This window comes from Procambarus clarkii, chromosome 86 (genome assembly GCF_040958095.1).
Source record: "Procambarus clarkii isolate CNS0578487 chromosome 86, FALCON_Pclarkii_2.0, whole genome shotgun sequence".
NCBI classification, from domain to species: domain Eukaryota; kingdom Metazoa; phylum Arthropoda; class Malacostraca; order Decapoda; family Cambaridae; genus Procambarus; species Procambarus clarkii.
Window position 1 is genome coordinate 5254764 of NC_091235.1, and position 144179 is coordinate 5398942.

A 144179-nucleotide genomic window follows, 5' to 3' on the forward strand; every position below is an offset into this window, starting at 1 on the left:
CCAAACATAATCTAACCTAACATAACCCAGCCTAACCTAACCTAAACAAGCCTAACCTAACCTAAACAAGCCTAACCTAATCTAACCAAACCTTAATCTAATCTAACCAAACATAACCTAACCAAGCCTAGCCTAACATAACTTAACCTAATCACACCTAATCTAACCTAACCAAATATAGTGAAATTAAAGCTAACCTATTTACACCTAATCAAACCTAACCTAATCACACCTAATTAAACCTAAGATAACCTAACCTAATTACACCTAATTAAACCTAACATAACCTAACCTAATCACACCTAACATAGCCAAACTAACCAAACCTGACCTTACCTGTCCAGTTAATGGAATGTATTTTGAGCCCTATTGAAGTCAGATGCATGTTGCATGTAAGGTGTGCTGAGAGTGACTGATCCGGGACAGCCCGAGAATCTGTTGATCCTAAGTGTTGAGGGAGTGAACATTTTTTGTGTAGATTCATTGAAGGATTTTGTATATTAGTCTCTTAAATTGTATTCTTATCGTCTGATATTTCATGTTATATTATTATTATGACTTTCTCTTAGGTAATGAATTGACAATAAATGTGTGTAAACTAACCCAACTGTAAATATGCAAAACAGACATTTATGAATAAAAATATGAATGACTGATAGCTTTATAACAGGAGTTGTATATAGGCCAGGAACTGTGAGAAAATGGAAAGAAGGCATATCTGAGCAGAAATAAATATTACGTTGGTGTAATAGTGTTTAATGTTATTTGACTTGAATTTCAATAAAATGAACTAGGCTAAGAAAGCAGGAATTACTATAGCAAATTAATTTTTTCAATTGTTTGATGGCAGCTTTCTTAAATAATACCTTATGAAGGGAAGGGAAGGGAATTATCAAGGGAAAGCGCCAAGCCATTGGACTATATAGCACTGGGAAGGGGTCAGGATAAGGATTTGGGATGGGACGGGGAGAAAGGAATGGTGCCCAACCACTTGGATAGTCGGGGATTGAACGCAGACCTGCATGAAGCGAGACCGTCGCTCTACCATCCAACCCAAGTGGTTGAACCTTATGAAGCCAATATGGAAAACAAGTGTATAAGACTTTGTGATGGTACACAGTGTTACGGAGTTCAGCTTGTATTCCACTATTCCCGAATATAAGAGTCATATTTCACTATCTGTACATATGCAGAAAAAGTTTTAGTTGATTTTATAACACTTTAGAGGCAGCAAGAAGCTGTGTAGAAGCAATTTCGATTTTAAGTTTATTTGGGTTGAGGCTAGGGGACGACTCCATCATCAATATGGAGGTGTAGCACGCGAGAGCGGAGAACTTTCCCGCTCGAGGCGAACCCGAAACGCCCTGCCCGAAACGCTGCGCGTGCTAGTGGCTTTACAAGACTGTAATTACCATATTTGTATCCTCACATTCCTTATGTACATTCTTGTATATGCATAAATAAAATAAATAATAAACCCCCAGTGCATGCTGGGTACAGCGTCGGGTGTCGCGTGATTGGTCGGCGACGGAGGCTTGGCCAGTTTGACCAATGGCGTCGCACCCCGGGAATGACGTAGCTCCATCGCAGGGCGCCTGACAATGTAAAATCTGAATCACTCGCTACCAAGGGTCCTGCTGAAAAGAGGTACGCTCAGACGTTTATCCGTTCTGGAGAGGTATTGACCTCCAGAGAGTGTAAATTCTATCAGCTGCTGTGCACTAACGAAGAGGGAGCCCTGTTGACTTCCGAGGGAGTACGAGGTAGAGCTGGATGATGTGGTGATGGCACCTAAGGCTCGGTGACCACAGCAATCCTGGGTAACTTCGAGAGGCGGCGCTGGGGGGTTGTGGTTCAACCCGCGGGCCGGACCCCATGGTGAAGCTGTGGAGAATATTTGGTAGCAATCCTGATCCGGTGCAGTTCAACAACCTCTTCTACGGGAGAAGAATTCGCACGACGAAGCTACGTGTGAGGCGGTGGACCAGTACAGGAAGGGGTATTAGTATTAGTCTATTATTAGGCCTGGCGACATCAGTTTCAACCTAACATCTACTGAGGAGCACTTGGTGGAGTTAACGGCACTCGAAGACTAATAGCAACGGACGGCGCCAAGTGATGAGTCAGTCACCTGCAAGAGGACGTCTTACCGTCGTGGATCGGTGAAGATCTACGCTGCACGCCTACGGTCTACTAGCTCTACTACTACGGTCTATAAGATAGTTAAATTGCCCTCCCACTTTCCCCCTTGAGTTAAGAAAGGTGTTATATACAAAAGTGATAATCGTAAATTACGTGAGGACATAAAGCAATATATTAATTATTTTGGTGTCAATGATTGTTTCATATATTGATTAAGCGGTGATTCAAAGGCTACATATAGTAGAGAGGCGTTATAATATATATTTATATTCACATGATGATTTATATTCACATGATGATATAAGTTTTGGTTAAGAGATAGCCTTATACACAGAAATCACAGTAGCGTGATGCATCAAATGAACAAATCCACAAAGGCCGTGACGAGGGTTCAAACCTACGTCCGAGAGGATCCCAGACGCGCCTTAATCGACTGAGCTACGACATGGTATAAGAAGTGCAACCGGGAAATCAACTTGACCTACCACGGATCCTGCAGTCTCTCCGAGACTTTACTCTCCGAGACGTGTCATTAAGCAAGCGCATTGTTAAAATATTAATATTGTTAATAAAATATGTCTTTACTCGGGAAGATTACATGAGAAGTTTGACAGATAAAGGTGAGTGTTTACAGTATAAAAATGAGATGATATCCAGTTGTCACCTGAACTGTTAAACTCTGTAAAGTTAGGTGAAGTTCTCTTGGGTTCAGCAAGGTTAGGCGAGGTTCTGTTGCGTTCTGTGAGGTTAGGTGATATTCTGTTGGGTTCAGCAAGGTTAAGTGAGGTTCTGTTGGATTCAGTAAGGTTAGGTCAGGTTCAGTACTGTTAGGTTGGGTTGGGTTAGTCTAGGGAACGCTAGGCTACAAAAGGTTGTATACCTTCAGAGACATCTGGTGAGTGTTTTGAGAACAACGTCGAACTCTTAGATTCTGTATATATATTGAGCAACAATACACTTATTGTTGCAACAACATCATGTTGAGCAATAACATCATGTTGAGCAACAACATGTTGAGCAACAACATCATGTTGAGCAACAACATGTTGAGCAACAACATCATGTTGAGCAACAACATCATGTTGGGCAACAACATCATGTTGGGCAACAACATCATGTTGGGCAACAACATCATGTTGAGCAACAACATCATGTTGGGCAACAACATCATGTTGGGCAACAACATCATGTTGGGCAACAACATCATGTTGGGCAACAACATCATGTTGAGCAACAACATCATGTTGGGCAACAACATCATGTTGGGCAACAACATCATGTTGGGCAACAACATCATGTTGGGCAACAACATCATGTTGGGCAACAACATCATGTTGGGCAACAACATCATGTTGGGCAACAACATCATGTTGGGCAACAACATCATGTTGGGCAACAACATCATGTTGGGCAACAACATCATGTTGGGCAACAACATCATGTTGGGCAACAACATCATGTTGGGCAACAACATCATGTTGGGCAACAACATCATGTTGGGCAACAACATCATGTTGGGCAACAACATCATGTTGGGCAACAACATCATGTTGAGCAACAACATCATGTTGAGCAACAACATCATGTTGGGCAACAACATCATGTTGGGCAACAACATCATGTTGGGCAACAACATCATGTTGAGCAACAACATCATGTTGAGCAACAACATCATGTTGGGCAACAACATCATGTTGAGCAACAACATCATGTTGGGCAACAACATCATGTTGGGCAACAACATCATGTTGGGCAACAACATCATGTTGGGCAACAACATCATGTTGAGCAACAACATCATGTTGAGCAACAACATCATGTTGGGCAACAACATCATGTTGGGCAACAACATCATGTTGGGCAACAACATCATGTTGGGCAACAACATCATGTTGGGCAACAACATCATGTTGGGCAACAACATCATGTTGGGCAACAACATCATGTTGGGCAACAACATCATGTTGGGCAACAACATCATGTTGGGCAACAACATCATGTTGGGCAACAACATCATGTTGGGCAACAACATCATGTTGGGCAACAACATCATGTTGGGCAACAACATCATGTTGGGCAACAACATCATGTTGGGCAACAACATCATGTTGAGCAACAACATCATGTTGAGCAACAACATCATGTTGGGCAACAACATCATGTTGGGCAACAACATCATGTTGGGCAACAACATCATGTTGGGCAACAACATCATGTTGGGCAACAACATCATGTTGGGCAACAACATCATGTTGGGCAACAACATCATGTTAAGCAACAACAGCTGATGGGATCTCCAGAAAAGATCAGTATTTCACAACCTATTGAAATCTCTCTATTTAAAGGATAGTTGAAATCTTTCTCTCTTTGGTTGTTGTCCCGTCTGACAGTGTGTCTGTCTGTCTGTCTGTCTGTCTGTCTGTCTGTCTGTCTGTCTGTCTGTCTGTCTGTCTGTCTGTCTGTCTGTCTGTCTGTCTGTCACCCTCGACAAGAGTGTGTTAGTATATAATGGTTTGTCTGTTTACCCCTGAGGATATGTATTTGAAAAGCTTAAATATTTTATCTGAGGAAAAATACCTGCTCATCCTCTCCCTTCTTCTGTTTCTACCTCTCCTCGTCCTCCTCCTTCTCCTTCTCCTCCTCCTCCTCCTCCTCAGGTTCAAGTATGTTTATTGAGACAAGAAAGAAATACATCTCAAAGGGATAGAGTAGCTTAGGCTATTTCTACCCCCCTCCTCCTCCTCCTCCATCCTAGTGAACACGAAACGTGTTCTCTAGGGCGGGGTGTAGAGCCCGGGAAGCCTGGCCGGGGCACTTCAAATTCGGGGACCACAGGGACGTTAGAAAGAACTTTTCCAGTGTCAGAGTAGTTAACAGGTGGAATGCATTAGGCAGTGATGTGGTGGAGGCTGATTCCATACACAGTTTCAAATGTAGATATGATAGAGCCCAGTAGGCTCAGGAACCTGTACATCAGTTGATTGACAGTTGAGAGGCAGGACCAAAGAGCCAGAGCTCAACCCCCGCAAGCACAACTAGGTGAGTACTTATTCAGACTTAGAGTCGCCGCATAAGAGATGAGAACAACACGGCTGACTGCCCCCTACACAATTTCACAACATATAATTTGGGGAAACACAGAATACATCGCTTGATAATTAAACTCACCAAGGTCTTTGGTGAGGAGGAGGGGGGGGGGGGCTGACGGTCAAGCCCTACCCCATTCCCCCTGGCTGGGGCCAGATTCACGAAGCAGTTACGCAAGTACTTACGAACGTGTACATCTTTCCTTAATCTTTGACGGCTTTGGTTACATTTATTAAACAGTTTACAAGGATGAAAACTTCCCAATCAACTGTTGTTATTGTTATAAGCAGCCTCCTGGTGCTTCGGAGCTCATTAACTGTTTAATAATTGTAAACAAAGCCGTCAAAGATTGAGAAAAGATGTACAGGTTCGTAAGTGCTTGCGTAACTGCTTCGTGAATCTGGCCCCAGGCATGTATAGACTCTGGTCTGCTACTACTGGACCCTCTCTGGTGTAGCGAGGCGCCTCTCTATCTCAATGATTGATTGATTGATTGATGAAGATTAAGCCACCCAAAAGGTGGCACGGGCATGAATAGCCCGTAAGTGGTGGCCCTTTTGAGTTATTACCAGTATCAATAGATGATACTGGAGATGTGTGGAGGTGCGGCTGCACCCTGCGTGACGGGAGATACCCTCCCGTGGGAAGGGGTATCTCAATGTATAAAGGCTCGAATAAATAAGGGGGAACCAGGAGCTAAGCCCCACCTACTAAGAAATAGCCTCTGGCTATCTTCCTACCACACCTAGACAGCGGCTTGTTTGCGGAAAAAAACAGGCAACCGCCTGCAATTATCCGCTTAGCAGGCGGCAGGGTCACATGACCTGACCTGACCCCAGCTCAACCTGTGAACCTTAACACACTCAAGATGCGACTTTTGAGATAGTAAGTACTGACAACCTGGCGCCACCGAAATCCTGTGTGAGGTGACTACGTGTTTCAGTAAAATATTAAATACAACCATTGATGGCGTCACAGGGCGTAAGGGTGTCACAGGGCGTAAGGGTGTCACAGGGCGTAAGGGTGTCACAGGGTGTAAGGGTGTCACAGGGCGTAAGGGTGTCACAGGGCGTAAGGGTGTCACAGGGCGTAAGGGTGTCACAGGGCGTAAGGGTGTCACAGGGCGTAAGGGTGTCACAGGGCGTAAGGGTGTCACAGGGCGTAAGGGTATCACAGGGCGTAAGGGTGTCTCAGGGCGTAAGGGTGTCACAGGGCGTAAGGGTGTCTCAGGGCGTAAGGGTGTCACAGGGCGTAAGGGTGTCACAGGGCGTAAGGGTGTCTCAGGGCGTAAGGGTGTCACAGGGCATAAGGGTGTGAACGGCATTAGGCCAGAGTGTGGTCGGGTTGACTGTAAAACCCTGGGTGGGCTCCGGCTTTGTGGCTTCCAGAACCTCCCAGTGAATTCAGTAGAGTTCCAGGATGGTCGCCTTTTGTATCATCATGGCAGAGTCGGTTAATGCAGGTTTATGCCTTAGGATGAGTATGGGGTGCACAATAAACTACCGCTCACAACACAAGTATGGGGTGCACAATAAACTACCACTCACAGGACAAGTATAGGGTGCACAATAAACTACCACTCACAGCACAAGTATGGGGTGCACAATAAACTACCACTCACAGCACAAGTATGGGGTGCACAATAAACTACCACTCACAGCACAAATATGGGGTGCACAATAAACTACCACTCCCAGCACAAGTATGGGGTGCACAATAAACTACCACTCACAGCACAAGTATGGGGTGCACAATAAACTACCACTCACAGCACAAGTATGGGGTGCACAATAAACTACCACTCCCAGCACAAGTATGGGGTGCACAATAAACTACCACTCCCAGCACAAGTATGGGGTGCACAATAAACTACCACTCCCAGCACAAGTATGGGGTGCACAATAAACTACCACTCACAGGATGAGTATGGGGTGCACAATAAACTACCACTCACAGGATGAGTATAAGTATAGCCGTAGGATGGAGACCAAAGTTTCCAGACAGCTGGGAGAGACCTAAGAAAGGAACACCTACATATACAAACAAGTTTACAACAATTGTTTTGCTTGCTCCTGAGAGAGCAAGCAAAACAATTGTTGTAAACAACAATTTGCTTGTTCCCGGAGGTCAACACACTGAAGTATCCCGCGTGGCTGGACCCGGAATGTCTTCTGCCTTCAGAAAAAGGTGTAGCGCCGTTGAAGAGGAATGTGGTTTGTGGTGAACCACAGGTGATAATCAAGGTAGTGGTCCGCATGCAGTTCCCCAGACCGGGAAATGTGCCTTTGATCTCCACTGGCGCTGTGACGAAGAGGAGGAGGAAGAATACGGATAGATAGAAAACATGAAATTAGTGGATGGAAGGAGGAGTAGGGGAGAAGTTAGAGAGGACACAGGAAGGAGGGAAGAAGAGAGAAGGAGGGAGGAAGAGAGAAAGAGAGAGGAAGAGAGTAGGATGGAGGAAGAGAGGAGGAAAGAAGGTGTAAATGTTAAATTGAGAAAGAATTAGGAATGAAATAAAATGATAAGTAAAAGAGAAAGAGAAGAGGGTAGAGCTGCCACCATCCATTTAAAATATAATTTTTCATTAGACGAGAAATGGAACTCTTCTCTTAACCCACAATTACCACATTGATGATAACTTCCAATAACATTCAAACATTAATAGAAAATAATACTTCAAAGTTCTTAGGATATTATTCACATACATTTAAAACTTCGAAATTGACATTTATTTTCCCACTATCATTTCGAATACAACTTTACATGTTAATTTAACATTGATTCCATTCTACAGAGGAGTAGTTACTGACACAGACGTCGGGAGCCCATAAGATAGTGTCTTACCTGGTGCCTCAGCTCACACTGTCTTGCCTGGTGCCTCAGCTCACACTGTCTTGTCTGGAGCCTCAGCTCACACTGTCTTGTCTGGTGCCTCAGCTCACACTGCCTTGTCTGGAGCCTCAGCTCACACTGTCTTGCCTGGTGCCTCAGCTCACACTGTCTTGTCTGGAGCCTCAGCTCACACTGTCTTGTCTGGTGCCTCAGCTCACACTGTCTTGTCTGGTGCCTCAGCTCACACTGTCTTGTCTGGAGCCTCAGCTCACACTGTCTTGTCTGGAGCCTCAGCTCACACTGTCTTGTCTGGTGCCTCAGCTCACACTGTCTTGTCTGGTGCCTCAGCTCACACTGTCTTGTCTGGTGCCTCAGCTCACACTGTCTTGTCTGGAGCCTCAGCTCACACTGTCTTGTCTGGAGCCTCAGCTCACACTGTCTTGTCTGGAGCCTCAGCTCACACTGTCTTGTCTGGAGCCTCAGCTCACACTGTCTTGTCTGGAGCCTCAGCTCACACTGTCTTGTCTGGAGCCTCAGCTCACACTGTCTTGTCTGGTGCCTCAGCTCACACTGTCTTGTCTGGTGCCTCAGCTCACACTGTCTTGTCTGGAGCCTCAGCTCATACTGTCTTGTCTGGTGCCTCAGCTCACACTGTCTTGTCTGGTGCCTCAGCTCACACTGTCTTGTCTGGTGCCTCAGCTCACACTGTCTTGTCTGGAGCCTCAGCTCATACTGTCTTGTCTGGTGCCTCAGCTCATACTGTATTGTCTGGTGCCTCAGCTCATACTGTCTTGTCTGGTGCCTCAGCTCACATTGTCTTGCCTGGTGCCTCAGCTCACACTGTCTTGTCTGGTGCCTCAGCTCATACTGTCTTGTCTGGTGCCTCAGCTCACTGTGTCCTTGTTCCATTTCTCTGACCTCTTGCTAAGATTGTTTTATGAAGATTAAGCCACCCAAGAGGTGGCACGGGCATGAATAGCCCATAACAGAGAACTCGTTGTTGTTGTTTAAGATTCAGCTACTGGGAACTAAAAGTTCCAAGTAGCACGGGCTATGGTGAGCCCGTAGTGGACTTACCTGGCACAGGAGTGGGGCAAGTAGCAAGGGCTATGGTGAACCCGTAGTGGACTTACCTGGCACAGGAGCGGGGCAAGTAGCAAGGGCTATGGTGAGCCCATAGTGGACTTACCTGGCGCAGGAGCGGGGCAAGTAGCAAGGGCTATGGTGAGCCCATAGTGGACTTGCCTGGCACAGGAGCGGTGCGAGAAATCGACTTGTTCCCGTATTTTATTTCCCGTGTAACCCTCCTGTTACCGTTGGATTATCAGTGGAAGCTGGTATCTTCTGAGGAAGGGATCAACTCGCCAACCTTTAATAACTGTCTAAGGTTGGGATTATGTAGTTTTACCTCACCTCCCTGGGACAGCTTCGTGGATTTAATTCAAATTTTTATTCAGGTACAAGTACATACATTGATGAAGAGTTACAAACATAATGTTGGATTTATAGATAGAGCTACTACATACAATACCTAAAGCCACTAATACGCATAGCGTTTCGGTCAAACGCTAAGCTCCCTACAAGTCACCACTCAGGGCACCTTCACAACTGTTACAGCGCTACTGTGGCAGGAACTGCTACTGTGACTTGCCACAGTGCAGAGAGAAGATTCCAGCGTGGGAAACGATCGTTCAAGCTTACTATAGAGTGAGAGGAGTTAACAATTTGGGCTTCTCTCTATGCGTAACGAAGCCACGTCTACTATATTCTAAACAGCAGGATGAAGCTGACATGAGAGGGACCACAGGGACTGGAAAGCAAAAAAAAAAAAAAAAAAACGAAATTGGGCGGTGATATCCATTGTCAAAGCCTGTGAAGACGTACTTGGAAACACCTAGCTGGGAACACCTCGCTAACAACACATATTGGGGCGCCGGTGGCTGTGTGGACAGCACACTGGAGACGTAATCCTGTGGCCCGGGTTCGATTCCCGGCGGCGGCGAGAAACATCATGGGGGCAGAGTTTCTGTCACCCTGAGGCCCCTGTTACCTAGCAGTAAATAGGTATTTGGGAGTTAGACAGCTGTTACGGAGCTGCTTCCCTGTGTGTGTGTGTATGGAAAAAAAAGTTAGTAGTTAGTTACAGTTGATTGACAGTTGAGAGGCGGACAGAAAGAGCAGAGCTCAACCCCCGCAAGAACAAATAGGTGAATACTTAGCTGGAAACACTTAGCTGGGAACACGTAGTTGGGAAGACTTAGCTGAGAACACTTGGCTGGGAACACCTAGCTGGGAAGACGTAGGTGGGAAGTGGGGGCCCATAACATACTCTTATGGGGCCTAAATCCACTTACAGGATTAATTCATTTTTATGTGGTGAACAAAAAAGCCTTTAATCAATGAACTGAATAAAAACTGATGAATATGTCTAAATGTTACAGCTTTCATCAAGCGAGTATTTACAAGCTTTTTTTCTGAAAATATAATTATTTAAAAATATAAATACGTATACGAAGCATAATATGGTATAGACTAAACAGTTATTGGCAGGTTTTCTTTTGACTAGACGCAGTGTTTGTAAACATTCCAGCAGCAGCTGTGGTTGTGGGAGGGCCTGGGAGGGTGGGTCGACTCTTCTTTCTTGATTAGTAAGTTTCTTCTCCATAATTTGACTTACCGTTTATTTATAAATCTTTTTTAATCAGACGCAAATCAAATGTTTTATTTATTACTGATGTTTAAGTGTAACATAAACTTGTTACAGTAACAACGTACATTGATCAGTGAGCCTATAGTAAGCTCCAGAATTCAGTGTTCACTGACAAGTGTTTTAGACATGCACAGAATTAGTCCAAGGCCAATTTTAACTGTCACTGGAACGTTTGCGTAAGTTGTTCAATCATGTGTCTAAAACAGCAAAGTGGTTGTGCAGTTGGTTGTACAACCGAAATATCCATGGTTTGAGTTCTTTGACTGAACAGAGATGGTTGGGCTCATTTCCGTTCACCTGATACCTGTGTTCACGTAATAAATGCTGAGAAGAAAGGAAATCTGCCCAATCATCTCTGTACAGTTATAAAAATCAAACCCTGGATATTTCGGTTGTGAACCAACTGCACAACCATGTTGCTGTTTTACGGGGGTAAGGAATAATGCCCAACCACTTGGGCTGGATGGTAGAGTGACGGTCTCACTTCATGCAGGTCGGCGTTCAATCCCCGTCCGTCCAAGTGGTTGAGCACCATTCCTTTCCCTCCGTCCCATCCCAAATCCTTATCCTGATCCTTTCTCAGTGCTATATAGTTAATGATTTGGTGCTTTCTCCTGATAGTTCTCTTTAGGAATTAGGCAATTGTTGAGGGTTGCATTCTGGGGAAAGTCACTAGTTGGCCTAGGCCTGGGGTGACTTCGATGAGTCTAACGTTCTTGTTACCAACAGTGGGGAAATGAAGAAACCATATACTGTACAGTATATATATTAAACATCATTGGGCACTGGACGCAATTCTCGTCCACTCCACTTGCAATAGTTTTACACTTGGACTTGGCTCCATGTATGCCTGCCCTTTATTTCCTTTGAAAAAACCATGCCAGAATCCAATTTCTTTCAACACCATGGGTTTCTTGATTAACTTTTCATTAGGCACAGTATTAAAGTATTTTTGAAGTCAAGGTATGGAATGTTGCAAACTCCTCAATTGAGTGCTTCAGATATGCTGGAAAAGAATGAGGGTAAAGTTGTTGAACATGAATGTCTTTTAGTAAAGTCATGCTGTCATTCCTTAAGTAATCTGTTTCTGAAGATGTGAATGGGAAACCAAGCTAATTGGCTGATAGTTGCCCATTCCTAAAAATTGTCACTATAGTTCCAACCCTCTATTATTCTGTTATGCAAGGCATTGGTTTGCAAAGATAAACCTTGCATTCTTTTAGGATGCTGGTAAATACTGTACTTTGATTGGTCTTAAACTTGTTGAGCTTTAAAATTTTCTATATATACTTAATAATTTTGACCCAAGTAACTTCTAATCTAGTTAACTTATTTTTTTCATCTTCTATATAAATTTAGTCACCTGCAGGTAAATCATAAAATTCCTGTCTTGTAAACGCTGAAGTAATGAACTTAAAAGGCTACCTATTTCTGTCATCATCAGTTACTTAGCCAGTTTTCTTCCCTTACATCTCTGTTTAATATACAAGTACTGTATCATTAGGGTCCTGTTGGTATAGTCAGGGTTCATTCTTGACTCGGAATTGAGAATTCTTGGTTCGAATCTCTGCTGGAACAGAAATGGTTGGATGCATTTCCTATCACCTATGCTCTGTTCACCTAGCAGTATGTATGTGCCCAGGAGTTAGTTTGTTGTGGGGATGCATCGTGGGGAGGGTCAGTAATTCGACCCTGGGGGGGAACTCAATATAAGCTTTACTGTATACATAAACTGACTGCCTGTCACCTGACACAATGAATAATTTTTTTAATTATTTTTAAAGAATCCTTTGGAATTTGAATTTGCCTTCCCTGGTATCCACAATTCTTAATTTTTAGCAGGAGCACATCTTGTACATAAGCCTACAATATTGAATTATCAGTGATTATTTCATTGGCTGTTTATGTTTTGGGCATGTTAAGGTAGGGCCAGGAGTGAAATGCACGTCTCGTCCACATGGCATTTATTTACCAAAAACAATGAAGTCACACCGGGTATTGCATACATGACTTGCTATTTACAATACAGTATTTATAAAGCAAAAGAGCATCTGTTTATAACATTATGCACCTAACCTAAGTAGTATTTAATCCTACAAAATACTCTAATCCTAACGCTACTGGTACCTAGTATGTAAATCCAGTTTTATAAAGTGTGATATATTTCAGAGTGGTGAAGGATGGGTGTTGACTGGGAGTACCTCCGTAGGGTTACTGGGGATTCGGAGGACATGGGTGAAGCTGAATTGGAGAAGCTGTATCAGGTTTGTGGATAAACATGATTTACATGTACTGTATTTGCATGTGGCTTGTTTGTTTATGTAACATTATACATTACTATGTTTATGTAATGTATAGTGTTTATGTAACACTATACATTATAAGGACTATGCATTTATGCCAGGATTTGAAATTTCAAGTTATAAATCCAATATATAATAGACTGTCGAACTTTTGGTGCAGTAAAAGGATTTTTGTGTCTAAGTAGTTCTGAAGTTACTCTAGCATGGTCCCCCACAGTGCAGTTCAATTTTACATCACTTGTCATGCAACTTGTCACATATGAGTCAGTCTGCTATTAGCTCCAATGCTACAACATTTAGTATCTTACTTTTTCCTGCTGGGGCTTGTATGTGTTTAATGGTACCCAGATGTCCCAATATGACACTATCATTAGGGGTTTACAATGTAAGAGCTGCCAGAATGAGGATTATCAAAGACTTCTAGTCTTGTGTGGTAAATTGTCCCACACAGCATTGCAAGCTGTGGTAGATGAGGGCATACACATACTTGTAGTCCACTGGCATATCGGCACAATTACATCAGCCAGAAGTCTGAGTTCTTCTAACCATGCCCCCCCTGGATGGGTCAAGCTGAACCAGCTTCAACCAAAATGCTTGGTAAAGTGGTTAGACTAGCCCACCACCTCGCACCACAACCAGGAAGTGGCTATAGACGTTAGGACCAAAGGAACCAGGATTCATTTTCGAAATGTGGTCCTGGCCTTAAAGTATTAATGGTGGCAAGTCCCCACCTATTCTATGAAGGATGCAGATGGCATTGGAAATATAGATGGAAATGAATTATACACAACAGGAGTGAATCCATTGCAGGCACAGAATTCAGAACCATATCTACGTTGGTGCCAAAGAGGTATTAGGCATGATTAGGACAAATGAGTAAAAAATGTCCCAACCTGTAAAAAATGGAGAGACCCCCAAGACTTGCAGATGCACTAAACAAAAAATCCAATGCCCTTCCTCGGCAACAACTGAAAGTAAATATTCCGTTCTCCCCACCACATGCATGCACACAAAGTACATTTGTTACAACAGGCTTTCCTGTGTAAGAATTCGACCCCGGTACTTGGGGCATAACTGAGACTTTCAGGACCATGGAGAGAGGGAACCTGCTGCATGGGTGACAGCTTCTTCCCCCTATCAACCTACCCTAGCTTTGCGCCCTGGAGAGGCCACTCCAGACCAACAACCAGAGCACAACTCCACAATCTCCTGAAACTGATGGATGCCTACTACTACTAAATTGTTATGATAGAACCACAGAGATCTTACAGAAAAGTCTCTAAAATGGTTGATATACTGTATTCTAAAAAAATTATGTTTCCCGCTCTGATCTTCTTGCACTACTATTTTCTAATCTATCCCTATTTAACATATGGTATGTGCACATGGGGGTTCAACCACTGCAAACTACCTCTAACCCATCAACACCCAGGCAAAAATATGCTATCAGAACCATAACAAAAACTGTCTTCAGACAACATAAAGCCCCTCTGTTTAAATCTCTAAACATACTGAATATTTAAGTCAAGACCGGAGGGGAAGGGGGCAATGAGACCCTGACTCACCCAAGGTGAAAACCATCCCAAGCAGGAAGGACCTCTAAGGAAGCAAAATTCCCAAAACAACATAGAAGAGAACTGTCAGTGCAGGGGGCAGCACTAGAGAGCATGCAGGGAAGAGAACCCTGAGCACATGAAGCTCTAGGCACTCTTAAAAGGCCAGACCATGCTTCACCTACAGTGTACAAACCCAAGTCACACAGGACAAAATCCAAAGAAGCACTAAGCTGAAGAGCACCAGTACCAGCCACAGCTTTCAAATGATCTAGGACCCTCTACTGTAGACAAGTTGCACACTGCATCAGAAGAAGAACTGTACTGTAGCCAGTGGACATCGTGAACTCAATCCCTCCCCCTTTTCCCTCTCTAAATAATTGGTAGGGATGGGGTGAACGAAAGCATGCTTGTTTTGAGAGATTTTCCATTATTTGTTTTCATTGTTGGGCAAGTTCATTTGGCGGGCTGTGCGGCTTTAGTCTCCTATTCAACCCAGCAGCAGTTTGTATTGGTTTACTGACTCTGGATGCCTTTCCCAGTGAGAAGGCAGAATCTTACCTGCTTCTTGTGGTTCTGTGACAAGGTCAGGTTCTGGTGCTGGTCCCAGGTAGGCTGAACTGAACTCCATGGCTGATGCTATCTAGTACTTTATGAGCTTGCTGATCTGAACTACAGTATATGGGAAGGATCCCCCCTGCTGGATAAGCCAGACATGTGGATAAGCAGAATTCTTACCAGGGAGGTGTAAAAGTGAACATACTACTACAGTATTTGCAATTTTTTGTACCACAACCAACATAATTTGAATTTTCACAAGCAGTATAATTAAAAAATATACCAGTACAGTACTGTAATTTAAAATAGAAACTTCAGCTTGCCTTGTTGTAGTTTGTCTTCTTGATTGATACTACATACAGGACTGTACAGAGCTTCAAATCGACAATTCTTGAAAATTTACATGACCTAACTTAACACTAAAATTACTGCCAGACTGTACTGGCATCGGGCATCAGACAGGCATCAGGCTGAGGACAGTACAGCTTGGCAAGGTCAGTTTTGACTGCCAGCTGCTGAAGCATCACTGGTTGAAGGCTCTTGGCTTTCTGACAAGGCTTCATTGGTTGAAGGGCCTTGGCTTGCTGTTTTTTGCCAAATAAGAATCAACTTTAGCTTACCTCCTGTGTTCATTGGCCCTTCTTATGATAAGCTATTTGGTTTACTGCAAGTACTGATACATGTTTCCAACTTCTGGATTAGCACAGTTGGACAAAAAAATAATTAATATGTCAACAGAAGACATGAGTAAACTGTATTGGGTTGTCTGTAATATTAGCACAACCTTCTTCCTCCTAATACCACCAGGATCATTGCTGCTACTACCAGACATTAGTCTTGGCAAAAAATTATCAGAGTTACTATGCAAACAAGCAAGTTATTAAAGAAAATGTTTCGGATATTTCCAGATATGGATATAATTGCTCTATGAATGTAAATAAAGAAAACAAGTGATAAAACAATCGGTGAAACATCCAAGGATAAAACGGGAAGAATAAGCAAAGTTGATCACCGGGTGTTGACAAGTGCCAGATGCAGCTTTGCAGAATGTCTGCCCAGTGAAACTATAAATATTTATTTTGTGTTTTTTTCTTACATTTTTCATACATATTAATAATTCTATAATGAATAATTTATTTATTTATTTTTTGGGCTTGGCAGATATAATTATTTCTTCAGAACTGCTGTTCTAGGGTTAAAAGAGGTTGTTGCCCAGAAAATTGCCTTGGGAATTACTTGTGCCCAATTTCTGGAGGCTTATGTTTGTGAAAAGTTGGCAGTTTATCTTAAATAATGAACAGATGGATTTTCATAAAGAACTAGAAAAATCAATGAGCTATTTAAATAAACATTTTCTGTAATACAGTATTGCAGCTCTTAATTTCTGTGTCTTGGCACTACAGTATACTGTATATAATCCAATATACAGTACTTTATTTTATTTCATAGGTTAATGCTCTATTGTAAGGCTGATAAAATAATGATGATGATAATAATGATGGTGACTGAAAGACCCAATTTGTTTAAGTGTATTAAAAACCAAATTTTCAGATGTAACCTACGTCCTTTCTCAAGATACTGTATACAGTATTCTGAAAAAGATCCTGGGGGCTTGCGTTTATAAATCTGGCAGAGTGACTCACTTGACGTCAACCATTAGATGTCGTTGTGATTATGATGCCAAAGGATGTCGTAGTTTCAGAAGAATGCTCAATTATTCTGACTTCTATGAACTGTGGGCAGGGTTCTATGGAATTGGCATCCCTAATTTGAAAATCACAAGGTTGTCTGTGCTTATATGACTTGATGAAATTACTGTACAGTGGAACTTCGAGTGATGAGCGGCTCTAGTTATGAACATTTCAAGTAACGAGCAAGCCACTCGCAGAAAATATGTCTCGATTGACGAGCTTTCCTTCGATTAACGAGCGTTCCCGCTGGTTCTTGGACACCAATGATGACAGTTTTGTTGTTATTTCACAAGACGAGTTTTCCACATGACGAACTCGGTGCCGGAACGGATTAAACTCGTTAATCGAGGCACCACTGTAGTTAGTTTTCCTTCCTTATGAATAATCTTATGGTTAATTGGATCTACTTTACTAAATGATTTATTGCCCTTTACAGTCTCTATAGACTATAACTACTCCTTCCATTAGATGTTTCTTTGATATTTGAGCAAATGTATAATTTAACTACAGTATTATTAAACTCCATCCTATGATTAAAATCCAAACATTTAAGTTTTTCATTCACCTTCATTTAAGCACTATGGCATTGTAGTAAATTTCTCAATAATAAAAATTTATTTAACAAATATACATTGGAATATTACACAGGGGTTTAATGATTGTTAGAATATGTTCATTTAATAAGGCCACTAATAAGCAAACCGTTTTGGGCATAATTTAAAATAATACTGTGCAATGAAGCTGTTTTAAAGGTTTGATGAGGTAGACAATACTAACCAAGAGGTAAGTTAACATGTATTTAGAATTTAGCAAAAAATTTAGCAAATGATATACAGTACATCTTTTAAGAAGTACATAACATAAAGAATTTGAATATATGGACACGTCTTAAGGGGCAATACTTAAATAATGTATGTTAACATTGAAGGATTGTTGAAAATTATGATGATAATTGCACAATTGTTTATTTTTATATTATTTGAGGCTTGGTCCGGTAAATATATTCATGTTAATTCTTAGCAGTCAGGTATCCAATATTCATAAGGATTTACAAGAATTCTTTTGATTTTGTGCAGACTCTCGTGGGGATTACAAAGCTGGAAGATCAAGATAGGACTGTTAAAAAGTTGGAAATGCTGTTTACTCACACCCAGGCAGTGATGATGGCTAAATATTCACAGGTAAAATTTATACTTATCTCTTATTTTGTTTAATTTGACTAGATGTAGCAGGTGTACACTTTATGACTTTCGACAAAGATTATGAAATTATTATTATAACCTTGTTTTTCAATTTCATGAGGTGAAGGTAGTGAGGTGAGTAGTTGTAAACATATTTCTGGAGAAGATGGGAAAACTATTTTAGAAATAGAGGGTTAAAGATATTGAAAATACTGAATGTGAAACCCATTTTTTCACAACAACAGTATGCTTTCCACTCTTGAAGTAATAAGACACTTTAAGGTGTCTGAATCATAAAGCTCCTACTAAGGATAAGCACTCAATGGTTAAAAACACTGTTTGTGAAAGTGCAAGTGGTGAGGGAGTTAAGTGCTCCACTTAAGCCCTATTCCAGGTTCCCAAGACCTGCCATATGGTTGTGTGGTGGTGTTGGAAGCCGATTGACTAGAACTGAGGGTGGAGATGCTGCCTGACGGTAGGCTATCTTTCCCCTTACCCCCCCCCCAAATGAGTCTGGGACTTGGGGCAAAAGGGCTCTTGCTAGTTCTAAAATAATTTGATTATTTACATAGTTGGGGAGTTCTTTTGGCAGGTTTCTAGGCTTTTGTGTGTATTGAAGCCAGCGGTGGTATGTTTTCACTCGCAGACTTTCTGGTTCCCTTTCCTGATGAGGGCATGAAAATACATATCACAGCCCCTGCGCCTTTATGAAGAGGGGTAGATTTTCGCACTGTTTGCCGGTAAGCCTATAGAACTCCGATGAGACCTAGTAGATAGTAGTATCAGTACAGTATATAGTAGCTTCGGTGAGCCTCCAGGGCTCATCCAGAAGTTAGCATTTCATTACATTCAGTGCTGGTTTTCTACTGGATGTTGCAACTATGTGTCATGGAAGGGTAGTTCTGCTTGTGATATTCACAGGCCCTTTTGCAGTTTGCCCTTTTGACACTGCCATAGGAGTTCATCTAGCTCACTTTGCTCACTCCTGGTCCCACAATTCATGGGAGTTTTCGGTCATTTTGTATGACCAGTAGTGGAGTTGGTCGGTCCCTTCCTCCTGCTTGGGCTGAGAGCTTCTGGGTCAGGTATCCTCCCATTGTGGGTGTCCTGGTTGTTTCTGGTCCCGAAGAGGAACTCTATTGACCTATGGTCAATAGAGTTCAATAGGAGCCGGTCGGCCGAGCGGACAGCACGCTGGACTTGTGATCCTGTGGTCCCGGGTTCAATCTCGGGCGCCGGCAAGAAACAATGGGCAGAGTTTCTTTCACCCTATGCCCCTGTTACCTAGCAGTAAAATAGGTACCTGGGTGTTAGTTGTCACGGGCTGCTTCCTGGGGGTGGAGGCCTGGTCAAGGACCGGGCCGCGGGGACACTAAAGCCCCGAAATCATCTCAAGATAACCTCATCTCAAAATGGTACGTCATCGATCTTTTGGGTTTGAACACCTCCATTCAATGTCCAACCTTGGCTCAACCTGGTTCCAGTTGGTCATGTGTTGCCTCAGGCCACTTCTCCCGGCTTGGATTCTCTTCTTCGTTCTAGTAAACCCAGCTTTGTATGTAATGAAAAGACTTTCTGGATGAGCTCGAATGGGTCCCCGACTCCCTCCCAACCAGGTTAGTCCTGGTTGGTAGTCCATTATTGAGCTGTTCATCAATTCCAGAACTGGCAAAGAAGATGGCTGCATGTGGAAGCTGGGCCGCCTGGTAGTGGCATTTGGTACTATGAGTTTCGTGCTAATTTTGAATGTTTCTCTTGTTCATTTATAGAGTTGTTTGATGTTTTCAAGGATTTGATCTTTGTTAACTCTCTAGTTGTTTGTAAAGCTTTACTGACTTTGTGGATGCTTTACCATTTTGGTGGTGAATTATCACTTGCTCTCTGTGCCACTGTTAAGGGAGCCAGGTCTTGGCTCTGGTTCACTTTAGGCCAGAGACAACACCCATGTCTGATGTGACCTATTTGCATGGAACAATCTCGGCAAGATAGCTCCAGGGAGCCACTGGGACTCCTCCAGATACCCAGCCTTTCATTACATTTAGTGCTGGGTATTAGTGTATTTATATATAGCATTAGATACAATATCTAAAAAGTGCTGTAGTTAGGATGAGTGGAAGAACGAGAAGATGGAGGACAGACATGGTGAATAAGTGGATGAGAAACTGGATACTGTGAAGAGTGCATGAGAAGTGGCATAGAATAAGACTAGGGGGGAATAAATTTAATTTAAGAGTGACTGTTTGGCAGTTTTTAAATGATGGCTCGCATGAAGCATTTTATACTTAATTATATGAAACACAGGTACTTCTGTGGATGTTTTGCTGAAGTGTGACTTTGCTACCTTTATATTGTGCCTGGAGTATGTCGAGTGGAAGGAAAGGCTAATGAATGATCTTTAATATTTGAATATCTTTGTTTATTTCCATTAGTGAGTCTACCCCTTAAAACAAGGTCAAGAGGTTGTGATGATGGTACACAAAACTGTTAAGGTGATTGCTTAAATGCAAAAAATTCGTCCATTTAGGTTGAAGTGATGGAGGAAGAGCTTCGCCATCTTGCAGAGTCGGTTGGGCGGGGAGATGCCAAACGTGAGAAGGAGCTCCAGAGAGAGATTCTACGTTTACGATCCATTGTTGAAAATGGAAAGGCCACAACCAGTGATGAAGATGTTGCATATGTGAGTAGATAATTAGGTATTCTCAGTTGATACCTAATAATTTAGTTGTTTTTATGCCTATTGCTTTTCTTGAGTTTTCCCAGTAAATATACTGAGAATGCATCATTGTGTTTATTTAAAGACTTCTCAAGTAATTAAACAAAGTTTAAAATACTTAAGGATGAAATTTATCAAAGGAACAGTCTCCACCAGAAGCAGAGATCAGGTGAGACAAACAACTACCTCACCAGAAAAAGCTTCCAGAAAGTCGGCTCAGTTTTACAGACAACTTAAGGGTTCACAGAAAATGAAGCCTTGAAAAACTGCCAAACAGCTAAATACAAACAAGTCACATGGAATAAGGGATTCATTCAGATGAGCTTGAAATTTGTTACAGTAGTACCAGTTGCCACCAACAGGTGGCCTGACCCCGACTCTCGGCTGGCTTCCTAAGTCAGTTGGTTCTGTTCCTGACATTGGTGTCCCCACACCAACTTTTAGTGCTTCTGGTCATGCCAGCTCATGGGCGAGCCTCGATGCTTCAAACCAAGTGCTGGCCTTCTTTGGACTTCTTGTCCTGTGGGAGCCATTTGCTTTGTTCTATTTTAGTGTAGCTTCATGTGCATATTTTGATTCCAGCTTGTTTTGAGCTGCATGCACTCAAGGTTTTCTTCCATATGTGCTCACTATCACTGCCCTTGCACAGAGTTGCCTTCCCTTGTGTGTTCGGGGTTCGTCTCTCTTTGACTAGTCTGTTGAGGTGTGGCCCCTTGCCTTGGGCTGTTCAAGGATATTATGAACTCTTTGTCCCCTGGTTAGGGGACATTCTTTGGTTGTGTTGGGTTCATGCACTTGTTTACAGGGCATGCTGCATGTGTCTCCCAGAGTCAGATGCTAAGGTTATGGTTGGTGTTTGTTCATTTGGCAAGGGGTCCCAGTGCCTAGGGTATCCACTTGCTTTTCCTTCGGGTCCTAGGAATCCCCCTCTGGTCTTTTGTGGTCCTTTTGAAGAGCCCCCGGACTACTCCGATCTTGCATTTTGTGAATTTAAGGGGGGGTGTTTATTGTCTTTGCTACCTGATGATGATCATTCTTTCTGCCCCTGCCATGCTGTCTCTTGGGTCGGTGATGTTTGTGACCCTGTATCCTGTGAGGCATATTCTCACTTGGTCTCTACCTTGATGAATTCTGCCTCCCAGTTGGAGGCTTTCCAGGCAGCTACTGCTTTACAGGCTAAGTTTGCCCGTGTGAAGCATTTGCTGCATATTGATTGGCTGGAATCCCTGGAGCTGGGCCCTGTGATGATTAGGGACCTGTACCTGGAGTTAGTTTTGGTGATATACACCTAGACTTGGTCCCATTCATGTCTGAATTTCAATTCGCGAGCGCTTTGTCATAGGTTCGTATCCTGGCCGGGGAGGATTTACTGGGCACAAATCCTTAACTGTAGCCTCTGTTTAACTCAACAGTAAAATGTGTACTTGGTTGTAAAAACGATTCTTCGCGGCGGGGATCGTATTCCAGGGACCTGCCCGAAATGCTACGCGTACTAGTGGCTGTACAAGAATGTAACAACTCTTGTATATATCTCAAAAAAAAAAAAAAAAAAAAAAAAAAAAAAAAAGGTTGTGATCTGAGTAACATGTATAGTATTTGTAATCATTATGTCCCTAATCAGGGACATATAATGTAAAAATAAGATCTAAGGTGTTTTCCTTCCTATTAGTTGCTGCTGCCTCCGCCTCTGCTGCCACCATCACCGCTGATGCCGCAACAACCAGCAGCAGTTGATCTCATCCCTTTGGTGGGTGTTCTCGGTGTTCCCAGTCTTAAAGCGAGACTCGACAGAACTATGGTACATCCTCAGTCTTTTGGGTCGGAACTTTTTCTTCCCCTCCCCAACGTTCCTCATGACCACTTTGCCCCCAAGGTTTGCCTGATATTGCAGGTAGGGGCTTGGATTGCATCCCCTGAACATCAAGGACGAGTATTGGCATGTCCCTATTCACCCAGGTGTCGGCAACTGGTTACGCCTCGTTATGGAAAATCTTTCTTACTTCTTCAGGGTTCTTCCCTTCAGCTTGAATCTTGTTCCTCACATGTTTATCAGGCTAGCACAAGTTATTGTGGCTTGGCTGCATTTGTTAGGCCAATACACAATCCCCTATCTCGATGATTGGTTGGTGTGGAGCCCTCAGTCAGTCAACATATCAGTTGGTCAGGGATCTTGTTCTCTCCCAGCTCACCAGATTTGACTTCCTTGTAAACTGGCAGAAGTCCCAGTTGTCATTGTCCCAAGTTTGGACTTGGCTGGGTCTCATTTGGCATGCTCGGTGTCTCTTTTTCCTGCCTCCGGCAGTTTCGCTCCTCCTCCAGCTTCATCATCATTTGTTATTGGAGGAGCCCCGGGCATCTCGCCGATTAGTAAAAGGGGTTGTACAGGAGCCTGAACTTTATCCGTTTTGTCTTCCCTATGTGCAGGGTTTGGTTCTGGGCATTGTTCTGGTTTCTATGGTTCTGCCCTTTCTGCTGCTCCCAGGACTGGTAGATTTTTTAGTAGGCCATTTTTCGCAACTTCCTTCAGTACAATACACTTAGGAGCTACAACAGTTGCTGAATTCTTTCCTTTCTGCTCTCCTCTTTCTGGAAGATGTGGATTGGGTGTTGCTATCTGTAAGTAATACTTTCCACCCACTTTACAGTGTGTCGGTTGAATCTCTCTGTGCATGTATTGCATCAGGATTGTGGCAAAACTAAAACGTCTTCTGGACGAGGTAGTAGGCATCCTTCAGTCTCGGGAGACTATGGAGTTGCGCCCTAGTTGTCAATCCTGGTGCAGCGTCTGGTGTGACTGATGAGGCCAATCCGAGAGTGGCAGTCCATCCCACACCGAGCACAAACGAAGTCCGATTCTGGTCTGTCTTCCTGGTTACCGGCTTTCCTTCTCTGTCTCTTTGCCTCCGATTCCTTGGCAAGTGACTCCTCGAACTTGGAGAGACCTCGTTGAACAGACTGCCTCCAGGCTGAACGGTCTGCAGCCAGTGTCTCCCATATAGCAAGATCGACGTCCATGGCTTTCAGGTCCCTTTTGCATACGTCTTTGTACCGTAGCTGGGGCTTGCCTACTGGACGCTTTCCCTGCCTCAGCTCTCCATACAGGAGATCCTTGGGGATCCTGCCGTCGCCCATTCGCACAACGTGCCCGAGCCAGCGCATTCGTCTCTGTTTCAGCATTGTGTACATGCTGGTGATTCTTGCTCTCCCCAAGACGTTGTTGTTTGTCACCTTGTCCTGCCAGGTGATGTCCAAGATGTGTCTAAGGCAGCGCATGTGGTAGGCATTCAGCCGTCTTTCCTGACGGGCGCGGAGTGTCCAAGACTCGCTGCCATAAAGGAGAGTGCTCAGGACACAGGATCTGTAAACCTGAATCTTAGTATACTCAGTCAGCCTATTGTTGGCCCACACTCTCTTTGTCAGTTTGGACATGGTAGTAGATGCCTTACCGATGCGTTTGTTTAGCTCCGTATCAAGAGAGAGGGAGTCAGAGATTGTGGAGCCCAGGTACACGAAGTCGTGAACAACTTCCAGTTTGGAATCAGAGATGCCGATGTCAGGTGGGGAGTCCACTCCTTGTCCCATGACTTGTGTTTTCTTCAGACTGATGGTGAGTCCGAAAGCCTGAGAGGCCTCGCTGAAGCGGGTTATGAGCCGTTGGAGGTCTTCAGCTGAGTGGGCAGTGACTGCTGCGTCGTCGGCAAAGAGGAAGTCGCGCAGACACCTCAGCCGAACCTTTGTCTTGGCTCTCAGCCTGGCGAGGTTAAAGAGCTTCCCATCCGACCTGGTCCGGAGGTAAATGCCTTCCGTGACAGATCCGAAGGCGTGCCGCAGCATAACTGCGAAGAAAATCCCGAATAGGGTTGGAGCCAGTACGCAGCCCTGCTTTACTCCACTTCGGATGTCAAAGGCGCCTGATGTTAGGCCATCAAAGACCACGGTGCCCCTCATGTTCTCATGGAAAGATCTGATGATGCTGAGGAGCCTGGGTGGGCATCCGATCTTGGGGAGGATCTTGAACAGGCCATCCCTGCTGACGAGGTCGAAGGCCTTCGTCAGGTCTATGAAGGCTACAAAGAGTGGCTGCTTCTGTTCCCTGCATTTCTCCTGCAGTTGTCTGAGGGAAAAGACCATGTCGATGGTGGACCTGCCAGCTCTGAATCCACATTGTGATTCTGGATAAACTCTCTCTGCAAGTACTTGGAGCCTCTTCAATGCGACTCGAGCAAACAGCTTTCCGACAATACTGAGGAGGGAGATTCCACGGTAGTTGTTGCAGTCGCCCCTGTCACCTTTATTCTTATACAGTGTGACGATGTTGGCATCCCTCATGTCCTGTGGCACCTCTCCTTCTTCCCAGCAGAGGCAGAGAATTTCGTGCAGCTCCATGAGCAGGCTACCTCTGCAGCACTTCAAGGTCTCAGCAGGAATGCCATCTTTGCCAGGAGCTTTACCAGAAGCAAGGGAGTCTAGGGCATCGCTGAGTTCTTCCAGGGTCGGTTCACTGTCGAGCTCCATTAACACAGGCAGACACTCAATGGCGCTCAGGGCATCTTCGGTGACCACATTGTCCCTGGCATATAGCTCAGAGTAGTGCTCGACCCAGCGCTTCAGCTGCAGTGTCTGGTCCTGAATCACCTCGCCAGTGGCAGATTTCAGAGGAGCGGTCTTCCTCTGGATTGGGCCAAGGGCCTGCTTGATGCCGTCATACATTCCCCTTACATTGCCTGTATCCGCTGCAGTCTGTATCTGGGAGCAGAGCTGGAGCCAATAGTTGTTGGCACATCGCCTGGCGCTCTGCTGCACTTTGCAGCGGACGGCCCGAAGGATCTGTAAGTTGCGCCGACTTGGGCAGGCTATGTAGGCTGCCAAGGCGTTTCTCTTCTCTTCGATTACAGGTGTCATCTCTTCCGAGTGAGCCTCGAACCAGTCTGCCGACCTGCTGGTCTTCTTGCCAAAGGTGGAAATGGCAGCGTTGAACACAGCGTCTCTGAAGTGCTCCCATCTTTTACAGGTAGTGACCCCAGCTGGGCCAGGAAGAGCTTCCTCGAGCACGTGTGCAAAATCTTCCACCTTGTCCTGGTTGCGGGTCTTGGTGGTGTCGATGCGAGGTCTGCCCGCCTTTTTCGAGTGATGAATCTTCTTTGGTTGCATCTTGACCCTGCTACATACCAGGGAGTGGTCGGTGTCACAGACAGCACTCTGGTAGCTACGCGTAATCTTGACGCTGGGTAGACTTGCACGCCTGGTAAGAATCAGGTCAAGCTGGTGCCAGTGCTTGGATCTGGGGTGTCTCCAAGATACTCGGTGTTGAGGCTTTGTGCCGAAGAACGTGTTGGTGACACAAAGACCATGAAGGCAGCAGAGTTCTAGCAGACGTTGCCCGTTCTCATTCATCCTTCCTATGCCGAATTGACCCAGGCAAGTGGGCCAAATGTTGTGCTCGGCACCCACTCTGGCGTTGAAGTCGCCGAGGATGAACAGTGGCTCCTTTACAGGGATTCTCGCTATGACTCTGTTGAGGTCATCGTAGAATTTTTCCTTTGCCTCTGCTGGAGAAGTCAGGGTTGGTGCATATGCACTAATTACATTGACTGGTCCTGTTTGGGAGTACAGTTGCAGAGACAGAATTCGTTCGGTTTCCCCCATCGGTGGCATAATGTGTCCCAACAGTGCATTCCTGACGGCAAATCCCACACCATGTTCTCTGGTCTCATCTGGAGGTTTTCCTTGCCAGAAGAAAGAGAAGGTCCTCTCTCTCACAGATCCTGATCCTGGGAGCCTGGTCTCTTGGAGAGCAACAATATCCATCTGCAGCTTGCTCAGCTCCCTATCGATGAGTGCTGTTTTTCGGGCGTCATTGATTTCTTGCAGGTCGTCAGAGAAACCTGGTGTCAGTGTCCTGACGTTCCATGTGCCCAGCTTTAGGGCAGTTGATATTTTCTTCTTTGGTTTGGTATTGCTTGGTGCAAAGTTGTCGGGCCGCTTGTCAGTTTTCACCCTAAACCCCACGCACCCAGTGAGGTTAACGGACCGTGGCGAGGCAACACCTTATTGGCTGGGGTTTGCCCAGCTTGAGGCGGGCGGTAGCTGCCCAGTGGGGCGCGATGACCCCTCCCACCGTCGGAAGCAACCCCTGGCGTCACACTCTTCGCCAATCGAGCAGAAGACTTAAAACCGGTAGACTGTCGCTTCCCGTGTTGGTTCGACGCTGTGAGGCGAAGCTGGAGTGTCCTCTCCAGGGCGCAAAGCCTGGGTAGGTAGATATGGAGGAGAAGCTGTTACCCATGCAGCAGGTCCCCCCTCTCCACGTTGCTGAAATTATCCAATAGAGAGGCAAATGCCAATACGCATGGTTCCAGCAACGTCGCAGGAGCTGCCAGAACGAGGTCGACGTCAACAACGAACTGCCTTAGGGGCTCCAACTCCGGATTTTTCCTCGAGGTTGACTCCTGAAGCCTTCCCAAAAACAAGGGTATGGCCGCAAGGCAGCGGAGGTTTAAAATCAGGGTTTTCCTTCCCCTAGATGGGCTGCCTTCCCAGGCTATCGAGTCCCATCTACCCGGAGCAGCTGGTTTTAAGGCGCCAGAGGCACGCCCTCGCCCCTTCTCCTGTCGGTAAAAGCAGTTCCGCCGGACTTAGACTAAGCCACCCGTGCAGGCCAGGAGTTGGACTTGGTTGTCAGAGGCTATTTGAGACACATGCCGTATAGGAGCATTTTATAGGTCATGGGAGCTCGTCCCCCATTACCACCCCCTGGCTATGACAACCCCTTGGAACTATGTCAACCCCTTGACAACCCCTTGGACGAGGTAGTAGTGCTGGTTTATCATGTGCCTGTGTGGGTTGTTGATGTTGGGATTATATTTTTTGGCAGCCCTATGGCAGCCCTTGGTGAATCTCAGCAATGGTGTGGTGGACAGCTCAGGTTGAGGATACCTCATTCTTTTAAATAATACCAGTGGCTCTATCTTGGGCTTGGTCACCTGTTCCTCCTCAGATGTCCTTGCACTCTGCCCAGCTATTTACTGCACCATTCTGCAATTACATAGGTGAAATGTTGGCCAGGGAATTCAATGCAGAGACCTGTTCTCTCTGGGTCTTCTCTGTTTTTCTCAGTGGAGAAAGGCTCTCCTATACTCCTTTTAATACTCAACATTTTGTGAGTTATTTTTTTCAGCCTTTGCTTGGTTCATAAGGTTGTACTGTATTGAGCTGCTCTTGGTTTATTTTCCTGGATCTTCAGGATGGCTATTAAGAGCTGGGATAAAATAATTTGTAAAAATACTGGACGTGTCTCCATAGGGCTAGAGTCAATTGGAACCTGATGGATATTTGCCATCTTAAAAGTCCGGTGTGTTAGCCTGGAGGAGCTACTGAGGGGCTGCTCAGAAAGGGGAATTTTGTTTAACTCTTAACCACTGTGCTGCTCGCCTTCCAAATACAGCACCCCCACCCCCTGTGCGCAGGAAATAAATTATCGGGAAAACATTCTTTTTGTTTATGAAAATGTTAAATACCCTTTCCTGATCACAGATGTGTAAAAAAAAAATCGAAATTGTAATTACTTGGCCGCAATGGGGTCCGGAAAATGTGTGATATCACAATTTGGTGGTCGCCCGTGACGTAGACTCCTGAAGCCAGCCGCCTGCCAGCTTCAACATGCACCAGTTGCCACAAATATTTTTGTTCATTTTTTGCGTACATTTCCAAATACATTTTTTTTTCTTGCCAATCCTAGGTATAATGAACACGTACACAATATTATGGCAGTTGAACATCTGAACTGTCCCAAGACACTGTGTTATGTCTCTCAAATGTATCCACATATATTGCTCATATATCCAATGTTTCATGTTCATTTATGTATGTTTACTACATATTTACATACTATACACTATTACACACTGTATACATTCACCACCAACACACTCAGAACTCCATGAGTGTGAGCTGCCACACCCAGCCAGCTCTCCCTCACTCCTCCATCACTTATCTTACTCCTTACACCTTATTTGCCAACTTTGCTCCTCCCACCATACTGTTATTGTTTTTATTACACTATTTACACACGTTATGTATATGTATCTGCATGTTTTATTCACCATAACTATACAACTAAGCTGGTATTGTGACCAAACAGCATAGTGGCCACCATAAACTGCATGAGAAATCACACAGCAACTCGCTGACGATGCTATGAGTACGACGCCGCCTCCTCACCAAATGGCTCCTCCCAATATACTCCTGTTGCTGTTATTACACTATATACACACACATTGTATATACCCATGTACATATGTGTTCACCATAGCGAACCACTAAGCTAGTATGGTGAGCAAAGCAAGAGTGGCTGCCACACAGTGACGCTATCTGGATTCCTTCCCTCACCAAACTTCCTCCTCTCACAATACAACGCTAATTATCACCACAATCCTGCTATTTTCACAATCCTGGTCACTAAATCATAAATGAATAATTGACCACAAGTTTATCTTGTAGAGTAACACATGAAGTCGTTTGAAGATTCCTAGATGGACAAAATAATGCTGTGGTGCTGTGACTAGCGCTGTGAACATTGTGAACAGCATTGATTCACTGATATTTGAACATTGTACAAGGTTATTATCACACTTGGGCTCTTCTGTGATACTATCATGGCTAAATAATACCAGTTATATATATATTTTGACATTAGGCAATGCTGTGGTCATAAGCTGAACAGCAGTGCTGTGAGCTCATGCTGCATGCGCCAACCTTGGTTGCTCACTCGGTACTGAGGCTCTCACACCCAGGAATGTTGCACATGATTTTTTTTTTAAATGGCATTTGTTTACAAGAGCCCTGAGGAAGCTGATGTGAACCCTATGTAGCCACGGGAGTTTTGATTCATACACTAAAAATATAAGATCCCGGAGGCGCGTTGCACACCCCCTGTCGAGCGCCTGCAGGTGCGTTGCGCAGTTCAGTGGTTAAGATATATTTTTAATACATATTTTCTTTTGGTAGAATGAAATGAGGCAAGATCTTTATTTCATAAGAACATTGAATGCTGCAAGCACATTTTGAATTTTGTAACATTAAGGAAGAGATATATATATAATGAGCAGCTGTCTTGGATAAATGCACTGTTAATCCTTTTCTCAACCATCGGGATTCTTCTCAGAATGTTCTGTAATATGTTTATTGTTTGTGATGTATGTTTGTGATGTGTGTGTATATATGTATGAGCACGTTGTACTGAATGGGGTGAGGATAGCTTGAGCTACCTCGTCCATTTATGTGTATTTTACCTCAATAAACTTATTTCAATTTCATCAGGATTGGTCAAGTGGATGGCGTCTGAAAAAAAAAGAAATGGAGGAAGAGCTTCATCAGAAAAGTTGGGAGATACTACACTTCATGGATAATTTGCAAGTGTGTAACATTTTATATTTTCAGATATACAGTACTGTATAATGTATTTTATTGTGACGAGTCTCAATGTATTCTTCTGCAATATGTTTATTTGAAGGGACTTAGTGAATTTACTCATGTCTTTTCATGTATTTTTCATAGCACAGTAATCCACTGAATACTATATTACAGAAAATTGTTAACTATGTAAAAGTTTTAACAGACTTTATAATATATTTATAATTGGATGTTGAAATTAATGCTTTATCTATGTATGACAGATTGTATTCAGTTCTTATAGCTAAAGCATAATGTTTCACATAATTTTTCATCTAGTGAAAATAGTGCTGTATTCTCTCCTTATAAAGGGGTGGGGATGATTGGGCTGATCTGTCTTCCCGAGATACTCTCCACAAATGGTAAAAATAGTCACCAATATTTGGCTTATGCATGTCCTAACCTTGGAAAACAATGGTAATGGCTGTGAGATATGTGAGAGGAATAAATGGAAAAAAGCAGAATGGAAGTTGGGGAAAGTTTTTAAGAAAAGTATGTTTTACTGTGTACAGTACTGTACTTGGTTTAAGTGAGACAAAGATTATAGGTAAAGTTTATAAGAGCACCAGTGAATTCAGAATGCTGCAATGAATGACTTCTCATGGCTGACAAGTCTACTTAGTTTTTATATAGAGCCACAGAGATAATGCAGGAAAGAGGTGGTTGGGTTGATTGTGTCTATCTGAACCTAAAAAAGGCTTTTGATGGAGTTCCACACAAGAGGCTGTTCTGGAAACTGGAACATGCTAGAGGAGAGTGACAGAGAGACTTCTGACATCGATGAAAAATTTTCTAACTGACACAGATGAGGGTGGTAATCATAGACAATGTATCTGACTGGAGAAGTGTTATTAGCGGAGTACCACAGGGTTCAGTTCTTGCACCAGTAATGTTCATTGTCTACATAAATGATCTACCAGAAGGAATATATAATTATATGAACATGTTTGCGGATGATGCTCAGTATCTTCCCCAGTATCTACTGGGGAAGATAGGAGATGCATACGATTGTAATGCCCTTCTAAATAATCTACATAAAACAAGTGCTTGGAGCATCAAGTGGCAAATGGAATTCAATGTGAATAAATGCCAAGCTTTGGATTGTGGTATCGGAGAAAAAAGACCACACACAACTTACAAATTATGTAGAAATGAATTAAAGAACTCTTAATATAGAAGGAGCTCTAGGGGTGGTTTTGAATACTAAGCTGTCGCCAGAGGAATATATAAAGAACATTGTAAGAAGAGCATATGCGTCGCTTTCCAACTTCAGACTTGCTTTTAACCGTATGGATGATGAAATACTAAAGAAACTGTTCATGACTTTTATGAGGCTAAAATTGGAATATGCAGCAGTTGTATGGTGCCCAAATCTCAAGAAGCACATCAAGAAACTGGAAAAGGTGCAAAAGCATGCTATCAAATGGCTTCGAGAACTGAAAAACAAGAGTTACAAGGAGAGAGACTAGAGGCGTTAAACATGCCAAAACTAGAAGAAAGATGAAATAAGAGGCGATATGATCACCACTTACAAAATACTAATGAGAATCGACCAAATTGACAAAGAGGTATTCCTGAAACCAGCAACTTCACGAACAAGTGGACACAAAATTCAAGCCAAGAAAACAAAGGTGCTGAAAAACATGAAAAAGTTTTCTGTTGCGAACAAAGTGGTAGACGGTTGGAACAAGCTAAGTGAGAACGTAGAGGCCAAAACCGTCAGTAGTTTCAAAGCGCTATACGACAAAGCGTACTGGAAAGACTGGGACACCACGAGCCTAGGTCTCATCCTGTAAGTACACTTAGGTAATTACACCATGACTAAAGTCTGGTGCCACACCAGGAGTTTATGGCAGAGCCATCTTGATTGACAAGAATCTTAGATACTAGCAAAATACCAGACAATAACTCGCCAGGTAAGGCCCCAGTTATTTTGGTACGGAAAAAACAAAAACTTTAAAAGTAGCATCCACTCGATTTAAGGCCCTCTGTCTTACTGTTCCACCAGTTGTAAGAACCAAATTTGAGATTAATAATGAGCCTTATTAACCAAAGGGCCTGATGGCTGAGTGGACAGCGCTTGGGATTCATAGTTCAAAGCTTCCGGGTTTGATCCCCGCCCGGCGGAGGCAGAAACAAATAGGCAGAGTTTCTTTCACCCTGATGCTCCTGTTCACCTAGCAGTAAATAGGTGCCTTGGAGTTAGACAACTGCTATGGGTTGCTTCCTAAGGATGTGTAAAAAAAAAGAAAGTCTGGTCGAGGACCGGGCCGCACAGATGTTAAGCCCCACAATCATCTCAAGATAACCTCAAGATAAGATAACCAAGTCATTGGCTTTTAAATCAAGATAACCTCAAGATAAGATAACCAAGTCATTGGCCTTTAAATCCAGAGTATGGTATTGAGTTTACCGAGTCCAGTGCTTGTTAAATTGGAGGCCACTGTTGGGTTTGTCATATTTTTGCCCTTGCTTGTCCAACGGTTACATTTTCCCTTCATGAGTTTCACTGCTTCTGTTGTGTAGCAGCCAGTCAGAGCCATTCACAGCCAGTCAGGCATTCACAGTTTGTTGCAACCAGTCACAGGCATTTACAGTTACAACAAACCTGGCACTCACAGGCAGTCAGCATTTACTGTCTCGACAAGTCAGGCATTCACAGGCAGTCACTGGCAGAGGCATTTATAGAAAGTCAGGCATTGACAGTCAGAACCAGTCAGGCATTTACATCCACCAGAAGTCAGGCAGTCACAACCAGTCAAATCCAATCAGGCATCAACAGTTAGTCGCAACCAGTCTTATTTAGTAAACAATACGAGTTTAATGTTGTCCGCAATTACTTGAATGTTGGACCATGACTATATGCAGCTAGGCTAGGACAGGCGTGCAATACAGTACTGGTGCTGTGGATCACTGACTTGGCTTACCTACAATTGCTTCGTACTGTTCTAAAAGAATAAATTGCTCTTTGATTTTTGTTTCCTCTTTTTCTTTCAAAAATAATTTTACTAAATAACTGGGTTGCTTACATAGTACATTGAAGATTCATATGACTTCATTTACAATTTGCTGAAGTTTGAATTCCTTCTTGTAGGCCTGTGAAAATCAGCGGGCCTATCTTCAGTCATCTGCACTTGAGCTAGAAGATCGCTTAACTGAAGCCACAAAGGAAATAAACAGCATCACTGCAGATTACTTGGCTCTGAAGGAGTCCCACAGTCATGCTCAAGGTAATGTGTTGCTTGATTTCATCTTGTAACATCATTGTGTTCTTAAAACCCATTTCTTATTTGGCTTGGAAAGGTCACGTAGAGATATTTCATAAATGATTATTTTTCTGGGGGAAGGCCCGTCAGCTTCCTGAAGCTATTGACTAATCAAGTACCTTCTACTTGAGTGCCATCAGTCACAGAGTTCATTGTAAGTCCACCAGGGACCATGAGCCAGAACCTGACCTCCTCAGAGAGGCGAAGGGAGCAATAAATATGAATACTTTACATTTAAAGTAAGTCATCTTGCCATTGACCAAGGAAGGACCCAGAAAGGTAGGCAAATCGAAATGGACTATTGTCTGGTTAATAATTCCAAGCTACGTCCTCGCAAGCACAAAAGAACTCCTCTCAAAAGCAAAAAACAAGCAAATCATCGTCCAACTAACCTCCGCTCCCGCTCGTTAGCTCCACCACCCCTACAGGGGAAGCTGGCCTTGATAGGTCCGGCCGCCAACCTCCAGTTCTTTGACTGATGCTATGCAGAATGGTTGCTTTCGCTCTGGCTCTGTGTTCCCATTTTCTTTGATATTTTGCCCTTGTGATGGTGTTATGAAACAGAGGGGTGCGTGATGCCAGGAGTTTGGAGTACTGGAGGAGCATGCTCCTAGGGTTCCCCTCCCTAGGTACTCCATAAGTACTGTACTGCTCTTGCGCCTCGGGGTTATCGTCCCTGGCACGTTCGGAAAATGCTCCCCGTTAGAGGGGCTTTCTGGCTTGTGATTGTCCTCACCCTTGGGGTGAGTCGGGTGTCTTGGACTTTCTGCCTTACCCTGGGTAGGGGTGTGTGTTTGCTGGTGGGGCGCATTGTGACTAGCATGCCCTGCTTTACTATCAATGAAGTGGCTGATGTTTCTCTTTGGCTGCTTGTTTGCTTGTCTGATTTCAGGGTTTGTCTTTTGTTTTCATTTTGGTATTCTACCCGTTGTGGCAGTGGAGGTTTGCCTAGCTCCTTATTAGGCTTAGCCTAAGTTATGATGGTGGTCCTCCTCTTGTTACCCCCAAGGTTTCAAGACTGCTACTTGCAGTCAGTATGCCTGCTTTAGACAGGGTTTACTGCTTTGCTGGCCCCAATGCCTGGGCTTCCCATAGGGCTTATTCACTCCAAGGGCCCTAGAAAACCCCTGTGGGCTCGGTCATGTCATGATACTTCTGGGCTCACTCCTGTCTTGGGCGAATTTGAGGGTTGTTCGTCGCCCGTGCCTCAGGGAGATGATCATCCATCCTGCCTCCGTCATGCTTTCTGGGGGTCTGGGACACCTGCTGCCTGGGGGGGTCGGGGACACATGCTGCCTGGGGATCGGGTACATCTGACCATTGCTCCCTGACCATAGGCCATTGCTCCCTTCGCCTCTCTGAAGGGACAATGTTCTAGCTAGTGGTACCCGGTAGGCATGACAACTCCATAAGACTGAAGCCTAGTACTAATAGTAGCTAATATCAATCCAATAGTTCCAGGGGAGCCTCCGGGTCTCCTTTTATACCTATCATCCATATGATAGGTATGCTTTTGGTACTAAATATTCTTGGAAATCATATGCATTAAGATGATGCTGTAAATTTTTTTTTAGCTACAGTATTTAAAGAAAAATCACCTTTCCCAACAATCAATCGTATCTTTAGTGTTGAAAATTATTGTTTATGAGTGGTTTCAGTTTGTCAAGAAATTGAGATTTTCATGAGTTTTCATAAAATGTCACTTGTGACTGACATTTCTTTTAACAAGTGACTGTTTGATTATGATGATCACATAAAATTCACGTAGAATAACTTGTTTTTCATTTGAGATAGTTTAGTGAGTAAGGAGAGATTGCTAAGAAAGTTCTCATTTGGATAAGAGCCTGGTTGAAGGTTACTACAAACTGCTGGAAAACTACAAGCAGATGTCAACAAAGTTTTCGATTGGCCAGCAGAAAATAACATGATGTTTAACAGTGATAAATTTCAGATACTCAGGCATGGCAAAAATGAGGATTTGAAACATAATACAGGGTACAAAACACAATCGAATCTTCCCATAGTAGAAAAACAGCATGTCAAGGATTTGGGAATAATGATGTCCGATGATCTAACGTTTAGGGAGCATAACCAAGCAAATATTGCATCAGCCAGAAAAATGATCGGATGGATTACGATAACTTTCAAATCCAGGGATCCCATTACAATGGTTGTACTCTTCAAGTCACTTGTGTTGTCCCGTTTCGAATACTGCTCAGTACTCACTTCCCCCTTCAGAGCAGGAGAGATTGCTGAAGTAGAGGGAATACAGAGAACATATACGGCACGCATAGACGAGTTAAAACACCTAAATTATTGGGATCGTCTCAAAGCTCTCCAAATGTACTCTCTAGAAAGGAGACGAGAGAGATATCAAATAATATACACCTGGAAGATACTGGAGGGCCAAGTACCAAATCTACACAGTAAAATAACAACGTACTGGAGTGAACGATATGTAAGAACATGCAAGATTGAACCAGTGAAGAGCAGAGGTGCCATAGGCACAATCAGAGAGCACTGTATAAACATCAGAGGTCCGCGGTTCTTCAATGTCCTCCCAGCGACTATAAGAAATATTGCCGGAACAACCGTGGACATCTTCAAGAGAAAACTGGACGGTTTTCTAAGAGAAGTTCCGGATCAGCCGGGCTGTGGTGGGTATATGGCCCTGCGGGCCGCTCCAAGCAACAGCCTGGTGGACCAAACTCTCACAAGTCGAGCCTGGCCTCGGGCCGGGCTTGGGGAATAGAAGAACTCCCAGAACCCCATCAAGCAGGTATCAAGCAAGCAGGTTAGAAAGCAAAGACAAAGAGTTACATCAACGAGGTGATGTTGAAGTTGTGAAATGTCACACGTGATATTCCCCAAGGGTGTATATTGAAGACCTTTTGTTGTTCGTACTCTCTGTTAATGACTCGGGTGTTGGGTTGAATAGTTACACCAGGTATCGGCAAGTTAGCAGATGACACAAAAGTGGGGAGAATAATAAACTGGAATGAGGACTCTGTGGAACTTTGGAAAGACCTCTTCACTTTGCATAAGTGGGCAGAAAAATAGTAGATAAAGTTTAATGTTATAAGTACAATACCCTGAACTTGGGAAATGACAATGGCATCATCTTGGGTTTGTTTCACACAGATTTTGGTTTTGTAGAACATTCTTGTTGATATTAAAATGTTATTTGTTGTAGCTTGTTTAATAATAAGATTTTTCAGTTTATAATTCAAATGATTTATCATTATTTTTCACGTAAATCAGAGAGTCTGGCAGCAGCACGAGAAGAGATAGAAGGGTTAAGGAGTTGCATAGAAGAAATGACTGTTGATAAATCTCGTATACAGCAGAATTTTGATGAACTTAGTACTGCTGTGGATGCCAAAGTTGATCAGTTGAAGGTAGGTTGTCTATCTTTTTACTGAGATTGCAATTATGATAGATAATTATTTGTCATTGGTTGCAAGTAGAAATAATAATAGCATTCTGGTTACTATATAATGTATTTAAAGACAAAATGCAGTGGTCACTTGCCTCAGTATCGTATGTTCAATTTGCTCAATGTCTGTCCCGGCCATGCACTACATATCTGCTTTCTGGGGCAGCCCCCAACCAAGATTGATCCATTCTAATTGGTCATATCAAATGCAGGAGTTCTGTTTGGCCCCCCAGAGACCAGAGCCAGAACCCCAGGGGCCCCCTCACAGGGGTGCAAAGAGTGAATAACAATTTGCCAACCCCACTGGGAAAGCATTAAAAAGTTACCAAAGCTTTACAGACAACTGAAGGGTTCACAGAAGACGAAGCCTCAAAACCACCAAACAACTCTGGAAATGATTCACCTGGAATGAGATTTACTCAAATTAGCATGAAAACTCATTAGTACTGACCCCCATCACTTGGCATCTCAGCCCCTGCCTGCAGCTAACTTTCCTTGGTCAGTTGTCGCTGATATTCTGGTAAAAATTCTACCTGTGGTGCTCTGGGTCCATCAGACATGACGGGTCCCTCTGCTTTAAGATAAGTGGTGGCCATTGTTGGACTTTTTCCTGTGGGTCATTTGCTTCATATTTTGTAACATTCTTTTAGTATTCTGCATCATGTGCATGTTGTCTCTGGCTTGTTGTATTGACTTCGCATTTATTGCACTTCAAGCTGCATGTGCTCATGGTTTTCTTCCCTGGGTGCTCGCTAACACTTCTCTGGCACTGACAGTTACCTTCTCTGCTATTCAGGAGTTTGCTCTCCGAGAGGCCTGGGAAAGAGCCTCGCCTTGAGCTATTCAAGGATCTTTGCCTCCTCTGTTTGGGTCCTTGGCTGGAGGCATCCTGTTGGTTGTGCTGGAGTGCACTGGGGTTTTGCATGCTTGTTTGTAGCATGCTGTGGTCTCCAATCATATCCTGGTTGTTTTGGGTGTGTTTGGTGTCCGTTCTTCTAGCAAACAGCCCCGGTGCCTGGGTATCCTGCTTGGTTAACAGCCTTCAGGCCTTGATACTTCCCTAGCGGGTCTCTGATGTAGTCTGTTATGGATCGGCCTGGTGAGCCAGCACTTGCAGAGTACAAGCTTGAAAGGTTCTCATTGTCTTGGCTTGCTGATGATCATTGTTTCTGCCTCTGCCATGCTGCATATTTGGTCAATGACACCTATGATCCTCAGTCTTGTGAGGTTTCTCTCATTGGGTCTCTACTGTACTTTGATTCGGTTTTGAGTCTGGAAGCTTTCAAGGCAGTTGCCGCTTTGCGAGCTAAACTTGTTCACATTAGGCGTTCATGAAATTATGATAATTTGGATACTGTGGAGTTGACCCTTATGGTGTTTAAGGACCTGGAATTGAAGGTATAGGTGTCCTCCACCTGGACTAAGTTCACACCTCCACTGCCTTTCCCTGCAGGTGTGGTTTGCCCTACTTTTCCCTTCTCCTTCTGGTTCCAGCTCTCAAGTATTTGAGGGTTTTGGAGTCAGTCAGGGTTTAGGTTGGGGTGTAGCTCGGTCTTCTCTGGGCGTGGCCCCCATGGAGGCAGTCGAGTCTGCTGGGTTTCATGGCCTTCAGCTTCACAACCACCTTGCCACCACTGCTCTGGCCCTTCTCCTTGGGAGACCCTTCTGCTGTAGGTGTTGAGTGAGAATTATGCCATTGCTGATGGGGTTTATGCCATTGCTGATGGGGTTTATGCCATTGAGTGAAGATTATGCCATTGGGGCCTGACAGCTAGGTGGACAGCGCTTCGGATTCGTAGTCCTGAGGTTCCGGGTTCGATCCCTGGTGGAGGTCATCTTGAGATGATTTCGGGGCTTTTTAGTGTCCCCGCGGCCTGGTCCTCAACCAGGCCTCCACCCCCAGGAAGTAGCCCGTGACAGCTGTCTAACACCCAGGTACCTATTTTACTGCTAGGTAACAGGGGCATAGGGTGAAAGAAACTCTGCCCAATGTTTCTCGCCGGTGCCTGGGATTGAACCCAGGACCACAGGATCACAAGTCCAGCGTGCTGTCCGCTCGGCCGACCGGCTCCCTGGAGGCGGAAACAAATGGGCAGAGTTTCTTTCACCCTGATGCGCCTGTTCACCTAGCAGTAAATAGGTACCTGGGAGTTAGACAGCTGCTATGGGCTGCTTCCTGGGGGTGTGTAACAAAAAGGAAGCCTGGTCGAGGACCGGGCCAGGGACGCTAAGTCCCAAAATCATCTCAAGATAACCTCAAGATAACAAAGATTGCTCCAGAGCTGTCATGAGTGGCTTCCAGGGCTGTGAGGGGAAGAAGGGGTGTATGAGGTGGCAGAAGAGAGTCCAAGGGTGGTTTTCATCTAGTCTTGGATCTTGGTTCCCTCTGAAGAAGGGATTTTGCTTCAGGGGGGGATAATTTTTCTTATCCCATTTTATGTATGAATATGATAGCTCGGTTGCTCCCCCTCGGGTTTGGTTCTGGGTCTCGTTCTTTGCCTTTATTCTAAGTCATATTTCCAGAGGTAGTCAAATAGGTCCATATCCAGGCGCCTGTATATCCCAAAAAGCCATTGAAGGAAACGGCATCAACTGTCCAATCTGCGGAAAAGTCCGCGGCTCCGCCTTCATCAGAAGGTGGGGCGGGTGAAGTTCCTTGCAGGTTCGGCCTTCTCTTTACTCTCCGTGTCTGGTGTGTTGACGTGTGTGTATCGCCTTTTCTGTGGTGATCGGGTGGTTTGTTTTAGATGTTCCACCTGTGGTTCTCCTGGCGACGGTTTGGACTCTTGGTGGTCTTTTTGCCATTTTTTTGACCTTTTGTTGTTGTCTTCTGTTCTAGTGGGTTTTGTTCTTTCTTTTAGCTGTTTCTAGGTCAGTGTTTTTTGCCAAATGCTATCACCTCTTCTTGTGCAGCATTGGTGGGGGTCATTCTGGCTTGCATTTGTGGTTGTCGTTTTCCTTAGGGCCGTGTTCGTTTTGCAAGCTTCTGGTGCTGTTTCACCTTTGGCATGCTCTTGTGCTGCCTGAGCTTGCCTGCTCTCTGGTTGAGTTTCTTCTTTTCTCTACTAACAATTTGAACCCCCAAAGTTTGTGGAATATGTTTGTGAGGAAATTTAACAATATACAGCCCACTTCTTCACTAGTTAATTTACAGTTCACAATCAAATTAATATTAATATAAAATTAAATAGATTCCTCCTGCAAGTATTTCCCCCTCATACCTCTCAACATTTTTGAATTACAAAACCAATTACAATAAATATAACAATCACCAGAGCAAGGCTGGGAGACATCAAACTAGCATCACACAACAATAAATATAAAATAAACATGAATCTTGCATCCACTACCATTTTTCCAGAGACAATTGAACATTACCTCCTTCATTGTTTCAGACATAATAGTGCCAGAATTAATTTCCAACAAGTACTCATTACCCTCAAAGTGCCTTGGGACCGGAATATCGAGCACATATTAGGGGGAAGAGACCTCTCACTACATGGAAAAATATCAAGCAGTCAAAGCATTGACTAAATATCTAGTCAATCAAAAAACTAGACATTTTCTTCATATAACTCAAAATCACCCAAACAGCCATACATAGAAAGCTGAACCCTAGCTACAAAGAACAGCAACAATCAGCTGACATCATCAACACATCATCTTGTCCAAAATGCTGTGCGTATAAGTGGCTTTAGGCATAGTATGTACTAGCTCTATCTAGAAATCCAACATTCTGTTTGTAACTCATTTTGAATGTATGTACTTTTACCTGAATAAACATTATTATTATCATCTAGCCCCCTGCCCCTATGCATCACGGATAACTCTAAAACATGTCTAGTTTTATTGTTGGCCTTGCATCAACTGGCAACACTAACTACACTCAAACCTTGCCAGCTCATAAACATTCCCACTCCAGTGTGATGCATTCCCAACATTACCACAGATGCAGTTATTGGGAGAAGAAAACCTTCATGAAGTGCATGGACCATAAAGAACAATCATCATCATTACTGATCTGATTTAATTGCAAGAATGATAGATCTTGATGTACTGTGTACCTGTAAGGACAGTACTGGTATTATTCAACCCATCCTCCTGTTTAGATAGTTCCTATTGTGATGGTCGTCAGTAGTCACGAATTCGTATGTACTTGGCTTTTAGATAGTAGTATACTGACTGGTAAGGAATTATTTTAAAATAAATGAAGCTAAAAAACTTAAATATTCCTAGGCCTAGTATTACACACATGTACTATATTTGGCCTCAGATATCGTGTATTAGGCCTATGAAGGTTAGGTTAGATTAGTTTAGTTTGTCAAAGCAACATAAGTAAAAAATAGTTTTCCGGTTTGTCCAACTCAAAAGTTCAGATTTCCACTTTCTAATTTTGCTCTATGTGGGTATAATTTGGTTCTATGTGGGTATATATACTATGGTCATCATCGTTACTCTAAGTACTACCAAAACAGGAGGATGGGATTTATTATTAAACCTAGTCACGTGAAATTTGTGTGGAACTGCCATGGCTTTTTTTCTGAAGTGTGATGGTGCCGATTTTATCTGATGCTGGTCGGTGTGGAATATAGGATGAATGGAAGTGCCCTTTGAATATATTTAATCTTCTCATTACTCCACACCATATGATAATGGAAATTTGGGTAATGATGATGATCATATGAGGATAATGTATTCTTATGAACTTCAATAAACCAGGAAGTTGTGAGTGAGCGTGAAGAGCAACTTCAGAGACTGAGGGCCATGTTGTTGCAAAGATCCAATGTACCTCCTGGTTATACACAACACACTCAAGATTACGTAACACAGATCTCACGGCTAGAACAGGTATGTCTTTGTTTCTCTACCATATTTAACATGAAAGCTGGTAATCTAATAGGGGGGGGAATGATGTTTATTTGATGAAATTATTTACAGTAATTGGAACTTTGATGTTATTTGTATCAGGATCATTTAGCACTCTATTTTTTGGCAGGAAGTGAAAGAGAGGGAGGCTGAGATTGCACGCCTTGGGGAACAGCTAACCCAAGCATCAAGAGAAATTGAGTCAAGTGCTTTATTAATTACTAAGCTAAAGAATATGAGAGTGTGAGTTGGTAAAGTTTTGTTTATTAAGGAAGTTATTCTGAGCCCTTAAGTCAGACAATAACACAGATTTAAATTTGTGTAACACTTGTAGTTATCTCGGTAGAGACTTGATTAAACAGGCCAGGTTGCTAAGTCTTTCATGAGTTAATCATGAATTATATTTATTAAGAACTTATCAGAAAAATAGGCTCTTGGGACCTCCAGTTATTTCCTCATCAATTGTTAGAAGATTAAATAATATCTATAATGTTGTTTATTTAAAGTATTAAACACTGAGAATTAACTATTGATAAAATATTGTGTACAAGTTACTGTACATTGAATGACTGTAAAAGTAATTTGATATAGGATATATGTCCTGCTTAAAGAATTAGAGAATTGTTACTTCATTATTCAATTTGAAAATTTCAATTGCATAATTTAATAATTTGTTTAAGCATATTTATTCTTGGCTATGATTTATAATTTAGATATTTAAAAGAACAATAAATGATGAATAATATGTAGTTCAGCAGCGGAGGGAGAAACTGGTGTTGTGAATCAGCTGCGTGGAGAGCTTCACGAGGCTCGGCAGCACATGCAACGGATGCGGACCCAGCTTTTAGCAGCAGAGGAAGATGCACAGCTTCATGCACAGGATGTAAGTTTTTTGCTATGTAATAATTACCAAGATAAAATTTGCTATATGTATAATTAAAAAATAATCGCTATGTATTAATAGTTGCAGGAAAAGATGGAATGTGGATGGGGAGAGGGTTAATGACAAACATTATCATGCTACTTTTCTGGGGGGAGCCCCGTCGGCTCCCCGGAGCTATCCCAGGCTGATATGCTAATGTCAGACTTTGGCATCAGTCATGTGTATGGAGTTCTTAGGCCTACCGGGGACCACGGCCAGAACCGGGCCCCCTCAGAGAGGCAAGGGGAGCAATGGCCTATAGAAGCCCCCGTGTAGTTGGAAGCATTCTATGTCTGCCATCGACCGGAACAGGCACCCAGAAAGGTAAGCGCCCCAAAACAAACCCCTATTCTGGTTAAAATTGCTACCAAAAGCCGAACTAGTGGATAGAACTCCCCAACCGAAAACAAGCAAACTAGTGTGACGTCACACACTGCCGCGCCGCTGTCTGCGCAGCTCCCCCCTCCCCGGGAGGGGGAAGGGGAAGCCCCAGACACCCCGCGCCGGCTACCCACACCTCAGTTCTTGAGGCTGATGCCTTTCGGCTAGACTGGTCGAGGTGGGGGTTCCTGTACCTCTTTCCCCCGGTTTGGCTGTTGCTCCAGGTCCTGACTCGCTTAGAGACTTACCGGGGGAGAGTTGTCCTTCTGGCCCCTTGGTGGCCGGCCCAGCCTTGGTTTCAGGCGCTGGTTGCTCGGTGTCCGAACCCGAGGGTTTTCCCGCGGCTCCGCCTCTTTCAGCAGATCGGGCCGGTACGTCACGTAGCTGGTTCGATCTTCTCCTCGAGTCTTCGCGTATGGTTTTTTTGACTCGAGTCTATCATCATCTCTATGGTGATCAGGTGGCCTCCTTGTTGGTGTCCCACCTGAGGGCTTCTTCTCGGCGGCAGTATGAAGTTTCCTGGCGGTCCTTCCGTTTCTTTTTGCGTCTTCGTCGTGTTAGCTCCTTGTTTGTTCGGGTGGTCTTGTCCTTCCTCTCGTGGTTGTTTCAGGACCGTCATCTTATGCCTAACACTGTCGCTTCGTATCGTACGGCGCTGGCGGAGCCGCTTCAGCTTGCTTTCGGTATCGATGTTACGTCTGCGCCGTTTCGCAAGCTGTCTCGTGCATTGTTTCACCTCCGGCCTGCTCATGCGTCGCCTGAGCCGTCCTGGTCTTTGAACAGAGTGCTCGCTTTCCTTTCGTCTCCTCGTTTCGTTGTGGCCCCTTCGGTCCAGGATTGTTTTTCCAAGGCACTTTTCTTGTTGGCTTTGGCCTCTGGGGGTCGGGTAGGGGTGCTTCATGCTCTCCTCCGGCGCAGGGGTTTCTGCTCTTTTGGTCGTGGTGATAGTTTTGTTCGTTTGCAGCCGTCTCCTTCTTTTCTGGCGAAGAATGAGACTGCTGCGTTCCAGAGGGGTCCATGGGTGGTTGATGCTTGGTTGGTCAGGCTGGGGGTGCATCATGTTTTGTGTCCGGTTGCGGCGCTTCGCCGTTATTTGCGCGCCACAGCTTCTGTGTCCGGGGATGCGCTGTGGGTTGATCCGGTTTCCCTTCTTCCCAGTTCGCGGGTTCGGGTCTCTCAGGTCGTCCACAGGGTTATTAGGTCCAGCCAGCCTGCGGTCTATCCCCGTGCCCATGACGTTCGTAAGTTCGCGGCTCTTGCTGCCGTCTTTGGGAATATGTCTTGGTCTGATATTCGGGCGCGGGGATTTTGGCGGTCGAACAGGGTCCTGGCTGCTCGTTACCTTGTGAATGTCCCTGGGCCTTGTCGGGCCTGTGTTGCTTTGGGTCGGCGGTTGCAGCCAGTTGTCTCGGCTTCGAGTTGAGGGGTGAGCGACGACCGCCTCCCGGGTAAGTCGCTCTTTTTCTGTCTGTGGGTAGTTAGCTCCGGGGAGCCGACGGGGCTCCCCCCAGAAAACCAGCGTTGAATGTAATGAAACGCCATTTTCTGGGTGAGTCCCGGAGGCTCCCCGGCATCCCTCCCTCCCTCCGGTCGGCGGTTTTTCGCGTTTTTGACATCCAGCCTCAAGAACTGAGGTGTGGGTAGCCGGCGCGGGGGGTCTGGGGCTCCCCCTTCCCCCTCCCGGGGAGGGGGGAGCTGCGCAGACAGCGGCGCGGCAGTGTGTGACGTCACACTAGTTTGCTTGTTTTCGGTTGGGGAGTTCTATCCACTAGTTCGGTTTTTGGTAGCAATTTTAACCAGAATAGGGGTTTGTTTTGGGGCGCTTACCTTTCTGGGTGCCTGTTCCGGTCGATGGCAGACATAGAATGCTTCCAACTACACGGGGGCTTCTATAGGCCATTGCTCCCCTTGCCTCTCTGAGGGGGCCCGGTTCTGGCCGTGGTCCCCGGTAGGCCTAAGAACTCCATACACATGACTGATGCCAAAGTCTGACATTAGCATATCAGCCTGGGATAGCTCCGGGGAGCCTCCGGGACTCGCCCAGAAAATGGCGTTTCATTACATTCAACGCTGGTTTTTTCCCAGCTGTCTTAGCCGGTTTGGGATAATTTACATAGAAACATTTTGAGAGTACCAGTGGTGCATCCCAGTGCCGGCTGTTCTGCTCTGATTGTACCTGCTCTGATTGTACCCTTCATGTCCGGTTAATTCCTCACGGGTTCGAGGGCCTTTTGAGGGCTGTGCCCGACCCTGCCCTTGCTTCTTGCGAGATGAAGTTTGTTTGTCGTCATTGCTGCAGGGCTGTCTTCATTCTACCTGCCTCCGCCGTGCTGCCTGTTGAGATCGTAACACCTTCGACTCCGAGTCATTTGGGGGTGTGCTCCCGTCATGTTACTCTCCTTTCTAGCACTCCTTTAGATGCTTGGGCTTTTCAGGCAGCATCCACTTTGTTTTAGGCTTTCTATGAGCAGTCTAGGTTGTGTGCCCGTTTGAAAGCCCGGGAGCAGTTTTTTGGGTCATGGTTTTGGGAAGTTTGTCCCCTCGACCTTGGCTCTTTGCAGTTGGATCCGGCTTCCTTTGTGTTCGGGTCCTCTTTCTCTTTTGGGTATGTTACGAGGTTTTGGTGTCTTCCTGGCTAGTGGAGATTACTTTCTTCTGTTGCCCAGCACTGTTTTGCCAGTCCTGCTCGCTTGAGTGATGCAAGGTTGTGGACGTGTTTCTGGTGTTTTGGGGGCCTCACTTTTTGGGCCTCCTTCATCCTGTCCATTTGCTCCACTCTTTCCCAGCCTGTTGGAGTGATTCAGCTTCCTGCGCATGTTTCTTGCTGTCGGTGTCAAGACTCTGTGACATTTAGCACTTGGACTGTACCATGCATTTCTGGGTCCCCTTGCGCTGTGTTTTGTTTGGCTCCTGGGTCCATGGGTGTGCTCAGTAGTAGTCCTCTTGAGCAGGTTTTGGTCCAAGGCCGTGGCATAGTCAGCGGGTCTCGTGAAGCTGTTGGCTCTTTCTACAAGATGTGGTGACCACATTCTATTCTGAATAGCTCACGTGTTGGCTTGCTTTGCTTGGTCTTTTTTTGGGTTCAGCTTGGGCCCTTGCACCCCTCCTTCTGTCTCTTCTCTGCTCCTTTTCTCGGAGGGTGCACCACTTGCACACACTGCAAGAAATATTTCCACCCTCTGCAAATATTTCCTATACTTGGTAGTGGCTCTGCACTGCTCCCTTTGTGCCACTGCTTCTGCTTCGTTGGACTTAACTTTGATGTCCGAAGGGTTTGGAAAAGATGGGGGAGGTAGAGGGATGGGGAAGTGAAATTCTGGAAGAGGATGTGGGTATAGGGAGAGAGAGAGAGAGAGAGAGAGAGGTGGTTTGAAAGTTCGGTGGCCTGTCCACCATGGGTTGGCGTATGTGTGTGTCATTTGTTTGGGTGTGTGGTATGTTGGGTTGTCAGTACATTGGCTGGGTGGCTAGTGTTTGTGTCCTAGCTAGTACAGTATCTGGAAACCAGAGTCGTTGGAGTTGGCTGCAGGAGATTAATCTGAGCAACATCAGGGTGGTTACTCTTCTGGTAGCACAAAATTTTTTTTTTTTTATTGAGTGTAAATTGGGTCCAGGATGGTCTACTCATCTGGGTTGTTTGGGAGATCACTTAGTATTTGAAGTCTTTGGAAGGCCTGATCATGGATGTGTGTGATAACTTTTTGTTGGAGAGTGATTCTTCGGGTTCTGTGTGGTGGTTCGTGGATCTCATAGTCACTGGTTGTGTTTACTGCTTCGTGGGGTTCTTTGGGATCTGGGACATACATGTGCTTCATGCGGTACAGTGCCTTCTGGCCAAGTAGCTGAGCCTGGTGTTCATTGGCATCATGTTGAAAGTCTCGTGGGTCTGGTTCGTTGGACTCCTAATGGGTTGATTTGATCCGGTTCCCTGGTACCCTGTTCCAGGGCTCATATTTATGAGGTTGTCCATTGTGTTAAGTGTAGCCAGCCTGCAGTCTACCCTCCTGCCTATGTTGTTTGGATATTTGCCATTCTCTCGGCTGTGTTTGCCAATATGTCTTGGGGCCAATGTTCAGGCGCTGGGGTTTTGGCAGTCAAACAGTTGCCAAGACACCTGGCAACCAGGTGTCTTGTCAATGTTCCTTCTCCTCGTCGGCCTTGGGTTGTGTGTTGTGGCCCATGATTTCGTCTTTGTTGTAGTACCTGCAGTGCTTCCTCCTCCCCCCTGGTAGGTTCCATTATATTATTTCTCCACGGGTAGGTCCTTCAGGGACCCAGAAGGATCTCTTTCCCAGAAAGCTATCATTGAATGTAATGAAATGCTGATTTCTGGGTGAGCTCTGTTGGCTCTCCAACACCCTCCATTTCCTAGGGAAATGACACCTTTTCCCTAATTGGGGTGGCTTTTTCTATTATCACAAAACTGAGGGTGGAGCAGCAGGCTCACATGGTGTGCCTCCCTCCTGTTCCCCAAACGAGGGGGGGGGAGGAAAGGTGGGGCGAACGATCTAGTGCTAACTTCAATAATTTTTTATCGTTTGTTTATATTTTTGGGAGTTCTTTTGCAATTTTGAGGTCTTAATATTTTTTAAAACTAGCAGTTGTCTCTCTTGTTTGGCTGACTTTGTAGGTGCTTCACCGGTGTTGGAGAATATGAATAAAAATCGCTGACAATTTTGTCATAGTGCCAATGCTCTCTGTGCTTCATTAGAGGGGGGGCCCAGGTTCTAGTTTGTGGTCCCAGGTAGGCCTAAAACAATTCCATGACTGATGGCACCTAATAGTTTGACACTAAATCAGCATTATAGCTTCAGGGAGCCACCGGGGCTCACCCAGAAATTGGTGTTTTGTTACATTCAATGCTAGTTTTTTGCTCATTTGGGAGGAGGAGATATTTCCTTCCCCCTTTGTTGCATGTACTGGTTGACCTCAGTGCTATCCCCATTTCCCTGGCAGTGATTGGATTCATGTGCCTTTTGGCACTTCAGAGTCGTTTTCTTTTTGGCAATTCCCATTGTTCCACATTGCACTCCTGGTGGTGGCTATTGGAACTTATTTTCAATGATTCATTTGTTATTGCTTGCATAGTTGGCAAATTGTTTGGCCATTTCAATGTTTTGTTCCCCATAAACCTTGCACTTGTCTGTAAAGCTTCACAGACTTACTGGATTCTTTCCTGGTGGGGTGAGGATAATGGTACCCAGCTCTGCACTGCTGTGAGGGAGCAAGGTTCTGGCTCTGGTCTTGAGTAGACCAAAAGGTCTCCTGCAATTGATGTGATTCAGTAGTCAGGAGTCTTTTCACCAAGAGAGCTTCAGGAAGCTACAGGGGGGTTCTACCAGGAGGTGGCATTTCATTATATTTAATGCTGGACTTTTCTTGTGGGCTCAAAGTAATAAAATTAATTTGGTCGGGCAGCCTATCTCAATTATTCCTTTTACTGTAAGATGAATATGATAAGAGATCTGATAAAGTACTGTACTTAATTTTGTGTTTTTCTGCATAAGCTCACCCTATACAGATGGCTCACAACATGTGAGGTATTGGACTACACAGATTTGTAGTAAAGTCTGTTAGTAGATTTATAGCTAGTTTTGAAGTGTACAGAGTATTTTGAAGGTACAGTGTTTTATTTAGGTTGAGATGGGCTTAATGTGGATAATCTATGCCAATCCTTGGGTCTACTTCATTCTTAGCAGTAAGATCATTGCACTTCCTCAAGCATTCTGTGCTTCATTGTATGCTGTGTGTTTCAGTAAATATTGTATTGTATTTCCCCATGTATTCTGTGCTTCAGTACATATTAATGCTATAGGCATTGAATAAAGTGGGAAAACAGTAGATTTTCTGAAATCTCTGGATACTAACCCTGCTTTTCCCATACACCTTTTAAGTTTCATTTGTGCAATTTTTTTCTATTTGCTGTTTTCAAGAATGTAATCACTGTACAGATCAATGATTGCTTGTGGGTTTATTAGTGATTTTATGATGACACCATGTAATTAATTAATATTTTTGCTTGGAAAGTTTTATAACACTTACTCAGATTATAAAGATTAAAGTTTCATGATATATACTGAATGCTGAACTTGATTAACTGGCATATTCCTTTATCATTCATGGTCTAAGCTGCAAACATGCCAGGTAATAATATTTCTTATATTACAGTATGTATTGTTTGTCAGAAGTTTTTCTTTGGTTTCAGCTTTCAACAGTAATTGGAGAATTGCAGTCATATATGGCAGGAGAATTTTCTTTAGCCGATGCTGTAAGAGAACTGAAAGAAGTACGGAGCCAGGTTCGGATCAGAGACTCCCAGATCACACAGTTGACATCGCTTGTCAATAGTCTGCAGATTAATATTAATGACCTCATTGAAGAAAATGGTGTACTCAGGTAAGAGCCTTTTTATTCGTTGGTATTTTTATTCACATACAACGTATCTACTTGTCTTTGCCACATAGATTTGTTCAACTGCAGTTAATGTCAACCCTTGCTGTATCACAGCTGAGTGGACAGCGCTTCGGATTTGTAGTCCTGAGGTTCCGGGTTCGATTCCCGGCGGAGCCGGAAACAAATGGGCAGAGTTTCTTTCACCCTGATGCGTCTGTTCACCTAGCAGTAAATAGGTACTTGGGAGTTAAATAGCTGCTACGGTCTGCTTCCTTGGGGGTGTGTAACAAAAAGGAGGCCTGGTCGAGGACCGGGCTGCGGGAACGCTAAGCCCCAAAATCATCTCGAGATAACCTCAAGATAACCATCACTACTTGCATAATAGATAGGATACAGGTATCCTATGTCCCTCCCATCCTACCTCTATCTGGTGTCAAATATCCATAAAGTGTTGAGGGTCTTTCTTCCTGGCAGTTGCTTTAGGTCTTCTACTGCTAATAAGCTGGCTAAGGCTATTTTTCATAGACCTGCAGGTGGTGTATACTCTTTTCGAAAGAGCCTGGTTGAGGAAAAGAACCCCGACTGAAGGTAGGGGCAAAGCCAGCATCAACTTGAGAAGGGAACTTTAGCCACAAGGATTTAAGGTGAAAAAGTTTTGAGTTTTATGCACTAGTGTAACTAGGGGAAAAGAATGGCATTTAGTGTAAGGAAACTCCTTTTTCTGGTAGGTATGGTGGCTCCCACTTGTTACCAATTGGATAGGTCCACCCAAGTCTAGTCACACCAGGCTTTTCTGAGTCAATAAAAGCCTACAGGTATCAAGAACCAGAGGCCAAAACATGGTCCCCTTTATAGAGGAGCTGAGAGCAGAGGATTCTGAATCACACTACATCCATAAAAAAGGCAAAGAAAACAAAACAGACAGCAACAAGGTAAGTCCCCCTCTAGTAGCAGCTACTAGAGGTGGTGGCAGTAATCAGCTCAGTTGAAGCAGCCTAATCCATCAAGACAATAGACTGGTGCATCTGAAGGAAGAGGTGATGATTCAGGTAGTCACTGAGGACTTGCCAGAAAGAGGCATTTCATCACATTCAATGCTGGTTTTCTGGGAAGGTTCCTTCAATGGCTCCCTGTTACTATTTTACCACAGACATAAACAAAATTGGAACTCACCAGGGGTAGAAAAGAGCTGAAGCCAATAACCTCAAAAGCAAGGAATGAGCAATGGGGAAAACCCTTTCCTGTCTTACACAAGTCTGCTGCAGCTTGAGCACATTAGCAAGGTATCGAGCAACCAAAATACTATTAGAATGCAAGAACGCCCGAATTTAAATAGCCGCCCAAGACAATTGCAAACGCAGCAGAGAAAGCCACAAATTTCCTTATCTTGTGTCCCAGGGTAGACCGCAAGCCAGTTAAACTTGATACTGTGAACAACTTAAGACAAATGAGTCAAGAAACAATATGACATCTGAAGCATCGTAAGTGAAATGCATGTAATGACATAGAGGTGTCACTGGACACAGTAAGCAATGCCTCCACATCTGAGCAAACCAAGAGATAACCAAAGATCTAATCCCAAAGCCATCCATCTGATTCTTAGCCAGAAAAGAAGACTGCTGCAAGTGAAGAAACTACCCACCAGGGCCAAAGAAACAGAACTCTTGCTTCTGGAGGAAAGCTTGAAGCTCCCCAATTCTACTCGCAAAAGTGAAAACCAACACAAATAAATATATAAAAACAATCTTGAACTGAAAGGGTGATAGAGAACTGAGGAAGAAACAAAACAAGATTCAGAAAGCATGTTTAATGGTCAGAAGAATGACCATTACACATGCTCCAGCCTGGTCATTCTCAGTCAGGAGAATAAGCAGGTTTACTTTGTGTTTACCTGGTGTCGGTTCTGAGGATTAATATTCCTGTGGCCCGGTCACTGACCTGGCCTCCTGGTTGGGGGTCTGGTCAACAAGGCAGTTAGATACAGCTGTTTAGAGCCTGATGTATGAATCACAGCCTTGTCAATCAGGTATCCTTCGGAAGTGTTTAGCAGTTTTCAGGGAATGAGGAATGAACTGAGACAGGCCTTCTGCAAGAATGTGGACACCCCCTGAACATGAACCGCACGGAGAGCCAAACCCCGAGAATCCAGCAGACGAATCACTCGAAGTGACCAGCCCCAAAGGGCCAAGGACCGAAGAGAACCCCTGCGGTTCAGGCAATGAACCACTGGAGTACAGTCCGAATGGAGCCGGATGGTCGAACTCTGTGCGATTCGAACCCTCTGAAGTGACAGCCAAACAGCCGCAAACTCCTGCAACGTGCTGTGAGTCTGATGGAAGGACAGCACCCATCGACTCTGGCTGGCCTGGTGAGCACTGGTCACAAGATCCCAGCCGAGAGACGAAGTGTCTATGAACACATCGAGCGAGGACTCGAGTAGGCGCCTGAACTTTTCCGGGGCACTGAACCCTGGAAAATCCGAAAAGGAAGCCGGTGACGCAGCAACCGACGCATGGCCCCTGGAGGCCAAAGCCACACCCGACCAGCGAGCAAACTAGCACGACGAAGTTCAGACTCCTGCACCACTGCTCGAGCAACTGCCGAGTGACCCTGGAGCCCCCTCAAAAACAGTTGAAGGTGGGACTGCAGCCGCAACAATGCCCCCGGAGGGAGAGACAAGGAAGTGGTTCGAGAGTTTCGTACAAGACCGAGACAAGTCCGAACCTGAGACGGGACCAGATGAGACTTCCTCAAAGTCACCAGGAACCTGAACCCGGTGAACTGGGAAGGAACCACTTCCCTGGCGAACAGACCGACTGGGAGCCCACACCAGCCAGTCGTCAAGGTAGGCCAGAACCCGAATCCCTAACTGATGCAGATGGGTCACCACGACCAAGGTAAAACATGTGAATATGCGAGATGCTAGATTGAGGCCAAATGGAAGGCAACGAAAGCTGAAAGCCTGATGCCCCCCACAAAACCTAACCAGTCCACAAACCTAACCTCCACATCCTCAGCCCCCATAGAAAAGGCCGAGTCCGGGGGAAAAGCAGAAAAGGAGTGGGGGCCTGCTGGTAAGGCCCAGAAGCTTCAGCAGGAGGAACCGGCTCAAATGCCTCGGTCGCCAACCCGGATGGGGCGGCCCCCGAAGTCATCCGAGTCTCGCATCCATCTAAACCTGCCCTGACTCCGAAACCCTCAGACGTTTGGGAACCAGGAGCAGGGGGGGGGGGGGGAAGGACGATCAACACCAACCTGGGAAGGATTCGGGAGCGCGGACGTAACCAAAGTGGAAGCGACTAATGCCCCTAAGTCCAGGTCCCTATAACCCAAATGGGGCAGTCTCATGGCATCCGAGTGACCAATCAACCTTGCACGCTGCAGCAACCAGTACCGTGCATGCAACACTGAAGCTCCCTGTACCCGAACAGCAATCTCAGTAGAATACGTAAACTGGGGCACAAGCAAGGAACAAGACTCCCGGTCAAAGAAGTCATCGACCCAGCAGGTGGTATGATGGAGGCAAAACAGGTATCACCCTGAGACAAGGGAACAGAGGGGACCATCAACCCTGCACTCGGTGGGTTGGAACCCAGAGGATGTGTCCATAGGTCCAATGAGCCCCAATGGAGTTTTCCAGGGCCCTTAGGTTGACTGCTAAGGGAAGCCCAGGCAAGGTACTGCCAACAAGTTGTGCCCAAACTACCAGGAGAAACTGCTAAAACTGAACTCCTATGATGTGTATAAGCAAGGGGACCTAGCAGAGGACCACCAATATACAATACCAGAAGGTGGAACAGAACCAAGGAGGCAGACCCCCACCAGGCAAAATAAAAAAGAAAAAGCCTTGCAAAAGCGCACTGTCTCCAGGAGGAACAAAACCGGGTGCTGTATATAATGGGAGATAAGCTGCACAGGCACCAGCAACGATACCACTTCCTACCCAAGGCCAAACGAAAAGAATGAAATCCCCAACTGACCTCAAGGGTGGGCAAATGTCGAGCAGCAAAAGATCCCTACAGAAGCGGTTCCCGAATGCCCTGTGGAAGGGAACACCAGAATGCAAGAGCAGTACTTACAGGACGCTTAGGGAAGGTGACCCCTAAGTGCATGCATCTAAAGTACTGATGAATTACTGCTGGCCTGCACATCGTACCACAGAAAAACACAAGGAACAACACTGCACAGAATGAGAGGCCAGAATCAATGACTGCCACAGTCAGACATCAGCCGAGAACTGAATGCTGGAGCAGCCGGCGTGGGGGTCTGGGGCTTTCCCCTCCTCCTCTGGGGGGGAGGGGGGGGGGTGGTTTGCACGGACTAGTGGCAGCAGTAGTGATGTTTGCTTGTTTTAATTTGGGAGTTCTGCCTCCTTGTTTGGCTTTTAGGTAGCAATTTTTCCCATGTAGGGTTTGTTTTGTTACGCCTACCTCTCTGGGTGCCAACCCCAGTCAATGGCAGACACGGAATGCTTCAAAACACACAGGGGTTTCTATAGGCCATTGCTCCCCTAGCCTCTCTTAGGGGGCCAGGTTCTGGCTCGTGGTCCCCAGGAGGCAAAGAATTCCAATTGACTGATGCCACGGTCTAATACATTCATATCAGCCTGGTAAGCTCTGGGCTGCGGGAGCTGTAGGGGCTCCCCACAGAAAAGAACAAAATTGCAAACTGGAATGAGAACAGCATTTCCTTTATAGGTGAAGGAAACAATTGTAGAACATCTCAAATGCTCCACTTCATCCCAACAGTGATAAGGAAGGCAGGCAGTGTAGAGACATAGAAATGATTGAACTTAATCTGTAAGAATCATATACAATCCAAGAGAAGCAAAGAGAGCAAAAGGCCGTAAGTGAAATAGAGAAGAATCTGAAATACTTTTTCTCATATGTAAAAACTAGAACAAAAACTACATCCAGCATTGAGCTCTTGCACAAGGGTGATAGAACTTTCACAGATAACAACAAAGAAATTAGTGAACTATTGAAGCTTCAGTACAATTCTGTTTTCAGTGAATCCCTGAACACCCTAAGATTAATGATCTAAACTAATTTTTATGAATGTGATACCAACATTGAACCTGTTATAACCCAGGATTTAACCTGGATCCTAAAAATTAACCTGGATAGAAAAAAAAACACAAATATAAAAATGGAAACCACATACAAAAATGTAGTCAAATTACACTATAGAATGAAAAAGCAAAGTACTGTAAAGGGTATAGGAGTAATCATGTCGGAAGAACTTACCTGTACAGAACACAATAAAAGTACAGTAGCTGTCACAACTGCAAGGGAAATGAAAGGTTGGATAACAAGAACCTCTCAAACAAAAGATGCCATACCAATGATGATACTTTAAAAGCCATCAATGCTCTCTAGGGTGGAATATTGTTGCACATTAACAGCCCCATTTCAGAGTCAGAGAAATTGCAGTCCATACAGAGATTCCTTACTGCAAGAATTCTCTCTATAAAACATCTAAATTATTGAGATCGATTAAAAGTTCTACATCTGTATTTTCTAGAGCGCAAGTGAGAGAGGTACATAGTAAGTTACACATGGAAAATATTAGAGGGACTGGTTCCAAATCTGCACATGGAAATAACATCACGTGAAACCAAAAAGCATGGCAGAACATGCAAAATAGCCCTAGTGAAATGCAGAAATGGAATAGGTATGGTGAGGGAGGGAGGGTGTTGAACTCCATCAACATCAAAGGTCAAGATTCTTCAACACACTCCCTCTACACATAAGGGGCATACCTGGCCGTCCTCTCATGGTGTTCAAGAGAGAACTCTATGAACACTTCCAAAGGATATCTGATCAACCAGGCTGTGATTCATGTCAGGCTGCATGCAGCCGTGTCCAACAGCCTGGTTGACGAGACGACCAACCATGAGGCCTGGTCGAAAAGACGACCAACCATGAGGCCTGGTCGACAAGACGACCAACCATGAGGCCTGGTCGACAAGACGACCAACCATGAGGCCTGGTCGACAAGACGACCAACCATGAGGACTGGTCAGAGACAGGGCTGTGGGGAAGTTGATCCTTGAAAGTACCACAAGGTAAGGTAAGGTCATTGCCCCGTATCTACCTCTTCCATTTTGTTCCTTCCCCCCCCCTTTCCTCTTTTTACTCTAGAGGCTCTCTCTCTGGTGTTTTGGCTGCAGCTACTGCCTTATTGCTCAGGTATACACACTGCACTGTATACACACTATAGAGTACAGTTCAAAACAACGGCATTGAAGAGCTGTATTTATAATTGACATTATTCACAGATGCTGCATGCATCATATATCGATAACTCATATTTCACTTGTATGTTGATTTTGATTAGAATTATTTTCTAATTTCAGAGAACAGCTGAAGCTCGAGCCTCGTGAAGATATTGACCTGCCTGGTGTGAACAAAACAAACTGGCAGAACAGTAAACAAATCATAGAAAGTCTGACCAATCAGGTCAACAAGTTACAGGACGAGAAAGTCATGCTTCGCACAAAGGTTCAAACTTAATAATTTTTCTGCTTTTTCTGGAGAGTGTGTGTGTGTTATAAATAAGCAGTGGTGACATTGTAGCAGGTATAGTATAGTGAATGTTGGCGATGAAGCCCCAGTCAAGATAAATGCTCTAATCTCTTGTTTGGAATAATGTAACTGGCCATTTGTTAATGGAAAATTAAATCCACAGTTCCACTTCCATAGAACATAATAAAGTACAGTATCCCATTTAGTATATATTTTTATTAATAACATTATTTGCTTCAAGTTCTGATAATTAGTCTCGGTGAGCTGATCACATCATTCATGTATTAAGCAGCGTTGATAGTCATAGCATAATGTCATCTTGAGAGAAGCAAAATTAGATTTTTTATTGGAAGGTGGAAGTATTAGCATACTTCCACCTTCTCCACTACAATATGCTGCTGTGCTCATACTGTGATGATTTTGTAGCTTTGTGTGATTTGGTATGAATCATTGTGACATTCCCAGTTAATTCTACAGCATGTGAATGTTTATCCTTTCTATGACTGACAAGAACTTACGTTAGGGGCGTTCGGCCTATTGGCCTTTTGGCATTAAAAGGCCAATAGGCCAAGAGGCCTTTTGGCATTAGGAGCTGGTCCCTGATAGGCAGTGGTGGCAGAACAAAGGATATTACAGTAATATCTATAACTTTGAAAAGAGTCAGGAGTCTGAATGTTGAAGCTATCATCGATACATTTATTTTCAAACACAAAAACAAGAAACACACAGCTATAACTTTTCAGTTTCCATGCTGAGCCTTTTATTCGAGAGTAGAAAGAATATCTTGTGTTTGGCTGTACAGTATATCCTTGCATTAATAAGGCCTAGATGTGCATTGATTGATTGATTGATGAAGATTAAGCCGCCTCAAGAGGTGACATAGGCATGAGTAGCCCGTAGGTGGTCAATGTTTGGAGTGAATATGGACTTTGGTCGTGTAACATCTTGAAGTGTCTCTGACCCTTGGCCCAAAGACCAAGATGGGCATCATTATTTTCATAGTTTATATATTGATGTAATTTCCTTTTTTTTCATATTCATTATACTGTACAGTTGTTTTCTGGGGGGATCCCTGTGCGATTCCCTGAAGCCATCATGCCAAAATGGCTCTCCGTATGAATGGTGATGCATGAACGCCTCCCAAACAAGTGGAGAAGGTGGGGCAAAGTTCGCACGAGTTCCGAGAGAATTTGATAATTTGTTTACATAGTTCAGGGAGTTCTTATGGGAAGTTTTGAGGCAATGGTCTCTATCAAAGCCAGCAGTGGTTTCTTTCAACTCCTTGACTTTCTGGTTGCCTTCCCCAGAGGCAGCAAAAAAAAATGAAATGTCACTTGGGCCTCTGTGATGGAGCTGGTCCCTGGTAGGCCTATTGAACTCCACGCCTGATGTAACCTAGATGGTACCGTATCAGGATATTCAGGGAGCCACAAAGGGCCTTTTCTCCCTCCCCCCCATCCCACCAGGAAAGAGGAAGGCCTGCTAGCCAGGTAGACTCCAGGACCTCATAGTGCAGTTTGTACAGTGAGGAAGACCCAAACTTGAAAGAGGCAAGGCTCATCATACAAGTTTCTGGGTGCCTTTTTTGATACTTTGAAATGAATCCATGGGGGAAAACATTAAGCTCAAAATCATGTAAAGAGCAGGTAAGAAAACCCTTTCCCCTGCAGCAAGAGTGTCTCATTGGATGGGATGAAGGAGCAGATGAGGTCCAAGGAAACCAAAGGTCCCCCTATCCATCTCTCTAAAGCTCAAACAAAACACGAAAGCTCTTGGGCAGAGCCGGAGTCCGTGCTCACCAGGATAGGAAAGCAAAGTCCAAAGGAGAGGCTTCAGAGGAAGGAATCAACTGGATGAAGAGAAACCTCAAAACCACAGCAGGGATAGGTGGTTCAACTATTCTGATCATATTGTTTTGTTCTTAGCCTCTGTTCAGTCTTGGGTTGCAATGTTTTACCAGTTGGAATTTGTAATGGTTTGTCTACCTTTCTGGGTGATGCCTCCAGTCGATAGCAGACACGATTATAGTACTCTCAAACAGTGCAGTGTTCATAAGCCACTGCCCCTTTCCCCTCTCTGAATAAACCAGGTTCTGGCTCGTAGTTCCCGGTAGGCATAAGGACTCCAGTAACTGATGCTCTAGACTAATATGGTGGATATCAGTCCGTTAACTTCAGGGAGTTTTCGGGGCTCAACCCAGAAAGTGACGTTTCATTACACTCAGTTTTTTTTTTTTTTATTCTATAGGTGGATGCCTTTTACTTTGTGATACAGTAGCACATGGATTATTGATGATTGGTAATAATAATGATGAAGTTGTTGATGATTGTCTTTTCAATCTCTTTTCAGATATATGAATTGACACGAGAAGTATCCAATACTAAGGGCTCTCTTCAGTTAACAACTTTGGAGCTACCTAAAGGCTTGATATCAGGTTGGAACACAGTTTGGTTTATTTATTTGAACTGTAAATATTCTCAGTCATGGAAATTCAAATGACAATGACAATATTCTCCTTTAAAATATGTTTTGCAAATTACACTTTCGCGCTATCTGGACGCGCCGGCGCGTCCGGTTTCGTCTAACGTAAACGCATAGTGGACATAAAGTTATGTCTTCTTTTAAAATATTTGTATAAAATTCAATTTTAATCCGATTTCATTGGGGTTTGTTTCAAACGACGCACCATGAAGTTCTCTTTCTCACCACTAGGCCGCCTGGCGCGTCGGCCTACCCGGTCACGTGACGGGCCCATTGTTTTCGTGTCACGTGTCGTGAGTCGATCACGCTCCCCTCGCGCGCCAAACTCGAGCATTTTTACCCGTTTCCGTGTGGATTATACCCAATTACTTCATCAAAAATGGATCAAGGTCAAGGCCCAAGCACTTCTACGCCCAAGGAAGCCTCCAGGTCATCGAGAGTGGACAAAATAACCCAAATTTTTAAGAAGTGGAGCGGAGTGAAGCTCACACCAACGAAAATTCCAGGCCTTGTGGAGGATTTATCAGAAGCTGAAGGTGATGTAGAGGTATTGGAGGAAGATTTTGGAACCCACAACGATTATACTGTAGTGTGGGTTATAGTGTGGGTGTGGGTTCTAGAGCTAGAGGGAATGATATGGCAACGAGTGATGAGGAGACTGAGACCCTCACCGAGGAAGAGGAGGCACCACGACCCCCTCCTCCTCCTCCATCTCGGCGCACACGTGGTGCATCTAGGCTACCTAGAAAAGTAACTACCAGACATGTTACTCGTCGTAGGAACACACGACAAATTGCGCCAAGTGATTCTGAAAGTATAAGTGATGAGGAAAGTGATGAGGGTTCATTCGAGCCTGCTGAAAGGCGTACACGTACAGTACGTACTCGGCAGGCTGGGGCTGGTGAGGGCTGGAGTCGTAGCAATACTTCTCCAGTTGTTGATGATTTTACTGGAAATCCTGGACTGAAAATTCCCAAGCCTACTAGTGCACTGGCTTATATTCAATTGTTCATCACGCGTGCCCTCCTTGAGTTCTTTACCGTTGAAACAAATTTGTACGCCTCACAGTTATTCAGGATGGCCAATGAAAATGTATCAGATATTTGGACCCCAGTGAAGGTGAGTGAAATGTCGCGATTCCTAGGACTGTTCATATTGATGGGCATAATTAGGCTCCCAACTATGAGGATGTATTGGCAAACAGCAAAGCCATGGCATGCTCGTTTCTTCAGCTTGTTCATGCCGTCCAGACGATTCCAGCATATAAACCAGTTTTTCCACACATTCAATACCAATGCAGTGCCCGTGAACAATCGTGATAAGTTGATAAAAGTGAGACCAGTGATGGATTACTTGAAAGAGAGGTTTGCTCAAGTTTACATCCCCAAGAAAGAGTTGTGTTTGGATGAGGGTACAATGGCATGGCGAGGCCGACTATCCTTCAAAGTGTACAATCCAAACAAACCAGACAAGTATGGTGTGAAACTTTATATGCTTGCTGAATCTGTCTCTGGGTACATATATGACTTTGACGTATACTCAGGTATTGGTAAGACGATAGTGGATACAGTAACGGGGTTGATGCAGCCTTTAGTGAACCAGGGTTACCATTTGTACATGGATAATTACTACAACTCGGTTACCCTGACAGAAACATTGAGAGAACTTGGGGTGTACACATGTGGCACAATTAGAATGCTACGTGGCGCCCCAAAGGTATTGCAAGCTCTAGCCAAGGGTAAACTTCCACTGGATACCACAGTATACCGCTGCAAAGATAATACCTTCATTCTCCTGTGGAAAGACAAGCGAGTGGTTTCAATCATTACCAACATCCACAATGCAGACACTCGGCGAGTTCAGCGAAGGAAGCGAATTCGCAACCGAGACGGAACAAGTGGAATACAACAGGTAACAGTGAACAAACCGACTGCAATTTGCGAGTACAATAAGTTCATGAAAGGTGTGGACCACTTCGATCAAATGGTTAAATATTACCATTTTACCAGGAAAACTCACAAGTGGACCAAAAAGATTACCTTTTATTTCCTGCAAATGGCATTGCATAATGCCTATGTTTCGTACAAATACAACACAACTGATCGAAAAAAGCTAACATTGCTACAGTTCCACGAAGTGGCAATCTGGGCCCTATTGCACTGGGACACAGAGGAGTGGCCTAAAACATCATCATCATCTCAACACTTGCGGCACGCTCCAGACATAAATGATGACACAGCTCCTGCCAATGCTGACGCCATGCCAACTCTCGGACCATCTGGTGTGAGGCGGCCTTTGTTCACTACACCACCTCAAGATGAAGCAGACAACGAATCTGAACCCGACATGTCTGCCACACTGCCAGTTGACGAAACTGTTTTGTCAGATGAATCTGACTCTCCTGCAACTCCTGTTACACCTCCAGCGAGAGGACCTGGCCGCCCTATTGTTGATTCAGAAAATCGCATGAACTACAAACTGAAACATGAAATTTACAGACTGCCCAAACGTCTCAAGTGTCATGCATGCGCACGGTCCGGTAAAAGGAAGGACACGAACTATGGATGCAAGACCTGTGGTGTTGCACTCTGTGTTGTTCCCTGCTACACCAATTACCACCGGAAACAGGTGTATTGGGTGGTGAAGAAGTAACCACCCGCAACAGCTTCACTCCACCTACAAACCATCTGTTGAGCAACTTCAGGAATGAAGAACCTGAAGAAGGTGGAGTGAAGAACAAATGCTCAACTTACTGTTCCACAACCAGCCTTCCCTTGGTAAGTACACCTATTTGGTCCAAGTTTGTGTAGTATAATTTAGCTCATAGAACATTCTATTGCGAAAACATTGCCACAAAAATGAATGACATACATACAATAATAATATCAGAACAGTGAAATAAATATAAACTTTCAAAGCAACGTTTCGCGCGTGTGTCGTCCGGTCACCGTTACCGGGTAACAGTGCGCCCACTTCCCACACTCTTGCGGGTGGGCCGGGACCATTATTCTACGATTATATTCATATCACCGTGTTGGGAATTTTATTGGGAGTCCATTGATACCAAAATTAAGGCTGTAGGACAATTGTAGAGGTGATAATAATCCCAAGAGTAAAAACATTTTGTTGCTGTTGAGCGCTCACGGCGACTCATCTTCGTAGTTATTTATTTCATGCTGGTATCTCTATAGCTTTCGTGACTTTTTTTACTGATGTTCTTCTAGAGAATTTTATTGCGAACACGTTGGTACCAAAATGAAATACGTAGCATGAAAACTAAGGTCAGAAAAGTAAAAAGAGTATACACATTTTTGTTTTTACGCTTAAGCGATAAAAACGCTGCGCGCACATATGGTTGGCTGAGTGACCTTCGCCGAGAGCGCGAAAGTGTTAAAATAGTTCAGTGCAGTTCTGTATTTCATCAAATATGATATTTACTATGGTATTAACCCCCTCGTGCTGCTCCTGTTGTCCGCAAATGATAAAGTAATACGTCACTCCAGTTACCTGCAGAAAATGCTTCCAAGCATGTATTGTTCAAAAATCCGGTTGGATCTATAGTTACATTTTCCGTTCAAAAATGCATCTGGTGATCATCTGCCATCTTAAAAAGCAGAGCATTAAATGCAAGGAAGTGCCCTTTTCTGGGCAGCCCTCTGTATCTTCCCATTCCATAAGGTTCTGAGGTAGTGAGAGTGGGGACTTTGTCTTGGAAAGTTGTTGTTGTTCGGTGTAGGCAAGTTTAGTTGTTCTTGAGTGGGAGGTAAATGATGTTAGCAGTAAGGGAAGAGGGAAGGGTGGAGAGGGAAGGATGGTAGAGGAAAGGGAAAGAAAAGGGGAGAGAAAAGGTGGATGACTTGGAGAGGGAAGGTTAAGGGGTCATGCCTACTAGGTGGAAGGTGGGTAGACCATCTGTTGATAGTTGTGATATTCTCTGCTCTGGTAGTTGCCTAACTTCATGTCTGTGCAATTTGTTTGGCTATTTTGTTTCATTTTAGGAGTGGCTTAAAATATCAATTTTTAATGCAGATGAAGAGTCACAATAACGTGTCTGAAAAATGTTGACCAAACCACACACTAGAAAGTGAAGTGACGACGACTTTTTGGTCTGTCCTGGACCATTATCAAGTAAATTGTGATAATAGAGTTGATAATGGTCCAGGACGGACCGAAACGTTGTCGTCTCTTCACTTTCAAGTGTGTGGTCTGGTCAACATACATTTTTAATTAAGGCAAAGCAGCAAAAAATTACCAAAAAAGCTGCAAAAAAAATCACTAACAGAAATTGTGGGTCAATTGAATAACAGAATTTTAACGGTATTGATTTTTGTTTTCTCCATTTGCCCTATTCGATGGTGAAAAATTATATCCTCTTTGGCTTCTGCTGCAACAATTTTTAAAAAATCTACATTCATCTCCTACTTGCACCACTTCGTATTGCTTCTTACCATGGCCACACATTCATGTACTCCATGAATTGCAGTATAATGACTTCTCCCAAGTTCCTCTACTGGATTTTTTTGGGGAAGTCCCCAGTGGTTCCCCGAAGCTACCTCTCATAGATTGCACCATGCAAATGGGTCACATCAGCTGATGATGTGGCCCCCTCACAGAGGCAAAGAAAGCAAGTGACACCACATCAAAAAAAGTATCCAGAAAGTCAGCGTAGTTTAACAGACAACTGGAGGGCTAACAAAGACAGAACCCTCGAAACTGCCAAACAACTTCACAAACAATTTACAAAGAACAAGAGAAACATTAAAAATTTGTGTGAAACTCTTAGTACTGTACTGAATGGCATTACCAGGCAGCCCAGTTTCCTCATGCAGCCATCTTCCTTGGTCAGTTCTTTCGCTGATGTCCACTTGGACAGTGGTGTTCTGGGTCTCTTGAGATGTGGGAACCCCCCTCCCCACTGTTTCAAGGTAAGTGCTGGCCATCCTTGGACTCGGTCTCTGGGGGCCATTTGCTTTCTATTTGTCCTATATTTTAATATTTTGCTTCACATGTATGCTTTCTATCCAGCTCGTTGTGTTGGCTTGGCTATGTTGTGCTCTGGGCTGCATGCACTCTGGGTTTTTCCCAGGGTGCTGGCTAGCAATGCTCCTGCACTGACATATATTCTCTGGTGTGCAAGAATAATCACACAAAAAAAATGGGATCTGGTTATGCGTAAATATCCACCAAAGAAATGAAACAAAAATTCCGAACATTTTGGTGTTTCACCACATTATTGATGAAATACACACAGGGGACTTAAAGGTTTGGGATTCTATACCCAATTACACCTGACTAGACAAAGATCCATAAGCTAAAGTATCGATTAATGTAAGTGACATTAATGTAAGTGGGTGGACGGGCGGGTCTTTGGCTGGATGGGATTAGTCGGGTGGGCATTGGTTGGATGGATTGGTGGGTGGCTGGGTCAAAACCAGACTGGAAGCGGAACCGGAAAATTGTCTGATGCAGGCACAGAGGGCTTGTTGTGTGAAGCCAGGGACATATGTTGCCCATTTGTGGATTGAGAGTTGAGGTATTGGCTCAAGCAAGTGGCAGAAGCCAGTCCTGATCCTGCAGCCAAACTGGACTGAGATCCAAGAGCCAGGGTCTACCCAGGAGAGGGACTGAGGGCAGCAAGGGTCGACATATCCGTGGGTTGCCTACACACACACACACACACACACACACACACACACACACACACACACACACACACACACACACACACACACACACACACACACACAAAGACTTCCTGAGACCTGGAACTTCAAGAACAAGAGGTCATAGATTTAAACTAGCTAAACACAGATGCCGAAGAAATATAAGAAAATTCACCTTCGCAAATAGAGTGGTAGACGGTTGGAACAAGTTAAGTGAGAAGGTGGTGGAGGCCAAGACCGTCAGTAGTTTCAAAGCGTTATATGACAAAGAGTGCTGGGAAGACGGGACACCACGAGCGTAGCTCTCATCCTGTAACTACACTTAGGTAATTACACACACACACACACACACACACACACCTCGTAGCCTGGTGGATAGCGCGCAGGACTCGTAATTCTGTGGCGCGGGTTCGATTCCCGCACGAGGCAGAAACAAATGGGCAAAGTTTCTTTCACCCTAAGTGCCCCTGTTACCTAGCAGTAAATAGGTACCAGGGAGTTAGTCAGCTGTCACAGGCTGCTTCCTGGGGTGTGTGTGTGGTGTGTGGGGGGAAAAAAAAAAAGTAGTTAGTAAACAGTTGATTGACAGTTGAGAGGCGGGCCGAAAGAGCAAAGCTCAACCCCTGCAAAAACACAACTAGTAAACACACACACACCTCAGGTTACAGTGCACATCTCAGTGGTGGAGTACATGAATAGTCATCATGAATAACATAAGTGTGCTATGAGTGACTAATATTTTGGCTGGTAATATGAGAGAGATAAGGAAAGCCTCCAGAGAAGGGGTTATTTAGGGATTAGTATGTGACTAGCAGACGATGGCTGTGTGGACCTCAGGTTAAGACCCCAGGCATTGGTGGCTTACCTGCAGACACACAATGTAACAGTCCCTATGATTCCCTTGTTACAACTTATAACAAGATGTGACAACTTTATTACAATGCTATTAGAACGTTGTCACAACCTGCTATATTGGTTGTTACAATTATTAGGTGTTAAACCTTGTTCGAATATTGTAGCAACGTCGTAGTTTTGTCGTGTGTTTGGCGGGGTTGTGTATGTGGAATATTGAATACTGTGTATGTATTGTGAATATACAGTATAGATTTACTACTAGCCAAGTTTTCATAATTAACCTCTGTGTTCCATGGCAGTAAGTACAGGAGTGAATCAGCTTCTTGTAGGATTGCCGCCTGGGGCAATGTCAGTACAGTAATTTGACCTTTGGGGGAATCTCGATATAAGCCTAGCATGTATATATATACACACTGGCTGCCTGTCCCATGATACAATGAATTATTATTAAGTTGAGGTCGCCAAGCACAACAATCATGATTTACAGTACTGTATGTTTGCTCTTACTATGATGTCTCATCATAATGAGGCTCTGTTGTTTGTCGTCCAGCTCCTCCTTTGTCCATGTGTTGCTTGCTGGTGGACTGTAGGCATTTGTGATTATCAGTTTATCATCCTGATTCCAAATCTCTAATGCCATCATGTCAACTTGTTGCGGGTTGTCAAATGTATCATACCTTCGGGTGTTCTTTCACCAGCACGGCTGCTCCTCCACATGGGGGTCATGGGGGACCTAAATCACGGAGAGATAGATTGGGAAACGAGGAATCCCCATGGCGGGGAGGAGACCTGGGGAGCGAAGCTGGTAGACGTTATTGACAGGAATTTCCTAACACAGCATGTGAAAGAAGATACTAGGGAAAGAGGAGGGGATACGCCCAGCCTATTAGATCTCATTATCACTCAGAATGTAGAAGACATCGAGCAGTTGGAACATGAAATACCACTAGGAGCTAGTGACCATTGTGTCCTAGCCTTTGACTACATGATGGAGCTTAAAATTGTGACCAAAGGACAAGAGGTCCGGGAAAGGAGACTTGATTACAGAAAAGGGGACTACAGAAGGATAAGGGACTACCTGGGAGAAGTGCAGTGGGAGGAAGAACTTAGAGGAAAAACAGTGCAAGGTATGATGAACCAAGTCATATTGAAATGCAAGGAGGCTGAAGATAGATTTATTCCAACAATAAAGGAAAAAAGCAGGAGGGAATATAATAACCCATGGTTTAATAGACAGTGTCAGGAAGCAAAGGTGAGAAGCAGGAGGGAGTGGAGGAAGTACAGAAGGCAAAGGACAGAGGACAACAGGATTAGATGTAACAGAGCTAGGAATGATTACATTAACATAAGACGAGTGTCGGAAAGAAATTATGAGAACGATATTGCAGTCAAAGCGAAAAAGCAACCAAAATTACTACATAGCCATATAAGAAGGAAGATGTCGGTAAATGACCAAGTGACAAGACTGAGGAAAACAGAAGGGGCATATACAGAAAGCGACAAGGAAATCTGCGAGGTACTGAATGCAAAATTCCATGGAGTGTTCACTACCGAGCCTGAGCAGCTCCCATTGTTAGAAGAGATTACCCAAGATGAAAGACTATCAGATATAGAGGTGACAGCAGAGGATGTAATGAAACAGTTGACAACACTGGATGCAAATAAAGCTGTTGGACCAGACAAAGTATCACCGTGGATACTTAAAGAGGCAGCGCAGGCTCTCAGCGTGCCTCTGGCAATGATCTTCAATGAGTCACTTATGTCGGGAGAATTGCCCAGTTGCTGGAAGGAGGCAAATGTCGTACCGATTTTCAAAAAGGGGGATAGGGAGGAGGCACTTAACTACAGACCCGTATCACTGACAAGCATCCCCTGCAAAATACTTGAAAGAATAATTAGGCTAAGACTTGTTGAGCACCTGGAGAGCATTGGGTTTGTAAACAAGCACCAACATGGGTTCTGGACAGGGAAATCATGCCTAACAAACCTTTTAGAATTCTATGATAAAGTAACAAGGATAAGGCAGGACAGAGAAGGCTGGGCAGACTGCATATTTCTTGACTGCCAAAAGGCCTTTGATACGGTACCGCACATGAGACTGCTATACAAACTTGAGAGGCAGGCAGGAGTAAGCGGAAAGGCCCTAGTATGGGTGAAGAACTACCTAACAGGAAGGAGCCAGAGGGTAATGGTAAGGGGCGAAAAGTCGGACTGGCGAACAGTAACAAGTGGAGTACCTCAAGGATCGGTGCTGGGACCAATCCTCTTTCTAATTTACGTAAATGATATGTTTACAGGAGTGGAATCATACATGTCGATGTTTGCAGATGACGCAAAATTAATGAGAAGAGTTGTGACAGACGAGGATTGTAGGATCCTCCAAGAGGACTTAAACAGGCTGCAGAGATGGTCAGAGAAATGGCTACTGGAGTTTAACACCAGTAAATGTAAAGTTATGGAAATGGGATCAGGTGACAGGAGGCCAAAGGGACAGTACACAATGAAGGGGAACAGCCTACCTGTAACGATTCGAGAAAGAGACCTGGGAGTGGATGTGACACCTAATCTAACTCCTGAGGCACATATAAATAGGATAACGACAGCAGCGTACTCTACACTGGCGAAAATTAGAACTTCATTCAGAAACCTAAATGAGGAAGCTTTTAGGGCGCTTTACACTGCCTACGTGAGACCCGTCTTAGAGTATGCCGCGCCATCATGGAGCCCCCACCTGAAGAAACACATAAAGAAACTGGAGAAGGTTCAGAGGTTTGCGACGAGGCTTGTCCCAGAGCTACGAGGGATGGGATATGAAGAGCGGCTGAAGGAACTGAACCTTACGACACTAGAGAAAAGAAGGGAGAGAGGAGATATGATAGGGACATATAAAATACTCAGGGGAATTGACAAAGTGGAAATAGATCAAATGTTCACACGTAATAATAACAGAACGAGGGGACATGGGTGGAAACTGGAAACTCAGATGAGTCACAGAGATGTTAGGAAGTTTTCTTTTAGCGTGAGAGTAGTAGAAAAATGGAATGCACTTGGGGAACAGGTTGTGGAAGCAAATACTATTCATACTTTTAAAACTAGGTATGATAGGGAAATGGGACAGGAGTCATTGCTGTAAACAACCGATAGCTAGAAAGGCGGGATCCAAGAGTCAATGCTCGATCCTGCAAGCACATATAGGTGAGTACATATTTAGGGATTTTTTCTATTTTACGTTTTCTCATTTTTCTGTCCCATCTCCAAATTGAGTAGACCCTGAAGAATACAACTGCTTTCAAAATATTATCTTCAAGTCTTGTCTCTGTTAGTGTGTGTGTCTGGCATTTTAAAATGAATTATACTGTATAGTTTAGCTCCAATATTTTTTATCTCGCTCCATCTGTATTAGTATACTGTGTGTGATTTTCCAGAACATATCTGTCTGTCTAGCTGTGTGTCTGTCTGTGTGTCAGTCAGTCTGTCAGTATCTATCTATCTCTGTTTCATTAGAATGCGTAAACAGTTCTCCCCTTTCCCGATAACATTTATGATTCACCAAATGACATATCTTATCATCTCTGGAGGGGGAGGCTGACCAATATATTCATGTTACACTATACAGTACTTCTGAATTTCATATGGTAGTGCAGCTCTGTCTTTTTGTCAGACTGTGTGTTTGTGGGGGACACTGTACAACTATAGTGTAGTATTTAATTGACATTTTATTGTAAGAATGGTTGGGTACGTGCTGTATAGCATGTTGTTCACCACCAACACTGTGTGAGTAAGAACGACTGTAAATAGAGAGAAGAATTAGGATTAATTAAAAAGGTATCCTAGTTCTTTTACCATTTCTGACAACCGCCTACAAGACTAATGGCTACTACTGAATAATAATTTAACCAGGCCAACCAAAAGGTAAGACAGTACAGTTTTTTTTTTTTTTAATTTTTGTGTAAATTTTGCATGTCAATCTACCATTTCATAAAAAAAATTCTAAGTGCACTGAAGTGTAGAAAACTGGATTAAAACCAATTTAAGGGTCAAAATTGTTCAGATTGCAAGATTTTTGCATAAAGTCTTATCATCATAATTGAAAAATAATCTGTGGTTCGTTTTCATTTTGAGTTTGATGACATAACATTCGCACAATAGACAGATCATGGTGTTACGCTTTAAAAAATAGTACCAAGTGTCTAGGCAGTTGGAGTGGCCAGGAGTAAGAATAACAGCATAGTCAGGTTGGCCTGGAGGATACATAGCATGACTGGGAATGAAATTACGATTCTACCATTACAGATTCAGTATGTTGGAGAGATGGTATGCTGCATTTAACACTGGCTGAGGTATTAGACTTTATTTGGAAAAATATACAATTTATCCATGTGGCAACATTCAACTTCGGTTGATTCTCAAAGAAATATGTGTATAATGCAGGGTTTATATATATTCTCAAGCCTCTGCACTGCTTCTTGCAACTGTTCGGTGGCAATAATGATAAACTTAAGTTAAAAAAACAGTATTGATTGCAATGAAACTTTCTTCTGGGGGAGGGGGGTGGAGGGGTGTCTTAGTTGCGCGTTTTTGCTAGCTACACTGAATTGGTTCAACACCTACAGTACCTTAATAGCCTACCAGAGGCCAGAAGCCAAACCCCTCCTACTGCCTCTAAGAGGAGCAAGGGATTCATGATCACCCTTTCTGAAGAATCAAACCCCCAGAAAGGAAGCTAAGCAAAAATGGACATCTGTAAGGTTTACAAAAGGAATAAACAATGCAGCAAATGATTCTGGAAACAATCCACCCAATAGTTAGGTCATATCTCTTCCTAGTAACATGTGACTATCAGATGGAAGCATGGAAGCTGCCGGCTCTCACTGTCAACAACCCTCTGTCACAGCCAACCAAACAACATACCTTGTAAGGAGGAGAGAGTCTAGGAAGATACTGAGCCCCCCTCAGCCCACAAAATAGGCATTTTATCACACTCAATGCAGGTTTTCTGGAGGGACCATATGGTGGCTTCCTTTAGCTAACCACAGATCAGAGAAACAGTACTCGCTAGGGGAGAAGGAGGAAGCAAAACTCAAAGGAAAGAGCCCAGAAGGAGTGCCCTACTCAGGTCAACACATGCTTGAAGGGGACCAAGAATATTGATCAGGTATTGAGCAGCTAAGACTCTGGAAGACTTTAAATTAAGACCTTATGAGCCCAGATATCAGGTCAAGAAAAATGAGAAAACATAGCAGCCAAAGCAGCTCACCAGGGCTCACCCAGAAATTAAGAGTTATATTGCATTTGACTCTGGTTTTCTGGGGAGAGCCTCATGTAGTTTCCTGAAGATAACAACCGACAGAGAAAGAAAACACACAGCCATTTACCCATGAAGGAGGAAGAATGCGGGAATTACGACGAAGATGAGACCCCCTGGTCGAGAGAGAAAGAGAACCCAAAGCTATACAAGTACCGAGGCCTGGGAACATTCACTAGATACTGCTCCACCATGTTTGACTTTCAAAACTACCTCGCCCAAATGATTGTGAACACTGCTGAAAGAGCAGCATTATTACTAATGTCATGGGGATGGGGTAGACTGCATACTGACTAGACTTAATAACCCTATGGATGACCTGGTAAATACGATCCTTGGAACAGGAGGCCAACGAAACAGGATCAACCTACAAGTCATCTCCCCGAAGCAGAATTGGTGGCATGAAGGTAGCAGCAGAGAGCTACCACCGGACACAACACATGATGCACCCCTGGATGAACCAACCAAGCATCAGTGACCAAAGGACCCCTCTAGAACTGACTTGTTCTTTGCCAGAAGAGGAGGAGCTGGCTGCAAATGAACAAAACGCCCACCAGGGCCAAAAGAACAAAAACCTCGCCTCTGGAGGACACCATGAAGCTTCTAAATCCAACAACTGCATGGAAGAGGAACCAAAACAATGATTTATAGAATGAATCACAGACCAAAGGGGACACCATAAAGCAAGAAGAAATGGTGGAATATGGTCCAAAGACCAAGCATGCTCAGGAGCAGGATGCAAGCTGTAGTGGCTCCATCAGTGATGCATGATATGAGGATACATTTTTTGGCATGAGATGCCAATCAAGAAAAAAGTAAAGAAAGAAAGAAAGAAAAAAAGCACCACATGCTCAGAAACCAAAGAACAATGCTAAAGTGAAAGAAAGTGGCGAAAGGAGCTCCATGTAACTTTGTATTGTTACAGAGAGGAGGAGAGCTGGTGGGACACCATTGAAAAAACCACCGGCTTACTGCAAAAATGCAATAAAGATTGGTCAAAGTTATGATGTGAAGAGCCGAGGAAAAGGTTGAACCAGTGAAGTACGTCCTTGGGCTGACCTTCTGATAAAGGTGGAGCTGTGGAAAAACACCACGGTTCAAACACCGAGCAAGCAGCACCTGAAACCAAGGCAGAGCTGGCCACCAGGGAGTCAGAAGGACTACCCTTTTTTGGTAGGACTCCAACCTGGATTGTGTTTTGGGTGTGAGAGGGGAAGGGCCACGCGGTGCGAGCTCCGCGGAAAACAATATATAACTAGGGACATTTCAGTGATACAGGAACTAAACACAGTCAGATAACTTTTAAAGTGTGTCTCAACATATTAAGCAATATATCATAGTGATTACCATCCGACCGTTTGTGCTAAAGGAAAAATAAGTGAACTTCGTGTGTAGTCAAGGCTGCCCTCGTGGTGCCAGGAGGCCTTAGGCGATAGTTGCCAAGTCAATAAATCACATCTCTCGCTATTGAAACATCAAGTAATCAGTGCCCATAGTGCTAAGCTCTCTATGCAAAACCTGTGTCTATTATAACAAATTTAGATAACATAATCTAAAGTCAAGTGAACAAATTACACACAAAATAAGTCCGTCGTGTGTGTGTAAACAAGGGCCACTTGGAGGTAGGCCCACCCCAGTACCCTCTTGTGTGTGTATTCTTTCAAATAGTGTAACGTACTCAGGTAACTAGTGCCCAGACACAGAAACTAGACGCCTCTACTGTATGATAACTAGTGGGAAAATGCAAGTAATGTAATCTAACAAGTGAACAAAACAAATTAAGAGTGCGACACGTGGTAGCAACAGTGGTCGTCCATACAGCCTCTTCCAGGCCTATCTCAAGTTGGTAAACACCCATGGTCAACACCCACGGCCAGCTCCCACGGCCAGCACCCGCGGTCAACTCCCCCACCGGTCAACACCCCACCTTGTAAGACCATCACCACTGAACAGAAGTGTTCAAAAAAATGGCTTTGATAAAAACGTGCATAGAATGCAACATGAAGGTAGATTACCAACAGAGCTTTCAATGCCAACTCTGTTCAGCAGCCATACACAAAAAATGTGCCAACATGACTAACAATTCAAGGAGAAATGGTCCCAGTGACCACTGTGTACTGGCTCTGCAAAAAGGATGATGTAACTTTTTTGAAATTGATGGAAATCCTGGATAAAACTCCCGCCGAAAACAGAGAATTACTAATTAATGCCTGCATAGCAATTTCTAATGTCTTCAAACAAACTGTACATGACACCAAGGTACAACCAGCTGTAGCACAGAGCTCTGTGGCAGCGGCGCCTGAGCAGGGCGCAGAGTCGGGGATGCCTGAGCAGGGCACGGAGTCGGGGATGCCTGAGCAGGGCGCGGAGTCGGGGATGCCTGAGCAGGGCACGGAGTCGGGGATGCCTGAGCAGGGCGCGGAGTCGGGGATGCCTGAGCAGGGCACGGAGTCGGGGACCCCTGAGCAGTGCGCGGTGTCGCAGGCACCGGAGCAGAGCGCGGTGTCGCAGGCACCGGAGCAGAGCGCGGTGTCGCAGGCACCGGAGCAGAGCGCGGTGTCGCAGGCACCGGAGCAGAGCGCGGTGTCACAGGCACCGGAGCAGAGCGCGGTGTCACAGGCACCGGAGCAGGGCACAGTGTCGGGGGCGCCGCAGCAGAGTGCGGTCCCTGGCAGAGGGAAACAAACAAAACAAGGCCCCAAAATCTGTTGGTATTACAGATGGGCTACCTGTAAGCATGGGGAATCGGGAAGAATAAATGGAACATGTACACACGATCACCCTAGAAAGTGCAGAAACCTCCTCAATACAGGTAAATGTACCAAAAGCTGTGAATTCTTTCACCCAGAAATTTGCAAGAACTCTTTGGACAGGAAAGAGTGCTTCAATGCTGAATGCCCAGCTTTTCATATAAGAGGTACCAGGCGAATAAAACCGACAGACTACCACTATGAAAACAGCCACTACTCCATCAACCGGGATAATTTTTTAGCAAGAGGAGGAGGAGAAGAATGGCTAAAAATGACCAGACTCTACCACCAACTCGGTCAAATGCTAGAGAGGACGCAAACACAGTGGCCTCCTTACCAGAGCCTCAGATATTAACACCAATTAAAGCATCCAGCACTTCCACTAACACGATAACATCATTTATATTTGCCAACATCCAGGGTATAAAAACACGCAAATCCAACAAAGTTCATTTTATAGATGGTCTCCTTCATGAGGCAAATGCAGTGTTTGCAGCCCTAACGGAAACTCACACAAAGGACTACCTTGATGGTGAAATATGGATCCCAGAATACAATCTCTTCAGATGTGATAGGAAACACCGGCTTCAGGGTGGGGTCAGCCTCTACATCAAAGACACACTCATCTGTACTGAGCTGCTAAACACCTCAAATGATATGGTGGAAGTGCTGATAGTCAAAATAGAGATCCTAAATGTAGTTGTTGTCCTTGTATATAAGTCACCGGAGGCAAACCCTCAGCAGTTTAAAGACCAACTAATGAAAATAGAGCACTGCTTGGAAAACCTCACAAATCCAGCTCCGAACATCATCCTGCTTGGGGACTTCAACCTACGGCACCTGAAATGGAAGCACCTGGCTAATAAAGTAATATCAGAAAGAATACCAGGAAGTAGCCTAAATGAGCAGGCACATGCAAATGACCTGCTACGGATGTGCGATAGGTTTGCCTTAAACCAGCAAATAGTAGAACCAACTAGGAAGGAGAACACGCTGGACCTCATTTTCACTAATAATGATGAGTTGATCGGGAACATAATGATTACAAATACCTGTTACTCAGATCACAACTTAATTGAAGTACTGACAACCATGGGGAATGGACCTCCAAAACCAGTCCAGATTCCCGGTGGAGGAGATTTCAGCAAATTCAACTTCAATAATAAACGGATAAACTGGGAGCAAATAAACCAGGACTTCACAGAAATAAACTGGGAAGAACAGCTAGGAAATGCAAACCTGAACCAGTGCCTGAAAAAAATAAGCTCAGTAGCACTAGAAATATGTTCAAACCGCATACCCCTAAGAAAAAAGAGAAAGAGATGCAGATTGGAACGGGAACGTCGTTCCTTATATAGGCGAAGAAAACGAATCGCGGAACAACTTGAGAGTCGCACCCTATCTCAAGAACGGCGAAGAAGGTTAGGTAGAGAAATAGAAACAATTGAACTCAAGCTACAAGAATCATACAAAACCCAGGAGAGGCAAAGAGAGCAAAAGGCCATCAGTGAAATAGAGAGAAATCCGAAATATTTTTTCTCCTATGCAAAATCAAGATCAAAAACCACATCTAGTATCGGGCCCCTGCGAAAGGGAGATGGAACTTTCACAGATGACAACAAAGAAATGAGCGAGTTACTGAGGAAGCAGTACGACTCTGTTTTTAGTGAGCCATTAAATGCACTAAAGATTGATAACCCAAATGAATTTTTCATGGATATGATACCAACATCAAATCACATATCAGACGTCGCCCTATCCCCACTAGATTTTGAAGAAGCCATAAACAGTATGCCTATGCACTCTGCACCAGGCCCGGATTCTTGGAACTCCATATTCATCAAGAACTGTAAAAAACCACTATCTCAGGCCCTTCACATTCTGTGGAGACAAAGCCTAGATACTGGCGTTATCCCTGACATACTAAAAACAGCAGAGATAGCACCACTCCATAAAGGAGGAAATAAGGCAGAGGCAAAAAATTACAGACCGATAGCACTAACATCGCACATCATAAAAATTTTTGAGAGAGTGCTAAGAAGTAAGATCACAAAATACATGGAATCACAGCATCTCCATAACCCCGGACAACATGGTTTCAGAACAGGACGCTCTTGCCTGTCGCAGTTGCTGGACCACTATGATATGGCATTAGATGCTATGGAAGACAAACAAAACGCTGATGTAATTTACACAGATTTCGCAAAAGCTTTTGATAAATGTGACCATGGTGTTATTGCACATAAAATGCGTTCAAAAGGAATTACCGGGAAAATAGGCAGATGGATCTACAATTTCCTGACTGACAGAACCCAATGTGTAATAGTCAACAAAATAAAATCCAGCCCATCAACCATGAAGAGCTCAGTCCCCCAGGGTACTGTGCTTGCTCCAGTACTTTTTCTCATCCTCATATCGGACATAGACCAGAACACAACCTATAGCACTGTATCATCCTTTGCAGATGACACTAGGATTTTCATGAGAGTTGGCAACATAGAGGACACGGCAAACCTCCAATCAGATGTTGATCAGGTCTTTCTATGGGCTACAGAAAATAATATGGTATTCAACGAGGATAAGTTTCAGCTCATGCGCTACGGAAAAATTGAAAATATAAAAACAGGAACCACGTACAAAACGCAGGCAAATCATAACATAGAACGAAAAGGCAATGTAAAGGACCTGGGTGTACTCATGTCGGAAGACCTTACCTTTAAAGAACACAATAAAGTAGCCGTCACAACTGCAAGAAAAATGACAGGTTGGATAACAAGATTTTTTCACACTAGAGATGCTATACCGATGATGATACTTTTCAAAACGCTTGTGCTATCTAGAGTGGAGTACTGCTGCACAATGACAGCCCCTTTCAAAGCTGGAGAAATTGCTGACCTAGAGAGCGTGCAGAGATCCTTTACTGCTAGAATCCACTCAGTAAAACATCTAAATTACTGGGACCGACTAAAGAGCCTAAATCTGTACTCCCTTGAGCGCAGGCGGGAGAGATACATAATAATTTACACGTGGAAAATAATTGAGGGGCTGGTCCCAAACCTGCACACAGAAATAACACCACATGAGACCAGAAGACATGGCAGGATGTGCAGAATACCCCCGTTGAAAAGCAGAGGTGCAACAGGTACTCTGAGAGAGAACTCTATCAACATCAGAGGCCCGAGACTGTTCAACACGCTTCCACTACACATAAGGGGCATAACTGGCAAACCCCTCACAGTGTTCAAGAGAGAACTGGATAAGCACCTCCAAAGGATACCTGATCAACCAGGCTGTGACTCATACGTCAGGCTGCGAGCAGCCGCGTCTAACAGCCTGGTTGATCAGTCCAACAACCAGGAGGCCTGGTCGACGACCGGGCCGCGGGGACACTAAGCCCCGGAAGCACCTCAAGGTAGCCTCAAGGTAGGCCACAACCTGGAGCAACAGTCGCACTGGGATAAAGAGGTACAGGAACTCCCACCTTGACCTGTTCACCTGACAGGCATCCACAGTGAGAGCCTCACATTTGGAGAATGGAAAGGCGCCAATTCACACACACAAGGAAAGGCGCCAATTCCATGCTGACGCAAAGAGGTCCCCATCCAGGTATCCAAACATCTTGCAAAGCCAAAGGAAGGTGGTGGTGTTGAAGGTCCAGTCAATTGAAACTGGAAGGACATGAGCAGACCGTCCATTGAGAACATTGGACAATCCCTGGATTTGTATGGCACAGAGAGCCAAACTTCAAGAATCCAGCAGAAGAGGAACACGAAGTGTCACTCTCCAATTAGACATGAAGGTTGAAGAGAACCCCCCCTTCCCCTCCACTGTTTGAGACACTAAATCATGAATGGAGCCATAATATGAAACTCCAGCCCATCCTCAAAACAAAGATCCAAAGTCCATTCCATGCACCTGCCAAACCTCCTGTTTATGATTGAAAAACTGTTACATACGACTCACAACTGATGACATTCGAACACTTCCAGAACAAGTGCTTCACTATGACTTGTTCAAACCACAATGCTGTAAATGCTTCAACCATGTACTACAAATACAAATAATCACCAACAAAACCTAACCTAACCAGTGCTTAAATACGGCCAATATGGTAATATAAAATAATAATAATTTATATTTGAGAAAATTCCTGTTTTAAATGAACAGCATGTTAAAATTTACGAATTTATGAAAATTGATAGGGTTGACCGCTGAATAGAAGGGACTTGGTTTGAGGACGAGTTGGAATCCCAGAGGAATACAAACCATTCACAGCGCATGTCACACAGTGGCAAACTCATGAACCATAATACTGTGAGCCCTATGAAGGAGAGGAGATCAATGACCCTAGCTGGCTTGGTGAGTGCTGGTCACAAAGCCGCAACCCAGAGCCAAGGTATACGTGAACACGTTGAGCGAGGGCAGAGGAAGGTGCCAGGTACCTGAACCACGAAAAGCAGAAGAGGAAGCTGGCACTGGGCCAATGGGGTCCACACCCAACAATTGCAACAGTGGCGAAAGGGACTTTGCATGAGATACCAGAACAGCTGCCAAAGCCACACTCTACACAGAGGATAAACCACGTAGGCAAATTTCAAGCTCCTGATTGTTGACCCAGGGCACATATGGCAAACAGCCCTCAAACTCACACCAAGCAAGAGCATACTCTGGGGAAATATCCATAGACCATATTTCCTATGGACTTGGAGGTTCTGAGCCAGGGTGAACCAGGTCCTGGAGGGTGAACCAAGCAGGACACCCAGGCACTTGGGATGCTGTACTGGACCTAAAAGTAAGCCGACACAGCCTGGGTTACACAACTGTGAAGGCTGACCTAAGTTTGCCGAGAGAAGTTGGTGAATCACCAGTGCACCCTGCCAGCCAAAGTCACACCCAACCCAAATTAAGGCAGGAAAATTCCTAAAACTCCTGACTCACTCTGTGAGGGCTAACACAAAAGAGGAGGGCCTCTAACAGACTCCTGAACACTCCAGAGAAGATAACTTTGGGAATGGGAAGGGCAGCTCTAAGGAGCACCCAGGGAAGGTAACCCAGAGCACATGCAGCTCCAAACACACTCAAAACTTGGCTCATGGTACACCATAGTGAACAGGAAATGCTAACAAGAAAAACACCACACCAGCTAGCTAAACAGCCAGAACACCAGAGCTCGCACAGAAGAGAAACTATACAGTATGCACTGCATCATCTTCAGAACTGGGAGCTCAGACCCAGGCAGGCAGTGAGCCACCTCCACCCTTCTCCCAAATGAGTGGGGAAAATGGGGTGAATGACCTAGTACTACTTCCAAGAGAATTCTATCATTTGTTTATTTAGTTGGGGAGTAAGGGATTCCCTGTAAGGAGGGGGTCTCCTTTTGCAGTGGGGAGGGAATTTCTTATCCATCCTCCCTGTATGAGTATGATTTTGGGTGTAGCTCTGGGGGAAAAAAAGAACTTGGTTTTGTTTGGTGCTTGGCACAGTTTTTGTCATACCAGCATGCTGGAGTAGTGTGAGGTGTCAACTGTGCTGCACATCTTAATGGGAAAGGGGGGCAGGGGGGGGGGGAGGGTCGTGTCTTTTGCATCTCTTGCTGACTGTCTGCTTGTTCCTGCTCTTTCTCAGGGTGTGGGTCTCTTGCAGCTACATGCCCAAGTTCATCTGTTGTTGGTGCCATTTTTGGTGTATGACCTTCCTGTCCATCTGCATTTGGGTTTCGTTGTGCATTTCCTTTGTCTCCTTGAACTGTGGTTGTATTTTTTAAATGGTTGTATAATTTAGGTGATTGTATTGCAAAGATATCTATGGTTTACTTTTCTTTTTTGTAATGTCTGTTTTTCAATATGCTATACAATTAATAGAAAATGTTTGTTTTAATAGGTGATTGTTCAAGGTTTGAAACACAGTCCTTAAATGAACAGCTTAACCAACTTAGTGCTGCTGTTAATCAACTTGTTGAAGAACGTGCACAGCCTAAAGAAAACAACTTACAGTCACAGCTAGAAGAACTTAAAGAAAAGTGCTCCAGGTATGAGAAATATCATAGATTAAGCTCATCTATTTTACTATATAAGTGTCATTAATTTTATCCTCCTGGTCTATTGGTGAGGCCTTCAATTTAACAGCCTGTCTAGTAAAGCTTCTGCTTGTCACTTGCATCTAAATGTAGCCAATACTATAACATCAAAATTAGTATGTTTCATCATCTGAGCCTGATTAGGATGATTTTATTTTAGTTTAAGAATTTACATTAGAGCAATACCTAGTTACTTTGTAAAATGCAAATGAATGGAGATAGATGAATCTTATTTACAAAACTTGGTACTTAACCCTTAAACATTAGCTCACTTCACAAGTTTGATGGTTCCCAAGACAATCATGGTTGTGGCACATGATTGCATCTTTGATGTCAAATTATTCAAATAATGTCCATACAGTATGTCATACCATTGGCCAGGAGGTAGATTCATCCCTTTGTGTCATGATGCCAGATGAATGTTCCTTGGCCTCCAAAAGTTAACTGTATTCACAGTTGATGTGGAAATTGGACCCATGCAAAATACACCAGTCTTTGATTTTATTTAATCATTTTGGTATTAAAATAATCAATTGCAATGATCATTGGAATTGAAAATAAGGTACATAGGTATAAAGTAGAGATGGCAAGAGTGATGGTGGTGGTAGTAGGCCACCCTGGCATCCCCCACACATCTGCTTTTAGTTTGCCTTAGATTAAAACATTTTATGCCAACTGTTTAGTGTTGAGTGTGTGTGTGTCTTAAACAAGTACGACTCACCAGGAACATTTTAACAGCTCCTTGTTGCACTGGTGCAAATGTCAACCTACCCTGATTGCTTATGGGACCATGTACTGTATTACGTAGTTGATGAGGCTATAATTCTGCTTGACGTTTCATGGATTCTTTTAACAAAAAATATTATGTCGGTTTATTTTGACATTTTTAGATTGGAAGGAGAAAAGGCGTCACTGGAAAGAATAATTCAAAGTGATTTTGTGAAGACTAAAAAGGCTCCTGATAGGGACAAAAGTTCTGAGAGTAACTCCAGTGAACCCAGCAGTAAGAAATCAAAGCAGATGCCCCATCAACCCACCAAATCTTCATTGGAAGCAATAGATGAGCTAATTGCAGCTTTAGGTCATCTTCCACCTTCAGCTGAAGAAATTATTGCTAAACTCAAGAGTCAAGTAAATTTCTTGATTCAAGTAAGTTGTGAAGGGTGATAAGAGTTCTCTCAACTACATAAATAATACTACTGTATACCAAAAAATATAATTGTTTATGTATTGTTGTTCAAGTAGCAGTGTGAGGCAAATTGGAGAGCACTTGTGTGCGTGGTCAAGCACGTGTATGTAATAACCTGTTGCCAAAGCTCTGCATCATACACTGTTGAATAATGTCATGTTTTCTTAGAGTATTTGGAGGCATCTAAATACACTGCATCTAAGGAAGTACAGAATTGATTGTGAAGGAAAGATATATTAATAAATAAAGCTCATCTGTCAAATGATGAATACAAAAATGTATATTTAATGGTAATATGTCCATGTTAGGAGTTTCAATAGTGAGTTAATGATAAGAGAAATAATATACAGCATTGTTAAGTTTAGTACAAGTTAATGACCTAAAATGTGTAATTGTTTTTATATTGGTGTGCTGCTTTATTGTTAGTATTATTCTTTTCTCCAAGGAGTGCAGTAGAAGAGAAGAGGAGATCAGTGACAGAGAGAGAACGTCTCTTATATACAATAATCAGTTTGAAAGTCTTCGGACCCAAGTATCGGATCTTAATGCAGTGGTATGTAAAGTATTGTGATTTTTAACCTGTTTTTGTGTTTGTGTGAATAGTTTCCTTGTAGTGTGAGAACATTTCATTATGAGGTGTTCTCACAATATGAAGTAAACTTTCCAGTATGAATACTTTATGGTTATATCTTTTTCTTATTTTTCAATCTTTGTACCCTAAACAAATATTTTCAGATTCTACTTTAATTCTACAAATGAGATGGTAGAGGTACTGGGACTTAAAATAGAGAAAATAAACTTGGTTATTATTCTCATATACAAACTGCCAGGTGCAACGGCTGAGGAATTCACGGAACAGATAAACAAAATAGAGAATGGCCTTGAAGATTTACAAACACAGTGCCAGATATTATCTTCCTAGGAAACTTCAACTTGTCAAGTCTAAGATGGAGAATATCAAACAATAATATTATACCAGGAAATCTATCAGAAAATAAACAACCATAGGTCAGATAACTACTTTGATTATGTGATAAATTTTTGCTCAACCAGCAGATAACAGAGCCAACTAGGACCAAAAATGTTCTAGATCTGATCATGATAATCAATGAAGAAATAATCAGGACATCACAATCTCAGATTCCACATACTGTATTCAGATCACAAACTCATTTATGTGCAGACAAACATAAATGCTTGTAATGGGTTTAAAAAAAAATTCACGCGAGATTACTTATTCAATAAATTAAATTTTAATAATAAAAGGATAAATTGAAAAAAAAATAAACAGGATGTTACGAACATTCAGTGGGAAATTGCACAGAGAGATCACACTAACGTGATGCATCAAATGAACAAATCCACAAATTCGGTTTCAACTCTTTTACCCTGTCGTACCTCAGTCGATTAAGGCAGTGTCTGGGATGCTCCCGGACGCAGGTTCGAATCCTCGTCACGGCCCTTGTGGATTTGTTCATTCAATGGGAAACCGATCTAAGTAATAAAAATACCATGGAAGGAATAGAACTACTGACTGTCGAAGCATTTAAAGTCTGTCTGAAACTCGTTTCTTTGTAGAAAGCCAGAAAGAGCAGCAGCTTAAAAAAGAGAATGCAGATGGCACTACAGAAGAAGGAAAAAATAATGGAAATGCTTAAACAGCCATGACTGTCCTTACAAAGAAAGAATAATTTAAATGGGGATTGAAAAAATAGAACGGAGACTGATGCAATCACATTAGAAAGAAGAAATGCAGTTTGAACAGAAAGCCATATAAGAGAGAAAGAAAAATCCAAAATATTTGTTTACACATTACAGATCCAAACAAATTTTCAACCGAACAAGTGGATAGAACTCCCCAAACAGAAACAATGAAACGAGCATGACATCACAGGTCGCTGCGCTGCTGTCTGCGCAGCTTCCCCCTCCCCTTGAAGGAGAAGGGGAAGCCACAGACCCCCGCGCCAGCAATCCAGACCAAAGTTCTGAGGCCTATGCTATAGGCAGAGATCGTGTGCTCTGGCTCCAGTGATTGTTTCAGCTCTGTGCCTTGTGTGTGGTGAATGTCCTCTAGGTGGTGCACGAGCCAGGAGATTTTCTTCAGTACTTGGGCTGCATGCGCCTAGGGTTCCCTTCCCTAGGTGCCCGGTAAGTACTGCCCTTGGGGCCACCTTCCATGAGTTCCTTGGGTTCTGACTCTGCTTGGTAGTTGCTCAGTTTTTGGCCCCCCTTTGTGTGCTTGGATGTTTTGTCTCCCTTGTTTATCTTAGGGTAGAAGGCAGTTTGCTCTTATAAGGGATGCAGGGTACTGCGCAGCTTGTTTTCACCATTCATAGTGGCCGGCTCTGTTCCGCCTGGGTACGCTGTCCTCTTGTGGGGTTTTCTTTTTCTTTTGTTTCCCTACCTGGGGGGGGGGGGAAGAGGAAGAGGGGGAGGGAAGAGGAAGTTTCTTCAAGAGGAAACTAGATTTATTCCTCCAAGGAGTGCCGGACCAACCGGGCTGTGGTGGGTATGTGGGCCTGCGGGCCGCTCCAAGCAACAGCCTAGTGGACCAAACTCTCACAAGTCAAGCCTGGCCTCGGGCCGGGCTTGGGGAGTAGAAGAACTCCCAGAACCCCATCAACCAGGTATCAACCAGGGGGGCTGCCTTGGTTGTTGCTCCCTGTGTACAAGTACTGGGTACTGTTTTCTCTTTAGGTGGTACCCCCCTGCTAGGTCCCCGTGAGTGTACACGTTCCGGGGGTTCAGTTATTAGAAAATTGTCTCCACTTCGAGTTGAGGAGTGAGCAGCGACCGCCTCCCGGGTAAGTCCCTCTGGTTTTCATCTTTTAGTAGGTAGCTTCGGGGAGCCGACGGGGCTTCCCCCAGGAAACCAGCGTTGAATGTAATGAAACCCATTTTCTGGGCGAGACCCGGAGGCTCCCCAGCAACCCTCCCTCTCCCTGGTCTGCGTTTTTTTGCGTTTTTTGATATGCAGCCTCAGAAATGGGTTGTGGATTCCTGGCGTGGGGGTCTGGGGCTCCCCCTTTTCCCTCCCGGGGAGGGGGAAGCTGTGCAGACAGCAGCGCGGCGACATGTGATGTCATGCTCATTTGCTCGTTTCTGTTTGGGGAGTTCTATCCACTTGTTCGGCTTTTTGGAGCAGTTTTCACCAGAATAGGGGTTTGCTTTGGGACGCTTACCTTTCTGGGTGCCTGACCCAGTCGATGACAGACACAGGATGCTTCCAACCACATGGGGGTTTCTATAGGCCATTGCTCCTTATGCCTCTCTGAGGGGGCCAGGTTCTGGCTCGTGGTCCCCGGTAGGCCCACAGAACTCCATACACATGACTGATGCCAAAGTCTAACATTAGCATAGCCTGGATAGCTCTGGGGAGCCTCCGGGTCTCGCCCAGAAAATGTCGTTTCATTACATTCAACGCTGTTTTTTTTATGAATTTTATGAATGCTCAGCTCAGTTCATGCTCAACAGAGCTTAGCATTCCACTCTAATTGATATTCCAGACATTCTTGTGCACCGGAATCTTATCAGATATGTGAAAAAAAGTAAACATAGTTCCATTCTACAGAAATGGTAGTAGAGAAGACCCTCTAAATTCTAGACTTGTATTATTAACAAACATGGTAGTTGAAACACTGGAAAAAAGTTAAAACCAAATGGGTAGAACACCTGGATAGTAATGACATAACAATGGACAGGCAGTATGGTTTTTGAACAGGAAGATCCTATGTAACAAATCTACTTAGTTTTTATGATAGAGCCACAGAGATTCTACAGATAGGAGATGGTTGCATTGACTGTGTCTGTCTGGACCTAAAAATGGCTTTTGACAGAGTCCCATACAAGTATTTGTTTTGGAAACTGAAACGTGCTGCAGGGTATGACAGGGAGACTTCTGACTTGAATGAAAAAATTTCTCACTGATAGAAAATGAGGGCGGTAATCAGAGGCAATGTATCTGACTGGAGGAATGTTACTAGCAGAGTCCCGCAGGGTTCAGTTCTTGCACCAGTAATGTTCATCATCTACACAAACGATCCATCGAAGGAATACAAAATTATATGAGCATGTTTGTGGATGATGCTAAGATACTGGGAAAGATAGGAGACGTAGACGATTGTCATTTCCTTCAAATTGATCTAGATAAAATAAGTGCTTGGAGCACACAGTGACAAATGAAATTAAATGTGAAAAATGCCATGTTAGGGAATGTGGAATCAGAGAAAATAGACCTCAGAACTTATAAGTTATGTGAAAAGGAATTAAAGAACTCTAACAAAAAATGAGATTTAGGGGTGGTTTTGGATAGTAGACTGTCACCAGAGGAACACATAAAGAACATTGTGCGAGGCGCATATGCTGCACTTTCCAACTTCAGAATCACTTTTAATTACATGGATGGCGAAATACTAAAGAAAATGTTCATGACTTGTGAGGTCAAAATTGGAATATGCAGCAGTTGTATGGTGCCCATATCTAAAGAAGAACCTCAGTAAACTAGAAAAGGTGCAAAGACTAGAAAATGTGCAGAATAGCCACATTAAAAAGTAGAGATGCAATAGGCATGATGAAAAAGATCAACATCAGAGGCCCAAGACAAGGCATAACTGGCCAACCACTTGCAATGTTCGAAAGTGTACTTGATAAACACCTTCAAAGGATACCTGATCAACCAGGCTGTGACTCATATGTCAGGCTGTGAACAGCCTTGATCAGACCACCCACCAGTAGGCCTGGTTAGAGACTGGGGCTGTGGAGACATTAATTGTTTGAATAATCAACATGTATTTGACAGGTATTGGTCAACCTAACATACACAGCTGGTAACCATTTGATTGTAGTTTCAGTAGACAGGTTCAGTGTAATACAATTTTCAGGTCTTCTTAATTTGATTTTTAAAAAGATTTCATTCCCAATTAGTATTTGTGTTATCTGCACCCAGTTTCATTACTTTGCACTTGCTAGAGTTAAACTCTAATCATTTGTTGGACCATTCTTTCAGTTTATCCTGGTTATCTTGTAGTTTACCATCCTTTGAATTAGTCCTCATGATTTTTGCATCATCAGGAAACAGCATTGAGAGGAATGAATCTCCTCACTCTCACCCTTGTCACCTGTATTAAGCCTTCAGATTTGTTTACCTTGTCTGAGGTCAGCACTCCTATCCTTGGTTCAGAGTCTCTGTTAGCTCCCAGAAGTCTCAGCCTGCTTCTTTAGTGGCTTTCTTGTATGTTGACCAGCTCCTTTTGTGAGGTCAGAAATACTGTAGAGTTGAGTGTAATAAAATGCTCCTTTCTGCTCCCTTCACATACGCTTCCCTTTTCCTACCTCGTCTCTTCCCTCTTTCTCAAAGCTATACATTACTCTTTGGTCAGGCATGGACCTTTCTGCCACCTGGTGGCAGATGGGAGGATTCGGGGGGATAGCCTGTTTATTAGTTGCCAGTATAGTTTTAGTTATTCTGCTCATTCCAAAACATTTGTTGGATGGAGCTAAAGTATCTTGTGGCCTGCTTTCTTTACATTTATGGGATTATTGCCTCAGTAGTGAGTTTATTTCTGGTTCTCATGTGTTCCTCACCTTTTAGAGCAAGAGGTGGGGACCATGTAAAGGTACAGCATATAGACCCTTGTCCAAAGTAGGCAAAAAGTACCTTGTCCACCCACATGGTGTGAGTGAGTCTGAGCATTAATGTTCATTACTAAAGCAAAGAGAATCTACTGAGGCAAGTCCCAGAAAAGGGCATTTCATTACATGTTTATTTTACTTCAATTAAATATACGGTATTTGTATTTCATCTGGGTGTTGCAGATTTCAGATAACTTTGTGTATGTTGCAGCTTGCTGGTGAGCAGGAGAAGTGGTTATCAGACAAAAGGGAACTAGAAAAGAAAGCGTCTCTTCTTGAGGATGAAGTAGCAGTTTTGAAAGCACAAACGGAAGAGTTACAATTAACTCTTGGCACAATTTCTTCTAGTCGCTCGGATGTGGATGAAAAGGTAAAGGTTTTGTAAAATATAAATTACATTACTATTAAAATTGCTATAGAGTTTAGTTGCTGTTGTATTCTTGGATAACAGTTTGTCAAATTGATTCCTTTAATTAGATACAAATTATAAGTTTCATAAATTTATTCCAGAGTGGCCAATGCAAAGCCTCTGGGTTAGACTTAGTACAAATTTTTAATCCATTTAGGTTTCAGAAAGAAGCCGATAGGTGATTTGTACTGGAAACAACTCGACTCATTTTTATTGCTTCACAAATTTTAATCTAGAATGATGTTAAGTGTTCACTAGTCTGCAAGAGCTTTGTTACTTATACATGTATGGTTAGGTGATCTGTAAAGTGTGTGGAATTGCACTGAATATTTGGGAAAGTTTATTTCGCAATCTTTCATTGACAATCTTTCAAGTTTATGCACGTGTAACTGTTTATTGGTGTGTAATTACCTAAGTGTAGTTTCAGGATGAGAGCTACGCTCGTGGTGTCCTGAAAGTACTCTTTCTCGTATAACACTTTGAAACTACTGACGGTTTTGGCCTCCACCACCTTCTCACTTAATTTGTTCCAACCGTCTACCGCTCTGTTTGCAAAAAAACTTTCTAATATTTTTTCAGCATCTTTGTTTCCTTGGCTTGAATCTGTGTCCTCTTGTTCGTGACATTGCTGTTTCAGGCATTCCTCTTTGTCAATTTGGTTGATTCCTGATAGTATTTTATAAATGGTGATCATATCACCTCTCTTCTAGTTTTGGCATGTTTAACGCCTCTATCTCTCCTCGTAACTTGTTTTTCAGTTCTGGTAGTATGCTGTTGCACCTTTTCCAGTTTATTTATGTGCTTCTTGAGATTTGGGCACCATACAACTGCTGCATATTTCAATTTTGGTTTCACCAAAGTCATGAATGATTTCTTTAATATTTCACCATCCATATAATTAAAAGAAAATCTGAAGTTGGAAAGTGACGCACACACTCCTCTGACAATATTCCTTATGTGTTCCTCTGGCAACAGCTTACTATCCAAAACCACCCCCTAAGTCTTGTTCTTTATTAAAGTTCTGTAATTCCTCTCCACATAATTTGTAAGTTGTGTGTGGTCTGTTTTCTCTGACTCTACATTCAATAACATGGCATTTATTCACATTGAATTCCATTTGTCACTTGTCGCTCCAAGCATTTATTTAATTTAGATTAATTTGAAGGGCATTACAATTGAGTGCGTCTCTTATCTTCCTCAGTATCTTAGCATCATTCACAGACATGCTCATATAATTCTGTATACCTTCTGGTAGATCGTTTATGTAGATGATGAACATTACTGGTGCAAAAACTGAACCCTGTGGTACTCCGCTAGTAACACTCCTCCGGTCAGATACATTGCCTCTGATTACTGCCCTTATCTGTCTGTCTGTCAGAAAATTTTTCATCTATGTCAGAAGTCTCCCTGTCACCCCTACATCATGTTCCAATTTCCAGAACAGCTTCTTGTGTGGGACTCTTATCAAAACCCTTTTCTGAGGGAAGCCTCGTCAGTTCCCTGCAGCTGACTGACTGATATTCGCTATATTAGCCAAGAGCATCAGTTACTTGGAGTTCTTGCCTACTGGAAACAACGAGCCAGAATCTGGTTTCCTTAGAGAGGTGCAGGGAGCAATTGCTTATGAACACTTCATTTTTTGACAGAATAGCCATGTCTTACATTGACCGGGGGTATCACCCAGAAAGGTATGCGAACCATTACAAATCTCTTCTGGTAAAACATTGCAAACCAAGACCAAACGGAGCCCATGAACTCCCCCCCTCCCCCCTCCAAGTGGAAACAACAAACAAGCAAGTGTCCAATCAATTAGCATGCCTGCTTGTTAGCGACCCTCCCAGGCGGCCCAGTGGTTGACACCGGTAGTTCATTGACTGATGTCGTATAGAGGAGACGTTACCTCTGGCCTCATTCTCCTGTCTGGATTTTGCTCTGTGTGGTTGTGCCAGCTGTGTGGGCACAGCCTATACCTAGGCACCCAGTAGATACTGCCCTTGTGTGTTCAGGGTTTTCTTCCCTGGGATGTCTGGGATTTCACTCACATTGAGGTTCGTGTCACTTGTCATTTACCTCACCATTGGGGTTCGGCGGGGGTTGTGGGGCTCTCCTCCTGGTCCTGGGTAGGGAGTGTTTTTGTTGCTGGTTGGGGCGCACAGTGTTAGCGTAGCTTGCATAATTGCAGCGGCTGTGGCACTCTCTGGCCTCCGGTTGTTTTAGGTGTATTTTTGAGGGTTTCAGATTTTTCTTTTTCTTTTCCTGGAGGAGGAGGTCTGCACAGCTTCCAATTAGGTTCGCCTAGGTTATGTTTGGTGGTCTTCCTCTGGGCCCCCCGAGGTTTGCTCGCACGGCTTCCTAGGGTTAGATTGCTCGGTATTAGATAGGGTTCAACTGGCTTAAGTTAAACCTGTGCCTGGGCTCCTCGTCAGGATTCTTCCTCCTGCGGGTCCCAGTAAACCCCTTAGGGTTCGGAGCTGCTTTGGAGATATCTTCTGAGTCCCCTCTTGCTTTGTGGGAGTTTGAGGGTTTACGTTGCCCTTATCTTGGGGTGGCGATCATCTGTTCTGCCTCTGTCATGCTGCCTGTTGGGTCGGTGACACCTACAATCTGGAGTTGTGCAGGACCTATTTCCCGCTTGTCCTCCAACTTACCCATGCTTCTTCGGAAGAGGGGTCAGGCAGTGGCTGCCTTGCAGGATAGGTATTTATTGTTGCATTGTTGCGACTAGGGCTGATGCAACTCGTGTGGAGCTATCTCGGTGAGCTTCAGAGTGCTATTGAGGTCTAACTAGAAAGCGTTTCATTACATTCCATGCGGATTTTGTTGTTTCCAGAGCCACAAATTTACATTAGGCAGGTGTATCATATAGCATCACATGTAGTGCATTCGAGTTGTCGGTTTCTGTATTGTTGTGTCCAGTGCTTGTTTTGTGTGATTAACCATAAATAAAACACAAATGCATCTTGGGCTGTGTTCAAATGAGTTTATATAAAGCCACATACACAATTTGAATTAAAAGGTTTTACATTAGATTTTGTTGTTTTTCAGCTATCAAGGAGATCAGCTGAACTACGGTATGATTTAGAAATTTCCAAACAACTTATTAGAAACCAAAGGCGTGATATAAGCTCCCTTCATGAGCAGCTGAAGGATAGACTTGAAGCACTTCATGAGAGCTTACTTCAGGAAAAGCGGGTTAGTTGCAAATTGTGGGTTTTGTCTTGCAGATTAAAATAGTTAATGTTTTAATTTCTGACATTCTTAGATGTTTTCATTATATTTAATTCATATTTTTATTATATTTACATAATGCTTAAATGAAACTTTAAATAACTCTAAAAAATATTTCATAATGCTTTAATCTGGAGTTTTATCATATGACTAAAGTTAAAATTGTTGATGGTTTCCTTGACCACAGAATGCTCATATTTCTCTCCCTGGTCACCATTTTCTTTTGTTCCCTTGTACCTTGTTCCATTTGTTTTCTTTATGATATGCTTGTACTGTAGATATTTATGTACTGGCTCACTGAGGAGTTTCCTGAGAATCAAGACAAGAATCTGGCTCTGTTGAAGATGCGTGGGGGAACATTCGGGGATCAAAGGTCTACCAACAACCCAAATAAACCACACAAAGTTAAAGGCATACTAAACAACTGCTCTGTAAGATGGAGAATGAAATGAGGGGAACAAAATACAACAAATACCATAACTACAACTACCATGACAGCCTTCATCACTGCTGAACAACCACAACTACTGTACACATTTTAACACCAGATCAACCACAATTGCCATTTCAACCATATGACCACTTCAGTCATACTCATTATAAGAACAACCATAACTATACACCACTAAACTGAAAACCACTATAGTAGACAATATGAAATTCCCCCTACAATCACAATCACTATAATATCAACTACTAGCAACCACCACTGTAATCATAACCCCTATTACAACCACCATCTCCACTACACCCACAACTAATACAAACATTGCAACTAGGGAAGCACAGCCATTATTGCCACAACCACAACCTTCACCCCATCCTTCCAGCCCCACAACCTTCAGCTACTTACTTCCCCTCCCATCAGTTTCTGCATTACCCATTCACCATCATCAGCAATCCCTCCCCCCCACCCCTACATGACCACAATCACAATCACTACCACCACCATCACTTCATCCTCCTCCTCCCAGTATTCACTGTATCCAATAAAGCACTCTTATTCTAATTTTTTTTTTTTTAGTTTTGCCCGTGGGGCGAGTTTATTGGGCAGCATCACTCATCCTGTTAGTAGTCATGCTGCCATAGCAGCAACAATGATTAGCAGTAACAATGATTGTGCTGATTACAGCACAATATTTATGACCACGTCCTTAATAGATGTGCCCAGAGATACAGCTCTTAATTGTCCTTGATCCAAACATATTTACAGGTATACATTACATGCTGTATTACCAAACTTGTTTGAGAGAATATTTACTGGCAGAGTTTGGATGGTGACCAGCTGTAACTTCCTGTACCACCCCAGACTTTGCAGCACATTAGCACATCATAATTTATAAATAATATACAGATTTCTGATGGTGCCGGACTGGAATGTTTGGGGGTCTTCAGATTTGATTGTTTATGAATTACTTATTTTGTTCAGCTTTTGGCGGCTTAAATGTTAACAGAGGAACTGTCAGAATTCTGTAGACATGAGATTCCTTGAGTCTCATGAATTGAGACATATGAATTCTTTATTTTCTTAGCTCAAGCATGAAAAGCAACATGAACAGCAGATTCTGAAACATAGGATTCATAAACTTGAAGGAGAGTTGAGTCAGAGTGTTCCAAGAACTGCAGCAGATCAAACATCTGGACATTTGGCTGCCATCACAGCCAAATATCGTTCTCTTTTGCAAGCTCAGTCCCTCATGGTGAGTGGAAAATAATTTATTTATTGCTGCTCCTCTCTGAGAAAGATTCCTGTAAGTTTTGCTCATGCGGACAACCACAGTTTTCTATGAAATTTGTTAAAATATTTGTGGTTTTAAGAAGTATTTTAGTTAAAATTTGTTTTAAATTTTCTTCATGGTTATTAATAGACTTTTAAATAAAATTACCAGGAGAATTCATTGATACTATACATGATTTTAAATAAGATTTATAAAACATGTATCATAATTATGTGTCTAGTGTTTTCAACTTTGCCATTTATAAATAAAAAAAATGGTAAAAAAATATAAGGTTGGTTTCTGGGAGGGGCCCCTTAGTAGCTTCCTGTGGTAAAGCTCACTCTGATAAAGCCAAGCTTTGAGAAGTGCATCAAGCCTCTCGAGATCCTCACTGGTCTACTGGGAGCCAAGACCAGAATTTGGTTGTACAAGGCAAGGAAAGCATGGGTGGTTAGAGGTGGACCCCAAACTAAGAAACACCCACTAAAAATTTAAGGCAAATGGAAATAATCTGAGGTAAACTTGGTAAGCAAGTGTTGCCTATGGCAAACACCACCAGCCTTGTGCAGGCGATGAGTCGCAATAACATGGCTGAAGTATGTTGACCAGACCACACACTAGAAAGTGAAGGGACAACAATGTTTCGGTCGTCCCACAACCTTTAGCTACTTACGATCTGTCTTGGACCATTCTCAAGTCGATTGTGATCGACTTGAGAATGGTCCAGGACAGACCGAAACGTTGTCGTCCCTTCACTTTCTAGTGTGTGGTCTGGTCAACACCACCAGCCTTGATGCATCTGGCTGCTACCAGATGATGACTCGGGTCACTCTGAGTCTTGGGCAGCCAGCCATCTTCCTACTTGCTTGGTGCAAGTTGAGAGTGCACCACTCTGCTATGATTCTGCAGATTGCTCTTATTTCAACTACTGTATTGTAATTTGTATTAGCCATCTCACGAGCATTAGTTATACAAGTTATAGCCGTTAGTTATACTGTATTAGTTATAGCCACTGCTTTATTTTGGTTTTATTAATGTTTTGCTATTGTATTTAATTTCACCTACAATGTGTGTTCCCTGTGTACTATTTCACTCCATCTATATGCTAGGGTTACCTTTCATGGTAGCTGGCTTATGTTTTCTCTGCCTCACCAGAGTTATTTGGTCTAAACAGTTAGTTGCTTATCTGCGAATTGGCTCCTTTAAAGTCATCTTTCTTCCAGGTAGTATGTGGGATGGGCTCTCTTCATTAAGTCCTGTTGTTGGGAGTTGATGTAGTTAACTGTGTGCTCGTGTGTAATTAACCACTGCCCTGATTCATTTGCTTTTTGGTGCCTTATGCTTTGGCCAAGTATATGCTTAGATTGCTCAAGAGATTATTGCATTCCTTCCCTTGCTAGGCTAATGAGGTTGGGGTTATGTGTGAAATTTGCCAACACTTCCCTTGCACCTAGCACATTTGACTGTTTATGAAATGCCCCATGCAGCGAGTATCTGTGGTGTGGGGGGATCTGTTCACCTTTTGTTCTCAGTTCGCTGGGAGATGAGAGATTCCTCACCCGATTCTGGGATGGAGTATGCTGCTTGCAGCTTTACAAGTTGCAATTTAGGAGTTTTTTAGTGCCACTGGTTCATCATATGGTTACTAGTTTCCTTTCAATCATCTGCTTGCTTTGATACACTGAAACTCTGCAGTGGGTGTTTTCTAGGTTTTGAGTTCATCTCTGGTCCCCTAGGCTTGCTCATCTTGTATAGATGGCTAGATTTTGGTCCTGGCTTCCAGTAGTCTGAGTCTCGGAGGCCTGATGTGATTCCCAAAGGCTTTGCAGTCCAAGTAGCTTGGGAAGCTACCGAGTGTTCCAACAGAATAATACCCTTCATTACTTAGAATGCTTAATTTTTTGTGATTTAGGAACCTAACCCACATAAATACCATTCTGCCTGTGGGAAAGAAGTTTCTGTGCACTGAGCAACCATTTTTGGAACAGTTCTTGACCCTTAAATTGTGGCCTACATTGATTGACATATTATGGGGCATTCTGAAGTCAATATGAATTACATCTATTGGCACTTTTCATTATAGAAACGCAAGAGAATTGGGTTCTAATCATTAATACTAATAATTATAAAGATTTTACATTTCTTTGGCTGTAATTATCTACTAAAAAGATTAACCTTGTTATTACATATACAGTAACACTAGAATTGGAAGAGATGAAATGGTGCCTTTCGAAATGGTGCGTCCTTGTGACTTCGTGTTGCTAGCCACCTGGTTAGCTCCACCCAATTCATCTCGTACAAGGCCCTTGTGAGTCGTTAAAAATCATGCTGAGGACCAGAAGCTAAAACCTGGCCAGGTTATACACTAGAATGGAAAAGTTGAGGCACCTGCACAATTGCTCGAGCAACCGCTAAGTCACCCGACTCCGACTCGACACCAACAAATGACTGGGCTGCAACTGGGACAAGGCTGCTGGAGGCAGGGAAAGCAATGCTCATCGAGGTTTCAAAACGGGGCCCAGTCAAGTCCAAACCTCGATGGAACCAACTGGGACTTCCTCCAGATCACCAGGAACCTGAGTCCAGTGAATTGGAAAAAAAACCAGATGCCTGGCCAGCTGCCTTGCAGATCAGCTGGGAGCCCACACCAGACAGTCGTTGAGGTAGGCCAAAACATAAACCTCCATCACCGAAGATGAGCCACGACAACTTGAACCGAGAGTGTGAACGAAAGTGGAACCAGATTGAGGCAAAATGGGAGAACCTAAAAATGTAAGCTTGATCCCCTACCACAATATCTAGCCAATCCCTGACCCTTGAATGAATAGGGTTCATACCAGTATGCATCCTGGAGGTCCAGGAAAATCATCCAAAAATCTGCTTCAAAAATGACAGACCTGGGACGAAGTGATCATCCGGAAGGAAGGGCAAGGAATGCACTGGTTCAGCCACAAAAGATAGAGGTTGAACTGGAGGGCCTTAGATTCCAGTTTCGGGACTTGGAAGAAGGCGAGAAGAGAAAGCCTGCCTGGAAAGAACACCCCCCCTCCCCGGAGGTGTAGTAACTGACCAACTTCATCGCAAGCCTCGAGAGCTGACCAGAAAAAACATGAATCGTGGGACTCAAAGGGGGTTAACTGCAAAAGGGCTGACACAACCCACAAAAGGGTGCCTTCTGAAAAGAGCAAGTATGGCATCAACTAGACGAAGAAGGACCGACTGCATGAGGTTCATTTGACCTGCCATCTAGCTCCACAGATGGTCTCTCGACCAACAACAGGCGACACTCTAGCTGTACCTGACTACCTTGAAAAATGAGAATGAGAGCTCTGAAAACAGAGGAGGCCCAAAACAAGTCAATAATCTGCAGCCGCCGAAGAGAATGACTACACAACAACATCCTCAAAAAAGAGGAGAGAAGAAAAGTGACAGACGACTAGAATAGCAAGATGCCATGTGAAGTCCAAAGAATGGGCCAACACAGTCTGTCAACATGTGAAGAACATGGCCACCAAGGTAGAAGTCGCCAACACCACCAATTCCAGGGCCATAAAAACAGCCGGGGTACCTCTAGGGCAACCAACTTGGCACACTGTCTAGACTGCTGCTATTGAGAAAACCCAATAAGTGAAGCAATCACTGCCTGTGAAACCTGAACCCAAATCTGGAGGGCCACAAAGGAGAACTATGTGGGGAGAGCAAACCCCCACAGGACTCAGGGTTGAAGGTGTTACCGACTGAACATGTAGGATGTTGGAAGCAGAGGTAACAGGGGGTTCAGGGGGAACATCCAGAGTATCACTGAACCCACAGGGAATTTCCAGGACCTATCTCGAGGTTATCTCGAGATGATTTCGGGGCTTAGCGTCCCCGTGGCCCGGTCCTTGACCAGGCCTCCTTTTTGTTACCCACCCCCAGGAAGCAGCCCGTAGCAGCTGTATAACTCCCAGGTACCTATTTACTGCTAGGTGATCAGGGGCATCAGGGATGAAAGAAACTCTGCCCATTTGTTTCTGCCTCCGCTGGGGATCGAACCCGAAACCTCAGGACTACGAATCCGAAGCGCTGGCCACTCGGCTGTCAGGCCCCTGTTTTCCCCTAAAGGGAAAACCCAGCAGAATGCCCTTCCTGATCACTATGGTGAACCTAAAAGTAAGTCAACACAACCTGGGCAATGTGGCTGAGAAGGCCAACCTTAGGGTGCTAAGAGAAGCACATAAATAATCAGTGTGTTTCATAAGCCAAAGTTGCATCCGACCCTAGTGAAGACAGAAGTGTCCTAAGACACCAGATTTCACCCTGGGCGAGGGCCACCATAAGCAGGAACGGGCAAACACCACCAGTTAGCTGAACAAGCAGAACACCGCAGCCAGCATGAACACCCCACTACATCTTCCATAGAACTGAGTTTGGGGATGCTGATTGGCAGTTGGCTATGTCTTCCCCCTTCCCCACAAATTTGTGGGGCAGATGGGGCGAATGAGCTCGCACTACTTCCAGGAGAATTTGATAGTGTGTTTAAATTGTTTGGAGAGTTCTTTCAGCTATTTTTGAGGCTTCCGTCTCTATTTAAGTCAGCAGCTGTTTTGATTTTCCCTGTGGGTGATGAAAGTAAATTTGACCCTCTGCCTGCGGCTCTTTGAGGAGACTAGGGGGTCTGGCGCTGGTCAGACGGCGCTGGCGCTGCAGCCAGTCTATAGAACACCATGGCTGATGCGACCTTGTAGAGGGTGCCATATCAGCATAGTACCTTCAAGGAGTCACAAGGGCCCCCAATAGAAATTACATACAGTTGTGACTGCAGTGGTGATTGTGGTAATGTAGTTGTGTTGGCAATAGTGATTGTGATTATGACGATGTGATGCGAGGGGTGATTATGGTTGTTGTGGCTGCAGTAATGTTTGAGGTTATGGGAGTTGTGACTGGTGATTGTGGTTATTGACATTGTAACTGCAGTTATAATTGTGGTTAAACTGTATAGTTGTGACTGGTGGTGGTGGCTGTGGTTATGTAGTTGTAACTGCATCAATAATTGCAGGTGTGGAAGTTGACTGCATTGGTCATAGTAGTCATATTAAGAAAACATTCAGTTTGTAAATTAGGTTCACAGGGAGTACTGTATATCTTAACACTGTTCTTACCTGCTTTTTACTGAGAGGTACTTTTGATGCAAAATGTCTTTGCTTCTCTTACAAAAATGTCTTGCTTTCTCTTCTCTTTGTTATTTGTAACTATTAATTATTATATAATTTGAATGTATGTTGATTTGTTGATAATGTTTCACATAAATAGACCATATTAAAAAAAATTCCTTGTTAGATGCAGGAGAAGAAGGAAGGATTAGAGCATGTAGCAGAGAAACAGCGCCTTCTGGAGGAACGGGAACAGTTGAGCCAAATGTTAGAGAGCGCGCGGGAGAAAGTATATTCTCTCCAAGCTTCTCTAAATTTAGTTGGGGCTAATACTACTCACGTTCAGGTACAAGCCTTTTCATGCTGTATATTAAGTATCTTTGCATTAGTTACAATTTCTTCAAGCAAAAATTATAGTAATTTTTTTCTTTTTCTAATAAATTTACTGCAAAAGAAAAACTTCTAATATTATGATGATAGACTTTAATCATTATTTTTGTATGTTCATTTAATTTCTCTTAAGCACAGTAGCACAACAGCACAATATCTACTTGTCATATCCACCAAGTTTTGTTTGTTGTAAAACCAGTATGTAGTACTTTGGCATACTCTCTTGTGCCTAATATGCATATGCGAAATCAAAAGCAAAAACCACTGCCAGTATTGGACCTATTCGTACAAGTGAAGGTTCATACACGGAGGATGACAAAGAAATTAGTGAAATCCTAAAAAAGCAGTATGAGGACATGTTTAGCACTCCAATAAACAACATGAAAGTGGAAGATCCAGACAATTTCTTTATGCGGGATATTCAAACCCCTGTAAATATAACTGATATCAACACGAGCGCACTAAATTTTGAAAGAGAAATTGAAAACATGCCCATGCACTTGGCCCCAGGTCCAGACTCATGGAATTCAATATTTATAAAGAAATGCAAAGTGCCGGTAGCACAGGCACTCAGCATAGTGTGGAGGAAGAGCTTGGACACGGGGGAGATACCAGATGCACTTAAAGTAGCAGACATAGCCCCTCTACACAAGGGAAGGAGCAAAGCATTGGCATAGAATTATAGACCAGTTGCACTAACATCGCACATCATAAAAGTATTTGAGAGAGTGATTAGGAGTCAGGTCACCAATTTCACGGACTAGTTGGTTCTTCAGGGTGGCCATTCTTGGCCTTCTTGGAAGGGTCGTGTCAGGGCTTGGGGTTCCGTAGGTCGGGAGGGGCCATTGGTGGCAGTTTCTGAGCCGGCGTTTCCTTCGGAGTTGACGTCATCTGGTCGGCGCAGTGATCACTCTGCTCGTCGGCTGGCTTCTTGTAAGGGGTGCTGGCCGTTTTGTGGTTTTACCCGTTGACGGTTCGATGGGCGGGGAAGGTTTGTGCAGTTTGCTCACGTCTGGTCCCACGATTTGTGGGCATTTCAGGCTGTTTCCTTCAGCCTGTGGTGGCATTAGGCAGCTCCTCCTCTTTTTGGAGGTTCGGGGCAGGCTTCATTCGTTGTGCTCCATTGGGTCATCTCGGAGTGGGTGCACTTGGGCGTGGTCAAAACAACCCCGTCCCTCAGGTGGGTTTCCTGCCTGTTTCCAGTGCTGAAACGGGACTGTGTGTATCTGTGGCTCATTCCCAGGTAACTTGGCAGTTGGGTCGAACAGTTGTGCGGGAGTCTGAACTTCACCGTGCTGGTTTACCTGCTGGTTCAGGTTTGGCTTCGATATTTGTTCTGGTTCCTTCAAGGACATCCCTTCCGCCTCTCTCACGATCACTGGGTTTGGGCTCGGGGGGGCCTTCTGCCGGCTGCTGCGTCACCGGTTTTCTGTTCGGGCTTTTTGGGGTTCAGTGCCTTGGTGCTTACCCCATGTGTTCACGGATGCGCCGTCTCTTGGCTGGGGCTTTGTGACCAGTGCTCACCAGGGCAGCCAGGGGCTGTGGGGTCAGTCCTTCTGTCGGGCTCACAGCACTGTGCGGGAGTTCGCAACGGTTTGGGTGTCGCTTCGGAGGGTTCGGGTCGCTCTGGGTTCAACCATCCAGCTCTATTCGAACTGTTCTCTGGTGGTTCATTGCCTAAATTGCATTGCCTTTGGTCCTTGCCTCTTTAGGGATGGTCGTTTCGAGTGGCTCGTTTGCTGGTTTCTTGGGGTTTGGCTCTCCGTGCAGTTTATATCTGGGGAGTGTCCAACATCCTCGTGGATGGCCTGTCTTGGTTCATTCCCCTGTCCACGGGATGGACGGTCGACACCGACTTCTTCAGTTGGCTCTGATGGACCTATGGGCTATTGGAGGTGGACCTCTTCTCGTCGGCGTGGTCGAGGCATCTGATACATGTGGTGACCTTCCTCGACTGTGGAGCCTTCGCGGTGGACACCTTTCGGCAGGACTGGTTGAGGTGGGGTTACCTGTACCCTCTTTTCCCTGGTACAGCTGTTGCTTTGGGTTCTGTCTTGTTGGAGTCTTAACCTAGGAGAGTCGTCCTATTGGCCCAGCCTTGGTTTCAGGCGCTGCTTGCTCAGTGTCCGAACACGGGGTGTCTTCCCCGTCTTCTCCTCCGCTCCTCGCGTCTGGTCTTTTTGATGTTGGTTTATTACCATTTGTATGTTGAGCAGGTAGCTTCATTGATGGTGTCCCACCTGAGAGCTTTATCTTGGCGACAGTATGAAGCTTCCTGGTGTTCTTTCCGCCATTTTCTCTCTTCGTATGTTGTCTTCTATTTCTGATCAAGTTGCCTTGGCCTTTCTTTCTTGGCTTTTTCAGGACCGTCATTTGATGCCAAATACTGTCGCCTCATATCCTGCATCGCTGGCAGAGCTGCTCCAGCTTGCCTTCAGGGTGGATGTTACTTCTGCCCCATTTAGTAAGGTTTTTCGTGCTTTTCTGGGGGGAGCCCCTACGGCTCCCCAGAGCTATCCAGGCTGATATGGATATCCCTAACTTTGGCATCAGTCGATGTGGGTGGAGTTCTAGGCCTACCAGGGATCACGAACCAGAACCTGGCCCCCCCCTCAGAGAGGCAAGAGGAGCAATGGCCTTTAGCAATGCACATGTGATTTTGGAGCATTGTATATCTGCCATTGACCGGGACAGGCACCCAGAAAGTTGAGCGCCCCAAATCAAACCCCTATTCTGGTTAAAAACAACAAAAATAGACAAACGAGTGGACAGAACTCCCCAAATGAAAATGAGCAAACAAGCATGATGTCACACGAGCCGTGCTGCATGTTTGCACAGCTTCCTCCTCCCTGGGAGGGTAAGGGGGGAGCCCCAGAGCCCCATGCCAGCGATCTACCCTGCAGTTCTGAGACTGCAGTTTGTTGTAGCCCCTTTAGTTCAAGTTTGTTTTTCCGAAACTCTTTCATGTTCATTTGCAGCCGTCTCATTCTTTCTGGCGAGGAATTAGTCTGCTGCTTTCTGGAGGGGTCCTTGGGTAGTTGATGCTTAGGTGGTCAGGTTGGGGGGTGGATCATGTGTTGTGTCCGATTGCGGCCCTCCGCTGTTATGTGCGCGCCACAACTTCTGTGTCCGGAAATGCGCTTTGGGTTCATCCGGTTTCCTTTCTTCCCTGTTTGTGGGTACGGGTCTCTCAGTCATCTGCAGGGTTATTAATTCTAGCCGGCCTGCGGTCTATTCCCGTACCCATGATGTTCATAAGTTTGCTGCTCTTACTGCCGTCTTTGGTAACATGTCCTGGGCTGACATTCTGGCACGGGGTTTTTGGCGGTCGAACAGGATCCTGGCTGCATGCTTCCTTACACACAGAAATTACAATAGCGTGATGCATCAAATGAACAAATTTGCAAGGGCCATGAACGGTAACGCTTCCTCGTTACCGTGCCTGGACCTAGTCTGGTCTGTGTCGCTTTGGGTTGGTGGCTGCAGCCTGGCTTGCCTTCGAGTTGAGATGGGGAGTACCGACTGCCTCCTAGGTAGGTCAAATTTCTTCTTTTTTTTTTTTTTGTCTTTGGTAGCTGTAGGGGCTCCCCCCAGAATGTAATGAAACGCCATTTTCTGGGCGAGTCCCGAAGGCTCCTTGGCAACCTTCTTTCCCTCCGATCAGCGGTTTTCTCGTGTTTTGATATCCATCCTCAGAACTGCAGGGTGGATTGCCGGCGTGGGGGAATGGGGCTCCCCCTTCCCCCTCCCGAGGAGGGGGTGGGGGGAGCTACGCAGACATGCGGCACGGCTCGTTTGACTTCATGCTTGTTTGCTCGTTTTCATTTGGGGAGTTCTGTCCACTCGTTTGTCTATTTTCGTTGTTTTTAACCAGAATAGGGGTTTGTTTTGGGGCACTTACCTTTCTGGGTGCCTGTCCCAGTCGATGCTAGATATAGAATGCTCCAAAACCACATGTGCATTTCTATAGGCCATTGCTCCTCATGCCTGTTTGAGGAGGTCAGGTTCTGCCTCGTGGTCCCTGGTAGGCCTAGAACTCCACCCACATCGACTGATGCCAAAGTTAGGGATATCCGTATCAGCCTGGATAGCTCCAGGGAGCCTCTAGAACTCGCATAGAAAATGGCGTTTCATTACATTCAACACTGGTGTTTTTCACCTCCAGCCTGCTCATGTGCCGCCTGAGCCGTCCTGGTCCTTGGACAAGGTGCTCTCCTATCTCTTTCCTCAGTTCGTGGTGGCCCCTTCGGTTCAAGATTGTTTTTCCAAGGCTGTTTTTCTGTTGGCATTGGCCTCTGGGGGTTGGGTTGGTGAGCTTCATGCTCTCCTCCGGCACAGGATTTTCTGCTCTTTCAGTCCGGGTAATCTGTTTGTTCGGTTGCAGCTTTCTCTTTCTCTTCTGGCAAGGAACGAGATGGCTGCTTTCCAGAGGGGTCCTTGGGACATTGATGCTTGATTGGTCAGGCCGGGGGTGCATCATGTATTGTGTCCGGTTGCGGCTCTTCACAGTTACCTGTGCGCCTCTGCTTCTGTAGCCGGGACACGCTTTGGGTTGATCTGGTTTCTCTCGTTCACTGTTCCAGGGCTTGGGTCTTTCAGGTCATCTGCAGGGTCATTAAGTCTAGCCAGCCTGCAGTCTATCCTTGTGCCTATGATGTTCGGAAGTTTGCTGCTTTGGCTGCCGTCTTCAGCAACATGTCTCGGACTGATATTTAGGCGCGGATATTTTGGAGGTCGAACAGGGTCCTGGCCGCATGTTATTTGGACAATATTCCTGGTCCTAGGCGTTCGTGTGTGACTTTGAGGTCGCAGGTTGCAGCCAGTTGTCTCGCCTTCGAGTTGAGGAGCGTGTGTCAGCCGCCTCCTGGGTACGCCCCTCTATTCCTTATCATTGGTTATTTCCCTTTGGCTCCCTGGAGCCAAAGGGGCTTCCCACAGAAAGCCAGTGTTGAATGTAATGAAATGCCATTTTCTGGGTGAGCCTCGGAGGCTCCCTGGCACCCTCCCTCCCTCCGGTTGGCATTACAGTACAGTACAGTATTTGCATTGTATTGATACTTACCCTCTGAACTGGAGTTGCTGGGTGGCCGGTGCAGGGGATCCAAGGCTTTCCCCCTTCCGGGAATGGGAGGGCTGCACGGATGAGCGACGCAGCGGCGAGGTGTGACGTTTCCTTGTTTGTTTGTTTCCTTGGAAATTGAGGAAGTTCTGCCTCTGTTCTTTTTTGGTTGCAATTTTCTTATCATGTGGGGGTCTGTTTTGTTATACCTACCTTTCTGGGTACCTAACCCCGGTTGATGGCAGATAAGGAAAGTCCCAACCACGGGCATTTTCCAGGGGCCATTGCTCCCTTTTTGTCTCTCTGAGGGGTGGGGGGCCAGGTTCTGGCTCATGGTCCCCATAGGCTGAACTCAAAGTGTTCAAGTGAACTCTTAACTAATGCCCTAGTCTAATGTATTGCATATTAGCCCGATAGCTCCAGGGAGCTTCTCGGACTCGCCCAGAAAATGGTGTTTCATTACATTCAATGCTGTTTTTTTTTATATCTGGAAAAGGATTGAGAGCTCCTTACAGCATGAACTTCAGCTGGACATTATACTCGGTTAGTTCTTGAGGTTGGCGTGTGTGTAATAGATGGAAAATTCTGTAGAAATTGTTTCCTTAACAAGATTTATATTTTTAGTGTGTGCATAGAATATGCAATACTTTCAGAATATTATGCATCATATCTTGATTTTCTGTTGCAGGTGGAAGTCTTGTCCAAACAACTAGCATCCATTGAACTTCGTGAGTTAAGGGAAAAGCAGAAGGCTGAACATGCTGTCATCATGTATCAAAATATGAAAAGTATGTAGCTGTCTTGTTAATTTTTATATTAATATATAATTTTTATAATTGTGTGCACAGTACTTTGGATGTGCTGTTCTCCTTTTGTCCACTTCCTTCCCAAGAGGTATGAACTATTTCATTGCTTCCTTACATTTCTGTATTTTGAGTGTCATCATCTCACTTGCTGGCTTTTCTTCCAATTTCAGTCTCCCACTGAACTGCCTGCAGATAAGCCTCTAACCCTCTTGTAGTCCTTTCTTCTGTATTCTTTCATGGTTTTATCCTGTTTTCAACATTGTTTGAGCTCTACAATGTAATTGAACACAATAACACAGTGATCACTTGTTCCTAGTGGTACCTCATTTTTTCTCTGCATCGTCTTCATTTTGGGTAAACGCCAAGTCCAGGGTTGCTGGTACGACACCTCTTTCTGTTGTTGGCTCCTTGATATTCTGCCACAGGAAGTGTTTGTCTGTATTTTTCACAAATGTTACCCTCCAGGCTTCATCTCCTGTGGAGATCCTTTGCTACCTACAGTTAGCAAACTGTAGGTAGTATCCGAGTGATTGTAACCTATCCACAGAGAGAAGCTGAAACTGAACCTTGTAGAGGCGAACCGTCTAAATGAGAGGGAACGAAGAAGAAACTAATTCTTTTTTTACGAAGTGATAGGGGTAAGCAGACGAGTAAAATGGTTCAAAAAAGGCATACCATCAAAATCGCTAGAGAAAGGGGTAGTGAAGAATAAGGAGAGGAAATGTGTTCCTGAAAATTATATACACCAACATAGATGGAGTGAGATTAAAGATACTGGAGTTAAGTGATGTAATACAGCTGCAGATGCCAGACATTGTTGCACTTACAGAAACGAAACTTGATGATGATATTTTAAATGAGGTCATATTCCCAAGGGGCTACTCAGTTTGGAGGCAGGATAGAAAAATGATTAAAGGCAGTGGCATTGCTGTGCTGGTGAAAGAACACCTTTCGAAATAATTTCATAAACGAAATAATGACTGCCAATCCATGAGAAGTCGACATAATAGCATCGTAGATCTGCAATCAGGATGATAAACTAATGATCATAAATGCATATAGTCCACCGCCATGCAACACATGGACAAAGGAGGAGTTGGATAATAAACGAGAGGGCCTTGTAATAATAATGAGAAAGATTATAGCAAGAGCAGATAAAGATAGATCACCACTGTTAGTAGTTGGCGACTTCAACTTGAAATCCATGAACTGGGAGGCATATGAAGCTAGAACAGAGGACTTTTGGACCTGTTGATTTGTAAACCTCATCTTGGAAACATTCATGTATCATGTTAAACTATCTATGAGGATGAGGGAAGGGATGTTGCCTCCATACTGGATATGTTACTTAACAGGAAAGAGGAAGAGATATTTGACATTCAGTACCTTCCTCCCTTGAGTAAAAGTGACCATGTCTTTTAGGGAATAAAGTATGCAATGCGTTATAACCTGGAAGAAAATAAGGAGGTTGAAGCAGTTGAAAAACCTGATTTCAGGAGAGAGCATAATGGGAACTTCGAAAATTCTTTACGGAATTTGACTGGAAAAACTTTGTTAGAAAATGAAGTAAATGAGATGTATGTCAAGTTTTGTGAAATATATGATAAAGGCACAAATTTTTTTTATACCAAAGCAGAGATGCAGAACTAGGAAACAGGACTGGATCAACAGAAATTGCGAGAGGGCCAGAGACCAAAAGACACAAAAATGGAATCAATATAGGAAGAGCTCAAACCCCCCAAACATACCAGCAATACAAAGATGCAGGAAACAACTACATGGCAGTAAGGAGAGAGGCAGAAAGAAATTTTGAAAAAAGGGATAGTGGACAAATGTAAAATAGAATCAGGCCTATTCTATAAATTCATAAACAACAAATTGCAGGTAAAGGATAATATTCAGAGGTTGAAAATGGGAAACAGATTCACAGAAAATGAAAGTGAAATGTGTGAAACATTTAATGTAAAGTTCCAAAGTGTGTTTGTATGAAACTAAATCTTCAGAGAACCAAACACAGTAAGAATTACAGAGAACAACATAGAGGTGTCTTGAGACAAAGTGAAAAAAATGCTCAAGGAACTAAGTAAGAACAAAGCAGTTGGCCCAGATGGAGTTTCACCATGGGTTCTGAGAGAATGTGCACCTGAGCTCAGCATTCCACTTTAACTGATTTTTTAGGCATCACACTGTACAGGAGTTGTAGCTGATGTGTGGAAAAAGGCTAACATAGTTCCAGTCTACAAAAGTGGCAGCAGGGAAGACCCCCTCAATTATAGACCTGTATCATTGACAAGTGTAATAGTCAAAATATTGGAAAAATAATTAAAACTAAGTGGGTAGAATACCTGGAGAAAAATTATATTATAACCAAATTGACAAAGAGGAATTCCTGAAACCAGCAACTTCAAAAGCAAGAGGATACCGATTCAAGCTAAGGAAACAAAGGTGTCGAAAAAATAGAAAATTTTCTTTTGCGAGCAGAGTGGTAGACGGTTGGAATAAGTTAAATGAGAAAGTGGTGGAGGCCAAAACCATCAGTAGTTTCAAAGCATTATACAACAGAGTACTGGGAAGACAGGACACTACAAACATAGCTCTCATCATCCAACTACACTTGGGTAATTACACTTGGGTAATTACATAATTTGTAGGTTGCATGTGACCTATTTTCTCCTGTTCCACATTCCACATTGTGTCATTTATTTTAATTGAATTTCACATGGCAAGTGTTGCTCCTTACTTATATTTTATCCAGGTAATCTTCCCTATTAGCTAAACATCATCAGCAAACATATATATAGGTCAAATAGGAAGTGCATTTCCCATTCAGAGCTCAAGCACCTAAACTTTGTCTACAGGGTGCATCACTTTGGTTGCATCCTAAGCTGGTTAGCTCTCTTTGGCAGCCTTATTGCATGCCATTTCTGCCTGAGATGGAACATGCTTTGCTAGTTTCCACCTTTGTCTTTGCATGTTTGTTTCTTTGTGGTGCTTTTATTAGGAATTTAATTGTCAGTCATGTGTGCCATTAAGTGAAATCTTATTATAAATACCTCCCATTCTCTCTTCTTTTGTACTGAGGTGGATTGTTTGTTTAATATTTTTTTAGGTTTAGTGTGTGCTTAATGAGATGTTGATTGTGGTGTTAAGCAATTGCATTTAAACTGTTGGGTGAATCAATTGACTGTTTACACTGAATAATGAATTATTTTAACAGGATAGATAAATCCTACTAGACACACACAAGGTTCATAAAATACTAAGAGGCATGAGTTATGAGGACAGGCTGCGTGAACTGTACCTCACGTCGCTGGAAGACAGAAGAGCTCGGGGAGACATGATCACCACATACAAAATTCTTGGGAATTGACAGGGTAGACAAGGATGGATTATTTAGCACGGGTGGTACACACACAAGGGGACACAGGTGGAAGCCGAGTACCCAAATGAATCAGAGACATTAGAAATAACTTTTTCAGCATCAGAGTAGTTAGTAAATGGAATGCACTAGGAAGCGATGTGGTGGAGGCTGACTCCATACACAGTTTCAAATGTAGATATGATAGAGCCCAGCAGGCTCAGGAATCTGTACATCAGTTGATTGACGGTTAAGAGGCGGGACCAAAGAGCCAAAGCTCAACCCCCACAAGCACAACTAGGTGAGTACTTATATAGGATGAGTGGCTATATTGTGGTTTGTTTTTCACATTTTGCATATAAAAATTAGATAGTGTTGGACAAAATTGTATAATTTTCACTGTACTTTTACTTTTAGGGGAATGCGAGGAGTTGCAGCATCGGGTGCAGGAGCTACAAAACATTGTTGATGCAACTTCCAAGATGAACTTGCTATTGCAGACCACCGAGACTGAGTTACGACAACAACTTCAAGGGGCCATTATGCAGGAGGAGTATGCCCAAACCACGAAGCAAATTCAGCAGCTTACTGATGAAAAGGTATGTGATTAGTCTAACAATCTTTTTAACTTACAGGGAGTAGAGTGAGCTTAACCTTTGCACTGCGCCAGCCAACGTGCGACCATGCTTCAGTTTACTAGCGTCACCTGCCTGGTGACGATTGCACTTGAATATTGTATTTGGGAGGGTGCCAGGAGGGATGGGGGAGGGGGGGACTGCATGAATGGATGGTGAGGCGAACTGGAAAGATGGATGGTGAGGGGACTGGATGGGTGGATGTTGAGGGGACTGGATGGGTGAATGTTGAGGGGACTGGATGGGTGGATGGATGGATGGTGGGGGAACTGGATGGAGCCAGTCGGCCGAGCGGACAGCACACTGGACTTGTGATCCTGTGGTCCCGGGTTCGATCCCGGGCACCGGCGAGAAACAATGGGCAGAGTTTCTTTCACCCTATGCCCCTGTTACCTAGCAGTAAAATAGGTACCTGGGTGTTAGTCAGCTGTCACGGGCTGCTTCCTGGGGGTGGAGGCCTGGTCGAGGACCAGGCCACGGGGACACTAAAGTCTCAAAATCATCTCAAGATAACCTCAAGCTGGTGAGGGAACTGGATGGATGGATGGATGGTGGGGGGGGGGGGACCTGATGGATGGCAGGTGAGTGGGACGGGGAGGCTGGGGGTGGGGTGGGGTGGGGGAGGACAGGAAAGAAAATCTTTTATAAACACCTGCCCTAGAATCATGTAAGGGAAGAACACATAGAGGGCGACTGTGTGGGCAGGTGATAATGGGTGGATGAGTAGCAGCCAGGCAGCAAAGTGGGTTGATAGGCGGGCAGCAGTGGTTGGGCAGGTGTCAGTGTGTGCAGGCGGGCAGAGTGGGCATAGTGAGCATGCAGGCAGCAGAACAAGTGGGTGGCTGATGGTAGACTTAAGGTGATGGGTGACAGATGGTAGACTAAGGAGGTGGGTGGCAGGGCAGGCACAGAGAGGGTGGGTAGCAGGGCAGTCTGGAGACAGTGGGTGGGCAGATGAGTAGCAGGATAGGTGGTAAGAGTGGATGGGTGGGTAGCACAGGCGGAGTCATGAGTAGGCGATCTTCCAGCTAGGACTAACACAGGAGCTGGTCATCCCCGGTCCCTCCCCAAGACCCCCCCCCATCCCCCACACAGGTCTCTCCCTGCTACCTCCATCCCCTCATCCCTCACACTGGCCTCCCCAGCTGTAACCCTCCCAGCCATAAGGATGGTATTAATATGGTGGGCTTCGTTGCTACCAGCTGATATTTTGGGAGGCAGACTTCCTGAGCACCTAACATTTAACTTATAGTTTGCTAACTGCCTGGTTGCGACTGTGAAAGCCTGATTGAATGTGAATGCCTTAATGACCGTGAATGCCTGAATGACCATGAATGCCTGAATGATTGTGAATGCGTGACTGACTAAATGCTTAATCGGTTGCTACCACAACAGTGAATGCTTGACTGCCTTTGGTTATTACTGCCTGTGACTGAGTCTTGACTGAATGCTTGACTGACATGTTGTGACTGTAACTGACTGGTTCTGACTGGCTGCCACATAACAGAGGCAGTGAAATGTGTGAAAGAAAAATCTGGAGCTAGTGATGCAGATATGAAAGCGTTTAAGGTGAGCAGGGGACAGTCTCTCCTCCTCCCCCTCCTCCTCACCCTTCCTTCCCAAGAGGTATGAACTATTCCATTGCTTCCTTGCATTTCTTTAACTTATGGTATAGTTAAAGACGGGTCTTCTCTCTTCCGTACCAATTATTAATACTTTGCATTTATTTAGTTTGAATTCCGGCAGCCATTTATCTGCCCATTCCTGAAGTTTGTTAAGGTCTGCAGGCGATGAGTCACAGTAACGTGGCTGAAGTATGTTGACCAATCCACACACTAGAAAATGAAGGGATGACGACATTTCGGTCCGTCCTGGACCATTCTCAAGTCGATTGTTAAGGTCTTCTTGCAGCATCCTAAAATCCTCTTCAGTTTTTACTCTCCTCATTAACTATGCATCTTTGCAAACATTGACATGTACAAGCTCACATTCTCTATAGGAACATTTACATAAATTAAAGATAGCAGTGGTCCTAGGACAGATCCCTGTGGAACACCACTTTCCACTCTCTCCAGCCTGTCATATTCTCTCTGACTATGACCCTTCATTTCCTATTCGTTAAGTACTCCCATACTCAGTCTAATGCCTTTCCTGTTATCCTTGCTTGCCTCCATTTTGTGTATTAATATTTTGTGAGGAACTGTGTCATAAGTTTTTGGCAGTCTAGGAAGATAGTGTACCCATGGAAGCTGGGAGCTCCCAGTGGTGCTGCCACAACTAAAATGGTTTGATCTAGCTATTAAGTGAATTGTATACAGAGTCTTTTGCTGCTTTAATTGTTTTTAGTTGTGAACCTTGCAGTTGTCTGCATTGCTTCTCTTACTTTCTGGATGTTTTCTTGTTGGGAGTCATTGTAGCAGTCCCCTGTTACATGTGCCTGTATGTGGGGCCCAGATTCTGGCGCTGGCCCCGATAAGCCATTCAGAACCCCAAAGACTGATGTGATTGATCAGTGTGGAGCTATCTCAGCAAGCTAGGTTCAGAGAGAGCCACAGAGTCCTACGAGAAAGAGGCATTTCATTACATTTAAATGCTGTTTTTTAAATCCATTTTTACAGTTTATTTAAGTAGTTTTAGAGAGCACAAAGCTGACAGCAATGTAGAGAATTGCCAGGATGAGGTTGTACTTTATTTGTGGATAATGTTAGATTTAATAAATCCCTTGGTGGTGAAACATTATTTGCAAATAGTCTGCTTTCGTCTTAATGGGTCTCCACCTATAATAAAGTAATTTTCATATTATGGCATTCCTCTTAATAATAAATTGATTACTGAAGTACAGAATGTTGTTTGACAGGTGCAGTTATCATCAGATATAAAGCGTCTACAAGCTCTAGTAGACGTGTTGAGTACCCAGATAAAACAGAAACAAATGGTTGAATTTATGACTCAAGCTGAAGTGGATCAATTAAGAAAAGAAAATCAGGACCTTGCTGCAATAAGTGATGAGCGCACTAAATTAGGTGAGGAAGTTCCTGTTTTTCATTTTCACTTCAGTATTATTATTACTGTACATGAATAATGTAGAGTGAAACCTAACATTATTGTTGTGACTAAAGATTTCACATCCATAAACAAAATTATTAATGGAGATACTGTACTGGATAGTATACAATATTTATATCTTTGGTACAAGAGCTGCTAAATGTAACAAAATACAGTGGTACCTTGGTTTACGAATGCCCCTCTTTACGAACTTTTTGGGTTACGAGCCCGATTTCTTAAAAAAATTTGAATCTGTTTACAAACTTTACCTCGGGATACGAGATTGTTGATATGTGTATGGCCGACCTAGTGCGTGGTGGCACAGTGATCGTGCCTCCCGCCTAGTGACTATCCCGCCTGAATTCTTTGCAAGGGTTTACAGTTTTTTTTTTGGGGTGGGGGGGTGGGGGGGATTTTTGGCTATTTGAACATAAATGTTGTTATTATATATCTCACCATGGGTCCCAAGAAAGCCAGTGGTAAGGTTCAAGGCAAAAAAACACATGTGAGAATGACCATAGAGGAAAAACAAGAGATCATTCGTAAACATGAAAATGGTTCACGTGTTGAACTAGCTAGGCAGTATAACAAATCTTCAGGGGAGGAGGAGGAGGCAGTAGAGGATGTCCCTTCCTCATTAATTAATAAAATGTGTGCAGTATGGGAAGAACTGCAAAATTTTGCTGAAAAGAATCACCCAGGTAAAGCTTTAGCAGGCCGTTGCATTGATCTTATTAATGACTGTGTAATGTCTCGCTACAGACAAGTGTTACAAAGAAGGGAAAAACAATCTTCAAGAAAGACAATGAGAAAATCATGCAGTGAGCCAGAAGCAGGTCCAAGTGGTTTGCAGACAAAACGTGCCAGAGAGTGTACCCCAGAGAAGTTCTCACTGCCTGATGTTTTAATGGAAGGGGACTTCCCTTCCAAACAGTAATACCTCTCCTCCTCCTCCTCCCTCCTCTCCCCTCCTCTCCCCTCCTCTCCCCTCCTCTCCCCTCCTCTCCCCTCCTCTCCCCTCCTCTCCCCTCCTCCTCCCTCCTCCTCCCTCCTCCCTCCTCTCCCCTCCTCCTACCCATCTTCCATACGTCAGCAGGAGTCATCAGTAAAGGTAAGTAATAACTTGTACATACTTTTGTAGTGAAGATTTGGGTGAATTAGGTATAAAATTTACTTTGAAGTTAATTTTTTGGGGAGTCAGGAATGGATTAATTCATTTCCCATTATTTCTTACGGGGAAATTCGCTTTGGTTTACGAATTTTTGGGTTACAAACCGTCTCTAGGAACGGATTAAATTCGTAAACCGAGGTACCCCTTTATATGGGCTATACTCCTCTTGATGTTTACATAATTTTGTTATAACCCGTCAGTAAATCATCGGTCACTGTGTAATTTTCAGGGTCGAATATATTTTTTCTTTGCACAAATAATAGACCTTTTTCTAGGGGGAGCCCCTTCGGCTCCCCGGAGCTATCCAAGCTGATATGTTTATCATTAGACTTTGGCATCAGTCAGTGTGTATAGAATTCTAGGCCTACCGGAGACCACAAGCCAGAACTTGGGGCCCCCCCCACCTCAGAGAGGCATGAGGAGCAATGGTCTATAGAATTGAACATGTGATTTGGAACATTCACTGTTTACCATCGACCGGGCCCAGGCACCCAGAAAGGTAAGCGCCTCAAAACAATCCCCTGTTCTGGTTAAAACAACGAAAATAGATAAACGCGTGGACAGAACTCCCCAAATAATAATGAGCAAACGAGCATGATGTCACACGAGCCGCGCCACATGTCTGCGCAGCTCCCAGGGGAAATGGGGAGCCGAAGACCCACAACGCCAGCGATCCAACCAGCAGTTCTTGGCTGATTTGATTGTGGCTCTTGTCATGTGGCTCCAGCTCCAGATTCTCTCCTGTTGTACTGTGCTTTGCTTTCAGTACTGCTCTTAAAGTGGGGTGCGAGCTGGAGGTAATATTCACAGGTACTCGGGCTGCATGTGCTTAGGGTTCCCTTCCCTGAGTGCTCTGTAAGTACCAACTTAGGGGTTTGTGGTTCTCTTCCACAGGTCACCTTGGGGTCTACCTCTGTAGTCTTTTGCTGCTTGGTGATTGACCGCCTCGAGTGTTGGGGGCTTTTCCTCCCTTGTTTACCTTGGGGTAAGTGGTAGTTTTTGCACTGGTTGGGCCGCGGGGTACTGCGTAGCTAGTTTTCACCTATTACAGCGGCTGGCTCTGTTCCTCCTGGGCACATAATTCTCTTGCGGGGTTTTTCTTTTGGTTTTGGTTTTGGCCTGGTAGGAGGGTCTGCCTTTGTGTCCCTTGCCCCTCCTGTTATGTTAGGGTTTGACCTCCTGTGTTCAGTTGTACACCCTGCTTAGCCCCCCGTGAGTAGATACGTCTCGGAGGTTCAACTTTAGCAGTTTGTTTGGTAGACTTGGGCCCCAGTTAGCAGTACCCCATCTGGGCTTACCGTTAGTGATACCAGTCTAGGGGCCCTGGGAATCCCCGCAGGGACACACGGGGTTCGATGGATGTGACCCTGGGTCTCCTCTTGCCTTGTGCGAGTTTAAGGGTTGCTCCGTCTCCCTTGTCTCAGGGTGACGCTCATTGTGTTTGCCTCCTTCGTGCTGCCTGTTGGGTTAGTGACACCTTCGACCCAGAGTCCTGCGAGCACTGTTGCTTGTTTGTAACTCAATTCACCCAATCTACTGATGACATTATTCTGGTGCAGGCAGCTCAAGCATTGCATGCTAGGTATAGGTTGCTGCAACGTTCTCAGTTGGTTGCTTCCCCAGATACCTTAAGGCTGCCCCGCTTTGCCTATAAGGACCCGGCTTCCTTGTCTCTCCCTCTGGCGGCATTGTTGCGGCTGCGGTCCTGCTTACGACTGTTTTGGAGGGCACCCGGGTCACACGTCTGTCGTTTGGGAGGCGGTGCGGGAGTCTGATCTTGGCCGTGTTAACCCAACGGGCCGGATCTGGCTTCGGTAGATGTTCTGGTTTCTTCGGGGGCATCCCATCCGCCGCTCTCGTGATCGCTGTGTTTGGATCCTACAGCGCAGGAGTTCGCGGTGGTGTGGCATTCGCTTCAGAGGGTTTGTGTTTCTCGTGGAGCAATGATCCGGCTCCATTCGGACTGCTCCCTGGTGGTTCATTGTCTGAACCGCGGGGGTTTGATGTGGTCCTTGGCTTTGTGGGGCTGGTCGGTTCAGGTGACTCGTTTACCGAGTTCTCAGGGTTTGGCTCTCCTGGCGGTTCATGTTCAGGGGGTTTGTGTCAAACATCCTGGCAGATGGCTGGTCTCGGTTCATTCCCCTATCATGGAATGGACGGTTGACACAGACTCGTTCAGTTGGCTCTGCCGGACGTACAGACACCTAGAGGTGGACCTCTTCGTATTGACTTGGTCAAGGCGTCTTCCAGTGTTTGTGGCGCCCTTCCTAGACTGCGAGGTCGTCAGGGTCAATGCCTTTCGGCTGGACTGGTCGAGTTGGGGTTACCTGTACCTCTTCCCACTGGTTTGGTTGTTGCTTCGGGTCCTGGTTAGCTTAGAAAGACTTACCAAGGATGAGTAGTCCTGTTGGCTCTTAGGTGGCCGGCCCAGCCCTGGTTTCAGGCACTTTTAGCTCGATGTCCGAACCTGAGGGTCTTCCCGTGGCTCCACCTCTTTCAGCAGACCGGTCCATTCCGGTACGTGGCTGGTTCGATCTTCTCCGTTTCTCGCGTCTGTTTTTTTTAAGCGGGTTTATTATCACTTGTATGGTGATCAGGTGGCTTAGCTGGTGTCCCACCTGTGAGTTTCGTCTTGACGGCTGTATGAAATTTTCTGGCGGTCTTTTTGGTACTTATCTCTTTGTAGGTTGTTTTGTCCTTCTCTCTTGGTTGTTTCAAGACCGTCTTCTTATGCCAGATACTGTCGTCTCCTTTCGGGTGGCGCTGGTGGAGCCACTGCAGCTTGCATTTGGGGTAAATGTCACTTCTGCTCTGTTCTGCAAACTTTCTCAGGCATTGTTTTCACCTTCGGCCTGCTCATGTGCCGCCTGAGCTGTCCTGGTCATTGCACCGGGTGCTCTCTTCTCCCTTCTCCTCGGTTTGGGGTGGCCCCCTCGGTTCAGGACTGTTTTTCTACAGCTCATTTCTTGTTGGCATTGTTCCTCTGGGGGTCAGGTCAGAGTGTTTCATGCTCTCCTCCGGCACAGGGGTTTCTGCTCTTTCGTTCCTTGTGGTCTTTTCTTCCTTTGCAGCCGTTTCCTTCTTTTCTGACGAAGAATGAGTTTGCTGCTTTCCGAGGGGGTCCTTGAGTTGTTGATGCTTGGTTGGTTCGGTCGGGGGCACACCATGTTTTATTTCTGTTTGTGGCTCTTTGCCGTTATTTGCGCGTTACGGCCTCTGTGGCAGAGGACACACTTTGGGTCGACCCAGTTTCCCTTCTTTCCTTTTCCAGGGCGCGGGTCTCCCAGGTTGTTCGCTGAATTATTTGGTCCAGCCAGCCTGGGGTCTTTCCCCGTGCCCACGCCATTCGTAAGTTCGTCATTCGGCTGCTGTTTGGTTATGTTCTGACCTATCTTTTGGGCACGGGGCTTTTGAAGCTCAAACAGGGTCCTGGCTGTACGTTACCTTGTTGATGTTCCTAGTCCTTCTCGGGCATGTATAGCCATAGGTCACAAGTTGCAGCCTGTTATCTCGACTGAGTTGAGGAGCGAGTGATGACTGCCTCCCGGGCGAGTCCCTTTTCTTCTTATCTTTGGTTAGGTAGCTCCGGGGAGCCGAAGGCGTTCTCCACAGGAAACCAGCGTTGAATGTAATGAAATGCCATTTTCTGGGTGAGACCTGGAGGCTCCCCGGCATCCCTCCTTCCCTCCGGATGGAGTTTTTTTGTGTTTTTGATACTCGGCCTCTGAACTGAGTTGCCTGCGTGGAGGTCTGGGAACCTCTCCATCCCCCTCCCGGGAAGGGGGGGGGTTGTGCAGACGGATGCGCGGCAGTTGTGGTGACGTCATGTTTGTTTCCTTGTTTTTGATTGGGAGTTCTGTTTGCTAGTTTGACTTTCGGTTTGCAATTTTGTGGCCAGCAGTAGTTTGTTTTGAAATTCCTAACTTTCTGGGTGCCTGACCTGGTAGTTGGCAGACAAACACTGCTTCCAATTACACGGGGGTGTCCTTAGGCCATTGCTCCTCGTGCCTCTCTTGAGGGAGCCAGGTTCTGGCTCTGGTTCCCAGTAGGCTTAGAACTCCTTCAACTGACTGTTGCCACGGTCTAATATATATACACATCAGCCCGGTATAGCTCCGGGGAGCCTCCGGGTCTCGCCCAGAAAATGGCATTTCATTACATTCAACTCTGGTTTTTTCAAGACAAATGGGGGGGAGGACACCTTTGACAAGCTGCTAGCTTCCTGTCCACATTGAGGCCACTAGTGTTAGTGGCCCTCAGGTAAATATAATTGTAGATTAATGTAATTTTTTGTTTCAGGCTTACTACATCAAGAGATTATCTTTCTAAAGGTCAAGAATTTGGAACTGATTGCTGAATTAGATGAGACAAAATCTGAGAGAGAAAAGCAAATAATAGAAATGTCAAGATTGAGTCAACAGTTACGTGATAGAGAGCGACTTCTAGAAACTTCAGCAGATACTAGTCGTGCAAGAGCTACAAGATTATATATCATCATCAGGGATCTAAGGTGTGTATAGAAATCTGAAAAGTAAAATAATTTTCTCTGAACTGCTTGAAAGGATTTTCCATTTGCTTCAAGCATACTTTGGAAGGCAGTGGTGAACTTTTTGCTGACGCATCTCACGTCAGCGAGCTGCTCTCTCCAGGCTTTAGATTCACCTTGGCCACTAACCCTTTTCACTGCTTCCTCGTTTTCATCCCTCCTTCCTCAGGAAAAAGGAGGGATGTAGCAGAGGCTACTACTTTTCAACCCCTTTGTCATGTTCACTTGCTGAGAGGTTCTGAACCTACCTGTGGTTGAGTGGGAGAGGCATCCAGTGGAGTCTAATTCTTGGGTCTTAACACTGCCTCCTTTGTTTGCCTTTTCTAATCTACATCTTTCTTGACCATTGTTGAATTCTTCTCGGGTCTTCACTCTGGCCCCCCTCATGGTTCGCCTCTTTGATGACGCTGTTGGAAGGGGAGGATTTCTGGCCCGTTTTGCCTTTTGCTGATGTGTGGAATTCCAGGTCATCTCTCAGGCTCTCCAGTGGCATTGGTCCACTCTCCCTCATCTGAGTTCTGGGGTCTTGAGTCAGGAGGCTTCTCCTCGGCTCCAGTCAGTCATCACAACACGGTTGGACTCTGGTCTTGTCAAGTTAAACCCTCTTTGGTGGGTTGTCCCAGTTGCTCCTAGTCTCCAAGCAGGACTTGGTGGACCTACATTACATTATCATTCTTTCATGTTTGAATAGTTTCATTCCTTGTCTCCTTTTGTATGACCACTTTAACTCGGGTTCTGTGGAGCCTTCATCCCCCAATCGATCAATAGTTATGTGAATGCCTCAGTCCTATGTTGAGGTTTTGTGACCAGTACTCACCAGGCTTCCTAGAATCATTCATTGGGTTCCCTCCTTTGGGTGCAAAGTACAGTGTGTAGGTTTGCAGCTGTGTAGCAGGCCCTGCAGAGAGTTTGTCTTCCTTTGGGTACAATTCTCTGGCTCCATTCTGACTCCATTCCATTCTCCAGTGGTTCATTCTCTGAATCACTTTAGTACTTCTTTCTTTGGAGCTGGACTGTGTGAGTGGCTTGGCTTCTGGACTCTTGGAGTTTGGTTCATATGCAGGGAGTATCCTGTGTTCTTGTAGACAGTTTCTCTTGGTTCTGTCCCATTTCCATAGAGTGGACTGTCAATGTCCACTCAAGTGTTAAGTTATCCCAAGATGGCCTTCTTCATGTTAGCTTGGAACTGGTGGCTTCCGTCTTGCGTACTCTAGTACTTGGGTATCTCTAGTAACCCTTCCTAGTACTCTGTCATATGACACTTTGAAACTACTGATGGTTTTGGTGTTAACTGCCTTCTTATTTCAATTGTTCCGAATGTCTATCACTGTTTGTAAAGGAGAACTTTCTAATATTTTTTGGTACATGTACCTTTGTTTCCTTAACTTGAATTTTTGACCTCCTGTTCTTGAAGTTGGAGGTTTCAAGAATTCCTGTCAGTTTTGTTGATTCCTTTTACTTTTTGTATGTAGGGATCATATCACTTCTTCTTGTATCTTCTAGCTTTGGCATATTCAACGCTTCCAGATTCTCCTCATAGCTTATATTTTTTTCAGTTCCTAAAGTCATTTAGTAGCCTGTCTTTGCACCTCTTCCAGTTTATTGACCATACAATCATGGTCTTCAGTAAACATGGCGAGGAGTTTAGCAGTATGCTCCAAGAGGAAGGAGAAAAAAAAGAGAACTCGACAAATGCTAGGAATTAATTGAAAATACATATGACAAACTTGAAATTAAGGTGCGCATAGGTTGTGTCGATCAAAATCATTTGGAATTTTAAGATTGGTATGAGAGAATCTAATGTAAATAGTACACCAGGAGCTTAGGTCTCATTTTGTTACTACATGAAAGTAATATCAATATGGCAATTAAATATGAATATAGTATATAAAATAATTATATATGTACATAAATCAGTACTTAATCAAATTATTTGTTTACTTTTTACAGACAGCAGTATACAGGAGCTGTGCCCCTCTCACAACAGGAGCGACACGTAGAGCTTATGGAATCATTAAGGCAAGATAGGAATGCATTACAGGTGGCACTTCAGAGTGCCCAGCATGACAAGATGGAGTCTAAAATTGCTCTAAGGCAACTGAAAGTAAAGCAAGAGGCTCTAGATGACTTGAAGATGGCACTTTCTTCTCCCAAATCATCTACACATGTTACTAATTGGGGCAGTAAGCTTGAGGAATCCAGACTCAAGATTGTTGAATTAGAGGAAAAGGTTCAATCACTTGATGAGAATCTAGCCTTAAGTCAAGCACGATTAGAAAATAAAGAGAGGAGAATAGGAGAGTTACAGACACAGCTTATTGGACTGGAGAAACAATGGGTAGATGAGCAGCTGTTGTGGGATGAAAGAGAAGCCGAGTTAACTAATGCCCTTGAGAAACATGAGTTAAGGCTTAAAGGTGCAGTCTTGGACTTGGATACTCTAAACATTCATGACGTTCCTGATGACTCGCTCACTATATCAAAACGACTCGAGCAGACACAAGATCTGTTGCGCAATAAAGTGACATTATTGGAAAGAGCTGAAAGAGAAATAGAAAAATATAGAAATGAGGCTCAAACTATCCAAGAGAGTTTAAGAGAAAAGGAAATAGCAGTTCTAGCCAGAGATAAAATCATTAATGAAATGAAAATAATGGGGAGCAATTTCAAAGGTTCACCAATTCTGTCAGAGGCAGCACAAGATTTAACAGATAAAGAGCAACCCAAGTTAGTGACACCTGAAGAAGAAAGTATAAAGGTTATGATTGATGGCTTAAAGGAGCGTCTACGTATGAGTCACGATACAGTAAATCACTACCAAGATCTGTTAGCTAAAGCACATGAAGAGAAACTAAATCTTTGTGCTCAAAATAAGGATGAATTAATCCAGTTAACTCAAGAACGTGAAGCGGCATTTTCAAAAGTACGTGAATTGCAGTCCCAGCTGGACTGTATTCCAACACGTGATCATAGTTCAAGAGCATTAACTGAAGCTCAAGCAGTACAAATTCAGAATTTAGAAGAAACTACCAAAAGAATTGAAATGCAGTTAGTTCAGACCAAAAGTCAGTTAGCTGCAGCTGAAAGAAAGGCAGCACAGTTAGAACATGATTTAGCAATTGCTCATCGTGAACATGCAGAAGAAAAAGAACACTTGGAAGTCTCTAGTCAAGTGCGTGTACAACAGCATCAACGTGAGGTAGATAGACTTAATGCAGAGTTGTATAAAGCACGTTATGAAAGAGATGAGCTATGTAAGGAGGCAGCCCTTCTTAAAGAATCTGCCAGTCGTACACCATCTGTCATCTTGCGAACTTTGGTAGAAAAATTGCGTGATCAACTAATTGAAAAGGACAAACAGGTCTCTAGACTTAACATTGCTGTGCAAGACATGAAGAAGAAGATATCTGAGAACAAAGTGACAAACGAAGAGATGGACCAAGCCATTATTGAAAAGGAAGTTTCTCAAGCCACCAGCAGGCTCAGTGAATCATTCAGAACAGAACTTGACAAACTTACAGCTGCCAAAGATAAACTAGAACAAAAACTGCATGAACAAAATATTTCATCAATTGCAGCAAAAGAAAAGAATAATGCAGAAATAGAAACTCTGAATGAGGAACTAAAGAGCTTAAAAGCAGGAAATCTGAAAATTGAAAGGCAGATGCTTCAACAAAAAAATGTTAATAATGCTCTTAAACAGAAACTTGAAGATTTAGAAGGAAAATCACCTGTAGCAATAGCCAGAGCAATTGAGAACCTACAAGTAAAGTTAAAAAAAATTGATGGTACTCAGGAAATAGAAGAGAGTGAAACTCGTAAAGCCAAGAGTCAAGAAAGAGTTGTAAGGTGGGATGAGAGAAAGAAACTCCAAGGTATTATTGATAAATTAAAAGCAAAAGTGAAGGATCTGGAAATGGCACATAGTGTAAACATGAAAAAGCTAGAGACAAGTCAAGATCTTTTGAGCAGAGTTGAAAAAGAAAAGCTGTCATTGCAATTTAAGCTGAATAGTTTAAGTAAGGTTTCCACTGAAAGAATGTGTGGTGTATGTCTGAAAACTCTAAATCCAATGGAAAGAGGAACTGGAACCCTTAATCAAGAAAGATCTTCACCTGCGCATGGTACTCAGTCTCCCAGTAAGTTTACAAGGAAAAGCAGAATTAGTCCTTCTCCAGAAAGGACTCTTGTTAAGGTAGAAGTAGGTGATACTCAAGGATATGAACCAAAGAATCAGTCATTGCCAGGACCGCAGTGTGAAAAAGATGACAGTGAGGTAAGGTTTAGAATTCAACTGAAAAAAGCTTTAGAGGAGAAGCATAGCCTTGAAATTAGACTTAAAAGTGCTTTAGAAGAAGTTGCTGCTCTGAGAAATTGTGTACAAGAGAAAGAGGAAGAGGAAGAAAGACTAGTTGCTGCAAAGAGAAGTCCAGTGGCCCGACGTTTAGGTGGAGCAGCAGTGGTACTCGAGTATGAATCTCGGATAAGAACTCTAGAAGAAGATTTGCGACAGAAAACGCGTCTTCTTGGTCATGTAAAGCAAGTGGTCTGTGAAGCAGCTGCTAGAGAAGAAACCTTATTAGAAGAAAAAGGAACACTTCTTCAGAAAGTTGCTCTTTTAGAAAGTGTTACAGAGGATACTCCTGCTGCACGTCTTGTTCATGAATTAAGGCAGGCTAAGCTCACAGTCACAAGACTCCAAAGACTACTTGATCAAATTCAAGGTAACTCTTAATACTTTTATTCAGTAAATTTTTCTCTAGATTAGATGGCGAGTTAGACTGGAAAGGATTGGTTTTATTAAATACAAAATAATTTTAAATATTTCTGAATTACAGTACAGTAGACTGTATGTTTGAAAAAGTTTTAATTTATTGCACAAATCTCAGAATGTTGTACAAGGAGACTGGTAATGAGTGAATGGGAGTATTAAAGGTAAACTTGTGAAAGTGCTGACTGGTGAATGTAAGTGGAATTGCAAGTACACCTCTAGCTGTGCTCAAGAATGAACTTGACAAATATCTGTAAAGGGTACATGATTTACTGCATCAGACTGCTAGTTGTGAGGACCAATAGCCTAATTCGCTTGGCTAAACCATGACTGGTTAGGTACCTGGCCTGTGGGAACACGGATCCCTTGAACTATTACCAGGTAGGCTTAATGTGAGTAATTGGAGAATGGCAAATTTTAGCAAATTGCTCCCTTTTAGCAGAAAGGGAGATTTTATTTTCCTGAATTTACCTGAGGGCCACTATACTCTAGTGGCCTTGATGAGGACAAGAAGCTGGCAGCTTGTCAAAGGTCTCCCCCATTTGTCCTGATGATTTTTTCAAGCTGGAGTTTTGGCATTTACAGCTTTGGCGGGTAGGCAGTTCCATGGGTTTATAACCCTGTGGGTGAAAAAGCATCTCCTGTTCTCAGTCCTACAATGTGGGTAGTTGAGCTTGAAACCGTTGCTCCTTGTTTGCACTACATCTGACCTTTTGAAGAAGTTGTCCAGATAAACATCCTCTAAATTGTTCAGTATTTTGAACGTTTCGAAGAGATCAGTCATATCATGTCTGTATTACAGTGTTGTTAGCCCTGTGGCCCTCAACCTGCCCTAGTATGCTATTTCTTTGTGTACTAGTTAAAAGATGTATGGATGTTAAGTCATTATGGAATAAATTATGGTAAAGAGGGAGAAAGTGCGCGAGATAAATGTGAATGCAGAAGTGCTAAAAGTGGTTAATATACTTAAATATATACCTAATAAGTGTGATGAAAAGCAATTTAACATTATAAGTTGAAAGTAGGGCATCAGGGATGGTAAAAAAAAAAAAAAAAGATATGGTCTGAGAACTGCGAAGGAGTGATGGTAGTGGTGGGGGAGGGGGAAGGAGAGGTGTTAGTGTTTGGAAGGGAAGTCCCGTTCCATTATAACATCAGGTACTGATGACATTTCTGGGGTACTCTCTCTCTCCTACGATTTGCAGGCATGCCACTAGGATCTGGTTGTGGCTCACTGCTTGCTTGTATTACTAAGAATCTGTCTAAAGACACTTGTTTTTCCCTACATTTTAACACTTGTCTGTAGTGAGACATCACATTGTCATTAAAAAGGTTAACACAATGGCCTGCTACACCTTAATCTGGGTGAGTTTTTTCAGCAAAACTTTGCAGTTCTTACCATAATTCACACATTTTCTTAATGAGGAAGGGACATCCTCTACTACCTCTACTCACAGCTATTTTCTTAGGTTGAACTTTACCACTGACTTTCTTGGGACCCATGGTGTGATATATAATAAGAACTTTTATGTTCAGATGCCAAAAAAGCAGAAAAAAACAATAAAATTATTCACAAAGAATTTGAGTGTGGTCGTCACTAGGCGGGATACACTGGTAAACTGAGCGTGCCTTGCCCCGCGCCCAGCAGAACCCACGTGCTTGTCGACCCATACATGTATCAACAGACTTGTAATGAGGCAAATCCCATACACTGAGTCAGATTTTATGAGGAAATTAACCTCGTATACCAAAAAATTTCTAAAGAGGGGCATTCATAAACAAAGATTCCACTGACAGGTATATGTTTTTTTGTTTTTAATATTGAATTTTACTTAAAATTTTTTTTTTATCCATAGGCCTAAGAAAATCTGCTTGCAATTGAAGTTCTATTATTTCTTTGTTAATTCTTTATCTAGTAAATTTGGAATGTCAATTAATTTGATAGGGCAATATTCTGATCATATTAATTATATATAATGCCTTTCAAGTATTTGAAATTCTTTGGATAATACAGTATTATATATTTTTGTTAATAGTATTTCCTATATTGATGATGTATAGTACAGTATATTGAAAACATTAGCCCTGTAGTACTTTCAGTACAACATTCTGTATGTTGGAGAACAACAACAGTATTTTGGGGCGTATACCGTCTTGCTTTTGTAAAGGAGAATTTGTTACTTATTTTGTATACTAATTATTTGTAATATTACATATCGGTTCATAATGAGAGTTGCCAAGTGGTGAAAGGCAAATTCCGCCACATTATTATGAGAGTATATTATATCCGTCCAGTGTGTCATAGATAACTAGTCATCACATTAAAGACTGAAGCAAAATAAATTTATATTTGAAGCAAAACGGTTGATTTTTTCATCCTATTTTAGTATATATATATATAGTAGTAAAAATGTAATGTAAAGAGGAATTATGATACAATGAATATGAATGTAAAGAGGGATTATAATATAAATGATAGACAGTATATGCAAAGGGGTATTATGATAAAATACGGTGAATATAAATGTAAAGAGGAAATGATATATTGAATGAGAATGTAAAGAAGAACTATGATATAATGAATGAGACTGTAAAGAGGGACTGTGATAGTGAATATGAATGTAAAGAGGGGGACTATGATATGGCGTATAAATAATTTTGGGCTATGATATAATGAATACGAATAGAGGGGGACTGATTTAATGAACAAGACTATGAACAGGGTTACCTTTCCTCGAGATTGTTTTGGGGCTTAGCGTCCCTGTGGCCGGGGCCTTGACCATGGTTACTGGGTAATCTGTAATGCGCCATGTTGACATAGTCAACAACACTACATTAGTACCCACTTGATATCCACATGTCTCGAGTACTCGAGGCTGTTTACTTTATAGGTAATTGTTTCATTTAATAACATAGATGTACTGTATGTTAGTATTCCATTATTTTGTGATTATCTTTATTAATTTCTCAATTATGATATATACACTGTACTGCCAAAGAGGATAAAATTTGACTTTTGCTTGGTGGATGGTTGAGTTGGGGTGTTTCAAACTCCTTAGGGTACAAATGTAGGGTTAAAGCAATAATTATATTCTCATGGGATATAACAGCATCATTCCCAAGGAATATATTAGCTGGCATGACTGAATTAATTTGGGAATGGATATATACACAAAGATGTACAGTACCTATCTTCTCAATGTATCATTCATTGTATATACACTGAAAGTTTACTAACACTTTTGCTAATTGCCTAAAATGCTTTGGGTAATAGTGGCTTCATTAGTATATGGGTCTCCTGTCCCCCTACAATTGTTCATTACTCTTTGTACAATGTTCTTTGTACACACATTCTTTTGAATAAATATTATTATTATTGTTATTATTACTATTGTCCTGGGCTCTGTTCAGGACTAAAGCATATTTGCTGGTAGGTCTGTAAGCTGTTGTAATGGCCTTTAATAGCCCTCCAACCACTAATTAGTTACTTTTCCTGGACTTTAGAGTATTTGCACGTCCCCATTCTTCCAAGGTTTGGGGACTGGTTCAGTTTTTGTGTGGAGTGTCTCGATTGCCTCTCTATACTTCTTCCATTCAGTTTGGTCCTGGCTCCCTGCACTTTTACAGTTTTAATGTGGATCATGGTTTTCGTCTTTGTTAGGGTACGTGTCTTGGCCCATGCAGACAACGAGTCACAATAACGTGGCTGAAGATATGACGACCAAACCACACAGCAGAAGATGGAGAAGCGACGACATTTTGGTCCATCCTGGAGCATTATTGTCGTAGTTTCTCCATCTTCTGTGTGGTTTCGTTCCTCTTTGACTTCCTCGACAAGTGGCTAGTTTGGGCACCCATCCAATTGGCTCGTCTGCAAGCAGGGGATTTGGTTCTTTCCCGATTGGCTAGGTTTGGATTCCTTGTTAACTGATGGAGTTCCAATTGGTTCCATTGTAGGTTCTGATATGGGTGGGTGTCATTTGGGTTTCTTGGGCAGCATCCCTGTTTCTTCTTTCAGCATCTCTTGGCTATTTGACTTCTCACATCTGTCTGGTGGTGAATTGTGACAGTTTCCCATCGGCTGTTCAAGCAGTTGCACGGGAGTTTGCACTTTGCTAGTGGTTTTTCTGCTGGGCAGGGTCTGGGTTCAATTGCTGTATCAATTTATCTGGTGTCACCCCTTTTGCCTGCCTTGGGCCCATCTGGTTTGGACTCTGCCCTTTTGCAGCTTTTCTTCTTTGAGCTCTTTGGGATTAAGAACTGTCCACTTAATATAGCACCCCCAATACCATGAGCCTCTATTTTTTAATCAGTCTTTCATGTGGCACTGTATCAAAAGTTTTGCTAAAGTCAAGGTACACAACATCACAATCCTTACCACTATCAACTGCCTCAACTATGCTGGAATAAAAAGCTAGCAAATTTGTTAAACATGAACGGCCATTTGTAAAACCATGTTGCGACTCGTTTATTAATTTATGTTTTTCTAGATGAAGACGAATTGTATTTGCAATTATCGATTCAAGTAACTTTCCCACAATAGATGTTAGGCTAATTGGCCGATAGTTTGATGCAAGCGATCTATCTCCTTTCTTAAAAATTGGTACCACATTAGCTACCTTCCATGACTCTGGCACTCTACCTAACAATATTGATTTATTAAATATGGTAGACAGTGGCTCGGTAAGCTCCTCTTTGCATTCTTTAAGCACCCTGGCAAACACTTCATCCGGCCCTGGGAATTTGTTTGGTTTTAGTTTACTATTTGTTTAATTACGTCCTCCCTGGTAACTGCTAAACTAGTCAACCTGTCCTCGTCCCCACCCACATATATTTGTTCGGCTGAAGGCATATTGTTAAGTTCCTCTTTAGTAAATACAGATATAAAATATTTATTAAAAATACTACTCATCTCCTCGTCATTATCCGTTATTTGCCCTGTCTCGGTTTTTAATGTACCTATCCTTTCCCTTGTCTTAGTTCGATATAACTGAAAAAACCCTTTAGGATTTGTCTTCGCTTGCCCTGCTATGCGAACTTCGTAGTTTCTTTTTGCTTTCCTTATCACTTTTTTAACATTACGGGCTCACCATAGCCCGTGCTACTTGGAACTTGTTCCGAGTAGCTGAATCTATAACAACATTTTTTAACATTTCGAACCAGTTGTACGAATTCCTGTTCTAAACTGACTTCCCCATTCTTAATCCTCTTGTACCATGCTCTCTTTTTATCTATATGGTTCTTCAGATCCTTTGTTATCCACTTTGGATCATTAGGATTCGATCTATTCAATTTATATGGTATACAGTACTACATTCCTGGGCTTTGCTTAGAATATTTTTAAATAGGTTATATTTTGAATCCACATCGAAATCTCATTTTCCATCACCTGTCGCTGGGTTCACGTCTCGCCCACACCCCATCCCCAAGACATTCCAATCTATTTGACCCAAAAAATTTCTTAGGCTATTGAAATCAGCTTTTCGAAAATCAGGCACTTTAACAGAATTTTCTCCTACAGATCTATTTCATTCTATGTTAAATCTGATTTCTTTATGATCACTGTTCCCTAGCTCACTCCCTATTTCCTTGTCCTTAATTTGTGTTTCCCTATTAGTTAATACTAAATCTAAAATATTATTTCCCCGCGTTGGTTCCTTAATATGTTGCGTAAGAAAGCAATCGTCAATTAATTCTAGAAAATCTTCTGCTTCATTATTCCCTGTTTTGTTCACCCAGTTTATTCCACTAAAATTAAAGTCACCCATGACATAAATACTGTTAGATCTAGATGCTCTAGATATTTCATCCCATAGACGCTTTGCTTCCATTCTGTCTAAATTTGGTGGCCTATATATAACTCCTATTATAATATTATTGGCTTTTTCGTTTAATTCTATCCAAATAGTTTCTGTTTTTGGCTCAGTTTTGATTCCCTCTTTGAGACTACATTTCAAATTGCCCCAAAATATATGGCTACTCCCCCTCCTCGTCTAATATATCTGTGTGAAATAGTTTAAATCCATTTATTTGACGTTCAGCTAATAGTTCTCTATTTTCTACATTCATCCACGTTTCGGTAAGTGCAATAATATCTATTTTTCTGTACAGACAAGAGCATTTAACTCGTTTATTTTGTTTCTTAGACTTCTACTGTTAGTGTAATATACCCTAAGTGAATTGTTATTTTGAGGCCCTTCTCTTTCCCTAATCATTTTGCCAATTTGTTTCTCCAACAAACACATACTTTTATTACCTCCTTCCTCCCTATCAATTCCCATACCACTATCTACTAACAGTTTAAACCCAAACAAATGCCTCTAACCACTGGTTCCAACGAGTTCGCAACAGCAACAACCCCAGCCCTTGATAGATGCACCCCATCACGAGCATACATTTCATTTCTTCCATAGAAGTGTTCCCAGTTGTCTATGAAAGAAATTGCATTTGATTTGCAATATCTTTCCAGCCGGCAATTGACACAAAGTGCCTTCGACAACCATTCATTCCCAACGCTCTTTCTTGGAAGGATGCCACATATGATCGGGATTCCTCCCTTGCTCCTAACTAATTCTATGGCTAGATTGGTCAGGATTGACATTACAGTTCAGCATTTTATATATATAAAATACACATAAGAGGATGTGCAGTGACTTAATATCTAACATATTCAGAGATTTGAGTAAGGGTACCGAGTGATGTCTGGGGCCAGAGTTAGATATTGTCCTAATAGCAGCTTTGTGTTGAGTAATAGAGGACGTAAATGATTTTGGGTAGTAGAACCCCAAGCACAAATACCATAGTTGAGATAAGGATAGATGAGAGAATAATAGAGTATCACCAGGGCAGGGCGAGGTACATTATATCTGATCTTAGAAAGAATGCCAACAGTTTTTGAAACTTTTTTTATATATTTAGAATGTGTCCCTGGAAATTCAGCTTGTGGTCAATGAGAACGCCAAGGAATTTGCCATCTACTTTGTTACAAATTTGGGTATTGTTTATCCTGAGATTTATTTGATTTGAGGATTTATTGCCAAACAAAATAGTTTTGTCAATATTGAGGGTGAGTTTGTTGGCAGTTAGCCAGAGATGGACTTTATTTAGCTGAGTATTCATTGTGACATTTAGAGCAAGAGGGTCAGGACTGGAGTAAATGAAGGTCGTGTCGTCAACAAATAGAATTGGTTTGAGGTGTTGGGAGGCATTTGATAGGTCATTAATGTAGTTGAGAAAGAGGAGAGGGCCAAGTATGCTGCCCTGGGGAACACCAATGTTGATAGGTAGGGTGGGAGAAATTGAATTATTCACAGAAACATATTGGAGCCTGTCAGTAAGGTAAGACTTAAGGTACTGCAGGGAGTGACCTCTGACTCCATAATGTTGTAATTTAAGAAGAAGGTTTTGGTGGTTGACAGTGTCAAAAGCCTTACGCAGGTCCACAAATAGGGAACTCATTTTTATCAAGAGCTGCATGTAACAAGTTAATCATACTGATAAGTGCATCGTTAGTGTTTTTTTTTTTTTTGGTTCTGAAGCCATATTGACAAGAGTTAAGTATATTGAGTTTGGCTAGATAAGAGTAAAGCTGCTTGTAGATTAGTTTTTCAAATATTTTTGACAAGTTTGGCAGAATTGATATAGGTCTGTAGTTGTTGACATCAGTGCGATCACCACATTTTCTGACCAGGGGGAGAAAGATACTGGCAGTATGGGGCGTTAAAGTTTATTGAAGATTAAATTCTGCAGAACATGTAAATATATAAAGTTCAAATATATAAAGTAAGTAATTATATAAAGTTTATATTAAACACGGTTTATATTATAGACTTATAACAAAGTTGATATTATATTAAACTTAATATTGAACATGTAAATATATAAAGTTTCTAATATATAAATTAAGTAAATATATAACGTTTATATTAAAATATATAAAGTAAGAATTAACAGTAACAATTCCAAGTCCGAGGACTAGATTTAACTTAAAAGGTACACCCGTAGTAAGTATGAGACCTTAGCCTATAGTGACATGGAAACTAATTCTGCAGAAACCTAAAGGTTAACTGGTACTAGAATTAAGGCCGAGTGCAAATGTATAGTAATTATATAACACTAGGATATAACAGGCAGGACACAAAGAATAACTAATAAGTGAGAGACCACATAACACGTAATGTACCCGGCCAAGAGGCCGTAAAAGACCTAATGGATAAGGAGAAGGGGGTGTGACTACAAGTAGGGCTTACTAGCACCTAGACTGGGCAAAGTATTAGCTGCGGACAGCGGGACACTTGGGGACCGGCGCTGCACCCCCCTTCCCACATGCAGTGGGGAGACAATCGGGACAACTGTGCAAAGCATGACGGGGGTACAAAAGCAGCCGCTTGCAAAGGGGGGGAGGGTGGGGTTTTGCGAGGGCAGTGGCGAGGGCAGGCGGAGTGAGGGCAGAGCCCCATTGTGCGCCCGTATTTATACGGCCCCAAACTGCCCGCGCAACGCCGCGGGACGCGCTGCGCAATTGTTTCTTTCTCCCCCGCCAGAAACATCCCCGCTTGCGATCAAGCAGTGACCATTTGTGGACAAGGGTTACTCTCGCTTTTTTTTTTAGAATATCTGGAGAGGTTTGGAGTTTGTGACTTGTTGAAAAGCAATACAATGGCAGGAGCTAAAGATCTGGAGGCTTTTTTGTAAATTAGAGTTGGTATCTCCTCAAGGGCACTAGACTTGGGTTTTAAGGGAAAGGATTATGTCAGTAACATCGACAGGAGACATCTCCCGTCACGCAGGGTGCATTCGTACCTCCACAGATCTCCAGTATCAGCTCTTGATACTGGTAATGGCTCAAAAGGGCCACCACTTACGGGCTATTCATGCCTGTGCCACCTTTTGGGTGGCTTAATCTTCATTAATCGGTAGCATCAATGGAATTAGTAGGCATTAGGTACAGAGACTGTGGATAGTTACCTGTAAGATAGTCCTGAATATTAGTACTGGAAGATGGAATATCGTTTGCAAGGGATGACCCAATAGAAGAGAAGAACCTATTGAACTCAAAAGCAGTATCAGAGGCTGAAAGCAGACCATCGTTATTGGACAGGAGTATTGGTTTGTTATTTAAAATCTTCTTTGATCCCAATATTTGAAATTGTGCTCCATATTTTCTTAATGTTGTCATTTGTGTGGGTAAATCTATCTTCGTAGTATTTAATATTGGCTCTTCTAATTATTTTAAATAGCAATGATGAGTAATTCTTTGAAAATTTTTTGGAGACATAAGAACATAAGAACATAAGAACAAAGGTAACTGCAGAAGGCCTATTGGCCCATACGAGGCAGCTCCTATTCTATAACCACCCAATCCCACTCATATACTTGTCCAACCCGTGCTTGAAACAATCGAGGGACCCCACCTCCACAATGTTACGCGGCAATTGGTTCCACAAATCAACAACCCTGTTACTGAACCAGTATTTACCCAAGTCTTTCCTAAATCTAAACTTATCCAATTTATATCCATTGTTTCGTGTTCTGTCCTGTGTTGATACTTTTAATACCCTATTAATATCCCCCCGGGTATGTCCATTCATCCACTTGTAAACCTCTATCATGTCACCCCTAACTCTTCGCCTTTCCAGTGAATGCAACTTAAGCTTTGTTAATCTTTCTTCATATGAAAGATTTCTAATTTGGGGAATTAACTTAGTCATCCTACGCTGGACACGTTCAAGTGAATTTATATCCATTCTATAATATGGCGACCAAAACTGAACTGCATAATCTAAATGGGGCCTAACTAGAGCAAGATATAGCTTGAGAACCACACCAGGTGTCTTGTTACTAACGCTGCGATTAATAAATCCAAGTGTCCGATTTGCCTTATTACGAACATTTATGCATTGATCCTTTTGTTTTAAATTCTTACTAATCATAACTCCCAGATCCCTTTCGCAATCCGACTTCGCAATCACAACACCATCTAGCTCGTATCTTGTAACTCTATCATCATTACCTAACCTCAGAACTTTACATTTATCAGCATTAAACTGCATCTGCCAATCCTTTGACCATTTCAAAACCCTATCTAGATCAACTTGAAGTGATAGTGAGTCCTCCTCCGAATTAATTTCCCTACCGATTTTCGTATCATCGGCAAATTTGCAAATGTTGCTACTCAAACCTGAATCTAAATCATTTATGTATATTATAAACAACAGAGGTCCCAGGACAGAGCCCTGAGGCACTCCACTTACAACATTTTCCCACTCTGACTTGATTCCATTTATACTAACTCTCTGTTTCCTTTGGTATAGCCATGCCCTAATCCAGCTTAATATAGCACCCCCAATACCATGAGACTCTATTTTTTTAATCAGTCTTTCATGTGGCACTGTATCAAAAGCTTTGCTAAAGTCAAGGTATACAACATCGCAATCCTTACCACTATCAACTGCCTCAACAATGCTAGAATAAAAAGATAACAAATTTGTTAAACATGAACGGCCATTTATAAAACCATGTTGCGACTCAATTATTAATTTATGTTTTTCAAGATGAAGACGAATTTTATTTGCTATTATAGATTCGAGTAACTTTCCCACAATAGACGTTAGGCTAATTGGTCGATAGTTAGACGCAAGTGATCTATCTCCTTTCTTAAAAACTGGTATCACATTAGCAACTTTCCAAAACTCTGGCACTCTGCCTGACTCTATTGATTTATTAAATATGGTTGACAGTGGGTCACAAAGCTCCTCTTTGCATTCTTTAAGCACCCTAGCAAACACTTCATCCGGCCCTGGGGATTTGTTTGGTTTGAGTTTTACTATTTGTTTAAGAACATCCTCCCTGGTAACTGCTAAACTCGTCAACCTGTCCTCGTCCCCACCCACATAGACTTGTTCGGCTGAAGGCATATTGTTAAGTTCCTCTTTAGTAAATACAGATACAAAATATTTATTAAAAATACTACTCATCACTTCATCACTATCTGTTATTTGACCTGTCTCAGTTTTTAATGGACCTATCCTTTCCCTAGTCTTAGTACGATATAACTGAAAAAACCCTTTAGGATTTGTCTTTGCTTGCCCTGCTATGCGAACTTCATAGTTTCTTTTTGCTTTCCTTATCTCTTTTTTAACATTTCTAACCAGTTGTACGAATTCCTGTTCTAAAGTGACCTCCCCATTTTTAATCCTTTTGTACCAAGCTCTCTTTTTACCTATAAGGTTCTTCAAATTCTTTGTTATCCACTTTGGGTCATTAGTATACGATCTATTCAATTTGTATGGTATACTACGTTCCTGTGCTTTGTTTAGAATATTCTTAAATAAGTTATATATTGAATCCACATCGAAATCCCCATTTAAGTCACCTATCGCTGGGTTCATGTCTCGCTCCAAGACCGGCCCACACCCCATACCCAAGCCTTTCCAATCAATTTGACCCAAAAAATTTCTTAGGCTATTAAAATCAGCTTTTCGAAAATCTGGCACTTTAACAGAATTTTCTCCTACTGGTCTATTCCATTCTATGCTAAATCTGATTTCTTTGTGATCACTGCTCCCTAGCTCACTCCCTATTTCGATGTCATTAATTTGCGTTTCCCTGTTAGTTAACACTAAATCTAAAATATTATTTTCCCGTGTTGATTCCTTAATGTGTTGCGTAAGAAAGCAATCGTCAATTAATTCTAGAAAATCTTCTGCTTCACTATTCCCTGTTTTGTTCAACCAGTTTATTCCGCTAAAATTAAAGTCACCCATGACATAAATACTGTTAGATCTAGATGCTCTAGATATTTCATCCCATAGATGCTTTGCTTCCATTCTGTCTAAATTTGGTGGCCTATATATTACTCCTATTATAATATTATTAGCTTTTTCGTTTAATTCAATCCAAATAGTTTCTGTGTGTGGCTCTGTTTTGATTCCCTCTTTGAGACTACATTTCAAATTGTCCCTAACATATATGGCTACTCCACCTCCTCGTCTAATATATCTATCTGTGTGAAATAGTTTAAATCCATATATTTGATATTCAGCTAATAGTTCTCTATTTTCTACATTCATCCACGTTTCGGTAAGTGCAATAATATCTATTTTTTCTGTGCAGACAAGAGCATTTAATTCGTTAATTTTATTTCTTAGACTTCTACTGTTAGTGTAATATACCCTAAGTGAATTGTTATTTTGCGGACCTTCTCTTTCCCTGATCGTTTTGCCAATTCCTTTCTCCCACAAACACATACTTTTATTACCTCCTTCCTCCAAATCAATTCCCATACCTCTATCTACTAACAGTTTAAACCCAAACAAACACCTCTAACCACTTCTTCTAGCGAGTTCGCAACAGCAACAACCCCAGCTCTCGATAGATGCACCCCATCACGAGCATACATTTCATTTCTTCCATAGAAGTGTTCCCAGTTGTCTATGAAAGATATTACATTTGATTTGCAATATCTTTCCAGCCGGCAATTGACACCAAGTGCCCTCGATATCCATTCATTTCCCACTCCCTTTCTTGGAAGAATGCCACATATGATCGGGATTCCTCCCTTGCTCCTAACTAACTCTATGGCTGTTTTATACCTCTGAATCAGTTCCTCACTCCTGACTCGACCAACATCATTTCCTCCCACGCTAATGCAAATAATGGGATTGTTCCCATTACCAGCCATAATATCATTCATGTTGTTTATAATATCACCAATGCCAGCTCCGGGATAGCAAACCCTTAACCTGTTCCCCCTATCTCTAGCACAAAACGTTCTATCCAAATACCTTATCTGGGAATCTCCCACAACTAATGTTTGCTTAGGTACTTCCTTTACTTTCTGAGGGGCCTGCGCTTCCTTTCTCTTCGTTGCTTTCCCTTTTGCGCGATCCACAGTCTCTCCACAGCACTCGTCCTCCAAAACGTCAAATGAATTTGAAGTTGCTATGGCGTTTGAAGGCGGCTTTATCAAAGTCTTCTTAAGGCCCCTGTCTTTCGCAACTCTCCAAGACGAGGTCCCTTTACTGCTGGTCTCCTCCTTCGTTACTTCTCGTTGTTTTTTAAGCTGACGCACCTCCTCCCGCAGAGAGTCCAACTCTGTCCTCAGGGCTCCCACTAGAGTCACCAGGTCCTTCACTACAACTTCCATATTGCTATGATAATATAACAACACTCAGGAGCTCCGGTTAACACAACCTCTCGACGATTCTTGGAGGCATCTACGTTACATTCGTCCCATGATGGTGTTATATTGCCTTGCCACAGAAACAATTATTCTTGAAAGACGTCGTACTTTGTAACATTAGAACATAAGAATCTCATATATGTTCTCTTAATATACTTCAACATGCATTGTTCATTTCTTCCCAACATTTGATGTGCGAGGATTAATTCATTAACTCCCTCACCTCTCATTAATATAATCGCCAAAGCTTCATTTATCTCTGAAATTCTATTCCCCAATAAACTGCAAGTTCAATTCCCTCCGCATTATCGCAATCACCGTATTTCTTAGGCATGCAAAGATTATTGCCATGGCTTCATTTTTGTACCATTTGCAACTTGTTTAGCTTTAATTCTGTACCTTTACCAAAACAAGTAATGACATGTGCAGCATAATCATTAAGAGATCTCACAGTATACCGTGTGATTACTATTGAAATATGAAAAGTTAAATAAGAAACGGAGTTTTCAGTGGCGCAGTGGTAAAGCATTCGCTAGGCGCTTCGCGGGCACTTTGGCCTGGGTTCGTATCCTGGCTGGGAAGGATTAACTGAGCGCCAATCCATAACTGTAGCCTCTGTTCACCCAGCAGTGAATAGGTACCTAGATGTTAACCGATTTGGCGGGTCGTATTCCAGGTAAACAACATGCCGTCGGAGTCCAAGAAATACTGAGATTGCGATAATGCGGATGAAATTGAACTTGCAGTTTATTGGGTATAGAATTTCAGAGATAAGTGAAGCTTTGGCGATTATATTAATGAGAGGTGAGGGGTTTCTATATACAGGATGTACCATAAGGACCTGCCCGAAACGCAATACGTGCTAGGGAAGGGAAAGGAATTATCAGGGGGACAGCGCCGTTGTTGTTATAGATTCAGCTATAGGGAACAAAAAGTTCCAAGTAGCACCGGCTATGGTGAGCCCGTAGTTGACTTACCTGGCACAGGAACGGGGCTGTAACTGACTGGGACAGCGCCAAGTCATTATGATTATATAGCACTCGGAAGGGGTTAGGATAAGGAACGGGGGAGACATCTCCCGTCACGCAGGGTGCAGTCGCACCTCCACAGATCTCCAGTATCATCTCTTGATACTGGTAATGGCCCATAAGGGCCACCACTTACGAGCTATTCATGCCCGTGCCACCTTTTGGGTGGCTTAATCTTCATCAATCATCAATCTAGGATAATGATTTGGGATGGGACGGGGGGGAGGGGGGGAAGGAATAGTACCCAACTACTTGGATGGTCGGGGATTGAACGCTAGTAGCTTTACAAGAATGTAAGTACTCTTGTATATATAAATAAATAAGAAAATAAAATGATTAATATTTGTGTAATCTATCAATCACATGATCAACTAATATTTGTGTACTGTATGGGTTTGTGAGCCCCTTGAGGGACCTTAAATAGGCGAGGATAGAAATAGCCTAAACTACTCTATCCTTTTTAGATACCTGTTTCAAAGTAGTCTGACATACGAGGTCGACAAAACAAATTTCCGAGGCTCTCTTCGCTATCTCCTCAACTGCCTCAGTCAACGGTATTCCCACATGTGAGAATACATTCTTAACTTACAAGTTAAGTATCTTACATGTAGATCCCACATGTATCTTACAAGTTATCTTACTTTATACCCATTTTTTCTAATGTCTTAACATTCCTCTACATTCTCTCTACACTCGATCACAATATTCTGGTATACTGGTCGTCTGCTATTTAAAGACTCCAACGCTCCTCTACTGTCTATAAAGAAACAGGCATTTTTATCATATTTGACTACTTCCTGTAATCCTACTAATAAACCTTGGAGTTCAGCCTGCGTTGAAGAACATAAGAACAAAGGTAACTGCAGAAGACCTATTGGCCCCATACGAGGCAGCTCCCATCTATAACCACCCAATCCCACTCATATACATGTCCAACCCACGTTTGAAACAATCGAGGGACCCCACCTCCACCACGTTACGCGGTAATTGGTTCTACAAATCAACAACCCTGTTACCGAACAAGTATTTACCCAAATCTTTCCTAAATCTTCACTTAGACAATGTATACCCATTGTTTCGTGTTATCCTATTAATATCCCTTTTGTTATGTCCATTCATCCACTTGTAACCCTCTATCATGTCACCCCTAACTCTTCGCCTTTCCAGTGAATGCAATTTAAGCTTTGTTAATCTTTCTTCATATGACAGGTTTCTAATTTGGGGAATTAACTGTGTCATCCTACGCTGGACACGTTCAAGTGAATTTATATCCATTCTATAGTACGGCGACCAAAACTAAACTGCATAATCTAAATGGGTTTACACTTCGTTTCATTATAATTAACACAGACCTTAAATGTTTATTAGTTATAAAGTGGGAACTATTTCCATTGATATCTATTGCCATTCCTATCCATAAAGTCAATGGAGAGTACAGACCAGTGTCTTTAGCCTACTCCTCGTGATCCAAAAATGTGGGTGGTCACCAGAGTTCAGTGGTTTGAAACTAAAACGACAGCAAAAAGAGAATAGTTACTTATTATTATTAACATCTTTACTGACAAAATTAATTACAATTTTGCCTAATCTGAGGATTTTGATAGTCTTATTAAAGTGAGGATAATGCTGGTATTCACTGTCACGCAGGACAGAGGGTCATACATAAGACAATAGGTCTAAACTGTAGGCTGGAGCTACTATCATGGTTACAATCAATGTTTTAATGTATGGATATGTGAAAACAACTTTCTACTGTGCACTGCCACACATGGGCAGGGATGGGTTCATAAGTGATGCAGCTTAGAAGTAATATAAATAAAAATTGTTCTTCATTCTTTAAAATGGACAAGCAAATTTTGGATATTGTTAGGATGTCGTCCAGAACACCTGAGTCAATAAAATAGTTACACAGTTGGTGGTGCAAGAGGCCAGGTCTAAAGTCCTTTACGGTTTCACATTCATCAATATATTATTTTAGTGAATGCATTAAGGTTATGTTGAGTCTTTTGCCTTTAGCGACTGCTCCAAGATACAAAAAGGTGGTAATTATTAGGGATAATAATCACGTGCAGGCATTAGGGATAATGCCTGCACGTGATGCAGGGGGCTGTGAAGGAGCCTGTGGGACCTTGGGGACCTTGGGTTCCCAATGAGAAGGCTGTGTCGCCTGCTGGGAGGAGCCACATGTTGGTAGGACCGGAAAGTCTTCTGGTCGATTAGTGAGAGCTAAGGTGGTGAGTTGAACGCTTGGAGCTCTGGTCGAGGAGGTAGAAGAGTTGTTTCTCTTGGCTTCAACCTGGGCCTTGATGCTTTCCTGTCTGCGGGGGCAGGGGTAGGAAATTGCGGGGTGATTGCCATCAGTCTCCGTGGTGTAGCAGATTGCAGTCTCCGTGGTGTAGTGGTAAGACACTCGCCTGGCGTTCCGCGAGCGCTAAGTCATGGGTTCGTATCCTGGCCGGGGAGGATTTACTGGGCGCAATTCCTTAACTGTAGCCTCTGTTTAACACAACAGTAAAATGTGTACTTGGATGAAAAAACGATTCTTCGCGGCAGGGAATCGTATTCCAGGGACCCTTAGGATTAAGGACTTGCCCGAAACGCTACGCGTACTAGTGGCTGTAGAAGAATGTAACAACTTAACTCTTGTATATATCTCATCACAGAGCAAACAGCGATGGACTGTTGCCTTGCATATGGAGTAGTGATGGTCCAGTGCGCACAGGCTGCACCTCTGGACAGGGTGCTGACACTTGTTGGTCGGGTGGGAGAGCTCGTAGCACTTAAAGCACTGCTGGATCTCATGGTATCGTTCCTTTTTTATTTGGTGGGGTGGTATTTTTAGGCCGAAGCAGTAGAATCCTTGTGTGGCAGCCTGGGTGGCCGCAGCTATGGTGGTGAACAGGGCAAGCAAAGACAAATCCTAAAGGGTTTTTTCAGTTATATCGTACCAAGACTAGGGAAAGGATAGGTCCATTAAAAACTGAAACAGGTCAAATAACAGATAGTGATGAAGAGATGAGTAGTATTTTTAATAAATATTTTGTATCTGTATTTACTAAAGAGGAACTTAACAATATGCCTTCACCCGAACAAGTCTATGTGGGTGGGGACGAGGACAGGTTGACGAGTTTAGCAGTTACCAGGGAGGATGTTCTTAAACAAATAGTAAAACTCAAACCAAACAAATCCCCAGGGCCGGATGAAGTGTTTGCCAGGGTGCTTAAAGAATGCAAAGAGGAGCTTTGTGACCCACTGTCAACCATATTTAATAAATCAATAGAGTCAGGCAGAGTGCCAGAGTTTTGGAAAGTTGCTAATGTGATACCAGTTTTTAAGAAAGGAGATAGATCACTTGCGTCTAACTATCGACCAATTAGCCTAACGTCTATTGTGGGAAAGTTACTCGAATCTATAATAGCAAATAAAATTCGTCTTCATCTTGAAAAACATAAATTAATAATTGAGTCGCAACATGGTTTTATAAATGGCCGTTCATGTTTAACAAATTTGTTATCTTTTTATTCTAGCATTGTTGAGGCAGTTGATAGTGGTAAGGATTGCGATGTTGTATACCTTGACTTTAGCAAAGCTTTTGATACAGTGCCACATGAAAGACTGATTAAAAAAATAGAGTCTCATGGTATTGGGGGTGCTATATTAAGCTGGATTAGGGCATGGCTATACCAAAGGAAACAGAGAGTTAGTATAAATGGAATCAAGTCAGAGTGGGAAAATGTTGTAAGTGGAGTGCCTCAAGGCTCTGTCCTGGGACCTCTGTTGTTTATAATATATATAAATGATTTAGATTCAGGTTTGAGTAGCAACATTTGCAAATTTGCCGATGATACGAAAATCGGTAGGGAAATTAATTCGGAGGAGGACTCACTATCACTTCAAGTTGATCTAGATAGGGTTTTGAAATGGTCAAAGGATTGGCAGATGCAGTTTAATACTGATAAATGTAAAGTTCTGAGGTTAGGTAATGATGATAGAGTTACAAGATACGAGCTAGATGGTGTTGTGATTGCGAAGTCGGATTGCGAAAGGGATCTGGGAGTTATGATTAGTAAGAATTTAAAACAAAAGGATCAATGCATAAATGTTCGTAATAAGGCAAATCGGACACTTGGATTTATTAATCGCAGCGTTAGTAACAAGACACCTGGTGTGGTTCTCAAGCTATATCTTGCTCTAGTTAGGCCCCATTTAGATTATGCAGTTCAGTTTTGGTCGCCATATTATAGAATGGATATAAATTCACTTGAACGTGTCCAGCGTAGGATGACTAAGTTAATTCCCCAAATTAGAAATCTTTCATATGAAGAAAGATTAACAAAGCTTAAGTTGCATTCACTGGTAAGGCGAAGAGTTAGGGGTGACATGATAGAGGTTTACAAGTGGGTGAATGGACATAACCGGGGGGATATTAATAGGGTATTAAAAGTATCAACACAGGACAGAACACGAAACAATGGGTATAAATTGGATAAGTTTAGATTTAGGAAAGACTTGGGTAAATACTGGTTCAGTAACAGGGTTGTTGATTTGTGGAACCAATTGCCGCGTAACATTGTGGAGGTGGGGTCCCTCGATTGTTTCAAGCACGGGTTGGACAAGTATATGAGTGGGATTGGGTGGTTATAGAATAGGAGCTGCCTCGTATGGGCCAATAGGCCTTCTGCAGTTACCTTTGTTCTTATGTTCTTATGTTCTTATCTTCATTGATGTTTTGTCAGTGTTGCAGAACTCTAGGTTGAATACCGACAGGTTTGGATTTTCGTCCTCGATATTGTTTATGATATGATGTTGAGGTCGCTCAGCGATCCACCGGCTGGTCCTGCTGGTAAAAACAGTTCGTCCGGCCAGGAACTGACGTGGGAAGTGAGGTTGGTTGGTTCTCTTTGCGAAGAAAGGCATCGTTAGTGAGAAGTTTTTCTAGCTCCTCTTCACATGAAAAGTAGAGCACGATATCTTCACCTTCCTGACTAATGTCAGCGGGTTTGAGGCCAGTTAGTCCTTCAGGACCTTTAAAGTATTGCTTCTTCCGATAGCATAACCGTCAAATGGAGTAGCTCTGACCCTAAGATGTTTGGGTCGCATTGTGACCACACTGCGCCTTGTGTTGGCGGGAGATGTCTCTCCCGTCCTGGACCTTTTGAGATGGTTTTCATTTGTTGTTATATTACCTCCTTGAGCCTCTGCGAGTCGACCATTTGGTCCGGGAGACATCTCCCGTCACGCAGGGTGCAGTCGCACCTCCACAGATCTCCAGTATCAGCTCTTGATACTGGTAATGGCTTAAAATGGCCACCACTTACGGGCTATTTATGCCCGTGCCACCTTTTGGGTGGCTTCATCTTCATCTTAACACATTCACAAGGGAGACATCTCCCGTCATGCAGGGTGCATTCGCACCTCCACAGATCTCCAGTATCAGCTCTTGATACTGGTAATGGCTTAAAAGGGCCACCACTTACGGGCTATTCATGCCCGTGCCACCTTTTGGGTGGCTTAATCTTCATCAATCAATCAATCTCTGCAAGTCACATGCTGATTTTTTAACTGGTAATCCTTCAATGATTATCTTTAGACTCGAGTCTTCCCATGGAGGAGGCTGCCGAAAGTGTTGATATGGTCTATCTTCCCCTTTGTTTTTAATAGTCCATTTCAGGTCCACTTTCTCTAGAATCTTGACCAGATTATCCATCCATGAGCTTGTTCTATATTAAAGGTTTTTCTGAAAGGATCTCTGTATGCTTTCTTTGATTGACAGTCTGGCGGTTGTTCCAGTAAGTTTTCCTATTATGGTGGCTATCCTTTGTTTCATCCTGTTTTCTAATGCTGGTAAATTAGTTTCCATTCTAAGGTTCTCTCTACGCGTCCATATAGGTGCTCCCAGCATTGTTCTGAGGGCATCATTTTGAGACACTTCCAGTTTCTCCCATTGGTTATCACTGAGGAATGTAAGAGCAGGAGCAGCATAGTCAATGAGTGACCTAACTGCTTGAACGTAGTACATTTTGAGTACTGGTAGAGATGCACCCTCTCTAAGACTGGTCAGGGAGCGCAAAGCTGAGTTTCTGGCTTTACAACGTTGCCGAAGAATTTCTAGAGTGAATTTCAACTGGCTGTCTATTATGACTCCTAGGTGTTGAAAAGAGGTAACCCACTTAATTTCATGTCCTTGTATTGCGAGTCTTACGTCTTGAGTTCTCATTTTAACGGCCATAGCTTTTGTTTTATTGCTGTTTATTTTCACTGTTATGCGTTCCGCTTCCCTGCTGATAATATCTAGGCATTTTTGTGCATGGTTCCTTGCGCCTTTGCCATTGATGATGACCACAAAGTCGTCGGCATAAGCCGTTCTCCCTCTTCGCCCTCCTGTTGACATAGCTCGAGTGCATGGAGGGAGTTTTGTAAAACCCTGGTTTGTGACACCTCGGAGAGGCTGCAGGATCCAGTAAGTTCAGTAGAACTTCGGTTTGAACTCCTTTCCTTTTGACCATGTCGTAGCTCAATCGATTAAGGCAGCGTCTCTCGCTGCCTTAATCGGGATGCTCTCGGACGCATGTTCGAATCCTCGTCACGGCCCTTGTGGATTTGTTAGGGTTTTGATACTTATTTAGTAGCCTTGGTTACAGCATTCGGTTGTTGGCAGTGTCGTAGATGTTGAGACGAAACTTGGAGCAGAGCAGAGAGCTGAGTGCGGGCCGGAGTCGCGGAGCTCGATGGGAACGAGAGGGTGGTAGCTGGCTGCGGTCGTAGTCTGCTGTGTCGAAACTGTAGCGTCTTGAGGTCTGTTGGAACTTAGAATAGGTAATTGATAAATCCTATTTCATTGATTTTTATTTATTAAAATAAAATTGCAGAGCTTATACAAAGATAGCCACTAAAAAATATAAATATAGATCAAAGAGATTTCTTGCAGAGCCTTCTCCATATTCAGTAAAGTCCATCAGCATAACGAGCAAAAAATAGATGGCGACGTTCCCATATACTAACGTCTACATTATTTTCTTCCACTTTTTGTTTTCGTCAATTGTTTTATTCCTTCACTTGCGTGGTTTTCCTCCAAGCAAGAATGTCAGTCTGGAGGTAAGGTAGGCGACTATAGGCGCCACGGTCCAGTGGGCACCGGGTGAAGGGGTCACAAGGGTGATCAGACTCCAGCAGCAAGCGAATAAGCGTCGACTCGTCTATCATCATCTTGGAGGAATGCAGCATTACCGGCGCCTCCATCACCGCCTGCGTCACACTGTCTGTGAACTCCTCAGGGACCTCTTCCGACGATTCCTCACTTGGTGCGGGTAAATTATAGAGGGGGCAGCCGAAATCTGATGCCAACTTGCTAAGGGAACATAGATACTGTGCGTGGTCAAGTCGCAGGACCTGAAAAATTGGACTGTATTTTTCCCATACTGAAAATAATTTGTAAGCAAAATTTAAGTCAGAGATGCCACGCACGTAAAGTCTTCTCTCTTTATCATGTGTCACGAAGCCCATTTTAACTATCTTAGTAGTGATAATAACCAGGAAAGATGCCGCGGCCTGAGCCAGGCCAGGACATCTATAAGCATCCACGTTGGGTGGTGCAAATATCAACATCATAGAAAGTCGAAAAATCGCCGAGAAAAACAATAAAGCATTTTCTGAATTGAACTCATATTTCATGCGTCTATGAGCTGCCAATTGTTTTAAGAGCTGCACTAGACGGTAGAAAAAGAATGTTTCTGGTCCAACTTCAAGTGTCCTTACCTGGTTTATGGCTGCAGCAATAACAGCATTAAAGTGGCCATATGTATGAAGCTTGTACAGCACCCGTTTGATACAGAGCATAAAAGGAAACCCCAGGTACTTACTGTTGTTCACCAAACCTGCAACAGTTTGCATTCCCGAAGTGGCATCCTGAAAGAACGTCTCTGGCCATGTGCTGAGTAAGATGATCATTTCCGAACGCAAGTACGGGTTGGGACACAATTCAGGGTCGGCGAACATTGTGAGTATCCAGTCCTTCAAGGTAGTAGATTTGAGACCGTTAAAATTGATGTTGTTTCCTTCTCGAAAGCATTTTGTTAGTTGAGCAATTTTCCAAAGGACGTCTTCCCATCGCTCTGTCATCCTGACCGACATCGTTTTCGGACTCGATGAAAGAGTTAAGGCGCACAGAACTCCAAGTTGAAATTTGCCGTCGATTATATCCGTTGGATCTTCATTGGGCAAACAACAAAGTTTGTATTCCGATTCCTCAATAACTTCTAAAATTTGTTCCGCAGAAATTCCTGAAGAGAGTTTACTTACCTCACCAATAATGGATGGTGGGAGGCTGGGAAAATAATCACATTGAGCTGGTAGTGAATCTTGTGTGGTGGTCATTGCCTTGGAAAGGTCTTGTGTTGTGGCCACTGCCTTGGAAAGGTCTTGTGTGGTGGCCATTTCCTTGGAAAGGTCTTGTGTGGTGGCCACTGCCTTGGAAAGGTCTTGTGTGGTGTCCATTGCCTTGGAAAGGACAACTAGGCCAGAACAACAGAGATGCTTACCACACAACCAATTGTAAGTGGATAACTGCAGCTCTGGTGATTGATTGATGAAGATTAGGTTACCCAAGAGGTGGCACGGGTATGAATAGCCCGTAAGCTCTCTGGTGGTTGATTGCTTAATGAAGATCAAGCTACCACAAGAGGTTGCCCGGGCATGAGTAACCCGTAGATGGAAGATGTTTGGAGTGAATGTGATCTGTGGTCACGTAACATTTTGAAGTGTCTCTAGGCCCTGTTGGCTACCGATTGATGAAGATTGATGAATATTAAGCCACCCTGTTGGCTACCTCTGCAAGTGGGTATATATATATGGGTATCGCAAGCAGTGACAACATCTTACGGGCTATTTGAAGCTAGGTGAAGTTCACTTCACCTAGTTGAGTTCAGGTGAGGTAGTGAACAACGTTCAGCTGCAAACATTGCCTGAAGTAGCGCCGATAAATCCTACCATATGGTACACCATAGAACATCAAATTTTGTCTCGTTTCAGTTAAAATTGTTCAAATTCAGTTAGAATATATTGAAAATAACGTATAAAGACTTTTTGTTACGACACATTTGTTAGTTGTTAGTACAGAGATTCATAAAATTAATTTCAATTTCAAGAATTCACCTTCAATATCCTTATCTTGAGATGATTTCGGGGCTTATCGTCCCCGCGGCCCGGTCCTCGACCAGACCTCAATATGATATCAATATCAGATCGCTTATACATAAATTATATCTTACAATTACTTTCACTATTTGTTCTTATAGTAATATGCACCATTACTCACAGATCTCTGGAAAATTAGCAGAAATTTCTGCTGTCGACGATCCTCTCACAGAGTCATAGGCCTCTGTCAGAGGTAACATTCTGCAGGCGATGAGTCACAATAACGTGGCTGAAGTTTGTTGACCAGACCACACACTAGAAGGTGAAGGGACGACGACGTTTCGGTCCGTCCTGGACCATTCTCAAGTCGATTGTGACAATCAGTCGATTGTGACACAATCGACTTAAGAATGGTCCAGGACGGACCGAAACGTCGTCGTCCCTTTACCTTCTAATGTGTGGTCTGGTCAACGGAACATACCTGTACAACCTACGGAAACTGTTATATGTTATGCTGATGATATTTGTATTATGGCACACAGTAAACCAAGGCTACAAGTGTTACTTGATGCATTCTCCAAGAAAGTAGTAGAATGTGGCCTCA

At 43.5% G+C, this 144179-nt stretch overlaps 2 protein-coding genes across 3 annotated transcripts; both read left to right on the forward strand.

Moving 5' to 3' along the window:
• The first annotated feature begins 3119 nt into the window (after positions 1 to 3119).
• LOC138358750 (putative uncharacterized protein DDB_G0286901) lies at positions 3120 to 4430 on the forward strand. The gene has a single exon (XM_069316920.1). It carries the CDS (start codon positions 3120 to 3122, stop codon positions 4428 to 4430), a length of 1311 nt encoding a protein of 436 aa, XP_069173021.1.
• Positions 4431 to 10649: 6219 nt separating this feature from the next.
• Positions 10650 to 120340, forward strand: LOC123768768 (centrosomal protein of 290 kDa). 2 transcript variants are annotated; one of them, XM_045759555.2, is made up of 25 exons: positions 10650 to 10712; positions 12944 to 13038; positions 17956 to 18060; positions 20585 to 20737; positions 30092 to 30187; positions 33318 to 33453; positions 36751 to 36887; positions 41645 to 41773; positions 41922 to 42034; positions 42542 to 42674; positions 49300 to 49490; positions 55846 to 55990; positions 58364 to 58448; positions 78949 to 79096; positions 80035 to 80293; positions 80779 to 80886; positions 86176 to 86334; positions 89419 to 89565; positions 91134 to 91301; positions 96639 to 96797; positions 102589 to 102688; positions 106482 to 106663; positions 109557 to 109722; positions 115215 to 115425; positions 117412 to 120340. In XM_045759555.2, the coding sequence occupies exons 2-25, from the start codon at positions 12955 to 12957 to the stop codon at positions 120194 to 120196; spliced, it is 6099 nt and encodes a 2032-aa protein (XP_045615511.2). In that variant the 5' UTR covers positions 10650 to 10712; positions 12944 to 12954; the 3' UTR covers positions 120197 to 120340. The 2 variants fall into 2 exon arrangements, with proteins under 2 accessions (XP_045615511.2, XP_045615516.2); XM_045759560.2 differs by having other exon boundaries at positions 96645 to 96797.
• Positions 120341 to 144179: the final 23839 nt, after the last annotated feature.

Coding starts and splice junctions, on each gene's coding strand:
- LOC138358750 (XM_069316920.1), top strand. CDS start 3,120: ATGTTGAGCAATAACATCATGTTGAGCAACAACATGTTGAGCAACAAC.
- LOC123768768 (XM_045759555.2), top strand. CDS start 12,955: ATGGGTGTTGACTGGGAGTACCTCCGTAGGGTTACTGGGGATTCGGAG. Junction 36,888..41,644: donor CCAAAGTTGATCAGTTGAAG/GTAGGTTGTCTA, acceptor TCAATAAACCAG/GAAGTTGTGAGTGAGCGTGA. Junction 109,723..115,214: donor TGATGAGCGCACTAAATTAG/GTGAGGAAGTTC, acceptor TTTTTGTTTCAG/GCTTACTACATCAAGAGATT.